The 144,179-nt window shown below is 41.3% G+C and overlaps 1 protein-coding gene across 2 annotated transcripts; it reads right to left on the reverse strand.

Annotated features, from left to right (window-relative positions):
• Positions 1-2,184: 2,184 nt before the first annotated feature.
• On the reverse strand, positions 2,185-105,261 carry LOC126242478 (uncharacterized). Of its 2 annotated transcripts, none has more exons than XM_049948090.1 (8): positions 104,962-105,053; positions 68,612-68,918; positions 50,314-50,522; positions 47,022-47,168; positions 30,909-31,144; positions 16,437-16,628; positions 7,526-7,688; positions 2,185-2,516 (listed from the first exon to the last, which is right to left on the reverse strand). In XM_049948090.1, exons 1-8 carry the CDS (start codon positions 104,968-104,970, stop codon positions 2,445-2,447), a joined length of 1,335 nt encoding a protein of 444 aa, XP_049804047.1. In that variant the 5' UTR covers positions 104,971-105,053; the 3' UTR covers positions 2,185-2,444. The 2 variants fall into 2 exon arrangements, with proteins under 2 accessions (XP_049804047.1, XP_049804048.1); XM_049948091.1 differs by lacking the exon at positions 104,962-105,053 and adding an exon at positions 105,123-105,261 and having other exon boundaries at positions 2,187-2,516.
• Positions 105,262-144,179: the final 38,918 nt, after the last annotated feature.

Consider the following 144,179-nt stretch of genomic DNA (forward strand, 5'->3'; position numbering starts at 1 on the left):
TGGTGTAAAGAATGGCAGCTAACTCTAAATATAGATAAATGTAAATTAATGCAGATGAATAGGAAAGAGAATCCCGTAATGTTTGAAATTACTAATGTAGCGCTTGACACACTCATGTCGATTAAATATTTGGGCGTAACATTGCAGAGCGATATGAAATGGGACAAGCATGTAATGGCAGTTGTGGGGAAGGCAGATAGTCGTCTTTGGTTTACTGGTAGAATTTTGGGAAGATGTGGTTTATCTGTAAAGAAGACCGCTTATAAAACACTAATATGACCTATTCTTGAGTACTGCTCGAGCGTTTCGGATCCCCATCAGGTCGGATTGAGGGAGGAAAGACCACAAAGATAAGATAAGAGAGATTACGGCTCGCACAGAGGCATATAGGCAGTCATTTTTCCCTTGTTCTGTTTGGGAGTGGAAGAGGGAGAGAAGATGCTAGTTGTGGTACGAGGTACCCTCCGCCACGCACTGTATGGTGGATTGCAGAGTAGGTATGTAGACGTAGATGTAGAACTGTCCACCAGAATGAATGGGCTCTGCCAAGCTGTGGCCAAGATCAAACTTAACCATCCAGTGGATCAACATGCAGCTGAGCAGAGCGTGCTAGATATCAATGGCTGCTTCACAACCAAGGTCACTTAGATCCTTCCCTCCGCCACCAGCTTTCTGAACTACATAGATGGAAGCTATTCTTGCATGCAACACGTACTTTGCTCCCATAACCCTCCTGGCCTCAATCGCCATTAAGCCATTATCACAACACCCTTGACTCAACAGTTTCCCCTTCCTCTGTCCTGTCATCCTCACCCAATCCACGTCGCCATCATCCGGTGCTGATGCCCACCTGCTCTGGTACCTGTGCATCACATACCTCTCCCATGCAACTGCCACCTCTACCTCTCCACATTCCTAACCATCAAACTGGCAGCCTCCCTCAGAACTGCTTGGTACCCACCCTGAATCCCACTTCCTGTCTCCTGCCTCTCTCTCCTTTGAGTCACCCTAACTGACACAACCCCCCCTCCCCAGTTCACCTGGTGAACACCAAGTTTAGGCATTGTCCACAGAAACATTAGAATAATATCCCCTTATTACAGTGTAATATTATGGACTGGAACTCTGGATACCACAGAATGTTTGCATTGGTAACAAAGTATGAAGTTGTTTTTCTTCTCATTGTGCATGATAAGTATTAGAGATTTATATGCAGGCTCTGACTTTAGATAAGAATCAGTCACACACAAAACAATGGAAAGTCCAGGATAGAATAACAGCAATAATATGGAGAGGAGAGATGGCTATTCACCATGTACAGAAGGTGGTGAGTTGCAGACAGGCAAAGCAGAAAAGGAACACTAGAAATATTTCCACTTTTCAACAAAGTACTTCTCTGAAATGGAAACCTCTCACACACACATGGCCACTCTCCGGGCACTAAGGCCTGACTGTGACTGTGTCCGACATGACGGTGTAGCTAGGATGGGTAGTCGAGCAAGAAAGAGATGTGGGATGGCCAGGGGGAGGGATAACAGGGTATGGGTGGGCAAGTTGCTAGTGCTGCCTGTGCGAGCATGCAGTGATGTGGTGGGGACAAGGAGCAGTGTCTGGAGGCTGTGCTGGAGGGGGAAGTGGGATTGAGGGGGGGGGGGGGGGGGAAGTAAGAAGATAGGATCATGCAGGTGCATTCACAGGATAGGAGGCATGTGTAGCACTGCAATACTGAAGTGGGAGCTGGCTAGGGAATAGGCACATGGAGACAGGACCTAGCAAAAGATGACGCCAGGGGGCTAAGGGAACGGAGGATTGCGGGAGGTCATATGTTCATCAAAATGTCTCTGGAGGGGAAGGCAGAAAGATCAGTTTACAGAATCACACTCACATGTAAAGGAATCTTAAATGTTGATTCTATATAGATTTAGAGGAAAAGTGGCATGGTTAAAGCAGAGTTGAATTGTGGCGGAAATCATTTATCGGTTCAAACGAGTCTTCATAAACCATGGCCTTGTAGCAATCTGAGATTGCAATGCCACATAATATCTATCTACAGCTCTTTGACATTGCTGGTTTCTATGACTCCTGACAAGAATTTGTGTACAGAAAAACATTCTGAAGCCTTTAAGAAAATGGAACAAAGGTGCAGTGATTTTTTTTTTTAATTTATTGGAATTAAGTCTACGATACAGTAAATCACTTATTTTTATAAACTAAAATATGAATAGCTTTTAGATTGTGATTTCCAAAGAGTTAAAACAATACTTTATGGAGTCAAGGAAACACAAAAATTTATCCCTCATTCACCAGTAGTTAACTATTGTACAGTTTTAAAACTAGCTGGATAATGTACATATAAAAAATATCTCAAGTGGTAGCTGGCTGGAGGTAAAGGCAGAAAGATCACTATTACTCGTCCACAAGCTGATGTGTGTTGACGTGTTCCATCACTTTTTCGACCTTTGTAGTTCTGCAACAGCTTGCCGTAAGTGATTGAATGCATGGATCAGCTCCTGCGCCTTCAAATAATGAAAATAAAAAGGTGATAATAAAAAGAAATTCATTGCAAATATCGCTAATTACTATGTTACTGTAATGCACATTAAGTGAGCTATTTACTTTTGGTTTTACGCTTTACTTTAGCGCTAGGAAGAATTCAGTTTATAGAATATCACTCACAAAAAGCAGATCCAATTACAATTCTCGGCCTGGAATGAAGGCATACACACAGTACTCACTAGATAAATAACATATCTTATTGGTGTAATGTTTGTTGCCAGAAATGATAGTGCATATACATATAATTCATACATTGTACAACATTCAATGAGGTGTAAAATGCAACATTGATTTTGCAAGGGCATGGTGCTTTCCTCTCATCCTCGCATATATTGTAGCCAACCCATTTCCTGTTAACTTTTTTACTACAGAATTCATAGACTTTGACTTTTAACATTCACACATTTCCTTTTCTTTTCATATTAAGCATGTTTTTATGAAATGTACATTCATATATAAATTTCTCTCTTTCTCTTGTTCCGTCTCTGATCGAGTGGTTTAGAGCATCTAAACAAATAAAAAAGGACAAATTTTAATACAAATTGTGACCTATATTGATGAGAATTATGTACTCATCACTTTTCGGAGAAACTATTTTGTTACTCCAATACCTGACAACAGGTCATAGATAATTCCACACCCAATTAATGGTGACCCTGAGCTCATGTACTGTCTCTAACCACTTCTTTCTTGATAGGGTGTATAGTGCCTCACAATCCTTCCTCTTTTTTTCCCCAAAGATATCAATTTATAGAGAGTGTAAGGGACACAGAACGAAATGCTTACAGCAAGCAATGGGAAGGGCCGATCAGATATCAACATAGCACCCCATAGTTGTGCATTAGTGTTAATATTTAGAAACATTGCTGCCCATTCTATTCTTGAGATTGTGTGTTTCTGTAGCTTTTGGTTGACTGTACATTACATGTGAATGCGCATCATTCTGTAAAATTAGTTCACTGTCTCCCTGGAAATTTGCTATCACTACACTCCAAAAGTCTTTCCCAGAACTGTGTGTAGTAATAGCATCATGTGTGAGCACATATTCAGGTATGATTCACACCATACTGAATTGTCTCTTATGTTAACTAACAAGTACAAATACAACTGATCTATAGGTTTATAGTTCAATTTCAGTAAGCATCTGAACACCACCTGTAAATAAATTTGACTTCTCGTAGCCACTTTACATGTATGTTCTTGGTCTATTGTGGTGCATCTGCATATTTTTGACAATTTATCTGAATGTTTCATTAACTGGAGTGAAAGGCATTCCACATTTCCATTTCCTGTGTGTGGCATTTTGCAGTAACAAAAAGTACTTCAAATACCTGAAGATTGCTAGACTTGCAGTCACCTACTTAAAAAATCTTCCTCTCTCTTCAGTTGTGTATTTTAAATGCCCATCTTGGCACAATCCCTTTTTGTTCAGGAATGTAGGTCACGCAAATCTGTGGTTTTAACTGCACACACATTTGGTACCACAAGGACGTAAAATAATACATATAACAACACTACAGAAAGGCTATATTGCTACTCACCATATAGAGCAGGCATCTAACCACAGGCAGGCACAGTGAAAAGAATACTGTAACTATATGAGGGTTGTCCAATAAACAAGTTTCCCACTTTTATGTCTCCGCAAATTAAAATTTACACATGAGATGCGAAGGGCTGGCAAGTTCAACTGATACTGAGGACAATGCTTACACTTGCTTATGCTGCTTACTGCAGTATCTCGCCAATACACTGCCAGCTAGCATGGAGTTACCATTACAGTGTGTTCACTTGTGAGCTGCTCTCTGTCATTTATTTTATTTTATTTATTTATTTATTTATTTATTTATTTCCACAGCAAAACAGCTATCCCATTGTGGATATCGATCAGGACTTAACCTCTGTCTATTGTGAAGGCTGTATGAGCATCCAAATTGTTCAACATTGGCATGTACAGCTTGAAGGGAGCAGAGATGTGCATGACAAACAGCACACAGGGAGTCCCACTACAATGACATGTGATGATGCCTTTATTGTAGTTCACAGTATTGTGGAAGGAGATCGTCTTGTTACCATTGAAAACATGCTAATGCTACCTCCTGGGGGTGGAATTGGAAGCTCATCCTTCGCAAATATCCTGACAGAGCACCTTCACTACTGCAAAGTCTGTGCAAGATGGGTGCCACGTTTGCCGAGTAACGTCCACAAACAGTAGCAGATGGATTCAGCCATAATGTTTTGTAAGAGGATCAGAGAGAGGCGGGTCTGCTCTTCAAACAGCTTGTCACTGGGGATGAGACCTGGGTCCATCATTCAACTCCTGAAACAAAATTTCAAGATGTGTGGAAGAGACCTGGTGGAAGAGTCCCAAAAAAGGCAAAGAACAGACATTTGGCAGAGAAAGTTATGGCAGCCATCCTTTGGGACAGTCAAAGGGTTTCGCTCATTCACTACCTGCCTTGTAAACCACAATGAATGCAGAGAGTTACTTTAATGTCTTGAACTGCCATCAAAAGAAAATGCCCTTGACTCTTGTCTCAAAGTTCTCTTCCTTCATAACAATTCTTGGTGTCATACGGCGCGAAAGACCCAGGCAGAGCTCATAAGATTCAACTGGGACATGTTCCTGGATCCTTCATATTCACCACATATTGCCCAAAGTGATTTTCATGTGTTCCTTCAAATCAAAAGTTATCTTCGAGATGAGCAATCCAACCTAAGGATGAAGTCACGTCAACAGTGAACAGCTGGTTATGAGCACAGGATCCAACTTGCTACAATGGTTGGAGAAACTTGTGCACATTACAAAAAATGCTTGGGAAAGCTTGGTGACTATGTACAAAAGTAACAGAACCATTGTACAATGTCATTAAAATTGTTTATACTTGATAAATTTTGTGATTTTTTTTTATATAAAATAAGGAAACTTACTTACTGAACACTCCTTGTATAAGTTTATGGATGGACAAAGCCCTTCTGCAGAAACAGAACACACACACACAAAACCTATGGCCTCCAGCCACCAAGGCCCAAACACAAGTTCATGTTCAACATGAGCAACAATGTTCTTGGGTGGATGATGGGGGTAAGGAGAAGGCACAAAACTGGAAGGGGGAGGTATAGCATGGCAGGGGTGGGGAAAGATGCTAGTGCTGCCTGTTGGAATGTGTAGCGTGGCGGGAACAGAATGTAGCTGCCAGGTGCTGAACCTGAACTGTGTTGGGAGGGGGGAAGGTGGATGGGAAAAGGGAGGGGAGAGAGATAGAAGTAGAGAGGAGAAAACGACTTTTAGGAGCATTGGCAGGATAGGAGCTGTGTGCTGTTTGCAGTGGGAGCAAGGAAGGGCATAGGTGTAGTAGTACAGGGGCTATCAAACGTTAAAGTTGAGGTGCGAGGAGGGGGGTTTACAGGAACAAAAGATTTGTTGTACAAAGAGTTCCCACCTATGCAATTCAGAAAAGCTGTTAGTGGGAAGAATCTAGATGGCACAGGCTGGCAAAAAATGAAGTGAAGCACGCTGTGTTGGGCAGCACGTTCAGTAACTGGTTGGTCCAACTGTCTCTTAGCTACAATTTGGCGATGACCAAACATGTGGAACACAGCTTGTTAGTAGTCATGCCCACATAGAACATAGCACAGTAGTTGCGGTTAAGTTTGAAGATATCATGGCTGCTTGTACAGGTGGCCTTGCCTTTGATGGAGTAGGAGATGCCAGGGACAGGACTGGGGTACGTGGTAGTGTGAGGATGTATGGAACAGGTCTCACATCTGGGTCTATTGTAGGGATATGAGCTGTGCAGAAAGTGTTTGGGAGCAGGGTTGAAGTAGGGATGGACAGGGATATTGCATAGGTTGGAGGAACAGTGGAATACCACTGTGGGCAGGGCAGGGGAGGAGGAGGGGGATATTTCTCATTTCAGGGCGGGATGGAAGATAGTTGAAACCCTGGTGGAGAATGTGACTCAGTTGTTCCAGTCTTTGGTGGTACTGAGAAACAAGAGGAATGGTCCTTTGTGGCCAGACTGTGGGTATGAGGGGATGGTAGGTGACTGGTCGTGCAAAATATGCAGAACTGTTTCTGGACAAGGTTGGGAGGGTAATTTCAGTCTCTGAATGCCTTCAAGGGGGCAAAAAAATGCAAGTGACAGTTCTGGGACAGGAGGTGGCAGTCATTGGACATAACTGAAGGAATATTGATCTATGGGGCAGGAAGAGACATAGCAATGTATAAGGATACTGTGTAGTGTGTAGTTTGGATGAGGAGGGAATACCACTTTTCGGGGTGGAGGGCAAGGTGGAGAGTATTTAAAGTACGACAGGGCATGATGAGAGAGAGGCCAATCCCGAGAGGAGAACATGATTTAAAGGTTCCAGTCCCGAATGGTACTGAGTGACAAAGAGTGCACTCCTTTATGATTGGACATCAGGTGTAGGACATGAATGTTAGTTGTCTTTGGTGACATGAAACAATGTATCTGTTTTTGGACACGGCTGGAAAAGAGGACTTATTTTTAAACAAATGAATTTAATTCTGATAGCATTACAGAAATAAGCATTTAAGTATTATTTTTAGCGTTAAATATTAATTAAATGAAGAGAAGAATTCTAGAGATACTATGAACCAAGAAAGTATATACATTTTAATTTATGATCATAACCGAGTGCCAAGTGTTAGAGTATAGTGTTACAAATTTTGAAGTGCACTCGTTCTGTGACTTTTCTTTCTTCAAAATAAATAACTTTAAATGAACCTGTGGATTTCCTACCGCACACACTAAATGAAGTCTCTTGAACACGCACAACGCGTGCTGATCTTGACCTCAAACAAGTTTTCTGCCTAGTTTCCTCCTATCAGACTCAGACAAATACAGCTCCCACTTCAGAATCACCCCCCCCCCCCCCAATCCCCATCCCCCACTTGACTTTGAAACAAACCACAGAAGATGGCCTTTTTGATACATATAAAGCTTACCTCCTGAATAATTTCTTCAGATTCCTTTTCAATTTTCAGCAGAGCATAACTTTGTTTTTCCTCCTCCTTAGTAATTTTGACTTTATATTCCTCAAGATCTTTTGCACTATTTTGCTTTGTATGCATACTCTCTTCTATGTTTTTAAGTTTTAGTGCAATCTTCCTAATACAAGAAAAATATGTAATGTTAAAGTTTTTAATAACAGCACCTTAACTAATGGTGAATATTAACAATTATAATAAAAATGTGGTTATACATTAATTTCAATTAAAATCTGCAAGACAATGTTAATAACAGGATTCATATTTGAAACATTTCCCAAATTTGTAGCCTTTAAAGCAGGCTGTTCCAACACTGCACAACAGGGTGTGGGAGCCTGTTAGAGATCAGAAATTAGCTCCATACATGCACTTTAAACTCGCCAGCGATCCTGCAACATCAGCACCTAATTCACAGTTTCCGCCACTGCCCGTTCACACACACACACACACACACACACACACACACACACACATTCTTTGAACAAAGTACTGATTCCGTGACAACAGTACAAGAAAACATGACAAGAGGATAAGTGCAGAGAACAGGACACGAGGATGAAGCGCATTCTCTAAATGGTCATTAGTTATTAAAAAAAATTCAAACCTGTCTTCGAAAAAGTTAGAGAAATTAATAAGCTGCACAACTTGCTGTTAGCCCAAACACCTAAGCTGCCGTGACCAAAAGAATACAGAAATAGCACGCATTTTGGTTGCAGGGACATAATGGTGACACTGGTCTGTGTCCAGTTTTTGTTTAAAACAGCACATATGTTTGTTCATGGTGGAGGTGGAATAAACAAGAATACAACAACTTTGTTACATTGAACGAAATTTGTGTTTTTTGTCTGAAATGTGGAGCATAGAATGGAACATATTCCAGACATCACTCTTCTTATAATGGGATGCATTTGCAATTTTTTACACTGTATCACTTAATTTTCATCTTACATCCTCCACAGTCTCGCAAAACACAGCCTTATTAAATGCCATCTAATCCTGACAATCTGTCATTTTTCCATATCAATGCTACTTCACAACAGCAAGATCATGTACTCAACTTCTGTAATAAGTAATGACTAGCTTTCCATGTCTGCATCCTTCAGAAAAAGGGAGCGAGTCAATGAGTACGGAGTGACCACAGTGCCACTATTCTCAGACCTAAAGCATTTCCAGATCTACTGTGGGAGGGAGGGAGGGAGGGAGGGAAGGAAGGAAGGAAGGAAGCCAGTATAGCACTGGTGCAATAGTGGCACCTTTATTTGTAAAACATGCAACCCGCAACATTAGAATAGCATTCCATTTCTGGTCTCTAGAGCCTGCCAGCTCTCCTCCAGGCAGGTGCAGGTGGTCTAGGATACCTACCAGGTGGCACTATTGCACCACACTGGTGCATCATTCCATAGTGTGTGCAAGCCATTTCTTTACCCTTACCACTTGTATTCAACTGAGGTACGTTGTCATGCAGGTTACAGCCCACCTGCCTAACTGCTCAAATTTAAACCTTTCGCCCACCTCTGACTGCGAAAACCCGGCGCGTACACACCTGAGCTGGAATAACCTGCTTTACCATGTAACACAAGCACTCTTTCCGAATTCTAAGATCAGATGCTGTGAATGCATGCCTCAGACAATGTAAGTTGTAAAATTATACTAATTTTCTTTCCAAATGAGTTACCAGTAGAATATGGGCTCAACTCTGGGCCCATTGCTCTTTCTGGTTTATGTGAATGACCTTACTGAACATGTGAGTCCTCAGAAATCTGTTCTGATGGCACCGGTACTAGTGTATTACTCTTTGCAGCCAGCATAAAATGTGCACAGTTAACAGCAGAAAACTGAGTCAAGATTTCAGAGTGGCTCAACACAAACTAACTATAAATGCTGAAAAAACTGTACATGTAATATTTAACTTTCTAATCAATCTGATCAAAAATGTATAGAAGCAAAATCAAAAGAGAAAATTGTAAAAATTTTACTGCTGCAAAAGCTTTTGGATGTATGGATTCAGCAGGAATTTAAATAGAATTCACAAGTCAAAAAAATGCACAGATATATGAATCGCTCTATTACAGAACATTTCCTAAGGAAATGCTACTCAGATAATAAACAGTTCATAATGAAAAATAAAAAAAGAAATACCAGAGGATAATTTTTTGTCTAAAAAAGATGGAATCTTGTAAACCTCATCTTACTGAGCTTGGTATTATACATGTTATTCACTAGGGACTATTTCATGACAATTGCAAAACTGTCCATTAATAATTCATGGTTGTAAAATAATGGTATGGATTATTTAAAGAAGAATGGAAAAATTGGTAGAAACAACTCTCAAAAAAATGGTTCAAATGGCTCTGAGCAATATGGGACTTAACTTCTAAGGTCATCAGTCCCCTAGAACTTAGAACTACTTAAACCTAACTAACTTAAGGACAGCACACACATCCATGCCCGAGGCAGGATTCGAACCTGCGACCGTAGCGGTCACGCGGCTCCAGACTGTAGCGCCTAGAACCGCACGGCCACCCAGCTGGCAGAAACAACTCTCAGGGGCAGCTGGTTTGGGTTTCAGGGAAATGTGGATATACGCGAGGCAATACTGACCCTAAGAGTTGTCTTACAAGATAGAATGAAAAACGGAACCTACATTTATAACATTTGTAGATTCAGAAAAAGCATTTGACAATGTTTACTGGACTACACTCTTTCAAATTCTGAAAGTAACAGGGACAAAATACAAAGAGCAAAAGATTACTCATGACTAGTACGGAAACCTGACAGCATTACAGCATTCCAGGGACATGAAAGCGTAGTAGCTGAAAAGGGAGTGAAACTGGATTGTTATTCAATCTGTATATTGAACAACTTAGAAGGAAACCAAGGAGAGATTTGGAAAAGAAACTGAGTTCAGAAAGAAGACAATAATGACTGGCATTTGTCAATTACATAGTAATTCTGTCAGTGAAGACAGAAGACTTGGAAAATCAGTGGTTATAAGAAAGTAATATATGGTAATCGAATGTAGTCAATGTTTAGGAAATCAGATTAGGAAATGACACACTAACAGCAGTAGATGAGCGTATCTGAGCATCAAAACAAGTGATAATGTCCAATGTACAAAGAACATAAAAGTCAGACAGAAATAGAAAGAAACTCACTTTTAAAAAAGGAAATTTATGAAAATTGAATTCCTTAGTGTCTAAGACAGTGCTGCATATTATGCAAGGAACACAATGAGACGAATTGCCTCATGTACTGTTAGCACAACAGGAAGGCAGTATTGCATTCACAGCCGATCATCGGACAGACAAGTACATATGCCACCATTCACTACCCTCCTTGCTCATTACAGCTAAAACAATCCTGCATTTCAAAATTATGATAACACATACAACAAGTTATATGAAAAAGTTAACTAGTGCCAAAAATGTCCCAAAATGATAAATTTATTGAAAAGGCAGAAAAAACCATAGGAGCAGTCTGAAATGTCACCTAAAGGAGACAAAATAAAAAAAGTAAATATACAATTCTGGCACAATCATACCACAATACATGATCAGAAAAGAACAAACTTTGCAAATTAATACTTTAACAACATAGCTACCAAGTTACAAAAGCAATTTGACAAAATACAGCCTACACACACCAGAACCATATACCAAGCACAATGCTAAGACTCACCACTGCGGAAGAACTAAGCAATGTTGTGCACAAACTAAAACATCAAACTTCAGCAGGTATAGATAAAGTGTCTCTGTTCTTGCTCAAGGATTGTACAGACAATATCAAAGAACCTTTAGCACAGATCATAAATGAATCCCTCACCACAGTTTGCTTCCCCATGCGAAGATCCTGCCTTTACATATGAAAGGTGACACACAAAATTACAGGGTCATCTCTTTACCCTCATTAATTTCAAAAGTAATGAAAACTGTGATGAAAAATACACTCTAAGGGTATTTTGCAATGAAAAATCTGTGTAAGGAACATTGTAGCTTCAGGTCTCATAAAAGCATGGAATTAGCAATAGATCAATTTGTATATGTTCCATAGGTGCTAGACAAAAGAGAAAATATAACATATCTTCCTTGACTAAACCACTTGATGCAGTAGACCACACAAATCTTCTAAATAAACTGGTTGCATTAGGATGAAAGTGGTAAAGGAAGATATTGAGAAATGACTGATGAATCTTTGAAATACACTGACGAAATTGTGCATGCAAGTCATCTGTCCACAATTTCCGAACTGTCAAGATTTGCCTCATATTTCAAGGACAACCCTCTTAATTGTCATTTAGAGTTTACGTTACTGTAAGTTTTGTAACTGTAAGTAAAAGGAAAGTCTAACCAGTGTTCACAAAACTGAAAGAATGGGTTCAGTTTTGACATTCAATGCTACCATAAAGAGATTGAGGAACTTCTGAATAGGATCGTGATTGGAGACACAGGTGGAGAATGTGAACTCTGAAACAAAGGAGCAGTCCAAACAGTGGAAGCACCCTCATTCTCCTAATAAGCCAAAACATTGCTTCAGATGCTATAAAGCAGCAAAATAATTAGTTTTTTGAGATCAGAAAGGAATTTTGCAACTGATTTGATAAGAGTAACATCTAAGAACATTGTGACATCACAGGTTTATTGTGACTCACAAAACTACAAAAGGCAACTAGAAACAAACAATGTGGGATGATTACCAAAGGAATCATTCTTATTTATGACAATGCATGACCCAATCCATACAAAGAATCAAACAAAGAAAAAACTCTAGCTGGGAGATTTCTCAACATCTTCTCTGTAGTCTGAACTTGGCATCAAATGACTTTCAACTCTTCCCCAAGATGAAGCTCAGCTGGTTACTCAGCAGTTCATGAATGACAATGAGCTAAGGACAGTTTCAACAACTCGCTGAAGCATCAGGCGCCACCATTCTTTGGGAAAGGAACAAAGAACCTGTTGTCATAGTATGATAAATGTTTGAATTTGGGTGGCTGCTGTATGGAGTCATGAACATCTAAGAAGATCCTACATTAAAAAAATTATGTATTTTTTTTAATGGCTAATTGGAGGTCAATTTATGAAAAGCCCTTATCATATAGAATGGTACATGAAAAACCAGCCTTGAATACTAGACTCCTCATTGTCGCTCGCCAATTATCTATTGTTTCGAAGTTGCTGCAACGTTTTGTATTGTAAGTATGAAAGCCACTGCGATTTGGTTAAGATGTATGAAGTAAATATCTCAGCGAGATGAATCCTCTCCAAGAAAAAATTGCAACAGAGGATGTGTACACCCCTGTCTACCAGTTCATGTAAGGAAACATGAGACATTTTTGCAAAAACATTTCCTGGCCTTTCCATTCCAGCAGTATACATGATTTGGTGACAAAGTGGAGTACTGTAGGGTCACTTGTAAACTCACAGAAGAATTGAACCCTATCCAGTCGTACATATACTGTGATCACAGATATTTGAGCATGAATGATCCAGAACACAAAGAAGTCAACACACAAATTGTTGGAAGATGTGGACATTTTGCTTAGTTCTTGTCATCCTGTTTCACACCACACCATGACACGTCCAAGAACTGAAGGAGGAAGATAACGCAAAATGTGAGAGTTACTTTATACGGCTATATCACTGAGAATGGAATGATGGATCCGCTGCTGTATTTAATGAGCGATGAAGCCTGGTTCCATCTGACAGGACATGTGAACTACCTGAACACCAGCTACAGGTCAACAAACAATCCCTATATGATTAATGAGGAATCTCTTCATTGTGAAAAAATCTACATGTTATGTGTTGTATCAGCATGTCAGATTGTGGATCCCACTAGTTTCAAACAGGAATTTTATGCGTAGTTGACCCCCTTAAACATGTGTATGCTGTCTTTCAACAGGATGGGGCGATCTGCCACATTTCACATGAATCAATCTTTCAAATTTATGAAAGATTCATAGAAAAATGGACTGTCAGCAAAGGGCTGTGGTCATCAAGTTTGCTGGACCTAACCAATCACAACTTACCTGTGAGGCAGTCTAACGGAAATAGTGTGTACAAATAACCCAATAACAAGAGGAGACTATGGACAATATTCATAATGATATTTTGAGAACTGTTGTGGCAGAGTTGCACAAAGTGTATATCAACATGTTAGGGTGCACGCAAAATTGCATTGAAGCACAAGGAGGTCATTTTCAGCACCTACTGTTATGTAAAAGACAAGATCCATTCAGTGAACGTAGACCTTTGGATTAGCTTATTGTTATTTATAGAAATTCTTCCAATCCATATGTGCCATACAGCAAACCAGTGCTCAACAGTATTGGTTAAAAACAGTCTTGGTTGAAATTTTAGTTTTTTTTTATTTTTCAACGATGCGTTTCCCCTTATTTAAGCATATTCAGGTTATCAGGTTATGATAACCTGAAGATGCCAAAACAAGGCGAAACACATCGTTGAAAAATAAAAAAAACTAAAATTGCAACCAAGACTGTTTTTAAATGAAATTATTGTTATTTCTTTATTGTCTAGTTATTAAATGTGTATCTATTGGTTGTTGTATCTGCTAGGGGTGGGCAATTCGTGCATAATTGGCAAGCAGTCTGTACTTGGATCGGTTTTTTGTCACACACCTTGTTTAAGCAGTGGTAAGACAATAACACCAGGAGCACTGCTTTTCTTTGGTGACTGCAACTGTCACAAATGCATCAGCTGACTGCCATGTTTCTGCCAACATACACTGGTGCATCATCATACTTGACAAATGGCAGTCAAGATGCTACAGTAAACATCACGTCATCAGTAATCTCTACAGCTACTGACTGCAGGTGCTACAATCTGGGAACCCATAACATTTGTCACAATGAAGGACTTCATTTCAATAAGATATCTCTCCACTTCTTGCACAGGGTATACTATTGAGAGACAAGCAAGCAGTACCTTAGACTGACATAAGACACTATTGTCCTTATGGTTCATTCAAATCTTGAGCTGTTTCCTTTGCAGCCCATGATGAACAATATAATGATCAGAAATTGCATCATGCTCTAAGAGTGATATCAATGCTAAATATTTAACATAGCCTCTGAAATGCACTGGCCAGAAATGACAAGACACTATTGGCGATATGTCAAATGAAAGAACATCTCTTGACACTGTGTCTCTCTCCCTTTTCTGCCTTTGTACACACATAGAAAAAAATTTAAAAAAATTGCATCACCCCAGTTCCCAGAACTCGTGAAGATAGATATTGACTGTAGATATTGTATCACAGACAATGTCCCTTTGACTGTCCAGAGATGTCACTAAACCTGCCCAAAGATGTAAACAACCATGCATGAGCAGGCGCCTATTACATATAGGGGGTCCGACAGCTGATCATTTCCAGTCATTCCATCAGGAAGGAGGTACATGGCTTGTGTTGTCTGTTGTTCAACCATGCCTAGACAGTCAATACCATGGTTCTATCGCATCCACATTGTTACTTTGTGCCAGGAAGGGCTCTCAACAGGGGAAGTGCCCAGGCGTCTTGGAGTGAACCAAAGCAATGTTGTTCGGATATGGAGGAGATACAGAGAGACAGGAACTGTCGATGACATACCTCGCTCAGGTCACCCAAGGACTACTACTGCAGTGGACGACCGCTAACTGCAGATTATGACTCGGAGGAACTCTGACAGCAACACCACCATGTTGAATAATGCTTTTCGTGCAGCCACAGGCTGTCGTGTTACAACTCAAACTGTGCGTAATAGACTGCATGATGCGCAACTTCGCTCCTGACGTCCACGGCGAGGTCCATATCTGCAACCATGACACCATGCAGCACGGTACAGATAGGTCCAACAACATGCCGAATGGACCGCTCAGGATTGGCATCATGTTCTCTTCACTGATGAGTGCGCATATGCCTTCAACCGGACAATTGTCAAAGACATGTTTGGAGGCAACCTGGTCAAACTGAATGCCTTAGACACACTGTCCAGCGAGTGGAGTAAGGTGGAGGTTTCCTGCTGTTTTGGGGTGGCATTATGTGAGGCCAACGTACGCCGCTGGTGGTCATGGAAGACGACGTAACGGCTGTATGATACATGAATGCCATCCTCTGGCCGATAGTGTAACCATATCGGTAGCATATTGGTGAGGCATTCGTCTTCATGGACAACAATTTGCGCCCCCATCGTGCACATCTTTTGAATGACTTCCTTCAGGATAATGACATCACTCGACTAGAGTGGTCAGCATGTTCTCTAGACATCAACCCTTTCAAACATGCTTGGGATACATTGAAAAGAGCTGTTTATGGACGACGTGAGCCACCAACTACTCTGAGGGATCTATGCCAAATCACCGTTCAGGAGTGGGACAATCTGGACCAACAGTGCCTTGATGAACTTATGGATAGTATGCCATGACGAATACAGACATGCATCACTGCAAGAGGATGTGCTACTGGGTATTAGAAGTACTGGTGTGTACAGCAATCTGGACCACCACCTCTGAAGGTGTCACTGTATGGTGGTACAACATGCAACTTCTTGTTTTCATGAGCAATAAAAAGGTCGTAAATGATGTTTATGTTGATCTCTATTCCAATTTTCTGTACATGTTCCGGAACTCTCGTAACCAAGGTGATCCAAAACTTTTTTTATGTATGTATGTTCGCAATGATCTAGTCCCATAATTCATATTGCATTTGTCTCATCATTATTCAAATTTAAGCATTTTCAATGATTACTGCAATTTTTGTACTATAGTATAAGATATGATAGTTTTCAATATCCCTTTGCTATATTTTAGATTTTATCATTAAATACAAAAACCAGAGATGTTCAATTAAATTCACTTGCAATTTTTGGAAAACTTACTTGTCAAGTTCTATCACTTTCTCTTGAGCTTTCTCCATTTTTTCAGCTAAATGCTCCTTCGAAGCTTTAATTTGTTGTTGAAGTTCCACTGCAGTATGCTTTATCCACCCTATTACTTCTTTTTTAATACTTACTTCTTCAGTCAACTTTGTTTTCTCCATTTCTAACCGTTCCAATTCCATTTCCTCATTTCTGTTAATAAAAGAAAAGGATGGGTGATTAAAGACTAATTTAATATCACAAAAATAAGGAACAGTTATGTAGAGTGAACAACATTAGATTCTTCATTGTCTCCCTAGGAGCATAAAGTATCCTGCTCAGTTCATTGATGTAAGTGAATTTCCTATACTGAACTGCAGCTGTTATTTTATCTCAAGATAGTAAAAATCTTGACCATGTTGAGCACCATAGCTGAATTCACTCTAATTTTAAGGATTAATGAGAACCACCTCAGCTACATTATTACACATTTATTGTGTTAGGAACAAACATTCTTAGAACATCTTAGGTTGGCAAGTTATGCTAAAATCATCATACACACTGTCCAGTCACATTAATGGCACCACCAGTCAAAAACTGGAATCACCGCCTTCGCAGCATGGACCGCTGTGAGATGTGCACGAATAGAATCAATGAGTTTCTGGAAGGTACCGAAAGGGATGCGGAACTATGCCGAATCCAGTGCCACAGCCAGCTGCACTAGGTTTTTCAGTCGATGATCCGTGGCACAAACAGCCTGATTGAGTTTGTCCTACAGATTCTTGATTGGGTTTCAATCCAAGGAATTGGGTGGCCAGCGGAGTACAATAAACTCATCCTGCTGCATGTCAAACCACACATGTAAACTGTGAGCTGTGTAACATGTTGCACTATCTTGCCGGTAAATGCCATTATGCTGAGGGAAAACAAACTGCATATGGGGTGTACGTGGTCCACAAGGATAGACGCATACTTGTGCCGAGCCACTGTGCCTCCCAGAATGATGATCTCACATGGTTAATTCCACGGAAACATTCCCCCAGCAGGTTGTTTGCTTTCAAAAATTTCACACCAATGGAACATAAAACATGGTGCACCTGGTCAGATAATCTCTCACCAGTCAGTTGAAGTCCAGATGCGGACCTGGCACACAAATTCCAGCCTGCGTCACTGATGATCCAGTAAATAAGTGCGCACGAACCAGGCGCCTGCTGTGGAGGCCCATATGCAGCAACATTCGCTGAACAGTCATTGAGGAGACACTGCTGGCAGACAGTTGCATGTCCATTCACCCACGGACATCTCCACAGCCATCTTTCACCCCTATCATCTATGGCCTGTGGTGTAACACAGATGCCTCGAGGCCGGATTTTAATAGCACCATTTTGCCATGCACATTGGGCTTTAACCATGGCACCATGCGAACAGTTTAAAACTTAGCCATTTCAGAATTGCTTCCAACCTCAGCCTGTAAGCCTACGATCGTGTGCTTTTGGACGACAGATAAATTGCTCTGTTTCCACATTACAACAACTGCACTGTTTTCCTGCCCCTGGACATGTTTCATATACTCACTAGTGCTGACTCCTGCCATCTGTGAGTGGTTATTGCATACTGACGTCAAACATACGCACTGGTCACATTAATGTGATTGGACCATGTAAATGGGCAGTCATATAGTAGACTACAATACACAGCATGCTATGTCTGCTCCCCGTACTTCTGCCAAGTGGTCGGTAGAATGTTTGATCATTGCTTCTGTACTTGGTCTTTAACATTACATACAATAACCAGACCATTTATATTATGGCTTTAGCACAACTTGGCAACCCGAAGAAGCTCCAAGAATGAAACTGGTTACAATACAAATGTGTAATAATTCAACTATATCACAGTTTTCATAAATCGTAAATAAGTTGTGTGCGGATTATACACGAGTGAAATATTAAAAGCAATGAGATGTGAAAAGAGCAGCATTATCTTTTAGTTCTACACACAATTTTTTAATGGCAATTTGCATTAAAAATTGCTTACACTATGGCAACAAAATAACACCTTCTTGATTCAGTTTTGCACATATTTGGTCACTGAGATACCAAAAATGTAAAGCAGTATGCGAAATATGACTAATACTGCATTCAGTAACAGAAGCAATCAAGACTGGTACCATGTCATGCTGCGAAATATGACTAATACTGCATTCAGTAACAGAAGCAATCAAGACTGGTACCATGTCATGCAGACTCAATCACTGATCTCGCAACATGAGCAGCAGTAGCTGCATGTAAGCATGTTGAGGGCGGCAGGGCTGCAGTTGCCACCACTGAGCTTTACTGTATGGCAGCACAAGCTACACAAAGGCTTGTTACACAGCAGGTTTCAGTCTAAAGGCCATCCTTCAAGCATTCACCAACCAAACACTGGAAGCTGTTTTATCAGCTGGAGTGATCCTGTCGTTCAGCTGTAATTATTTGAGAAAGGCCTGAGTGTTGAAACCAGTAGTGTAAAAAGTTTTGGTGCAACTAGAGCTGAGATTCAATAAAAGTAGTACTGACAGTTGTGGTGCTTTGTGTCAAAGAAAAAACTGTTGTCCAAAATAACAATCACTGAGTTTTTAACAAATACTGAATAAGAATGAGTTGGTTGCAGTTAGACTGTGACCAGTACCAAGTCCTTGTGGGAAAACAAAATAAAAGAACTTGCATACTCATACAAAAAAGACCTGAAAGCCAAAGCCAAATTAACCATTGAATAACAGTCTGATATTAAGTAGAAGAGTTGTGAGGATTCTACTTACGCCCATGTCGAAATCTGTATTTTGTGACAACTGCTGTAAGTTCATCGCAGATTATTTATTGTGTTGCTACTGAAGCTACCACCTGGTTAGCCAAGTCCACCATTTTTGAGTAACTGCTGCATGTTGACAGTGCGTTCGGATCTAGCAATTCCTGAAATGTATTCACAGTTGCGAATATGGACAACCATCAGACGTATAATGGAATGAAGACAATGAAAATTTATGCCGAACCAGTACCCGAGCACAGATTTTCCAATTACTGGAAGCACAATCCAGGTTTGAATTCTGGTCTAGCACAAATTTTCATTGTCCTTGTTCCGTTATACAACTGATGGTTGTCCATATTTGCAAATGCAACCCGAGCACAGATTTTCCAATTACTGGAAGCACAATCCAGGTTTGAATTCTGGTCTAGCACAAATTTTCATTGTCCTTGTTCCGTTATACAACTGATGGTTGTCCATATTTGCAAATGCAAATATATTTCATGTATTTCATAATGGCTGTAACCGTCACAGTGCCCGTTTATTCAGACATTGTGCATGTCCGAAAGAACTTTCCATCGTATTTCTCATAAACATGGGCACTGTAATATTGAGGCATCTATTGATTTTTTGTTGCTGGGGCATGTGCTTGGTGTTGGAGAGAGAGTACAGTACAGACTGTGTGTGAGATAGCAACGGCTGGATGTGCTTGCTAAATGTGATTACATGAGACTTGCATTTTTGGAAGTAATGGATTCCGTATAATTATTCGCACTGTATTCTTCATGTTGCAGTGTCATGTTACTCAGTTCAGTTCACACAGTAGTTGCAGGATAAAGATTAATAGAATGTCATTATCCGGCTGCACTTGCTAATGCATTTTTGTGATAATAATCTGTGCCATATTCTGATGGTCGTAAAGTTTCAGTGTGAAGTGATTAATGTTGTATTGTGCCATGCGGTATTTTGCTAAAACTGAGGGTATAAGTAAATTATTTGAAATGTGTAATAAATTCAGTAATAAACCTTACAATATGCGATCCACTAACAATTGTTCTCAATCAAAACCAGTCATTGTCCACTTCCTAATAAAGTACCAGCAAGGAAAAGGTATATCATTAGCTCCTTGGAATAGAGAGAAGCAGCATTATCACTTAATATAGCACACCAGCTGGTTGTGTTACAGAGTCCAGGTACAAAGCATTATTGCTATTGCATTGCTAGAGGCTTCATGCAAACAGATGAACTATCTGTGGCATGCCGTGAAGCTAATTTTGTAGTATGTAGTGGGCCACAATCCCCACTCATAATGTCAAATATGGTAGCCCCTGCCAGAGTGAGATAACAACAAAGCACCTCAAACCTCTAATTCTGATCTATGGAATCCTTACAAATAACACAGTTTGGAAGGAATTAACCATCTCCATTTCTGTGTCACTGCTTTAAGTGGATACACAACTTTGGCCAGATAGCAACTGATAATAGTAAATGGAGAGGGCAAAATGATCTCATTGCAATTCGGAGGAGATAGGTCATACACAGTATTCATGGCTAAAAATCAACAAGGCTCCTGTAGAAGAATACATGTTTTACATAAAACTGTAACAAACATATGACTGTAAATAAGCCTCAAATCATCATCTGCATAAGAGAGAAAATGTTATAGAGATAGATAATTACCATCGCATCTCATTACTCCCAGAAATGTACAAAAGCTTGTCACCATTTGCCTTAAAATATCAGAACAAGAAGTTGAACATAAACTAGAATAATATCACATATGATTCTGTCAACTACAGAATAAATACTGTATCTCAAAACATTAATAAAGTAACATATCTTCAATATCCATTGTTAGTCTTTTTTTTTTTTTATGAGCAATCTCCTTTGCAGACTGGGTGCATTTTTTGCAGTATCCTACCAACAGGCTGAAGTCTGCCACCCACTTTACCTATGACTGAACCTACGTCATCATTGTAACAATATTATGAAAACGATAGTTGCTACTCACCATGTAGCAGAGATGCTGAGTCACAGACAGGCACAACAAAAAGTCTGTCACCATAGTCTCTGGCTGCTGACACCACGAACCGGGTGGTGGCGGTAAGGAGCAGCCTGGGGCGGGGAGGAAGGGGGGAGGGGGATAGCTGGGTAGGCGTGGGGGAACTGCTTGTGGGAGAATACAGGGACAAGATGGAGAGAGGGTAGGGCAGTTTGGTGCACTCGGGAGATTAGATGGAGGGCAGGGGTGCGAGTGGTGGGGGGAAGGGGGACGGTTAGCAGAAAAGGAGATAAATAACAAAGACACACTCTCTCTCTCTCTCTCTCTCTCTCTCTCTCTCTCTCTCTCTCTCTCTCTCTCTGTGTGTGTGTGTGTGTGTGTGTGTGTGTGTGGAACAGAGGGCTGTGTAATGCTGTAATGGGAACAGGAAAGGGGGTAGATGAGTAAACGACAATGACTAACTAAGCTTGAGCCCAGGAGGGTTATGAGAATGTAGGATACACTGCAGGAAAAGTTCCCACCTGAGAAGTTCAGAAAAGCTGGTGTTGGTGGGGGGGATACAGATGGCAAAGGCTGTGGAGCAGTCATTCAAATGAAGAGCGTCATGTTGGGCAGTGGGCTCGGCAATGAGATGGTGCAGCTGTTTCATTCCCACAGTTCGTTGGTAGCAATTCATGTGGGCAATTAGCTTGTTGGTTGTCATACCCACACAGAATGCAGCACAGTGGTTGGAGCTTAGCTTATAGATCAAATGACTTAACTGGACTAAGTGGTGGTGGGAGAGTGTATGGGACAGGTATTGCATCTAGGTCTATTACAGGGGTATGAGCCCCGAGGTAAGGGGTTGGGAGCAGGAGTTGTATAAGGATGGACGAGTATATTGTGTAGGTTCGGTGGGCGGCAGAATACCACAGTGGGAGTGGTGGGAAATGGCAGAGAACGTGATTCAGTTGCTCCTGTTCTGGGTGATACTGAGGCACGGTGGGACTTTAGGAGGTGGTGAGTGGAGGGAAACATAAGGCACAGGACATCTGTTTTTGTACAAGGCTGGGAGGGTAATTATGTTCTGTGAAGGCCTCAGTGACAGCCTCACTATATTTCAAGAGGGGCTGCTCGTCATTACAGATGCAATGGCCTTGGGTGGCTAGGCTGTATGCAAGTAACTTTTTGGTGTGGAATGGGTGACAGTTGTCGAAGTAGGCTTATTGCTGGTGGCTGGTAGGTTTGATATTGGCGGAGGTACTGATATAGCAGTCTTTGATATGGAGGTTAACATCAAGGAATGTGGCTTGTTGGGTTGAGTAGGCCCAGGTGACGTGAGTAGCGGAGGAAGAACGTGGATAGGGTATCCTCACCCTTGATCCAGATCATGAAGATGTCATCAATGAATGTGAAACACGTGATGGGTTTGGAGTTGTGGGTGTTTAGGAAGGATTCCTCTAGATGGCACTTGAATAGGTTAGCATAGGATGGTGCCGTGTGAGTGGCCATATTTGTACCCTGGATTGGTTTGTATGAAATGCCTTCAAAGGCGAACTAATTGTGGGTGAGGATATAGTTGATCATGGTGACTTAGAAGGAGTTTGTAGGTTTGGAATCCGTTAGGCATTGGGAAAGGTAGTGTTCAATAGTGATCATGCCATGGACATTAGCCCTTTCACTGCCCATTTACTCTGTAAGTGTTTTTTATAGCAAATAGTATAGATACGTCTGGAGCACTGAAACGATTATCATATATTTATGTCTGGAGCAGTGAAAGGGTTAGGGATATTAGTGTAAAGGGAGGTATCATAGCACGAGCAGGGCACCATGTGTTAAAGGAACTGGAGAGCTGATGGAGGATATGGTTGGCATCTTCATATAGGAGGGTAGGTTGCGGATAGTAGGCTGAAGGAATTGGTCTACGAGAGCAGAGATTCTCTCAGGAGTGGCACAGTAACCAGCCACAATGGGGTGTCCTGGGTGGTTGGGTTTATGGACTTTAGAAATCATCTGGAGTGTGGTGAGTGGTAAGGATGAGAAGCGAGATGGACGCAGGAGATATGCTCTGGAATGGGCCTAAGGATTTGAATAGAAACAGGAGATGCTGCTGGGTTTCTGGAATGGGGTCAAATGTGGCAGGGTTTGTACGTGTATGATTCTGACAGATGGCGGAGTCCTTCCACCAGGTAATCCTTGCAGTTCGGAACATCAGTGGTGGAGCCTTTGTCAACAGGAAGAATTAGAAGGTAGGGATCGGCTTTTAGGTGGTGGATTGCAGTTCTTTCTGCTTAAGTAATATTAGCTTGCATGTTGAGGGATTTTGGGAATGATGGTAAAGCAAGGTTAGAGGTTACGAAATTCTGGAAAATTAGCAGGTGGTGATTTGGGGGCAGTGGGGGTGGATAACAATTGGATGGAGGAGTAACTGAGTCAGGCAGAGTTCAACACTGGTCTTTGGTTGATTTTGATTGTGTTTAAGGTCTGTTCAGGTTCTGGATTCTGTATGGTGGTGGTGGGAGATTTTTGAGGGTGAGGTAAATGTAGTATCTCTGGGAGGCAGGGATCATCAGCTACGAGGAGATATGTGGGAGGTTTGGAGGTGATTGCAGAGGTGGTGGATGGTTGTAGTCCAATGTGGGAGGAGGAAGTGAGCAGTGTGGAGAGTTTTTTGATGAGGCATTGTGCATGTTGTTCTAGTTCCTGGAGGGAAAGTGTTACAACCTGTGATATAGGATCCACGAATTTGGGACTGCATAGCACGAGAATTTTACGGATGGAGAGGTGGTTTTGCTAGGAGGTTTGAGCCTGATTGATATGGTTTTGCAGGACTACGTAAGTGAGGGTTAAGGACTAGTGGAATGTAAACAGATGGTGGTCATTGTGGAAGAAAGAGTGGTAGCCAGAGCTGGATAATTCGATGGTAAAGCCTCTTGGGGGGGGGGGGGGGGGGGGGGGTTTCAGTGAGCCAAGCAACAATGCAGGAATAATATGTGGCACTGGGTTCTGTATTGAAGAAGATGGAAGAAGCAAGGATCCATGGTGGAGGATAAAGACATGTCAAAATACGTGATTAGATAAAAGAAACAATAAGTAAAAAGAATCACAATTATAGCTTTCTTTCCTTCTCATAATATTGTTACATTCCATCCTGGATTTTCCATTGTTTGATTAAACAATAAATAAAAAGATTGTAATGAGAGTTGTGGGTGAATAAGTGTGAAGAAGGGGGGCGGCAGATGTTACTTGATTAATTGAAGTTAGTATGTGCAAACTGGAAGAGAGAGGAGAAGGAGAAAGTACGAAGGAGGAAGTGCTTGTCCGCAAGAGAAAGGTTCTACAACATCTGAATATGAACATCATCCAGCCCTGTAGCGGAAGATCGAGATGAAGTGAGAGCATTATCTAGCTCCCTCATAGTAAAGGCGGCATTGTAGCATTCACGATTCTGAGAGGAGAAGGGTATCGCCACTCACTTCTGATGGAGGGAGGCAGGGTGGTAATGGGTAGAGCTCGAAAACTCCGCAAAATAGCATCCTCCACAACGATATCTGCTATGGTCAGGTTGGAAATTGGGGAATGGACTTGATCCCAGAGAGCCATCGGAGGTTGGCCTACACGACAGAGGAGGGAGTGGAACTGCTAAAATAATTAATAAATGAACTCCAGCTAACTTCTTTTCATGTCCCAAAGAATGCAACAACATTGCGCACACAACTCTTTATAACAAATACAGTTCATCATAATAAGATGACTGCTAAAAAGGTGAAGAGAATGTCTCCACACAAGAATTGCACTGCCAATGGGCCGGGACATGGTAAGGTAAAGATAAAGTACAAGGTATGGAATGTTCTGTGGTAGTAAGGATAACATTTATAAAGTACTGTTTTTGGTCATCATAATTGGGGAAATGTTCATCGAAGGTCGCCAGTGAGAATTAAAGCCTCCAGTCAGCCTTAGAAAGCTGCCAATTGGGTTTACACGTAGGTGGGGTAGGGTCAGCAATCTGATAGCACAAGGGGAATGGTCGCTCGAATACAAGTCAGAGGGAATGGACCACTCGAGATGGCGGGCAAGCTGGGCACTGCAGAATGAGAGGTCCAAATGGAAATAGCTGTGCTTGGATATTGAAAGCAACGTGGGTGCTCCAGTGTTAAGGCAGATAAGGTTGAGTTGATTGAGGTCAGTCAAGATGGCACATCTTGGACAGGTTCTGGAAGAGCTCCAAAGAGCATGGTGTGCATTATAGTCACTGAGCAGCAGAAAGGGGGTGAGGGAGCTGACCAGTAAGCCGGAGGAAGTCTTCACTCGTCACAGCGAATGACAGAAGGATGTAAACATTGCAGACAGAAAAGGTGAAGCAAGGAAGGAAAATGTGGACTGCAACAGCTTGCTTTGAGATGGTTTGACAATGAATGTCATCTGGATGAGCAGCAAGACTTCCCCATCAGACTGAATGCCATACTCAGAAAGAAATGCGAGAGATCAAAGCAACTGTATGTTTCATGGATGCAATTTTGTTTCCTGGAGGCAGAAAACAAGAGGACACTGTGATTCCAAGAGCAGCCATAATTCCTCCTTATTAGATTGAATGCCACAAACATTCCTTTGGAGGAGAGTCATGATAGGGAAAGGGAAGGAGGGGAAAAAATGAAAGGTTGTTACCTCAGCAGCTGCCGAGTGTCGGCCTTTGTAGACTCACTGCTACAGGGTGCAGAAGCTGGAGGATCCTGTTCCGTGAGATCTACAGAAGTGAAAGCAGTCCCTGGGCCAGCCTGCGAATTCCAGGGCAGAAAAACAGTTGGCAGTGCACACTGGCAAAACAGAGGTCGCAGGGTGAGAGTATCACATGGTGACACCATTCAAGAGGATCTCCGAGTAGATAAAGGAGAAGACCATTTGTCTTTCTTTGATTTCTTTGAGCCTTTGCAGTTGGGAGATGAAGGCTCAGATGTGTGTTGGCTGGAAGGACATATGAAGTTTTCATGGGAGTACTCCTTCTTTCCTTTACGGTGTACTGGTTTTGTAGCAGGTGATTTCGCTGCCAGAGTCATAGATTTGGTGACTTGTTGCACAGCCAGAGGAGGAGAAGGAGCTGCAGTGCTGAATTTACAAGTCTGCCTGGCCAGTCCTTCATGGAGTGAGGCATAGCAAGAACAATACTGTATGTGCCAGATGATAAAATGCAGGACTTTCGACTAGTGAACAACTTGTGAGCGACAAGGTACGGCAATTTTCCATCATCTGGATCTCTTGGATGGCCCGCTCATTTAGGTACATGGGCCGTTTTTGGGATGAGGCTGCATGGTTGCCATTGCAATTGGTACAGTGGGGTGAAAGAGGCAGGCAATCCCCTTGTGAGCACCCTACCACAAGTTTGAACAGGACATTCGAGTGTGGTTATAACATTGACAATGGTAACAGCGCATCAGTTTGGAATGTATAGTCGGACTGTGATGACTTCATAGTTTGCTTTGATCTCTATCAAATGTGAGGAAAAGAGTTCATGTAGGCACTAGGGTTGCATTAACGTTTTTCATTACTTGATGGACTACAGTGACGCCCTAATCAGAGAGGTAAGTTTGGATTTCTCAATTGGTAAGACCACTGAGCAGCCTAGTGTAAATAATACCATGCTAAGAATTCAGCATGCGATGGACCTCGACAAGAACAGGATAGCCAGGAGAAGTGAAGTTGCGTGCAGTTGTTGGGCTTGAAAATCACAATTCATCTCCAAAAGCAAAGTGCCAATGTTACTTAAATGAGGGGAGGTTTTTACAGGGCCTGCAACTGCATCAACACTTTTTTAAATAACAAACGGTTTAACCATAGCAGAGGTCTGACCATGCTCCGTATTTGATAACATGAGGAATCAAGGTGCAGCTGCGAGATTCTTGAAATCTTTAGCCTCATTCCATTTATGTTCAGTAGATATTGTCTGAGATGCTGATTGGCTCATTACAAGAAAATCCCCATGACTGCCAGCATCTCTTATGACGTGCTGCTCCAACCTGCCCCCGCCCCCCACCCCCTATCCCCTCCCATCAGAGGAGGGCTCACCTGCCTTCTGAACTTCTGACAGAAGGACCAACTGGCAATTTTGGAAGGTCACAGCTCAGGCAATCACCTTTCCCTGGGCCGGGCCTGTACCAGAGGGTACATGCAAACCCAACCTGTCAACCCGCAGCTGGGAATTACACACTATCAAGTCACCTACTACGTGTCACATGCTTGGGCTGGCCTTCAAGAGCGCACAGGGAGGAAGAAAAACACAAAAAGGAACCTTAAACACAGAAATGGAGGAAGGATAGGAGATGGAGAACGAAGAAAGAAAGAATGAAAGAAAAAATAGTGGAAGGACTGTTCCAATGTCAGGGTATTATAACTTCACAACACATTCCCAAAAATATCCCAGACATGTTCCCCATAGGAGGGGAAAAAGAACAGCAGGGGGACAGACATAACAGCATGGAAAGGGGAAAGGTGCTGCACAGGCTGGGGCCCCACAGCAGCCAAGCACGAACTCATCGAAGAGTGATGATTCCCTCGGGGGAGAGGGGTGGGGGCACTCACAAACATGGAACTAGCATAACTCCGAGAGGCATTAAACACCTCAAAGAGTTACCAGTTTCTAGCTCACCATGTTATTACATGGATAGTCATTATCTCAAGAGTGGCTGGTGGGGAAAATGGTGGGAAAGAGTAATGGGCATTATAAAGTATTGTCTGTGAAAGGTGTTGGAACTCTCATGGCTCCGTGAAGAACCATTTTGATTCATACTGAAGCAGCTGTGAACACTACCCCATACCAAGGCAGGGAACCTGTACATCTTGGTAGCAGTGGATGCCACTTCACAGTTAGTGTGGTTGATACCAAGTAGGTCGGGTACTACGGTGTGACTCCTGGCCACTTGACGTGTATATTTTCTACTTTTGGGACTCCAAAGGCTCTGGTTAGTAATAATGCACCAACCTTCTTATTCTGTGAATTCAAAAAATTCTGCTTCACTAGTGCCACATCATACATTACGACCATTCCATATTATCCAAAACCTTTTTTTAAATATGGCCTGGTCATCTTCCAAGTGCATACTCAAACTAAGTGGGATCAGACAATTGGATGGCTGAACTTTGCTTTCAACACTGCTATAAATGAAGTCCACAAAATCTCTCCAGCTAAATTGATGTTTACCTCCCCATTCAGCACTGTCCAACCTGTGGTCAATCAATTATATCTGGCTGGAGGATGATGATTCCAACATCATTAGAATAAACTATGAAGCAACACATAGTAATATCCAGCTTGTGTACCATAGGAAGGCTTCTCGCTATAAAAAAGGTAGGCATCCTACCACACTGCAGTTAAGAGGATGTGGTTTCTCTCCAAAAAAACTTCAGCGCGCAGTCTAAAGGGGTGCAAAAGGTGTCACACGCCCCTCAAGATTATCAGAGTGATGTCTCCAGTCAGTCAGCTTCCTGATCCAAGACCAGTCCATATGGAAGTGCATTAGTGCACACATTAGTCAGCTAAAGTTGGGGACTGGTTACCAGGATGTTGGTAACTCTTCAGGTACTTCAGCTAACCATCCCCCACCTGTTCCACCATAAGTGGGTGGAGATTTGTGCCACACGCAGGATATATCAGAGACTTACTTTGCTACTGATATGGTCACTTGGCAGGAACCTCTCCAACAGGTTGGCTGCCAGCTTACAGAGGAGGAGGCAGCGATGCAGCTCAGCACATTGATACAGGGGCAGGCACAAACTGTGTGAGGGGGAAGCTGTGGTTCCACTCTGAAGCTTGGAGGTGGCATGTACTGTGCATGCACTGCTTTCTAATACTGGTTTCTCTTACAGGTTAAGACGTAATTATTCTTATTGTCCATTAATTATTGTATTTATAACTTGTTTCAGTTAAGAGAACCTGTTCTGTGTATCTATTCTCACCCCCTGCTTATCAAGTTTCCATCTAGTGGTTAATGAATTCTGTGATAAAGAGTTATTTTATTTAATGATGGGTTTGTGACATTGATGGTGGCCACTGTTGATGCAAACTGACTCACCTTTACTGAACTGTCTTTAATTTATCTGCTTCTGATAAAGCCGTGTTAGGCTCATTTCTATCTTCGAGTCACAAAGCTTAAGTGTTACGTTGTTACTCTACTGTCTCATAAGGTTTCTGTAGATACTGACGTGTGACAGTTCATTTCGGCACCATAGTACTAGTTTGTGTATTCCTTGAGGCAAAGGTTAACAGCATCTCATTTTGTCACTGCCACCAGGGGGAGGGGGGGGGGTGACTAGTTCCACCATTAATAATACCTCCGAATAAAAGAAAATTGTGTCACTGTATATTTTAAAAGATTAATTTTATCATTTGTTGTTTCTGCCTATTTCTAAAGTTTTATGTGGCATATTATTTAAAGAAAATAATCACTTATTGCTAATATAATGTAAATGGACAGATAAAAATTCTACTCACTAAGTGGCGGCAGGGGACCCAAAAGGATTTAACATTCACAAGCTTTTGGAGCCAGTGGCTCCTTCTTCTGGTAGAAGAGTTGAAGGGGAAGGAAGAGGGGCGAAAGGAAAGGATTGGAGAGGTTTAGGGGCCACTGGCTCCAAAAGCTTGTGAATGTTAAATCCTCTTGTATCTTCCCCTGCCCCCATTTGGTGAGCAGATTTTTTTATCTGTCCATATTATTTACAGAGTTATTCCATCATTAATTGTTTCTGGTCTACTTTAAAATTTAATTTTGTGGGTTATTTTGAAAAGTTAATTTCATTCACTTCTGTGTTTTAAGTGAATAGTTAAAAGTGGATGATTTTTTCTTTTTCTTCCTTTCTTTTTTTCCCCTAAAGGGCTCCGGGACATTGTGGTAATCACTTTTCTAAAATTATTAATGCATTCTGGAAATTGCTTGAAATTACCTGTATATTGAGTAGTTTTAATAAATTCTTAATTGATTCAAACTGTTGTGTATCTCTTGTAATGTTTTCACTGAGTGTGTTTTGGTTGATTAAACTGTACTGTCAGTTTCATAAAAACTTCCACAAATGTTTTATATTTATGTATTGTGTAAAGCCATCTTTTGGATTTATAAATAAATTTTGTTAAACCTAATCAAGATTTTACTGGTCCAACAACATACCACTCTCACTACTGCTTCAGTAAGCTTATGTTGGACAGGCATCACATTCCATCATTTATTTCCAACAGCATAGCACAAACGTGAAAAAAAAAGGAATGGGGAAATAAACAATGTGGTCAGTTCTATTTTGAAATTCTACTTGTCCAGATGACACAAAACAAAAGAGTGCGAAAAATTTGAATCAATATTTTTTTTTTGTAGGTCACTGAAAAGACCTGAAACAACTATATGTGATAAACAGGTTATAAGACAGTCCTCATTGTTATCCACATTCAAGAGTTGCTCCTCCTGAAGGCATCATGAATGATACTCAAAAAATCTGCACCTGACTGCAGAAACAAGTAGCAGGTCCACAATGAGCAGAAGGTTAATGAGGTGCAGACCCCACAATAGCACATTAATCGAAGGTGTGTGTTTGTGTGTTTGAGGTTTACGGGCGCTAAACAGCGTGGTCATCAGCGTCCACATTAATCGAAAGGAAAGAGGAAAAACATTTGATCATGACTTACAAGTTAGGCTTTCTTACCTGTAAAAAGATATTAGAAGAAGAAGGAGTGTAATATTTGCATTGGTTCTCACCTAATTTCATCAATTAATTTATTTATGTCTTTTATTTCTTCCATAACCGCATTTGCCACTTGCACACAGTTGGCCAGGTTTTCAAAATGGGATTTCTTCCGTTGCAGTCCTTCACTAATAGCATGCTCTTCTTCTTTCTTCTGCTGTTCTGTTGCCTTCAGGTTTTCTAGATTCTGTACTAATTGTGCTGGGGAGGATACGATTTGATTCTTCAGATTCTCAATTGTCTGCGCCAACTGAAATGAAGATAGGTGAATGAACCTGTTGATATATGTGACATGCCACTATAGCATTGATAACAGTTGTCAACATTCAAACAGGATAGCATCTGGCAAAACACATCCAATTACAAATCATTAGCAGTGACCTATCAAAACTGATCAAAGAATGTTGAATAAATATACAGAGAAACATTTTAACAGAATTAGGAAACAAATATGTTAATTACTATGAGCTATCAATTGTTACTTAAAGTTAACAAAAAAGTAAAGTAATGATACTGAAGGCTATGATCCTGTCGAATACAGGCAAGAGCTATAGGGAACTGCTGATTATATTTTGTAGTCCTATGAAGCTCTACGAAAGTTTTACCCTGCCACACACTGTAAAATCCAAAATATAGCCTGTTCCACAGCTGGTGACGATGACATTGCCTTTAATCTAACAGATGATCTTTAAATGTACTGCAATTGCCAGTGACAACCGGGTATTTTCATAAAAATTTCTTACACTGATTGCATCTATAAATCACATAATCATGTAATATATGTGCAAAACGTTGTCTGTGGCAAGCATTAGTAAGCGATACATATAAGGCAAGACAGATTATGTGTGTACCGGCAACAATGAAATTTCACCTCCTGAAGTTAAGTAGAGAACATACATTGGTACAATTTGTAGAGAACATGTTTCTCTCAAACACACTCTTCCAGAAGGAAAAAAAATAAGAAGAGAGAGTTGGCAAGGACAATAGTACACAATTTAAATTTAGTATATTTATGAAGCAATAAGGAAATATTACAGAATGTGGTGGTTTAAAGCCACTTAATATATACAGAAGCCAAGCTAGAAAGAAACAGACCCATCCAACAGGAAGTCAGTGATCTAATGCATACAAGTGAATGGGCGATTGTTCATCATCTATGCATTCCTGGACCATCCAGTTGCTGAACATACTGCTTGACACAATGTGCTTCACTTCAATTACTGCTTCACAGACTGTGTGTGGATCCTTCCTAACAACACACACTTTTCTGAATTGTGCACGCAGGAACAATCCCTGCAATATATACTATGTTCCTGTAGCCCGCCTGGCTTCACGCTTTGCAAGTTCTATCCTCCATTTACCATCCCCTTCACTGCTCCCACTGCAGCACAATAAAGCCATCTATCCCACCACCTCAACCACTAGTCTTTTCTCCTTCTCTGCACGATCCCCGCCCCCCCTCCCCCCACACACCCAAATCCAGCCAATTGCAGCTAGCATCCCTACCCTGTGTCCACCAAGCCCCTGCACCCACAAGCAGCACTTCACTTTCTCCCATCCCACCCTGCTATACCCCCGCCCCGCCATGCCACACCTTTTTACTCCCACTACCCACATCAGATTGGTACTCCCATATTTTATATATATCTAAAAACAAAAATGATGTAACTTACCAAACGAAAGCACTGGCATGTTGATAGACACACAAACACACACAAAATTCAAGCTTTCGCAACCCGCGGTTGCTTCATCAGGAATGAGGGAAGGAGAGGGAAAGACGAAAGGATATGGGTTTTAAGGGAGAGGGTAAGGAGTCATTCCAACCCCGGGAGCGGAAAGACTTTCCTTAGGGGGGAAAAAAGGACAGGTATACACTCGAGGTACACACTCGCGCACACACACACACATATCCATCCGCACGTACACAGACACAAGCAGGCATTTGTAAAGGCAAAGAGTTTGGGCAGAAATGTCAGTCGAGGCAGAAGTACAGAGGCAAAGATGTTATTGAATGACAGGTGAGGTATGAGCGGCGGCAACTTTAAATTAGCGGAGGTTGAGGCCTGGTGGGTAACAAGAAGAGAGGATATACTGAAGGGCAAGTTCCCATCTCCAGAGTTCTGAAGGTTGGTGTTAGTGGGAAGTATCCAGATAACCCGGACGGTGTAACACTGTGCCAAGATGTGCTGGCCGTGCACCAAGGCATGTGTAGCCACAGGGTGATCTTCATTACCAACAAACACTGTCTGCCTGTGACCATTCATGCGAATGGCAACAAACTGTCCATTTCCATGAATGGCCACAGGCAGACAGTGTTTGTTGGTAATGAGGATCACCCTGTGGCTACACATGCCTTGGTGCACGGCCAGCACATCTTGGCACAGTGTTACACCGTCCGGGTTATCTGGATACTTCCCACTAACACCAAACTTCTTCACTTTTGAAGGCCAGACATACCAACAATTAAAGGGAACAGCCATGGGTACCAGGATGGCCCCTTCGTACGCCAACCTATTCATGGGTCGCTTAGAGGAAGCCTTCTTGGTTACCCAGGCCTGCCAACCCAAAGTTTGGTACAGATTTATTGATGACATCTTCATGATCTGGACTCACAGTGAAGAAGAACTCCAGAATTTCCTCTCCAACATCAACTCCTTTGGTTCCATCAGATTCACCTGGTCCTACTCCAAATCCCATGCCACTTTCCTTGATGTTGACCTCCATCTGTCCAATGGCCAGCTTCACACGTCCGTCTACATCAAACCCACCAAAAAGCAACAGTACCTCCATTATGACAGCTGCCACCCATTCCACATCAAACGGTCCCTTCCCTACAGCCTAGGTCTTCGTGGCAAACGAATCTGCTCCAGTCCGGAATCCCTGAACATTACACCAGCATCCTGACAACAGCTTTCGCATCCCGCAACTACCCTCCCAACCTGGTACAGAAGCAAATAACCAGAGCCACTTCCTCATCCCCTCAAACACAGAACCTCCCACAGAAGAACCCCAAAAGTGCCCCACTTGTGACAGGATACTTTCCGGGACTGGACCAGACTCCGAATGTGGCTCTCCAGCAGGGATATGACTTCCTCAAATCCTGCCCTGAAATGAGATCCATCCTTCATGAAATCCTCCCCACTCCACCAAGAGTGTCTTTCCGCCGTCCACCTAACCTTCGTAACCTGTTAGTTCATCCCTATGAAATCCCCAAACCACCTTCCCTACCCTCTGGCTCCTACCCTTGTAACCGCCCCCGGTGTAAAACCTGTCCCATGCACCCTCCCACCACCACCTACTCCAGTCCTGTAACCCGGAAGGTGTACACGATCAAAGGCAGAGCCATGTGCGAAAGCACCCACGTGATTTACCAACTGACCTGCCTACACTGTGACGCATTCTATGTGGGAATGACCAGCAACAAACTGTCCATTCGCATGAATGGACACAGGCAGACAGTGTTTGTTGGTAATGAGGATCACCCTGTGGCTAAACATGCCTTGGTGCATGGCCAGCACATCTTGGCACAGTGTTACACCGTCCGGGTTATCTGGATACTTCCCACTAACACCAACCTATCCAAACTCCGGAGAAGGGAACTTGCTCTTCAATATATCCTCTCTTCCCGTTACCCACCAGGCTTCAATCTCCGCTAATTTCAAGTTGCCGCCACTCATACCTCCCCTGTCATTCAACATCATCTTTGCCTGTTCACGTGCGCCTCGACTGACATCTCTGACCAAACTCTTTGTCTTTAAATATGTCTGCTTGTGTCTGTATATGTGTGGATGGATATGTATGTGTGTGCGCGAGTGTATACCTGTCCTTTTTCCCCCTAAGGTAAGTCTTTCCGCTCCCGGGATTGGAATGACTCCTTACCCTCTCCCTTAAAACCCACATCCTTTCGTCTTTCCCTCTCCTTCCCTCTTTCCTGATGAGGCAACAGTTTGTTGCGAAAGCTTGAATTTTGTGTGTATGTTTGTGTTCGTTTGTGTGTCTGTCGACCTGCCAGCACTTTCATTTGGTAAGTCACATCATCTTTGTTTATATATACACTCCTGGAAATGGAAAAAAGAACACATTGACACCGGTGTGTCAGACCCACCATACTTGCTCCGGACATTGCGAGAGGGCTGTACAAGCAATGATCATACGCACGGCACAGCGGACACACCAGGAACCGCGGTGTTGGCCGTCGAATGGCGTTAGCTGCGCAGCATTTGTGCACCGCCGCCGTCAGTGTCAGCCAGTTTGCCGTGGCATACGGAGCTCCATCGCAGTCTTTAACACTGGTAGCATGCCGCAACAGTGTGGACGTGAACCGTATGTGCAGTTGACGGACTTTGAGCGAGGGCGTATAGTGGGCATGCGGGAGGCCGGGTGGACGTACCGCCGAATTGCTCAACACGTGGGGCGTGAGGTCTCCACAGTACATCGATGTTGTCGCCAGTGGTCGGCGGAAGGTGCACGTGCCCGTCGACCTGGGACCGGACCGCAGCGACGCACGGATGCACGCCAAGACCGTAGGATCCTACGCAGTGCCGTAGGGGACCGCACCGCCACTTCCCAGCAAATTAGGGACACTGTTGCTCCTGGGGTATCGGCGAGGACTGTTCGCAACCGTCTCCATGAAGCTGGGCTACGGTCCCGCACACCGTTAGGCCGTCTTCCGCTCACGCCCCAACATCGTGCAGCCCGCCTCCAATGGTGTCGCGACAGGCGTGAATGGAGGGACGAATGGAGACGTGTCGTCTTCAGCGATGAGAGTCGCTTCTGCCTTGGTGCCAATGATGGTCGTATGCGTGTTTGGCGCCGTGCAGGTGAGCGCCACAATCAGGACTGCATACGACCGAGGCACACAGGGCCAACACCCGGCATCATGGTGTGGGGAGCAATCTCCTACACTGGCCGTACACCACTGGTGATCGTCGAGGGGACACTGAATAGTGCACGGTACATCCAAACCGTCATCGAACCCATCGTTCTACCATTCCTAGACCGGCAAGGGAACTTGCTGTTCCAACAGGACAATGCACGTCCGCATGTATCCCGTGCCACCCAACGTGCTCTAGAAGGTGTAAGTCAACTACCCTGGCCAGCAAGATCTCCGGATCTGTCCCCCATTGAGCATGTTTGGGACTGGATGAAGCGTCGTCTCACGCGGTCTGCACGTCCAGCACGAACGCTGGTCCAACTGAGGCGCCAGGTGGAAATGGCATGGCAAGCCGTTCCACAGGACTACATCCAGCATCTCTACGATCGTCTCCATGGGAGAATAGCAGCCTGCATTGCTGCGAAAGGTGGATATACACTGTACTAGTGCCGACATTGTGCATGCTCTGTTGCCTGTGTCTATGTGCCTGTGGTTCTGTCAGTGTGATCATGTGATGTATCTGACCCCAGGAATGTGTCAATAAAGTTTCCCCTTCCTGGGACAATGAATTCACGGTGTTCTTATTTCAATTTCCAGGAGTGTGTGTGTATATATATATATATATATATATATATATATATATATATATATATATATATATATATATATGGGAAAAATATATCTATAAACAAAGATGATGTGACTTACCGAACGAAAGCGCTGGCAGGTCGATACACACACAAATAAACACAAACACACACACAAAATTCAAGCTTTCGCAACAAACTGTTGCCTCATCAGGAAAGAGGGGAAGGAGAGGGAAAGACGAAAGGATGTGGGTTTTAAGGGAGTATATATATATATAAACAAAGATGATGTAACTTACCAAACGAAAGTGTTGGTATGTTGATAGACACACAAATAAACACAAACACACACACAAAATTCAAGCTTTCGCAACCCACGGTTGCTTCATCAGGAAAGAAGGAAGGAGAGGGAAAGACGAAAGGATGTGGGTTTTAAGGAAGAGGGTAAGGAGTCATTCCAATCCCGGGAGCGGAAAGACTTGCCTTAGGGGGAAAAAAGGACAGGTATACACTCGCGCGTGCACACACACATATCCATCCACACATATACAGACACAAGCAGACTGCACTCCCCTCATTCTATGCTTCCACAGTGACGAACCTATTTTCCTTTCCCAACCTGACACCGAGGGGCCAGCTTCAGGTGGCCTGTACTCCCTCCACAACCCTGGCCCCTAAAACTGCAGTCACAGTGATGTGGCTGAGTTGTTTCCCTGTCTCCACTTCGTCCCTTTCCCAGGTGGTCCCTTAGGCCCAGATCTGGCAGGCTCACTGGACTGACCAGCTCAAATATACCCTCCATTTCCCTGTAAACCAGCAAATGATGCTATCTCTCTCCCTCCTTGCCTATCTTTCTGGATGTCTACACAATATTTGGGGCCCACCGGTTTGGGCCTATAGACAGGGCCAAACCAAGGTGATCCTGTGACCCCAGCAGAACCACTAAAGCTCAGCAACAAGCATGACCAAATGTTTTGATTCAGTGAATAGAGAAGGAGTTGGTAATCACAAGGCTATTACAAGTTACAGGAGAGTTATGGAAGGTAGGGAGGTATTTCTAGTTTACAAGGTTGACAAAGAATCCTTGTGTGATAGGTCTGAAGACATTTTAGTTAACAAAATGCAATATGTTGTTCTTAATGAAGAGACATCGTTGGATGTGAAAGCAGTGAACAAACATAACAGTCCTGACAACTGGTAGGTCACTTGCAATCTAGGGACCCTCCTTACTTTTCCAATCAAATCCCTACCCCCTACCCCTGCCCTCCCAGGAAGGAAGAACCAGTTCCGAAAGTGTGGAAAGTCTTTTCTACTTTTGTGTGTTAGTAAGTGGAATTTTGTCTAAAAAAGGTAAGTACTGGCCACCTTTTATTTTACATTGTTCTACACTGAACTTCCTTGTTAAAATATTTACTGTGTGTGTGTGTGTGGGGGGGGGGGGGGTGCACGCGTTAAGAATCACCATAAGCATTTTGTAATGTTTGGTGCACTTTGTAGTATAACAGCATGTTTTATTAAATACTCTGATCCACTACGCGTATTCATAGCAGCTAAAGATGATGGTGATAGTAGATATTTGTTAAGCAGTGAATACGAAAGAAGCAGATACTGTCTGTCCAGGTCTGTGTTTTTACAGATGGTGCATGTGCCATAACAAGGGCAGTGGCAAGCAGTCATGTGATGTGCAGCATTCACTTGCTGTATGAGATTTTATACGTATGCTTTGGCATGCCCAGTTGGCACTGTCATGAACAGCTCTGCTTAAGAGGGTTGCCGGCAATGTCAACGGGGACCCAAAACAGATGAATCACTTATGTTAAAGGAATCTTCGATGTGTGGACTAAGGGTTAGACATTACGTATCAGAATGTTTTAATATTTGGCTAAACTATTTTCAGATAGAACCATTGTGATCTGTCTTTGTGAGACACGAAGATTTTAAATACAAGGAGGTGCAAAATGAGAGTTTGGAGTTTATTTAGTAGCTCAAAGCAGTCATTGTGACCTAACATTTCAGCGTAATTCAGAAAGTATTGAAGTCCAGAAGAAAAAGAAGTTCATACATAGAAGTGGGTTGGCGTAGCTGGACCACCAAAACAATTTCTAAAGGCGACCATTCATCAGCAAGACTTATAACAGTTAACTGAAACACCCAACACAGTGAAAACTTACCAAGTGCAAACAGCAGCTGAAGTACACCATAAAAAAACCATCTTTTTTGCCATATGTGGTGACTGAACAGTGAAACAAAGCAGTGATACTCAGAAAATCACCATTTACTGAATAAAATACAACCAAAAGATGTCAAGAATTCTGAGGAGACATTAAAAGAATTATTACGTTGCTCCTGGTAACCAATAAACAACAACAGAGCTTCAGGAACTGAACGCTTAAATTAGTCTCAAGTTTTCGACAACAATATTATCAAGATTGAGTCAATCATTATTTAAAATTGTGAATAAACAATTTTCACGCAGAAGGAATATTTTATTAATGGAATATCAAATACCCAACAACATAAGACAAAGTACTTGCATTGAAAGCACAAAGCAAGACCAGAGAAGTCTGTGACACACAAGAGATCACGGTGTGTTTGGCAAGGAAGATAACCAACGTGATTGCAGCCAGTAGACAATGCATCAGTGGTCATCACGCAGCCGTTGACTTCAAGGCTGCATGCAGCACTGTTCTTGGTTCCACAGCAGTTGCGTCGGCAGAGACCTACATCTAAGCACCTGTCGACGTCACATCGGCTACGCAGTGGAAGTTTGCAGCCAACCAATACCTAACTTTAAAACAATAACTTCTAATCCTAACAGTTGCATGTAACTAACCAGACAGTGATACATAAAGAGGGTTAATTTTATTGTTAACTACAGAGTAATGAGTTATTATAATGAAGTGTAACTTTATGCCCTTGTTAACTCTCTAAGTGACCGCCAAGGCATAGAAACTTGTTATAAAAACATATTTGCGAAATTCATGGACAAAAAAATTTAATGGACAATAAGAGAACCTTATTTGAGGAAATTACTAATAGTAACCAAGAGGAAAATAATAAAAATAGCATTAGCGGAGGACAGTGTTAATAGCAACATTGAGGAAATCGTTAATAGCAAGCTGGAAGGTATAAAAAAACAAGACTGAGGATACTATTACAGTACAATGGGCAAAAATATGAGAATGTTGGAGGGAAACATTACTAAGAAAGTAGACACGACTATTAAGACCAAAGTTATGTCAAAGTTTACAACACAGGGCAATAAAATAATAGATTTCGAAAGTAAAGTTAGTGGTTTAACAGACAATCTACTATCAGAGATACATACAGTAGTTTATCAAGAGTTTAAGATATACTTCAAAGATGTGAATCAAAATTTTAAGTAGGTACACATCAAAATTTCAAACAAACAAGTGTTCGTTGAACAGAAAGTACAGCACACCGTTGAATTAACCAGTAGTAAGATCACTTCTGTGGATAATACTGTAAACAATCGACATGAATTTCAAAAGATATAGGATGCAGGAGGAGAAACTAAAAAAGCACTAGCAAGTAGACTAACTAGCGGCAATATAGGAGTATCTAGGCAATCTTTGGAGGATTTGCAGACTGGGGGTGGTTTAAATTTGCCAAAGCTGTTTCTCAAATTTAGGCCGGTTGGGAAAGTGCAGTCAACATACTTTATAGGAGAATTTTCATGATCATTACCAAGCAGATGGGGTGATCTCTCGAAAATGGATTCTGCTTTACATTACTTAAGAGGAGATGCAGTTGAATGGCGTAATGCCCACACAGAAGATTTTAAATCTTGTCAAGATTTCCAGGAAAGTTTTGAACAACAGTACTGGCCTCCTAGCATGAAGGAAAAATCAACACTTCAACTATTATACCATGGAACTTTACAATAGTTCTTGGGGTACTTAGAAGAAGTACAGTGAATGGCATCTCAAGAAAGCTAAATATTTGGATGATCCATTAGACAAAGCACATTTAGTCAAGATATTCGTAAGACAGCTACCACATTATGTGAGAAAAGAGAGATCATACAGAGCATGGGCAAATATTAATGATTTGCTCACTTTCATTGAAGGATTAAATACACTGAATACAGAAAAGAATGAGAGTTTCCAGGATGGTGAGTAGGTTAACAGAAATAAAAATAATAAATCATTTTCTAGTCCATTTGTAAAGATAATAAAAACTGATTATTGTTGACTGTGTACGAACAGAAACAAGACAAGAAGCAAGGACAGAAACAATACATATTCACGAGCTTCCGTACCTCATAATTAGTCTAACACAAACATAAAGTATAAAAATGTGAACATAACTTATTCTTGTACAGACATAGTTCAAAACAATTACGCCATTATAGTTATGGAAAAAGTAGATTGTCCTAGATTGAGGGCCAAAATCCAGGAAGTAACCACTCAGTACTCTGCCAATATATAGATACATTGGTTGCATACATTCATAAAATACCCATGAGAGAAGGGTTGTCAGGAGAGGGCAAGCAAATAGAGGAGATTAAACAACCTATAGTAAGTAGTAAAATAGAGACTAAGAAAGTAGGACATTATATTGATTCAGGTATCAAAATTTCCTCGCTCTCAGAAGAGTCAGTAACTACATGCAAACTGAAGGAATTCAAAGGAACTTTTTCCTACTTTACCAGTTTTAGATGTTTATATAGTAGGGCTTACTGGTACCAAAGAAATTAAGTAAACAGGAAAGCAGGACAACTTTAAACACAGAACAATTCTCCTTCATACAGACATTACTTGTAGTGCCTAATATAAATATCCAAATACTGATACTAAAATGTAGACTTGCACGGCCGGAAATGTCATGTCCATTATAATTATCCGGGTTGTTATGCCGTGGTCGGTTGATGAATTCTGTGTCAATTCCCAACGTTTCGTCCCCGTCTGCGGAGGACATCTTCAAGGGGGTCTGTAGCTCAAGCTACAGACCCCCTTGAAGATGTCCTCCGCAGACGGGGACGAAACGTTGGGAATTGACACAGAATTCATCAACCGACCACGGCATAACAACTCGGATAATTATAATGGACATATCCAAATACTGTTACGTGTAAACTGATTGCTTGTATACAAAGTGATTTTGTATTTTTGTACACCATTGTCAAAGTGTAATGAATTATTTAGGAATAAAAGAGACAACTGACCGAAAGGCAGAAGCACTGCATCATCTATAGGTACACAAATGAAAGGTACAGAGCTTTGCTAGCTTGCCTTTTTCAAGCCTGTAGGAGACACACACACACACACACACACACACACGTCTTCCTACACTGTGGTTGCCAGCTCTTTCCTAGCCCACAGTGAGTATACTAGGGTGGGGTGGCGTGGGGTGGCGTGGGGAATGGAGGGAGGCAGTTGGGGGAAGTGTCTAGTGGCTCATGGGAAAGTGGGGAGCTGCCTGTGGACTAGCTAGGGGGTGCAGATAGAGGCAGCAGGTGGCTGGCATGCTATTTTACCGACTACAGCATGAGATAGCAGCACACAACTAGTCGACAAATTGGATGGGGGTACTAGGACAGGGGATGGTGTGTGAACAGACACACGCACACACGCATGGGGTGACAGCAAGTTACCTTACGTTTAGATCAGGGAGGTTACGGGAACAAAGGATGTCTGTAAGGATGGCTCCCATCTGCCAAGCTCAGAAAAGCAGCAGCTGCTGCTGCTGCTGCAGCAGGAGGAGGAGGAGGAGGATCTAGATGACACAGGTTGTGAAGCAGCCATTGAAATCTAGTGTGTTGTCATCTGGTACATGTGTCACTCAGTAGTCCATCTTGAAAAAGGAAGTTCATTCAGAAAGATGGCAAAGTTCTGTACATTTTGCTTGTATACCTGTTGATGATGCAACACTTCTGCCTTTCGGTGAGTCGTCTCCTTTATTCGTAAATAACACATTCCCAGCCGTCTGCCACCTGCCACTCTACCGCACCCCTAAATAGCCCACAAATGGCTCCCCACTCTCCCACGACGACTTGAAATGCTGCTGAATTTTGTTTCATACTGTGTTCTCCATCAGATATTTTATGTGAAAAATTTCAAACATTTTATGTGCAAAGTGTAAGAAAATATTATTTTAAATATTTATTTACAGGTTATCAGTATTGTAACCATTTTGTATCAAATTAATGTGCTACTTATTATTTTCAATTAACGAAATACACATATGTGAAATGGTAAAAAAAAAGAGGAAGAATAACATAAAACATAAAATAACAATTGAAGACATGCGTGAAAAAACGGGCTAACCCTCAAATGTAAAAACTTAGAAATAAGTGTTACCATCTATTATTGGGTACAGGAACTATCAAAATTGACACTGGTCTCACCCCTAAATATCACTTAAGGGTGACACCAATATCAATTTTGATAGTTCCTGCACCCAACAACAGATGACAACACTTATCTCTAAGTTGTTACCTTTGAGGGTTAGCCCATTTTTTCGCACGTCTTCAATTTAAAACATGAAACACATATAAGTAAAATAAATAAGTAGACAAATAATGAATGTTTAGATAATTTAATTGGGTATGTTGAAAATACTCTGACAGCACATTCTGTACGGCTAATGTTCCACAAATGGTACTTCAGAAACCAGCTTTATTACACATGGATGTAAGTAGCTTGAAACCTTCTTTAATTTATGTTGTAATAGAAGTGTTCAGTTTTCAAAATTAATTAATGTTGGTGAGCTACTTTGCAAAATTTCCGATTATTACTGAATTCAACTATACAGCTTTCAAGAATGTTAATTACATATCAATTTTTATATGAGAAACATTTTTTATATCATCATTTTGAAGAAATTCCCTTTGAACGTAATGTGCCAAATTACCTTTTGGTATGAGTTTTGTCCCTTAAAAGTGAAACTGGGCAAACACAAAAATATACATTAGATTAGATTAGATTAATACAAGTTCCATGGATCATGAATACGATATTTCGTAATGATGTGGAACGAGTCGAATTTTCCAATACATGACATAATTAGGTTAATTTAAAACATACTTGGTTAATATAACAACTTTTTTTTGCCCCCTCTACACACACACACACACACACACACACACACACACACACACAAAGTTTCAAGATTGTTTATTGACACTTGGGAATGTTTCCTTGTAAGTTACATTTACAGGCTAGTACTAAAACATTAACTATGACAGTACAAAATCTTTACAGCAATTGTCCCTTGATAATATATACCAGAAGGCATACAAATCTAATCTGTTAACAAATCCACAAAAGGAGGACTTATATCGAATTTTATTTACTTATGAAGGAGGTTTTTTTTTCTGACAAATCAGGTGCCATGGATGAATAGATATGCAGTTTTAAGATCAAAAACAAAGAATCACTCTTTTGTAAACCCTATCCAGTACCTATAAGTTTGAAATCAGTGCAACAGGAAGAGATAAACAAAATGATAGACAGTCAAACAAAAGATCATAGTTTAGGTGCCCAATAACAATCCATTACTGGATTGATACAGGTGGGCTTCACCTCCTAGTGGATGCACACACTAAATAGGCACATAGAAACAAAATGTGATAGACCCATGAGTATATATGAATGACTGCCACAATTCGAACAAGTAAGATATTTTAGGTTGATGGATTTGACAGATGGCTAATGGCACGTACAATTAAATGAGGATTCTAAGCAATATGCACCACTTTATACAATGGAAACTCTTATGAATTTAAGGCATTACCTTTCAGACTAAAGGACTAATGAAGCGCCATTTGTCTGAACCCCAGATGTGCGGACATAATAAAACAAGCTTGATTCATCTACACCTACATGATTACTCTGCAATTCACATTTAAGTGCTTGGCAGAGGGTTCATCGAACCACAATCATATTATCTCCCTACTATTCCACTCCTGAACAGTGCGCAGGAAAAACGAACACTCAAACCTTTCTGTTCGAGCTCTGATTTCTCTTATTTTATTTTGATGATCATTCCTACCTATGTAGGTTGGGCTCAACAATATATTTTCGCATTCGGAAGAGAAAGTTGGTGACTGAAATTTCGTAAATAGATCTCGCTGCGACGAAAAACGTCTTTGCTTTAATGACTTCCATCCCAACTCGCGTATCATATCTGCCACACTCTCTCTCCTATTACGTGATAACACAACACGAGCTGCCCTTTTTTGCACTCTTTCGATGTCCTCCGTCAATCCCACCTGGTAAGGCGCAGCAATATTCTAACAGAGGACGAACGAGTGTAGTGTAAGCTGTCTCTTTAAGAAAGAGTGCGCCAAGGGAAAATCAAATTCATAACCAGAAAACTGGATATTATTGAAGCATGACAATGTATTATAAGTATGTAAGGATATGAATATCACCAAATTGGTATAACATAAGTTCTAATATAAATTTTTCCAAGAAAACAGTCTAGTTAAGAGCACAAGCTAATATTGTCTCACAGGTACTAATGACTAACATCATTAATAAAGAGTTAATCAGATGTATGAAATACTGAAAAATGAGGAAAATGTTATTCCTTTCTTATTAACACCCAGTAGAGACGTTTTCCCATTTGTTTTTAAGTTAACGGAGCTGACTGGGACTGCTCTGAGTATAAGAGATAAGAAACAAAGTTTGGCTTAACTTAAGTGCATGAGCCATGGTAGGTGAAACAAAAGCAGATACGAAGCGTCAAGCTTTAAGTAAATAGCTAGGCCTGGGAATTACATATACATGGAAGTAATTAGAATATAAAGAAATGTAAAATATAAGCTGAGGAGTTACACAGTTGATATCTGGGTACAGTCAAGTATTAAATGGAGAAAACTCTTTGAATTGATGTGAGGAGAGAAGTAGAAAAAAGCTGACAGATGCTGTGCGATTGGTTTATAACATAAGGTGAAGTGTACTAATATTAGGAGAAGGTAGAAATGGGACATGGATAGAGTGTTCCATAGGAGAGAGACTAATACATGCCATGGGTTGTGTACATTTATGAATGGAATGGCCTGTACCATATCTCTGTAGAGAATTTGTATGGGGCATTTACACATGATTAAAACACAGTTTACAATATCTGCTCACAAAAGTGGATGAGTTATTCTTTCATGAAGTTATTTACGTGGTTGCAGTGACAACTGATCACATCAGGGAAGAGGTTTCCTAACCAGTTTAGATAGAGGTTTTCCTTAATTACAGTGTGGTGGGACCTTTTACATCTTCATGCATATAAATATGGAAGTATTTCAAATTTTACTGTGTACTAATAAGAAAGGATCTACGACTCCCTTGAAAAAGGTAGATGTAATAAATATGTATATTGGAACCAACACGTAAAGGAGTTAAATGTTACAATAGTTTAAGCAAATCTGTCTCTTTATAGAAATAATAGTCTCACAAAAAAAATGAAACACACCTACAGGGAGAACTCTTCAGTATTTAAAAATAAGAGTGTACACACATTACAGAAAGAGCCGTGACGTGGTGTAATGTTCAAATATGACAACACTTACAATGAATGAAGCACATTTTATAAAATATTATTAAACATGAGCTGGAGTTATAGTCACTAATGATATGTATAAATGATGTACCTGTCGAGGAAATGAAAATATTGATGCGTATGAATAAGCAATTAGGCATGACATCTTTAGCTTGAGTGTGGTGTATGTAGTGTAACAGGGCATTTCATTAAATACCCTGGTCCACTAAAGATGATCATGACAGCAGAGTTTTGTTAAGTAGTGTATAAGAATGGCGCAGATACTGTGAGCCCCAGTCTGTGCTTGTACAAAGAGTACGTGCACCATAACAACCAGGGCAACGGTGACCAGTCGTGTGATTCATGGCATTCACTTACTATATGAGGCTATATGCATGCTTTGACACTATTGAGCTGGCGGTCTAGGATGACTGAGTAGGAGGACCATCGACAATGTCGACAGGGACCCAAAACAAATGTATCATTTTTATTTTAAAAAGAACTTCGAGGTACAGCCTGAAAGTAAGACATTATGTATCAGAATGTGTTATTGTTTGGTTAAACTATTTTGAGTTACTATCATTGTGATCTGTCATTGTCAGACTTGCAGACTTTAAATACAGAGAAGTGCAAATGAGAATTCGAATTTATTTAGCATCACAAGTCCAATAGAAAAGGAACTTTGTACATGGAGGTGGGACGGAGTACCTGGACCACCAAAACAATTTCTAAAGGCGATTGTCCATCAGCAAGATTTATAACAGGTAACTGACAGATCCGACGTGGCGAAAACATACCAAGTGCAGACAGCAGCTAAGTACACCACTGCAAACCTATCTTTTTCACCATACAATGTATGCAACTTTTTACTATCCCATCACCTAAACTGATAATATTTACATTTCAAATAAAGATTTGCTTAGACAGTTCACCAGTTCTGTTGCATGTTTCTCACGAACTCTTTTACTGTAACTCTCGCACCCTCATATCACCATATCCTCATAATTTACGAGTATCCTCCAAATTCTAAACCATGTATAGTAAAGTTTTTTTTTAAAGTATAACATGTGATTATTATTGAATTTCAGTTGCAAATATAAGACCTCTACTATTAAATGAAAAATTATCAAAAACAATAACTTACAAAAGCAGTGATCGCTATTTACCTTAATACCTTCAGTCTCAAGCTTGCGGATTTCATTATCGTACTCAGCCAGAGTTTTACTCAAGGGCTCTATGGATTCTGTAATGTTTTCTCTTTCTTCAATTGAAGTGAAAATTCTCCCTTCTGCATCATTTATTTGGTTCTTCAACTGAAAATGAATCAAATTATTAATATTTATGCCACTGTAAATGATGCACTGAAATTATTTAACAAAAGAAGACGTTAAGCAATAAATAGCTGTGCAGAAAGAAAGAGTTGTTTAACTTTCAGCCTACTACTTCTCCCAAGCTAACACACACACACACACACACACACACACACACACAGAGAGAGAGGGGGGGGGGGGGGGGAAGCCTTCCCAGGTACATAATTGATTACAAAGATCAAACACCATCTTTAAACATATTCCTTGTGATACAATTCTGTGTAACAGGAAATTTAAAGGATCCTTATAGTAGCAAACTGCTAATTTCATTAAATGCATCAATTCCAACAATAATGTCAGATTAAGAATGTTGACTATTACTCATTGGAAATTTAACACAAAAAGTGTGTATCTCTGCCACACTACAGTAATTAAATATGATACTTTTAAAAATCTGTCACTTTTACCTCTGTAAGAATTATTAGTTCTACAAACTGTTCTTACATGAAGAAACTGAACCTAACTGGGGCTAAGTTGTTGACTACACCACATGACTACTATGTGCACCTCATCAGAGAGATGTTTCTTCTACTTCCAAGAAACTGTGTCATCTAATAGTTTCAAGCATTAAATATCCATTTAGTCCATAGCAACTATGTCCAATGATGAAATTTTGATTCTTTTTTAAATGTCCACAACATCTTGATAAAGTGAAATAAACATTAAATATTTCTCAAAAAACAGAATGGCCAAGAAATTGTATGCAACAAAAATATTTCTCTATGAATCATAATTCACAAGTACATTGTCACTAAAATTTCAATCAACAATTTTTCCTTGTTTTACAAAATTTCCTCCTCGTAATTCACCACCTCCTCCTTCCAGATTCAAGACCTACTTTTCATCATGTTCTAAAATGTCTACTCTGCCCCATCTCTTAAAGTTACATTAGTTGCTCAACTAACTGCAAATATTTCTTCCTAAAAATTGCAACACAATTAAAGGATCATGTTTTTGAAAACCTTTAACTGTCTACCATTGTGACACATAAGTTTGGAACTGCACTCAGAGCTGTCTACAACCTTCCTCTGTAATGCTGCAAAAGCATGGCACTCTGAGACATCAGGCTCAGGCTCAGGCTCAGGCTCAGGCTCAGGCTCAGGCTCAATGACGCTTCAAACCGCAAGGTTTCGACACATGGGGAAAAAAAGCAGCCAGAGCTCAGAATTTCATGTGACATGTAGGGTGAATTAACAGTGTCGCATCAGCACTAAATTGCACCACAATTCTGCCCAGTGCCACCATGGACCTGTCACATGATGGGAAGGTCATCACACCCCTTGTTACATGCATTTCACTTTTCCTTTTGATGTATCTGTGACAGAGGTTAGAACTGCAACACACAGCACTGAAATTTTTTTCTTGAGGGTGACCGAGATAAACATTTTAGACACACTGCCCCTCAGAAATTGCATTGAAAGGCCTTAGGGGGAGGCGTAAAAGGTGTCAATGAGATCATTCATTTCCTTAGGACATTGATTCTCTCACATTTCATGCTTGAAAACAACAGTCCACAGTGTACTGAGCAACAGTATGAAGTTCTTGACAGCCACTGACACTGCTGACATCCCTGGATGTTTCAACCCTTCCCTAAGGACATTGTGAGGCTACATCCCCATTAAACGTTACTTCTCCCCTTTGGAGTGCAACATGACTGCAATTGTTGCTCCTGTGTACAGAGTGGAACCACTAGGGACCACTCAAAACCATTGATTGACATTTCAACGTGATCCAAAGCAGCAAAAGGTGGTTATGCTTTTTCAGCCCTCCTGTTTTTCACCCTGCTGTGGCTTGGGAGGGGAGGGAAGGGGAGGGGGGGGGGTATGACATTAACATATGCATGAATAAAATGGTAAAGGGCCCCTTAGACCCCCCCCTCCCAGTTCGGCAACACCCTTGGTGGCATCCACCCATGTTTACTGAGAATTTTTAAAATGTGTGCTTACAGAGAAAACCTGTGAAGTAGCTCTAGGTGCTTGCATGCAGGTAGGTAGGTAACCACCTGACACCTCTACAATGCCAGCTGCCTGCTTGCAAGTGCCTAGACCATATCAGAGATTTTCTCTGTAAAAGGACATTTTTAAAATTTTCAGGAAATGTGGGTGAGTGCCACCAAGGGTGTTACCGAACTGGGGGGTCTTACAGTAAGTCTTTGAAATTTCTACTCTGAATTGCGTCAATGTCACCCCCCACCCACACCCTGCCCCGTGATCATACCACAGGAGGGTGCAACAAACAGGAGGGCTGAAAATGCATATGCACCCTTTGCTGCTTTGAATCATGTTCATATATCTTTGAACGGTTCTGAGTGATCCCTTGTAGTTCCATACAGTAAAACAGAGCAAAAATTGTGGTCACTCTGCACTCTAAAGTGGAGCAGTCACATTTAATGGGGATGTACCATCATAAAGTCATTAGAGAAGGGTTGAAAAGTCTGGGAGTGTCAGCAGTGTCAAAGTATGTCAAGAACATCGACCTACTGCTCATCGTAATGCAAATGCCCATTTTTCACCATGAAATGTGTGGGAATCAATGATACAAGGAAACAGGTGGTGCCATAGACGTCCTTTATGCCATCTCTGAAATGTTTTCCTTAGCCACTCATAATAAAACTGTGTGATTTCAATGCTGGGCCTCGGGGAGTGGGGGGGGGGGGGGGCGATTAAAAGGGATTGTGGAGACCTTAACATCATGTGACAGGCCCAGAGGCCCTGTGCAGAATAGTGGTGAAATTTACTGCCAATGTGAAATCATTAATCCACCTAAAACATCTCATGAACTACTGAGATCGGGCCTTTTTTTTTTTTCACACGTGTCAAAACCTTGCTGTTTGAAGCATCGTTGAGCCGATGGTGAAGCTGCAAGGTGTCACACTTTTGCATCATTACAGAGTAAGGCTGTAGACAGCTTTGAGCACAATTTCAAACTTATGTATCATAATGGGAGGCAATTACAGAGTTTCAAAAAAGTGATCCTCGAACTGTGTTGCACAGTGAATGAATCTAGTTTAAGTTACTTATCCACTGAGGTATCCACACCACACATAACATCAGTTTATTAAGACTAATTACAAATATAAGAAACAAACCTGTTCCTGTTGCACTGCTAATTTTGCTGCATATTTTGACTGACAATTAATGTCATCCCTAAGTTTTTCTTTAAGAGCTGCCAATTTTCTGAATTTTTCAATTTTTTCACTTGCCTGTTCAACTATCTCATCAAGTACTTCCTTTCTTGAATTTCTGAACAGGATGACATTATGAAGGATAACAACTACAGTAAAAGTCCGAGAGAGACCTGTGGAAGGCTAAGAAATTAATCTGGTGACACTATAGTAAGAATAAAAAAACTAATTTTAAAAAATGTAATTTCTGAGCACACAAAAAAATTAATGTACACTATATTGGGAATGACAGGTGTATCTACAACCACCCATCACAAAGAAGCAGAAATGTGAAGGCAGGTGTGTGTGTGTGTGTGTGTGTGTGTGTGTGTGTGTGTGTGTGTGTGTGTGTGTGGGTGGGTGGGTGGGTGGGTGGGTGGGTGGGTGGGTGGGTGGGTGGGTGGGTGGAGGGGGGGGGGGGGCGGCATGCACGCGCGTGTGTGTGTTTTCTTTCATCCCCTACTCTATAGATGAATTGAATAGGAAGTAGCCCCAACAACTGGTACAATAGGAGTACCCTCTGTCATACACTTTGCATGGTTTGCAGAGTATCTTCATCCCCTACTGGTTATCATCATTGTTGTTGTCGTCATCATCGTGGTCGTCAAGTATTCTGAATCGCAAAGCTCTTACTGTTGCATTACATAATACAAGAACTACCCTGTGTCAATAGCAAAATGCAATCGACAGATGATGTAAGGTTTATTTATTTATTCCATGTGACCTGATGGTACAGAGTGTGTTACAGATGTCAGAAAATATCAGTTAACGTTGTTAACATATATTAACATGTAGTATCCTAATTTATTATATTGCAAAGATTGGTTAAGTTTACTTCACTCCATTGCTCAATGTTTTCAGTTTAACATAAATAGCAAGATTACTGTTCTAGGTATTCATTTATGGAGTAAAAACAGTGACACAACAAATATGACTTCACGGCATTGTAAATTTTATCTTGTCTTCGATGGACTTAATACTAGTGGGAAGATTGTTGAACAGTTGGAGGCCCATGTGGAAAGCTCCCTTTTTACACAGTAGATGTTTGTACATAAAACATGCAGATTTGAGTTTGTCCTGGTGTTGTGTTTATGTATCTCAATTTTTACGACTCTGGAGTCAGTTGGCACTATATGGTTTCTGAAAAATTTTAGAGTCTCGAGAATGTATAGGCAAGGCAGTGTAAGGATTTCCAACTTTCTGAAGATGGGTTTGCAGGAGTCTCTGGGTTTGCTCCCAGATATAATCCTCATAGCTCTCTTCTCAATTTTGAATGTGCTCAGGGCAGTTGGAGAATTTCCCCAGAATATCACACCATATTTTAGGTGGGCTTGTATGTAAGTGTAGTATGCGCTGGTTAATGTTTTCAGGCTAGCACATGATTTCAGTACTATACTCAATGTATAACAGCCAGTACTAATTCTGGGATTTACCTTTCCTGTATGTGTATTCCATTTCAGGTTTTCTTGAACCCACAGACCCAGGAATGTGAAAACAGTGTCAGTATCTACTGGCTGGTTATTTACAGTGACAAGTGGCTGAGAGGAATTTACATTTTCTGTTGTGTGAAAGTTCAAAGAAGCTGTCTTTTTGGTGCTGATAGTTAATCTGTTGATTTTAGCACAGTTGCTGAGTTGTTCCGTGGCCAAGTTTAAAGCCTTTTGCACAGCATCTGTATTCACCCCTCTGAGGAGTACAGTTGTGTCATCAGCAAATATTATTGTTTTGTGTGCGTCTACATTCAAGCTCAAATCATTAATATACAGGAGGAAAAGTAGAGGTCCCAATACTGAGCCCTGTGGTACACCTTGCTTTACTGTTTTATTATGCGATAGGATTTCGGTTATTGAGTTGGTTTGTCTGTTAGTGTATTTCATGCCGATTCTCTGCATCTGGGTTAGCAACGAAGCAATCCAACTGTTTGCAATTCCTCTGATACCATAGTATTCTATTTTTTCCAGCAATATATTGTGGTCAACAGTGTCAAAAGCCTTTGACAGATCCAGAAATATGCCTGTTATGGGTTGTTTTTTATCAAACACATCTAATAACATATTTATTCAATCATATACTGCAGTTTCAGTAGATTTGTTGCTTCTGAACCCATGTTGAGCTAAACTTGGTTTTTTTTTTCCCCCCCCCCCGATGAAGTCCATCAGTTTTTTGTACATTATTTTTTCACAAACTTTGGAAAAGCACGATGAGATTGAGATAGACCTGTAGTTATTCATATATTTATCATCACCTTTCTTGAAGACAGGAATTACTTTAGAAAGTTTCAGAGCTTCAGGGAAAGTACCTGCCTGGAAAGAACAGTCACAGAAGTGAGTTAATGGTTCAGCAATTATGTGCACACATTTTTTTATGACAACTGCTTGATACCATCAATTCCAGCTGAACATGAATGTTTAGCTCTCTGAGGGCATTTGCAACATCATTTTCAGTGACTTTTGTAATGAAAATTGACTCTGCACATGTGTGATATTTTTGGTTTGCTGGTTGATAGTTTGTGTTAGTATTATTTTTGACCAATTTTCCAGCTATGCTCATAAAGAATTTGTTGGAAGAGTTCACCACAACTTCAGGATTAGATATAGATTCATTGTTGAGTTTGATTTCTATGCTGGTGTGTGTAGCTTTGATTTCCCCTCTTTCCCTTTCTATAATATTCCAAATTGCTTTTACTTTGTTGCTGGATTTGTCAATGTACTCATCATTTTGCATCCTTTTTGCCTGTCTTATCACTCTTCTTAGGATACATGTATAGTTTTTATAGTATTCTGTTAGTTGAGGGGAAGTCACTACTTTGTTTACATAACATGTGGAGTATTCTTTTATGTTTGCAAGAGATTTTTATAGCTGGTGTAATCCAAGTCTTGTTTCTCTTATTATTATTTATTCTTACTGGTTTTTGTGGAAAAGCCTCTTCAACATGGTGGATAATTGTTTCAAGAAATATGTTGAATTTCATGTTGACATCATTGGCTGCGTACATCTCTGTCCACTTTTCTTTACTAAGGAGGGCATTTAGCTTGTTCAAGTTATCTTGAGTGAAAAACCTTCATAAAGTTTTAGGTGGGACTGGGTTTGAGGTATCTTTGCTAACATTGACCTTTAGAATGACAGCTTGGTGGTCGCTGATTCCTGCACTGTATACTTCTATTGTTGGTTTAAGTTTATTTCTACTTGCAAAAATTTGATCTAGAGCTGTCTTCGATGTGAGTGTTATTCTAGTGGGCTCGTTTGTAAGGCCATGCAGATTATAAGTTTTTGCAATGTTAATCAATGTCTCCCTGTTTCTGTTGTGGGTGAGAAAGTCTATATTAAAGTCATCACATTCAATTACATCCTGTTTCCACTGACTTATTTTGGATAGAAACAAGTCCATTTGTAACAGAAAATCATTAATACTACTGGAGGGGGGACAGTAAATTGTAGCTACAATTAGATTTAGATCTGTACGCTTTCTGGCTGCACATTCAAAGATCTTGTCTGCTCCTATTTCCTTTAGGGTAGGAAGTGGGCTATATTCAATCTGTTGTTTTATGAAGATGGCAACCCTACCATGTCCATCATTTGATCTGGAGTAATGTTCTCACAATTTGAAATTTGGCAGTGAGATTAACTTAACTACATCAATGCAGAGTCAGTGATCTGCTAGACATACTACTGAGATATCACTGAGTTCACTGATCAGCAAAATGCTTAAGCCATCGGTTTTGTTGCTTAAGGAGGGACATTGTGATAATAGATTTTCAGGTCTGAGTGGGGTTTACTTAGGGGGCTCGAAGTCATATTTACTGTGTCACTGACCTTTAGTTTAAATTGGGCTGAATTCCAGATATGTTGATTTCTGAGCAGTTGTGCTGGTTCTGTCTGTCTGTCGTCCTTGGCAGCCAACTCATCTTCCAGGTGGTCCTGAAAACTATCCACATGCACATCACACTGCTGAGGCATCACATTGTCATTTTGGAGGGCTGTCTCGATAATGTTCACCATCACATTATTGATCCTTTCAGGTTCCTGACCTTTTTGAGGTGTCAGGGGGTTTGTGTTTCGTCTCTGTGACTTCGTGACCCATTTGTCTAGTGTAGTTTGCACAGTATGGCCACTATTACTCTTTATTTCCCATCTTGTTTGTCTTGATCCATTTGCTTATAAGCATCTGTTTATGGTTTATGACTTTTGGTTTCTTATTATCTCCCATAGTTGACAGGAAGGCCAGTCTATTGCAGATAATCTCCTTGCCACATTTATTTAGGTGGGAAGCATGTGTTGCGAAGTGATTTCTGGCTAGTTCAAAATTCACAGCAATTCTTTTTTTGTATGCATGTTTCGCTAAATTCAGTGCTTGTAGCAGGTCAAGGTTTGCAGTATTAATTTTACTATTTAGATTATGAACATCATATATCCTGGGTATTGGGTGGATAATGATATTCATTTTGTGTCTTAGAGCGAGTATTGGTTCCAATGGTTCTACCACATGTTTGATCATTAGATCAAAAGCTTTGTCTGTGTCGTTAGAAACCCCCATTACAATCAAAGTATCATGTGTACTGAAGCTTCTTGTCAAATTTTCTGCGTTTTTTACCACCTCTTTTAGTGGAGCGCCAGGTTTTACTATGCTTTTTACCTCTTATGAGGGCCCTAGTTTGTCTTGCAGTATTTGAGCACTGTCTCTTCCATGACTGTCACTTAATATTAGTACTTTCATTTTTTCCAAGATTTTCTTGCTATGTAACGTTCTGGAATTTCTTTCGTTTTTGTCCTGCACATATATTGGTGCTTGAGCAATTATGTTCACTGGCGGATTACTCGTACACTGTGTGGCAGATTGTTCACTTTAGGTTAATTTTTGCGTAAGATCTTGTGCAACGTTAGACTGTAAATTGACCTTGCTAGCATCTTGCACCAGGTGGTTATCAGAAGTTACAATTCTATAATCACTTTCTGAATCCATTTCAAGTAGGCCTGCCATAATATTAGCTTTGTTTTCCATAGCAGTTTGTTTACATGCAGATTGTGCAGGGCTACAATCACACGTGGCACTAGACAACACACGATTTCTGTTAGGCAGCAGCATAGACAACACACGATTTCTGTTAGGCAGCAGCATTGCATTCTGAGCATGATTTACGGCTCGACTATTTCTCGTAGTACGCTGTCCTGTCAAGCGCCAGTTTTTGTTACCGATATTTACGTTCGGGTTGCGGATAACGAGTTCATTGTTAGTGGGTTTACTGGTTACTGCCAGTTCAAGTTCATTACACTTCACTAATAGTTCTTGATACGTCACCAATAGGCTTTCATGCTTGAGGCTGAGGACCATTACTTCTTGTTTCAACGACGTACTTAAGTGATCCTGCGTTTTTAGAGTATTGTTTACTTTGGATTCCGACATTTCCACTGATCTTCACTGTTAAAGTATTTCAGGTTAGCTCTGACGCATTTTTCGTGGTACCAGTAATTACAGTTACTACACGGAATACCTCGTATAACTCTTTTTGAACATATTTTGCACTTATTATGGTTGAAATTCGTTGGTACTGCAGGATCGACAATTTGTACACTTTTACCCAGCGCCATCTTGAATTTGGAACATTGCTGTAGTTCATTAATCTCCCTGTGGTACCATTTGTATCACTGTCATAGCTCAGCATGCAGAGTACACTCCTCAGAGAAGAATGGGAATCTGATGAGTCTATGGTTGTTAACTATAATAAAAGGCATTTTACTGTTGACTGTATACTGTCTTTTACTATTGAAAGCAGTGATGCATGAGGGCTTTTACTTCATATGATGCCACATTAAGAGCATTGCCATACAGGCTGCTGTAAATAATTTCGTTATACTTAATGATATGATCGAAAACTGTAGCTAAATAATTCTTCATCAGCAGAGGTTGGTGGTTCTGAAATATGATTCTTTTTCCAAATATCTACAAGCTGTTGGACACTAATTGCACAAAATATTTTGCTGTTTTTCTTTCTATGACTGTTCTAATGCATTTAAAAAAAATCATACTTCAACTAATTTTCTCTTAAAAGACAACCGGGACCTTCTAGCCTCTTGATAGATTTCAAAATTAAATGTAAATGACCTCCAAGTCAAATACAATTATTACAAGTGGACTTTGAAATTTTCTTCTTTTATGTTCAAATAACTCACGGGAATGGGGCCAGGTGAAGTCAACAACCACCGATATTTAGACAGAAGCACTCCCTGTCATTTTCAAGGCATAACTGCAGCAAGTAAGGTGCTGTGCAAGCAAATTCAAAACCTTTGGTTTTTAGAAAAACTCCAGAAAACACACACGCACGCACGCACACACACACACACACACACACACACACACACACACACACACACAAACACTACCACTATCTCAAACAAAAGATGACAGACATCACAAGTTATCGATAGTGAAATTAATAATCAACAGATGAGGCAGCATAAACTGTGTACCTCTATTTATTTGCAAGCCAGAGAGCAGGATTCCATACAGAATATAAACAAAAAGCACCATCGCTATTTATAAGTTTACTTGCTAACTTAATTTCAACAGCTTTCTTAACAACACTATCCCAAGAGATGGAAGTGCACGCAAGAATTTCTGTGTTGTTAAATTCCAGTGCACTGGTCGATTTGCTACGCTGTTGTAAGCATGTGTGATGTCAGATGCCAGACCAATATCTGCCAAAAATCAACAGAATTCTTCTCATATGTAATGTAAACAGTGCTTTCTGCCCAACAAAAACAGATCTCCTGTGCCTTATTCTACCAATCTCCAACCACCTCCCAAAGTCTCACTGTCTGGCCACAGAGGAGAATTTCCCTCGTAACTCAGTACCACCCATGACTGGAGCAACTGAATTACATTCTCTGCCAGGGTTACGATTACCTCTTGTTGTGCCCTGAAATGAGAAATGTCCTGCCCACTATCCTTCACACCCTTCCCACAGTGGTATTCCACCATCCACTGAACCTACACATTATACATTCCATCCTGGATTTTCCATTGTTTGATAGCATCCACTCCAGTGGACAGCTGTTAATAGTCCCTTTCTTGGTATTTTCAATCAATCCTGAGGCCGCAAATGAACACAGTCCACTGCAGTGGGCACTCCCCATTGTGGTGGTGTGTTCTGCATACATTTGTAGCCTCATGACGAACTGAAAATGCCAGAGAAGTGACCATTAAAAACTGTCCACTGCTGTGAAAAATCATGCACCTTAAGTGTTAAGTACTGTCTGAAAAAATCTGCACCTATATCCAGAGATGATGATGATGATGATGATGATGATTATGATCATGATCTTGGATGTGGGGTGCTCAACAGCATGGTCATAAGCAACCTTAAAATAGGTCAGCATGTCATTAAAGTCTACTTCCCCTCCCCAACACTTTAGGAATGTGGCCCAACAGTACCAGTATTGGCGAGGATGGTAGACTTCTTCAGCCACACTGAGGTATGCCCTGATGTCCGTATATAAGACATACTTAGCCAAAACATACTGAACCGAAAAAGGCACACTACAAACTTCACAGAGCAGTGGATCTTCCTGGTGGATGAGGAAACCATGTGTTTAAGGGCTGTGTCCCATGCGCAGTACGGTGAGCAGCACTTACTTCCATCAGAGCAATGGGCATGAAGTCTGCCATGCCTGTGTGGTCAGTGTGAGTGACCACAGTTTGTTTTCAGTCACCTCCAACTGTTCAGCTTCCCACTGACTCAAGATTCATATGTCACGTAATGAGATCACAGTGTGCAAGGGAATGGCTCATTGATGTACAACACCATTCTGCCATGCTTCTTTGGCAGCTTTGTTGGTATGTCATTTCCCTCTATCCCAACGTGTCCAGATACCCAGTAAAAGATCACCTCTTTACCACAGTGTTGGCATCTCTGTAAAGAGTCGTGGATGAGCTGAATCAACTGCTCTCTGTTACATATTTGATGGACGACATGTGATGCACTGAGTCAGAACAAATGAGAAAGCATTCACTGTGATGCCTATGAATCCACTCCAGAGTCATCACAATGCCGCACAACTCCGCATCTTAATTTGTGAATAGTTTTGGGAGGCAAACTTTGAAAACCCTATCAGGGAAAACAACTGAACAACAGAGGGCAATCACTTGTTGGAATCCATCTGTATAAACAACAATAAAGCTGTAATATGTACTTAAAATTGAAGAAAACAGAGTTGTAAAATTGTAATCTGGAGTACAAGTTTTCTTTTTACTGCATCAAGCTTACATTTATTTTGGGATTCTGAAGATGTAAGGCAGCAATTTGTTCCATCCCTGGCTGTGTGATAGATCCAGATGCTTTGAGGCAGTCAGTAGCACATATCCCGAATGGATTTGTCGCATGGAGCCAATTCCTTAACAACTGTTCAAAGTTGAGGTGGACTGCCACATTAAATGCCAATGAAATGAGACAACGCTGATTTTTTCAAGGCCTGTCGAGGCAGAAGGAGGTGTCACTGAATCCAGAGTGTCTGTTCACCAGCCTCTGAACACAGACTCTAAACTGGGCAGTCTGACTGGCTCCATGATCAACAGCATCCAACATCTCATGGTAGGAAATAAGACCTGATCCATAAACCACACTACCATAATCTAGCCGTGATCTGACAAATGCCCTGTAAAACTGCATGATGTTGGACCTCCCCACACCTTTGCGCTGAGCCATTTCAAAACAGCCAAATAGTAGGTCCAAAAAGTGCGCAACATTCTTAAAATGTAAAATATTGTCCCCCATTGTGAGCTCTGGTTGGTTAAACTTTGACGAGCATGACTAAAATTAACACACACATTCTCCTTTGATGAGAACAGAAATCCAATTTTATTGGTCCAAGCTTCCAGCCTCCTCATGGATAGCTGCAGTCAGCTCGTTGTCACTGTAAGATCAGAGGAAGAGTAGAAAGCTGCAGAGTCATCCACAAACAAACATAATTTAACAGGGCTCCTGACTGTGGATGTGATGCCATTGATAGTGACTGCAAACAATGTGACACTGAGTACACTGCCTCAAGGGACTCCATTCTCCTGAATGCAGCAATTAGACAAGGCCTCACCAACATGATATCAAAAGCACCAGTCCTCAAGGAAGGATTGGATAAGAAGTGGGAGACTTCCACATAGTCCCCATTCATGAAGTTGGTGAACAATGCTCTACCTACAAATGATGTCGTATGCCTTTTTTTTTTTTAGGTCAAATAACAAACCAATTAAGTGGCTTCAGTGTAAGAAAGCATCCTTTACCACCCTCTCCAGTAGAATTAAGCTATCGAGGGCAGAACGGTAGTGTCTCAAACCTGACTGGGAGCAGCACAGGTGTCCTCTGGACTCGAGAAGCCAGATGAGGTGGCAGTTGACCATGCTTTCCAAGAGAAGGGCTACACTCTGGTTGCTGTTGGGGGCATAAGTTCCTTGCCTCGTTTCCATAATGGAATTAATATTGCCTCCCTCCAAGTCATGGGGTACTGTCCACCAAACCAGATCTGACTGAAACAAGATAGAAGGTGGCCTTTGGTTTCAGGGCACATATGACAGAGCATTGCATAATGAATCTGATCAGGCCTTGGAAAAGTACCTGGCCACGGGCAGAGCCGATTCCATTTCTCACATGGAGACTGGGAGATTTTAGACCATCTCACAACAAGAGAAGAGGAGGAGAGCCTCCTCATCGCCACAGTCCTAGCAAACACATGGAACACAGGGGTTTGTCTCAATGACACAGCGATGGTTGGTTGGTTTAATGATTGAAGGAAACAAAGTATGAAGTCATCAGTCCATACCACATGGAACAGGCAAGTCAACAAAACTACACGCTGAAGACCAGCCTAGTTGCATGAAACCCACAGAGAAAAAGCCCAAGGGCTATCGTAGGTCAACAAAGTCTGGAGAAAGTAAGAAGAAAAGGAGGGGGAGGGGGAGGGGGAGGGGGGGGGGGGGAAGGAAGTAAGGTGGGCGACGTTCCCACTTACCAGAGGCACCCCAACCAACAATACACATGAAAGACTTGTGACATGGCCAGGGCACCAGAAACACAGGAAAACAAAGGAAGATCACCAAGTCAAACAGAATACACAACCGAGCCCAGACAACTGCTACCCAGTCGGGATAGAGGAGGCAATAGGGCGTCCTCCCAAACCCTCAATGGGCCAACAAGGCTGAGGCGCCCTCTCTCAGAGAGAATGGCAAAAATCCTCATCATGAATAAACCGTAAAACCAGGTCAGCAACTGAGGCATCATCTGCCAACACCAGGTATAGCAAGTCATGAAGATTAAGTGTCTGCTGCAGGGCGGCTAGGTTAGGACAGTCCAGTAAAATGTTGACCACCATCAAATGGGCACCACAGCAACAATGGGATGGATTCTCATGATGAAGGAGATAGTCATGAATCAGCCAAGTATGGTCAATATGGATGATTGAGTCCTTGCAAGGACCCCCACAAATTCGTGGTCTTCCCTTATTGCCTGTACTTTGTTCAGCAAAGTCAGAATATGCCATTCCATATTCCACGTCCTTGGAACTTGATGGTGTAATACTGATCAAAGTTCTGATTCCAGAATATTGATCTCAAGATGTGGCTTGCTGGTAGCCAATTTGGCCAGCCTGTCGGTGAATTCTTTCCCTAGGATCCCAATGTGATCGGGACCACCGGAGGGACAACACTGCAGCCATATGGAAAGCAGTAGAGTTCATTACATTCTGTGTGAACATAAGCAAAGTCATCATAACCGGCACTCATCAAGCCATCAGTATAGACTAATTCTTAACCCCAAAACATGCCAAGAATGGAGAAGAATTGGCAGCAACGAGACTCAGGGTGAGTCTTCTGGACCATGTGATAGGTCCAGACAGAGCTGAGGATGAGAGATACAAAATGGTGGTATTCATGAGCAGGCATGGAGAAGAGGTTGTAAAGGGGAAAGGTGGAGTTCAGAAAAATGGTATCTGATGCAGATGGTGATGGTGATAGTAACCCCAGACCGGGGCTGCCAATGGGGTGAGGTGTATCTCCAAATCCGGAAAGAAGAGATGGGTGCCCCAGAGAGCAGTGGATGCGTAGTGCACAAGCAATCACTGTTGTTGGCGCAGAACCCGCACTGTGGAATCCAGACTCTGCTAGGAGGCTTATCACGGGGCTAGCCCAAAAGGCACTAGTTGCCAGTGGTATCCCGCAATGTTATATCAGGTCCAGTATCTGTAACACTGAAGGTGATGCCGAGCCGTATGTGTGACTCCCATATTCTAGATGAGACTGGACCAATGCTGTGTAGAGGTGTACCAGTGTAGAGTGGTCCATGTCCCAGCTGGTGCTGCTGAGGCATCGAAGAGCATTGATGTGCGACCAACATATTTTCTTTAGGTGACGAATGTGGGGAAGCCGTAACAACTGGGCATCAAAGACCAGTCCCAAAACATGATCTTTGCCCATATCTGCGAAGAGGGAGTATGTGACCCTATGGAAGTGACATATCATTTACAACACATATGTTTCTGGCATTTAATATGGGAACAGGCCATGGCAAGTAGCAGTTTGAAAGCCAGGAGTTGGTCAAAAGATGGATGCCGTTTGTAGCACTGAAGGACACGATTGCGTGCTTTAATAGCCTCAGCAATTTCAGGTGTCCACCAATGGACCGTCTTCTGTCAGGAAGAACCTGAGCAAGAACTAATCGCCACAGCAGATGTCGAAAGGATGGAATCGATCAAACTCCATACATACTCATCAATTCTGTCACGGGGTGGAGCGGTGGGATGGCAGCCAAGGAAAAGGCCTCCTAATCCGCATTAGTGCTGCAGTGGTAACACCAGTTCCCAATCAGATCGCCAAAGTTAAGTGCTGTCAGGCTTGGCTAGCACTTGCATGTGTCAGAATCTGGGTCTGCAGAGTGCTGTTGGCAAGCAGGGTGCACTCAGCCCTTGTGAGGCCAATTGAGGGGCTACTTGATTGAGAAGTAGTGGCACCGGTCACAAGAACTTACAACAGCAGGAAGAGTGGTGTGCTGACCACATGCCCCTCTGTATCCGCATCCAGTGATGCCTTAAGGCTGAAGATGACACGGCGGCTGGTCAGTACCATTGGGCCTTTCAAGGCCATTTCGGACAGTGTTTGTTTGTTTTTTGTTTGTAATCCACATAAGTAAAGGCCCACCAGGGAGGGCATCCAGCCCATACATATGCACAAAAGATCTTTGGGCCCCCTGGGGGGGGGGGGGGGGGGGTATGTTACGGCCTGTTAGTGTAATTCTGAGACTACTACATGGCAGGACTGGCCAACAGAGCTCTGTTGAATGGGCATAAGCACTACCTCACAATAAATCCATGTCATCTGGAGGACATTTTAATTTAGGCTGTTCCACAGGGGTCCCATGAGCAACTACGGAAACAAATGTCAATCCAGACAAGAGCCCCATGTGCCTTTCAGCCTTACACAACTGGGGCCTGGCAGGTGCCCAAGAGGATGCCCGCTAGTGACTGTTTTACCTCAACAGCCATTCATTCGCTCTGTCAGCATGTAACACACCTTGAGGTTGAGGCTTTTCTTTCTTTTTTTTCCTTTTACAGATACGTACCTTCTTCATAGTTCAGGCAGTGAAGCCAAGACCTCTGTTCTTCAAAACACACAATGTTCCACCACTGCATCTAACGGTGATTTCTGAATATGCCCAGAGTTTACGGTACAAGAGCTCTGGCGGTGATGGCCAGTCCCGAGCACTGGAAACCTGGGACCACTGTACCCGTACCCAGCCATTCCTTGTGGGGCTCCCTGGGAAGAACATAGCCCACCCTTCCCCCAGTTGTGGGACACACTGTCAGGTCCCTCCACTGAGGCCTGTCCAACACTGCTAACCCTGCCAGTAGCTATGTGACTGCTGGCATAGCCCTCAGTGTCACTGAGGTACGCAAACCCTCCCACCTGGTACTAAAAATGCCTACGCTAAGGCAGCATCCCCCGGTAGGGACATACATCTGGGGAGATCTTGATAACATTTCAAAGATGCATGGATTGCCAGCTTGCTTTAAAGGTTCAGAAATGCAAAAATGCAGAAAACTGGTATTCTATGGATACATCATCATCAAGTCACAGTTGGAAACAGTCAACTTATACAAATGCCTGGATGGAACAGTTTGTGGGGATCAAATGGAATCCTTTATTACATATACATCTATACTATGCAAACCACTGTAAATGATCACATAGACACAATCTTCGGTAAAGTAGGTGGTAGCCTTTGGTTCACTGATAAGATACTGGGAAATATCTTGTCAGCTTGGCCTACAGAGGAAGCTGTTCATGACACACTTGTGCATTTCTTCTTAGTGTATTGCTAAAATACGTTGGATCATTACCAACTAGGACTAAAACAAGGTATTGAACATATAGTAAGAAGGGCAGCACAAATGGTCATAGATTTGTTTGACTCACAGGAGGGCATCACAAAAATGCTGACTGACTTTGAAGAGAGATGCCAAAAATTGTGCGAAAGCTTACTTGCAATGTTTCAGGAACAGCAATTAGAGATTTTTAAGCAGGCATTCTTCTCTTTCTCCATGCATGAATTGAATGGAAAAAAATCCTAACATGTGGTACCCTCTGTCATGGACTTCACAGTCTGCAGATTATGTATGTAGATGTATATGTGCCAACACTACAAGATGTATACATTTTTTAAAATGTTGAAATCTGTTCAAATTCAGCCAAGAAGCACTCAAAACAGATTGGCAGACCCATAATGCACGGGAAAAGTTCTAGGGGAAGTGCTTCACCGATGCTTTCTTCTGATATGCAACGAAGTGTCACGTGTTCACTTACATCTTTCAAATAAATAATGCACAATATTGCAGTGTTCCATTGTTAAGGGTTAGTATGGCACCAAACGAAGGGAGAGGATGCAACCCAGTGCCAGCATATAGTCTAAGCCTCTCTCATAGCACCATTGAGTATTCAAGGACGTTGCCTCTAAGTTGAACACCTAGTGTCATTGGTGACATCTACAGAGACATAGACATGCTGGCATTTATGTCTGTGAGAGCAGAGTGTGGGGGGCTTAGAGAGAGAGAGAGAGAGAGAGAGAGAGAGAGAGAGAGAGAGAAAGAGAGAGAGAGAGAGAGAGAGAGAGAAACATGGGCCCAGACGGTGAAGCTGTAAGGATGTGAAACAAGTCAAGCTACGCATTAGCAGGCAGAAGCAGCCACTGTAAGGTACCTCTGTAAGATATTAAATGAGATATTATGAGGGTGGTGGTTGTGGTCTTCAGTCCTGCGATTGGTTTGATGCAGCTCTCCATGCTACTCTATCCTGTGCAAGCTTTGTCATCTCCCAGTACCTACTGCAGACTACATCCTTCTGAATCTGCTTTGTGTATTCATCTCTTGGTCTCCCTCTACGATTTTTCCCTCCACGCTGCCCTCCAGTACTAAATTGGTGATCCCTTGATGCCTCAGAACATGTCCTACCAACCGATCCCTTCTTCTAGTCAAGTTGTGCCATAAACTCCTCTTCTCCCCAATTCTATTCAATATCTCCTCCTCCTCCTCCTCCTCCAAATTTTTTATTGTTTCCAGTGTCAGTTGAGGTATTCCATGTCATCTGTATTACTTGGTCAACTTTCCCACTTTTCTGATGCAAGTTCCAACCCTCTGCCACCACAGAGGCCCTAATTGTAGTGCACAACATCGTAGCGTCTAACGTAACTATATTGGTGAGTGACCAATAGCGTGCTGTAATTGAAAACACGAATTCAAAGAGTTCGTCCACACATGGAGCACCCTCTTCTTCAGCATTACAATGCCAGACCACACATTAGCACTGTGATATCTGTGATAATCTGACACCTTGGGTTCACTGTTATCATTCATCCTCCATACAGTCCTGACTTGGCCCCATCCAATTTTTATCTGTTTCCAAAACCGAAAGAACACCTCTAAGGACTTCATTTTGATAGTGCTGAAATGGTGCAAGCAGATGTTAGGTTGTAGCTCCATCAGCAAAGTCAAACATTCTACAGTGATCGTATCAATAAACTGGGCTCTCATTGGGAGAAATGTGGTTGTCATCAGGGTGACTATTTTGAGAAATAAATATGTAGACATGAAGAATAATAAATAATAATTATTATTCTAATAATAAAATAATAATAATAATTATTATTATTATTAATTCTTTCCTTTCTCAGACGTTTTGTCTGGTTAAAAATGGAAAGTGACGCGGACCTTGATCAAGCGTGACTTCCTTTTAACTGTACGGTATATGTTACATTGCATTTAGGAACTTTCGGGTAATTGAACATGTATCAATAATTACAGATTTCTGTAGTTGTGTACATATGTTTGGATGTAGCTGTACTGCGTTGATGTACTGGTGGATATTGTGTGGTATGACTCCTGTAGTTGATAGCATAATTGGTATAATGTCAACTTTATCCTGATGCCACATGTCCTTGACTTCCTCAGCCAATTGGATGTATTTTTCAATTTTTTCTCCTGTTTTCTTCTGTATATTTGTTGTATTGGGTATGGATATTTCGATTAGTTGTGTTAATTTCTTCTTTTTATTGGTGAGTATGATGTCAGGTTTGTTATGTGGTGTTGTTTTATCTGTTATAATGGTTCTGTTCCAGTATAATTTGCATTCATCATTCCCCAAGTACATTTTATGGTGCATACTTGTATGTGGGAACGTGTTGTTTTATTAGTTTATGTTGTATGGCAAGTTGTTGATGTATTATTTTTGCTACATTGTCATGTCTTCTGATGTATTCTGTATTTGCTAGTATTGTACATCCACTTGTGATGTGATCTACTGTTTCTATTTGTTGTTTGCAAAGTCTGCATTTATCTGTTGTGGTATTGAGATCTTTAATAATATGTTTGCTGTAATACCTGGTGTTTATTGTTTGATCCTGTATTGCAATCATGAATCTTTCTGTCTCACTGTATATATTGCCTTTTCTTAGCCATGTGTTGGATGCGTCTTCATCGATGTGTGGCTGTGTTAGATGATACGGGTGCTTGCCATGTAGTGTTTTCTCTTTCCAATTTACTTTCTTCGTATCTGTTGATGTTATGTGATCCAAAGGGTTGTAGAAGTGGTTATGAAATTGCAGTGGTGTAGCCGATGTATTTATATGAGTGATTGCTTTGTGTATTTTGCTAGTTTCTGCTCATTCTATAAAGAATTTTCTTGAATTGTCTACCTGTCCATAATGTAGGTTTTTTATGTCGATAAATCGCCTTCCTCCTTCCCTTCTGCTTAATGTGAATCTTTCTGTTGATGAATGTATGTGATGTATTCTATATTTGTGGCATTGTGATCGTGTAAGTGTGTTGAGTGGTTCTAGGTCTGTGTTACTCCATTTCACTACTCCAAATGAGTAGGTCAATATTGGTATAGCATAAGTATTTATAGCTTTTGTCTTGTTTCTTGCTGTCAATTCTGTTTTCAGTATTTTTGTTAGTCTTTGTCTATATTTTTCTTTTAGTTCTTCTTTAATATTTGTATTATCTATTCCTATTTTTTGTCTGTATCCTAGATATTTATAGGCATCTGTTTTTTCCATTGCTTCTATGCAGTCGCTGTGGTTATCCATTATGTAATCTTCTTGTTTAGTGTGTTTTCCCTTGACTATGCTATTTTTCTTACATTTGTCTGTTCCAAAAGCCATATTTATATCATTGCTGAATACTTCTGTTATCTTTAGTAATTGGTTGATTTGTTGCTGTCAGTAGTTTTAGATCATCCATGTATAGCAAATGTGTGATTTTGTATGGGTATGTTCCAGTAATATTATATCCATAATTTGTATTATTTAGCATGTTGGATAGTGGATTCAGAGCAAGGCAGAACCAGAAAGGACTTAATGAGTCTCCTTGGTATATTCCACGCTTAATCTGTATTGGCTGTGATGTGATATTATTTGAATTTGTTTGGATATTAAGTGCGGTTTTCCAATTTTTCATTACTATGTTTAGGAACTGTATCAATTTAGGATCTGCTTTGTATATTTCCAATATTTGTAGTAACCATGAGTGGGGTACACTATCAAAAGCTTTTTGGTAATCAATGTATGCGTAGTGTAGCGACCTTTGTTTAGTTTTAGCTTGATATGTCACCTCTGCATCTATTATCAGTTGCTCTTTACATCCTCGTGCTCCTTTGCAACAGCCTTTTTGTTCTTCATTTATAATTTTGTTCTGTGTTGTATGTGTCAATAATTTCTGTGTAATGACTGAAGTTAATATTTTGTATATTGTTGGTAGGCATGTTATGGGGCGATATTTTGCTGGGTTTGCTGTGTCTGCTTGATCTTTAGGTTTCAGATAAGTTATTCCATGTGTAAGTGTATCAGGGAATGTGTATGGGTCTGCAATGTAACTGTTAAATAATTTAGTTAGATGTGAATGTGTTGAGGTGAATTTCTTTAGCCAGAAATTTGCTATTTTATTATTATTATTATTATTATTATTATTATTATTATTAAACATCCAGCATTCCACATAACACCTTCACACTATGTTTTTTTTCCTTCTTTTTTCCTTTCCTAGAAAAACTTACCCCCAAGCTATGCATAGCACAATACTAACACCTCTTCCTCTTTCTGAGTTCAACATCTCACTCATAGAGGAATGCTGACTCAGTTTTTTAGGATAGCAAATGGGAAGTTGCAGTAGACAAAATCACCCAGAGATACCAGTGTGTGTGTGTGTGTGTGTGTGTGTGTGTGTGTGTGTGTGTGTGTGTGTGTGTGAAGTGTTATGGAACAATGTGTGTATAGTGTGTGCAGTGACTGATAGTGAGATATGAGTGAACAGTGTGGCATTACATTATTTAATAAGTTGTTTGTAAAAAAAGAAGTATCGTATACCAGGAGTAAATCTAATGATTATCTCTAACTAGAAGTCTATAAATGTATGTTTACAAAAATTAGCTTATTTCAAACTGGTCTAAACTTGTAAATACTTTTGCATGTTCTTTATCCCTGTAAATAGAGATCAACGGACGAATAAAGCAGCTGCAACTACTGCTACTACGACTACTACTACTACTAAAGATGTAGACTGTTAACAGCATTTACTTTACTTAAAAAGTTTTTAAGAGTTTTCACATAAAAAATTTGGAGCCATTACTTTACAGCACACCCTCATATTAAAGGCTTTCTACAATTTTAATCTACAGTCATAAATAATTCTACACAATTACCTGGCTTTAAAATATCCATCAGATCAAATTCAAAGGAAGAAGCTTCTTTCAGAATTACGGCAATTGCTGAATAAAGTTTCATAATGAACCTAAAATCAGTATCGTAATGAGACAAATGAAACTGAGTTTCACTTTTCAATGGTTTCCTTAAATTTCGAATGTCAACTCCCAAAGGCTTAAGTAATTCCTGATAAATAAAAATAACCGTGTCAGTTGACAGTTTGTGCAGATCTCGAGCACATATTGCCGAAATCTGATAATTTTTTAATATCTCAAGTAGCTTTTCCGCACACTCGCTGTCTGGCATCTGCAAAACAAGAAGGGAAACTGTGAAATATCATGTACGTGTAACGAATAATCTGCATCATTGATAATGCACTCAAATAGGTGTTTTTAAGACATAACTGTAAAATGGGCAAAATTTATCATCCAGATACAAACATGAGTATGTAACTAGCTGTACACCAGCATTGCACAATTATTTATTTATCATTATTTTTTAGGCAGATGAAGAAATCAAATTCATCCATAGCGCAAAATCAAAGTACAGTAATTTTATGGATTTGTCCACCCATCCATCATGTTTCAACGATCACATCAACAAGGAGAACCTTCAGGTATGTGGAAAGAGTAAAGTTAAATTAACACTACAGAAATAACTCTCAGATTAGATTAGATTAGATTAATACTAGTTCCATGGATCATGAATATGATATTTCGTAATGATGTGGAACGAGTCGAATTTTCCAATACATGACATAATTAGGTTAATTTAACAACATACTTAAGTTAATATAACAACTTTTTTATTTTTTGTGTTTTTTATTTTTCTTTATTTTTTATTTTTATTTTTTTATTTTTTTATATTTTTTTCCTTAATTTATATCTAAAAATTCCTCTATGGAGTAGAAGGAGTTGTCATTCAGAAATTCTTTTAATTTCTTCTTAAATACTTGTTGGTTATCTGTCAGACTTTTGATACTATTTGGTAAGTGACCAAAGACTTTAGTGCCAGTATAATTCAACCCTTTCTGTGCCAAAGTTAGATTTAATCTTTAATAGTGAAGATCATCCTTTCTCCTAGTATTGTAGTTATGCACACTGCTATTACTTTTGAATTGGGTTTGGTTGTTAATAACAAATTTCATAAGAGTATATATACTGAGAAGCTACTGTGAATATCCCTAGATCCTTAAATAAATGTCTGCAGGATGATCTTGGGTGGACTCCAGCTATTATTCTGATTACACGCTTTTGTGCAATAAATACTTTATTCCTCAGTGATGAATTACCCCAAAATATGATGCCATATGAAAGCAATGAGTGAAAATAGGCGTAGTAAGCTAATTTACTAAGATGTTTATCACCAAAATTTGCAATGACTCTTATTGCATAAGTAGCTGAACTCACAACGTTTCAGCAGATCATCAATGTGTTTCTTCCAATTTAATCTCTCATCAATGGACACACCTAAAAATTTGGAATATTCTACCTTAGCTATATGCTTCTGATTAAGGTCTATATTTATTAATGGCGTCATACCATTCACTGTACAGAACTGTATGTACTGTGTCTTATCAAAATTCAGTAAGAGTCCGTTTACAAGGAACCACTTAGTAATCTTCTGAAAGACAGTATTCACAATTTCATCAGTTAATTCTTGTTTGTCAGGTGTGATTACTATACTTGTATCATCAGCAAAGAGAACTAACTTTGCCTCTTCATGAATATAGAATGGCAAGTCATTAATATATATTAAGAACAACAAAGGACCCAAGACTGACCCTTGTGGAACCCCATTCTTGATAGTTCCCCAGTTTGAGTAATGTGCTGATCTTTGCATGTTATGAGAACTACGTATTTCAACTTTCTGCACTCTTCCAGTTAGGTACAAATTAAACCATTTGTGCACTGTCCCACTCATGCCACAATACTTGAGCTTGTCTAGCAGAATTTCATGATTTACACAATCAAAAGCCTTTGAGAGATGACAAAAAATCCCAATGGGTGGTGTTCGGTTATTCAGATCATTCAAAATTTGATTGGTGAAAGCATATATGGCATTTTCTGTTGAAAAACCTTCCTGGAAACCAAACTGACATTTTGTTAGTACTTCATTTTTACAGATATGTGAAGCTACTCTTGAATACACTACTTTCTCAAAAATTTTGGATAAAGCTGTTAGAAGGGAGATTGGACGGTAATTGTTGACATCAGATCTATCCCCCTTTTTATGTAAAGGTATAACAATAGCATATTTCAGTCTATCAGGGAAAATGCCCTGTTCCAGAGAGCTATTACACAGGTGGCTGAGAATCTTACTTATCTGTTGAGAACAAGCTTTTAGTATTTTGCTGGAAATTCCATCAATTCCATGTGAGTTTTTGGTTTTAAGCAATTAATCTCTATGTTCATTAAAAATAACTTTCACTACATTATTTAATACCATATGTGCTTATGCCAGTCAAATAAAACTAGTAAATTAGTAGGAAAATTTATACTTTGTCAAAAGCTGCTGGGTCCTCAGCTATATTGAATAACTTCTGTTTATCTCCGACTGTCAGCTTAATAGTCACATGAAGACTATGGTATTTCTGAAAGAAACTAGTTACCTATAATTGTAACAACAGAGTGAGTTAGCTACATGTTCCATAGATCATCTGGATTGTTCTTTTATCCAAATGATGTGTAACAAGTCAGTTTGCATGATATAGTAACTGGCTCTTACTAACACCCAGCAGACTCATCTCCTAATATAAATGAAAACTTTAGAAGAAACAGTTGGCTCATACCCAAGTTCTTCTGTCATACTGTAGTCATCGGTGATGGCTTTAATCATCCAATTGTCAATCAGGAAAATTAACTTTGTTAGTGAAGCATTATTAAAAGCCCTCTCTACGAACTTCCTAGAACAGATAGTTTGGAAGCCCACTCACAATAGAAACATATTAGATCTAACGTCAACAAATAGACTGACCTCTTTAAGGATGTCCACATCAAAACTGGTATCAGTGATCATGACACAGTTGGGGGCAACAAAGATTACCAAAGTACAAAGGGCAACTAAAATAAGCAGAAAGGTATGTAAGTTCAGTAAAGATGATAAAATGCCAATAGTGTCATATCCCAATTAGGAACTCAAATCTTTAAGCACAGGGCAGGAGTGTGTAGAGGAACTATGACCCAAGTTAAAAAGAATAGTTAACCGTACAGTAGAACAGTTCATAATGGGATGGACCCTCCACAGCACACAGTCACTGTAAAGAAAGAGAGACTACTGCATAATAAGTGCAAAACAAGGCATAGGACTGTAGTCAGAGAGACCCTGAATGAAACACGTATGGCTGTCAAGAGGGTGTGCATGAAGCCTTCAGTGGCTACAGTGCCAGAATATTGACAAACGAAATTTCACAAAACCGAAAGAAATTCTGGTCATAAGTAAGGGGTGTTGGTGGCACCAAAGTTAGTGTCCGATCCCCAGACAAGAATTGAAACTGAGGGTAGCAAAGAAAAGGGTGAAATGCTTAACTAAGTTGCAAATGTTCCTTTACAAAGGAAGACCCAGGGGAATTGCCCCAATTTAATCCTCGTACAACTGAAAAGATGAGTATCAGTATTGGTCTCAGTGGTGTTGAAAAACAGCTGAAAACATTAAAATTGAACAAAGCTCAAGGGGCCGATGAAATCCCTATCAGATTCTATATAGAATTTGCAGCTGACTTAGTCCCTCTTCTAACTACACTGAAGCACCAAAGAAACTGCTATAGGCATGCATATTCAAATATAAAGATATGTAAACAGGTAGAATACGGCACTGCAGTCGGCAATGCCTACATAAGACTACAAGTGTCTGGCACAGCTGTTAGATCGGTTACTGCTCTACAATGGCAGTTTATCAAGATTTAAGTGAGTCTGAACATGGTGTTACAGTTGGCACATTGAGCAGTGGGACACAGCATCTCCAAGGTAGCGATGAAGTGGGGATTTTCCCGTTCAACCATTTCACAAGTGTACTATAAATATCAGGAATCCAGGAAAACATCAAAACTCCAACATCGCTGTGGCCAGAAAAAGATCCTGCAAGAACGGGACCAATGACAACTTAAGAGAATCACTCAACGTGACAGAAATGCTACCCTGCTGCAAATTGTTTCAGATTTCAATGCTGAGCCATCAACGAGTGTCAGTGCGCTAACCATTCAACAAAACATCATTGATATGAGCTTTTGGAGCCAAAGGCCCATTCGTGTATCCTTGAGGACTGCACAACACAAAGCTTTATGCCCCACCTGGGCCCAACAACACTGACGTTGGACTGTTGATGACTGGAAACATGTTGGCTGGTCGGACGAATCTCGTTTCAAATTGTATCGAGCAGATGGACTTGTATGGGTATGAAGACAACCTCATGAATCCATGGACCCTGCATGCCAGCAGGGGACCATTCAAGGTGGTGGAGGCTCTGTAATGATTTCGGACATGTGCAGTTGGAGTGATATGAGACCCCTGATATGTGTAGATAACACTCTGACAGGTTTCATGTATGTAAGCATCCTGTCTGATCACCTGCATCCATTCATGTCCATTATGCATTCTGACAGACTTGGGCAATTCCAGCAGGACAGTGCAACACGTCACACATCCAGAATTGCTACAGAAACACTCTTCTGAGTTTAAACACTTTCATTTACTGCCAAACTCCCCAGACATGAACATTATTGAGCACATCTGGGATGCCTTTAAACACGCTGTTCAGGAGAAATCTCCACTCCCTCGTATTCTTACGGATATATGGACAGCCCTGCAGGATTCATGGTATCAATTCCCTCCAGCAGTACTTCAGACATTAGTCGAATCCATGCCACACCATGTTGCGGCACTTCTGTGCACTCACAGGGGCCCTATATGATATTAGGCAGGTGAAATAGGTTCTTTGGCTCTTCAGTGTATAATCTATTGTAGATCCCTCAAACAGAAAACCATGCCATGATCCACAAGACTACTGTCCCGTATTTTTGATGCTGATTTATTGTAGAATCTTAGTACATATTGAGAGCTCTAACATAACGAGGAATCTTTAACAGAATAGCCTCAATGCCATACAGCATGCATTCTGAAAACATTAATCATGTGGAACCCAACCTGAACTTTTCTCACATGCCATACTGAAAGCTTTGGAACAAGGTAGTCAGGTAAATGTAGTATTTCTCCATTTCCAAAAAACAATTGACGCAGGATACCGTACCTATGTTTATTGTACAAAGTTAGATCATTTGAACAAGTGAAATTTGTGACTGGATTAAGGACCTTATGGTAGGGAGGATGCACATCCTTTGGGTGTGCCCCAGGAAAGTGTGTTGGGACCCTTATTGTTCATTTTGTATAGTAATAACATTGTGGACAATATTAATAGTAACCTCAGACTTTTTGCAGGTGTCCCAGTTATCTATAATGAATGCCTGAAAGAAACTGCATAATGATTCAGTCAGATCCTGATAAGATTTCAAAGTGGTGTATAGATGAACTTGCTTTACATGTTCAGAAATGTAAAACTGTGCACTTCAAAAAGTAAAAACAAACATAGTATGCTATAATATCGATGAGTCAAAACTATAATCGGCCAACTCATACAAATACCTGCGAGGTAATTTTTTGTAGGGATATAAAATGAAATGATCACATATGCTCATCAGCTGTAGGTGAAGCAGGTGGTGGACTTTGGTTTATTGGTAGAAAGCTGGGGAAGCAATCAGTCTACAAAGGAGATTGCTTACAAATCACTTCTGTGACTGATTTCAGAATATTGCTCAAGTATATGGGACCCATACTAAATATGACTAAAGGGGGATACTGAACGTATACAGAGAAGGGCAGTGCAAATTGTCCCATGTTTGTCTGACCCAGGGGAGAGTCTCACAGAAATGCTGAAGAAACTGAACTGGTGGACTGCTGAAGATAGACGTAAACTATCCCGGGAAAGTCTGCAAAGTATCAAGAACCAGCTCTAAATGATGACTATAGGGACTTACTACAATCCTGGATATGTCACTCACACAGGGATTGTGAAGATAAGATTAAAATAATTACAACACACACAGAAGCATTCGAACAATCATTCTTCTCGCATTCCATATGTGAAGAAATGGAAAGAAACCCTAATAACTGGTACAATAAGGCGTATTCCTGTGCGTGCAGGTTTGCAGTGTGTGGATGTGAATTTGTATACATTTACTAACATTAATGAACACACTATTATTTTTCATCCTACTCAAGCAACTACTTTTTTTTTTTTGGGGGGGGGGGGCTACCAGTTTTTAAGTACTACTTCATCAGTTGAATGCACAGAGTTGTCCAGAAGAAATGGTTTTAAATTTGTTTAAAACTTGCTTCACTATCTGTCAGAAATTTTATGTTATTGGGCGAATGATCAAAAATTTTTGTTGTTGCATATTGAACTCCTTTCTGACTAACTAACAGCTTTAACAATAGGCAAAAAAGGTCATTTTTCCCTCTAGTGTTGTAGGCACATACATCACTGTTCTTCTCAAATTGCGATGGATTATTTATTACTAATTTCCTCATCTAATAAATGTATTGTGACAGTGCAGTTAAAATGCCTATCTCCTTGAAGAGGTAGCTACATGATGTCTGTTGGTGAATACCACATATTATTCTTACTGTTTGCTTTTCAGCAAACAATACTTTCTTTCTAAGTGGTGAGTTACCTTAGAAAATTATTCTGTATGACATTATCGAGTGGAAATATGCAAAAAAAGTAGGTGACTTTGTCTGAGAAGCTCAGTAACATGCTTCTTCCAGTTCAAGTTATCAATATGTACACCAAAAAATCTGGAACATTCTACCCTATTCACTGATTCCTGCTCATGTGCTACATCAATGGTTGTTATGACTATTCTTTGTAGAGAATTAAATGTAGTGCATCTTTTCAAAATTTAGGGAGAGCCCATTTTCTGAGAATCACTTAACAATTCTTTGGAAAATATCATTTATCAACTATTCTGTTGTTCTCTCTGTAATGGGAGTTATTAGAACACTAGCAATGTCAGCAGAAAGTACCAATTTTGTATGTCAAGTGTTAAGTGAAAGGTCATTCACATATATAAGGGATAGGAGTACAACCAAAATTGAATCCTGTGGGACTCAGTTTGTGATTTTTTTTCTCCCTCCAATCACTAAAATTTTCTACATTTCTGACATTGTATTATTCAGCACAATCTTTTGCATTCTGGTTGACAATTATGATTCAAACCATCTATGTGTAAAGCCGTCATTTCATAAAACTCGAGTTTCTCTAACAAGGAAAACTCCCCATCATACCACCTTCAGATTTAGTGGTAAGAGGGCCCAATGGATGGCCTGTCACAAACTGTACACAAATCAAAGATAAAAACAGGAAGAAGGCATACTGAACTGTGAAAAAAGAAGAAAACTCAAAACAATGAACAGTACAAGTTCAAGATGTGCAACACTGAGTGCATAGTATTAGACTGCGAAGCGAGAGGCCGTTTCAAATCTTCCTTATGCCTTTTTTTCCCCCACAAAATTATGAACTGTCCATCCAGTCATTGACGTGTCTGTTCACTGTATTCAAATTCATGTCTGTGTCATGGTGTGACATACATTTGCAACAGCGAAATGTACAGAAGAGTCCCACAGAAATACGTATCTCCTGTTTGTTCTACGCAAGTACCATATGTTCCGTTTTGGAAGTATTGACTCTGTAATTGCTTTGTTGTAACATGGTTCACATCTGATTATTTGTTTTCATTTCCGTGAGAGGTCCATGCGACATCTCGCCTGCTCTCCAAGACTACAAAAGGAGAACACACACACCAGTGATGGAAAGTTCATATTAGTGCAAATATATGGGGGGCGGGGGAGGGATAGGGGTGGACATGAGAGAGGCTAGAACAGGGATCTCAGGCTTGGCATTCCAACACCTTCTACCTGTTTTCGTGCTTCAATCCTGCTCAGGTTTTGGTGGGCTAGCCAGCTATCCACCGGGCCATTTTACCACTAAATCTGAGGAGGGGTGTGATGGGGAGCTTCCCTTGTAAGAGGTAGGGGTAAATTATGCTGCCACAAAAGTCTTTGGTCCCTAATAGCATCAAAAGTCTGACAGATAGACATATAGCATTTAAAAGGAAATTAAAAGAATGGCAACTCCTTCTACTCATTAGATGAATTTTTGGATTTAGTAGGTGGGTAATTTCCCCAAACTCCCCCCCCCCCCCCAACACACACACACACACACACACACACACACACACACACACACACACACACACACACACACACACAAAAGTGTCATGTAATATTTTGTGTAATGTAATATCTTGTACAGACACCTTTTATTAACCTGACACGTTCCACATCATTACACAGTGTCGTATTCATGATCTATGGAACAAGTACTAATCTAATCTAACACAGTCAAATGCCTTGGAAAGATCACAAAAATACCAACTGGCGATATACCCTTATTTAAGGCTTGTACTATTTGGTGAGTAAATGTATAAATAGCATTCTCAATTGCAACCCTTCTGGAATCTAATCTGCTGCCACTTAAGTTTGTGATGACTCTTTAATACATTGCTTTCCTCAGTATTCTGCAAATGATGTCTTGCCACCTTTCTCACGAAGTGATTGCATATCTTAAACTATCTAGAAAAATTTCCTGTACCAGTGATGCATTGCATTTATTACTAAGGACATTATTTATTAAGCTGGAACAATTTTCATAATTCTGTTTCAAATAACATCAACCTCACATGAGCTTCTATTTCTTAGTATTTTTATAGTTCTATTACTTTCACTGAAGGGTGTCGGTGCTACTTCTAGTTGCCTAAAGTTTTGTAGAGTTATACTTTTAATATATTCTTTTGTTCCTTCAACTGAACCACTTAATCCTATGTTTCCTGCTACATATAGAAAGTGATTGTTAAAAGCACTTGCAACTTGTGAATTATCTGCCACAACATTGTCATTTAGTTTAATTGTTATGGAATCTTGTACACTGACTGGCTGTCTTATCTCCCATTTGACAGTGTCCCACATAATTTCAATCTTATTATCTGCATTATTAATTTGTCAAGACATGCATACTTCTGGACATCGTAATGACTTTCCTTAAAATACTACAGTATTTTTTGAAGTATGCAAGCAATGTCATATCTTGGCTTACTCTGACCATTACCTAAATTTCCCTCTTCCTCTTACACAAGATTTCTAGGTCTAAATCTTAACAAAAATTTAAATTGGAAGGCACATTTAGACTTCTTAGCAAACAAACTAAACAGCCTAGCTTATCCGATGTATGTCTTATCTGGTTCCACCTTTATGGACACCAGGAAGATAGTCTACCACAGCTACTTTGAAACTATAATTCATACAGAATAATTTTCTGGGGAACTCTATGAACAGCCTGAGATTACTTACACTTCAAAAGAGAATCATAAGAAACATTTGTTTAGTCCAAAAAAGAATACCTTGTCGCCCATTATTTAAAAAATTAAAATACTTTCCTTCTCTGTACATCTACAAAATTTTTATTTTCATATATAAAAATCAACCTCAAGTACAGTATTTGTCACAGCCACAGTTTCAAACTTCCCTCTCATAATTTAAAACTTTGCACCCAAACACCATTGTACATGGGATTAAAAATTAGGCGCACTACGAATGTAGTGTTGTGGACATGTTGGGAATGTGGATCTCACGGGGAGCGTGCAAGGGATAAGTCCCTGCAGACGCACTATCCTCTGTGCCCGCGGTGGCTCAGATGGATAGAGCGTCTGCCATGTAGCAGGAGATCCCGGGTTCGAGTCCCGGTCGGGGCACACATTTTCAACATGTCCCCAATGAAGTGTATCAACGCCTGCTTGCAGCTAGGGTGTCTATTTAATTATCATTTCTTTACAAATCTGTTTAATATGGAGTTTGACCCACTAAAAAGATTGTTACTTAATACACTAGTGGAAAAATGTTATTACTCAATTGAAGAATTCATGCAGGACAGTTTGGCAATTTGAAAAGAAAAGAAACAACAAAGATTATGTATTAAAATAAATTGTTAATATATAGTATAAATTGTATTGTAAGCTGCAAAACCACTGTGTTGAAAATGTTCTTGTTAAATTGTTCATGTCTAAAAATTCCAAAATGCCTGCTTAAATGTGTTAATTATTATAATCTTATTTTTTAAAGTAATCTGATGTGTCTCCAGTATAAAAATCTTTGATTTGTAACTGTATGTTATGAGACAAACTACATTCTACATTCCTTAGTTAGCTGCAGCTCACATTTCTAAGGATGTTTTTGGTTGCTGTTTTATTTTTTTTTTTTTAAAGATATTAACTTTAAAAGACTGACACAAATTTACGATGGAATAAACTGAACTTCACATTAGCATCTCTTTCTTCATATACCTCCACCCCATACTACCCATTTTAGCTTAGTCTTAAAACACCCTGTCCTATTTATATTAATAAGCCTCACTGCTTTGTAAGAACCTGCCTCAGGGTTGCAAGGTGCAGGCTTGTTTACAACAAATTAAGAACTAATTATGAAGCTTCATAAGAAATGCTGCCATGCAGCCAGCTGTCAGGAATTTTCAGTCTTAGAAAACTAGATAATCAGATTGCAGAAGTGGCTACTGACGTATGTTTATAATTTCTTTTGACTTAGCAGAGATTCTCCACGTTTTGCTATAAGCTGGAAGAGAGTTGAAGAGCTTTGCACTAGAAGACATATTCACTCCAGACACTGAACATGGAGGCAAAATGAAGAAAGGCTAGAAAAATTATTTTTCCTCTTGTACTGCCATCACAGTTCAGCTGAAACTAACTTCTATTTTCAGTGACAGATATTAGTAAGGAGTAAATTTACTGGGGTGAGAGTAAGATTTTCAAAATTCTTAAAGACACTGTACAGTAATCTATTGTATTCAATGCTCTTACCAACAGTTTCTGCTGAATGAGTACTTTATTTACTGTAAGTGCATTGTTCCTAGCGATAACTACATAATACAAACATGAGTAAAAATATGCTGACACCTTTTTCTTTAGCTCAATGCAATGAGAAAGAATACTACTATGAAAACATGCCAAATTGAGCTTTTCGATTAGTTTATCTGTGTCTTCAATCCATTTTAACATGTTATCCAACTGGGCTCACAGGGAATTTCACACACACTGTTTCCTTCACTGTAAGGCCAATTTTTTCTATTTATTCGGTACTAACAGGTCATTTTGCTTATTCGAAATTGCATAATATGCTAGGGCTAGACAAACTGTTTGCTGTGAAGTAGTAGTTCTTCTTCTTCTTCTTCTTCTTCTTCTTCTTCTTCTTCTTTTGGGAGGGGAGGAGGGGATGGGAGGGGAGGTTTTCATTCTTCTGACTAGCTTGATGCAGCCCACTATAACCTTCTCTCCTGTGCCAATCTTTTGATCTCCGAATAACAACTGCCCCTATGCCCCCAATTATTTGCTGGATGTATTCCAAAGTCTTTCTCTGCAGTTTTTACACTCTACAGTTCCTTCTAGTGCCATGGAAGTTATTTCTTGATTCCATAACATATGTCCTACGATACTGTCCCTTCTTCTTGTCTGTCTTTTCCATTTATTCCCTTCCTCACCAATTCTGCGAAGAATCTTGTCATTCCTTGGCTTAGCAGTCCATCTAATTTTCAACATTCTTCTCTAACACCACATCTTAAATGTTTCAATTCTCTTCTGTTCCAGTTTTCATACAGTCCACATTTCACTACCATGCAATGCTGTACTCCAGACATACATTCTCAGAAATTTCTTCCTCAAATTAAAGTCTATGTTATGATATGATATGATCTATGTTATGATAATGACACTTGCAGGCTTCTCTTGGCCAGGAATGTCACTTTTTGCCAGTGCTAGTCTCCTTTTTATGTCCTGCTTGCTCTGTCTATTGTGGGTTATTTTCCTGCTACACAGCAGAATTCCTTCGCTTTGTCTGCTTCATGATTATTACTCAGATGTCAAGTTTCTCAATGTTCTCTTTTCTGCTATTTTCATGACATCCATCTTTCTTCAATTTACTCACAATCCATCTACATCTACATCTACATTTATACTCCGCAAGCCACCCAACGGTGTGTGGCGGAGGGCACTTTACGTTCCACTGTCATTACCTCCCTTTTCTGTTCCAGTCGCGTATGGTTCGCGGGAAGAACGACTGTCTGAAATCCTCCGTGCGCGCTCGAATCTCTCTAATTTTACATTCGTGATCTCCTCTGGAGGTATAAGTAGGGGGAAGCAATATATTCGATACCTCATCTAGAAACGCACCCTCTCGAAACCTGGCGAGCAAGCTACACCGCGAAGCAGAGCGCCTCTCTTGCAGTCTGCCACTTGAGTTTGTTAAACATCTCCGTAACGCTACCACGGTTACCAAATAACCCTGTGACGAAACGCGCCGCTCTTCTTTGGATCTTCTCTATCTCCTCTGTCAACCCGATCTGGTACGGATCCCACACTGTTGAACAATACTCAAGTATAGGTCGAACGAGTGTTTTGTAAGCCACCTCCTTTGTTGATGGACTACATTTTCTAAGGACTCTCCCAATGAATCTCAACCTGGTACCCACCTTACCAACAATTAATTTTATATGATCATTCCACTTCAAATCGTTCTGCACGCATACTCCCAGATATTTTACAGAAGTAACTGCTACCAGTGTTTGTTCCGCTATCATATAATCATACAATAAAGGATCCTTCTTTCTATGTATTCGCAATACATTACATTTGTCTATGTTAAGGGTCAGTTGCCACTCCCTGCACCAAGTGCCTATCCGCTGCAGATCTTCCTGCATTTCGCTACAATTTTCTAATGCTGCAACTTCTCTGTATACTACAGCATCATCCGCGAAAAGCCGCATAGAACTTCCGACACTATCTACTAGGTCATTTATACATATTGTGAAAAGTAATGGTCCCATAACACTCCCCTGTGGCACGCCAGAGGTTACTTTAATGTCTGTTGACATCTCTCCATTGATAACAACATGCTGTGTTCTGTTTGCTAAAAACTCTTCAATCCAGCCACACAGCTGGTCTGATATTCCGTAGGCTCTTACTTTGTTTATCAGGCGACAGTGCGGAACCGTATCGAACGCCTTCCGGAAGTCAAGGAAAATAGCATCTACCTGGGAGCCTGTATCTAATATTTTCTGGGTCTCATGAACAAATAAAGCGAGTTGGGTCTCACACAATCGCTGTTTCCGGAATCCATGTTGATTCCTACAGAGTAGATTCTGGGTTTCCAAAAACGACATGATACTCGAGCAAAAAACATGTTCTAAAATTCTACAACAGATCGACGTCAGAGATATAGGTCTATAGTTTTGCGCATCTGCTCGACGACCCTTCTTGAAGACTTGGACTACCTGTGCTCTTTTCCAATCATTTGGAACCTTCCGTTCCTCTAGAGACTTGCAGTACACGGCTGTCAGAAGGGGGGCAAGTTCTTTCGCGTACTCTGTGTAGAAACGAATTGGTATCCCATTAGGTCCAGTGGACTTTCCTCTGTTGAGTGATTCCAGTTGCTTTTCTATTCCTTGGACACTTATTTCGATGTCAGCCATTTTTTCGTTTGTGCGAGAATTTAGAGAAGGAACTGCAGTGCGGTCTTCCTCTGTGAAACAGCTTTGGAAAAAGGTGTTTAGTATTTCAGCTTTACGCGTGTCATCCTCTGTTTCAATGCCATCATCATCCTGGAGTGTCTGGATATGCTGTTTCGAGCCACTTACTGATTTAACGTAAGACCAGAACTTCCTAGGATTTTCTGTTAAGTCAGTACATAGAATTTTACTTTCGAATTCACTGAACGCTTCACGCATAGCCCTCCTTACGCTAACTTTGACATCGTTTAGGTTCTGTTTGTCTCAGAGGTTTTGGCTGCGTTTAAACTTGGAGTGAAGCTCTCTTTGCTTTCGCAGTAGCTTCCTAACTTTGTTGTTGAACCACGGTGGGTTTTTCCCGTCCCTCACAGTTTTACTCGGCACGTACCTGTCTAAAATGCATTTTACAATTGCCTTAAACTTTTTCCATAAACACTCAACATTGTCAGTGTCGGAACAGAAATTTTCTTTTTGATCTGTTAGGTAGTCTGAAACCTGCCTTCTATTACTCTTGCTAAACAGATAAACCTTCCTCCTTTTTTTAATATTCCTATTAACTTCCATATTCAGGGATGCTGTAACAGCCTTATGATCACTGATTCCCTGTTCTGCACATACTGAGTCGAAAAGTTCGGGTCTGTTTGTTATCAGTAGGTCCAAGATGTTATCTCCACGAGTCGGTTCTCTGTTTAATTGCTTGAGGTAATTTTCGGATAGTTCACTCAGTATAATGTCACTCGATGCTCTGTCCCTACCACCAGTCCTAAACATCTGAGTGTCCCAGTCTATATCTGGTAAATTGAAATCTCCACCTAAGACTAAAATATGCTGAGAAAATTTATGTGCAATGTATTCCAAATTTTCTCTCAGTTGTTCTGCAACTAATGCTGCTGAGTCGGGAGGTCGGTAAAAGGAGCCAATTATTAACCTAGCTTGGTTGTTGAGTGTAACCTCCACCCATAATATTTCACAGGAACTATCCACTTCTACTACACTACAGGATAAACTACTACTAACAGCGACAAACACGCCACCACCGGTTGCATGCAATCTATCCTTTCTAAACACCGTCTGTGCCTTTGTAAAAATTTCAGCTGAATTTATCTCTGGCTTCAGCCAGCTTTCTGTACCTATGACGATTTCAGCTTCGGTGCTTTCTATCAGCACTTGAAGTTCCGGTACTTTACCAATGCAGCTTCGACAGTTTACAATTACAATACCGATTGCTGCTTGGTCCCCGCATGTCCTGACTTTGCCCCGCACCCTTTGAGGCTGTTGCCCTTTCTGTACTTGCCCGAGGCCATCTAACCTAAAAAACCGCCCAGTCCACGCCACACAACCCCTGCTACCCGTGTAGCCGCTTGCTGCGTGTAGTGGACTCCTGACCTATCCAGCGGAACCTGAAACCCAACCACCCTATGGCGCAAGTCGAGGAATCTGCAGCCCACACGGTCGCAGAACCGTCTCAGCCTCTGATTCAGACCCTCCACTCGGCTATGTACCAAAGTTCCGCAGTCAGTCCTGTCGACGATGCTGCAGATGGTGAGCTCTGCTTTCATCCCGCTAGCGAGACTGGCAGTCTTCACCAAATCAGATAGCCACCAGAAGCCAGAGAGGATTTCCTCCGATCCATAGCGACACACATCATTGGTGCCGACATGAGCGACCACCTGCAGATGGGTGCACCCTGTACCCTTCATGGCATCCGGAAGGACCCTTTCCACATCTGGAATGACTCCCCCTGGTATGCACACGGAGTGCACATTGGTTTTCTTCCCCTCTCTTGCTGCCATTTCCCTAAGGGGCCCCATTACGTGCCTGACGTTGGAGCTCCCAACTACCAGTAAGCCCACCCTCTGCGACTGCCCGGATCTTGCAGACTGAGGGGCAACCTCTGGAACAGGACAAGCAGCCATCTCCGGCCGAACATCAGTATCAGCCGGAGACAGAGCCTGAAACCGGTTCGTCAGACAAACTGGAGAGGCCTTCCGTTCAGCCTTCCGGAATGTCTTTCGCCCCCTGCCACACCTCGAGATGACCTCCCCCTCTACTACAGGTGAGGGATCAGCCTCAATGTGGGCAGTATCCCGGGCAGCCACAGTCGTAGTCCGATCGGGGTATGCGTGGGACGAGCTGGCCGTCCCCGACAAACCCCCATCCGGACCCCCACAGTGATGCCCATTGGCAACAGCCTCAAGCTGTGTGACCGAAGCCAACACTGCCTGAAGCCGGGAGCGAAGGGATGCCAACTCAGCCTGCATCCGAACACGGCAGTTGCAGTCCCTATCCATGCTAAAAACTGTTGTGCAAAGAACGTCTGATCTAATCTACAGAGAGCACAAACAAATCGACACAAAATTTAAACGGTTATTAAAATACAAGATTGCCTAGTAAATGCAGTAACACTGCTACTTGCGCACTGTACTGCTTGGCGGCGGAAGGAGACTACGCGATTTTACACTATTCAGGTACTAAAATGCGATGCTACAACTCTCAAATACTATAATACGCCCGAAATGTATGAATTTGAACAATGCAAGTACCAAAAACATGCAAAGAAATTAAGAATTAAACTATGTAACAAATGAGTGAGCTAGGAGTATACGAATTTCTGCTGGCAGCTGCTTATCCAACGGCGGCAGGGAGCACATTCCATGCACTACCATGCAATGCATGCAATCCATATTCTGTAATCAGCAGATTGTTCATTCCAGTCAATAGATCCTGTAACTCTTCTTCACTTTCACTGAGGATAGCAACGTCATCAGTGAAGCTTATCACTGATATGCTCTCAACTTGAATTTTCATCCCACTCTTGAATCTTTCATTTCCACTATTGCTTCTTCAGTGTATAGAACGAACTGTAGGAGCGAATGATTCTATATCTACATGGATACTTTGCAAATCACAGGGTTCATCGAACCGCCTTCACAATTCTCTATTATTCCAATCTCGTATAGCGCGCAGAAAGAATGGACACTTACATCTTTCCATATAAGCTGATTTCCTTTATTTTATTGTGGTGATCGTTTCTCCCTATGATTGTCAGTGTCGACAAAATATTCTCGCATTCGGAGGAGAAAGTTGGTGATTGTAATATCGTGAGAAGATTCTGTCACAATGAGAAACGCCTTCCTTTTAATTATATCCAACCCAAATCTTGTATCATTTCAGTGAGACTCTCCCATATTTCGCAATAATACAAAATGTGGTGCCCTTCTTTGAACTTTTTCGATATACTCCGTCAGTCGTATCAGGTATGAATCCCACACTGCACAGCAGTATTCTAAAAGAGGACGGACATGCGTAGTGTAGACGGTCTCCTTAGTAGAGCTGTTACATTTTCTAAGGGTCCGACCTTGGTTCGCCTTCCCCACAACATTTTCTACATGTTCCTTCGAATTCAAGTTGTTTGTAATTGTAATTCCTAGGTATTTAGTTGAATTTATGGCCTTTAGATTAGACTGCTTTATCATGTAACCAAAGTTTAACGCATTCTTTTTAGCATTCATGTGGATGACCTCACACCTTGCATTATTTAGGGTCAATTGTCAATTTTCGCACCATACAGTTATCTCCTATAAATTGTTTTGCAATTTTTTTGATCTTCTGATGACTTTACTAGTCGATAAACGGCAGCATCATCAGCGAACAACCTAGGGCGGCTGACAGATTGTCTCCCAAACTGTTTATATAGATAAGGAACAGCAAAGGGCCTATAACACTACCTTGGGGAACACCAGAAATCACTTCTGTCGTACTCTAAGACTTTCCGTCAATTACTACGAACTGTGACCTCTCTGACAGGAAGTCACAAATCCAGTCACTTAACTGAGACGATATTCCATAAGCACGCAATTTCACTACAAGCCGCTTGTGTGGTACAGTGTCAAAAGCCTTCTGGAAATCCAGAAAAACAGAATAGATCTGAAATCCCTTGCCAATAGCATTCAACATTCATGTGAATAAAGAGCTAATTGTGTTTCACAACAAGAACAACGTTTTCTAAACTCATGTTGACTGTGCGTCAACAGACCATTTTCAAACACAATGTTCCAGAATCCTGCTGCATATCGATGTTAATGATATGAGCCTGTAATTAAGTGGATTATTCCTACTACCCTTCTTGAATATTGGCGTGACCTGCGCAGCTTTATAGTCTTTGGGTATGGATCTTTCGTCAAGCGAACGGTTTTATATTATTGTTAAGTATGGAGCTAATGCATCAGCATACTCTGAAAGGAACCTAAATGGTATACAGTCTGGACCTGAAGACTTGCTTTTATTAAGTTATTTAAGTTGCTTCACTACTTGGAGGATATTTACTTCTCCATTACTCATGTTGGCAGCTGTTCTCGTTTCAAATTCTGGAATATTTATTACTTCTTCTTTTGTCAAGGCATTTCGGAAGGCTGTGTTTAGTAACTCCATTTTGGAAGCACTGTCTTCAATAGTATCTCCATTGTTATCGCGCAGAGAAGGCATTGATTGTTTCTTGCCGCTAACATACTTCACAGACAACCAGAATCTCTTTGGATTTTCTGCCTGGTTTTGAGACAAAGTTTCGTTTTGGAAACTATTATAAGCATCTCACATTGAAGTCCATGCTAAATTTCGAGGTTTTGTAAAAGATCGCCAATCTTGGGGATTTTGCATCTGTTTGAATTTGGCATGTTTGTTTCGTTGTTTCTGCAACAGTGTTCTGACCCGTTTTGTGTACCAAGGAGGATCAGCTCCGTCGTTGGTTAATTTATTTGGTATAAATCTCTCAATTGCTGCTGATACTATTTCTTTGAATTCAAGCCACATCTGGTCTACACTTATATTATTAATTTGGAAGCAGTGGAGATTGTCTCTCAGGTAGGCATCAAATGTATTTTTAACTACTTTTTTGAATAGGTACATTTTTTATTTATTTTTGGAGGATTTGGAAGTTACAATATTCAGTCTCACTACGACAACACTGTGTTCACTAACCCCTGTACCCATTTTGATGCTCGTTATTAACTCAGGATTATTTGTTGCTAAGAGTTCAAGTGTGTTTTCACAACCATTTGCTAATTGTGTGAGCTCATGAACTAACTGGTCGAAATTATTTTCAGAGAACGCGTTTCGCACAATTTCGGATGATGTTTTATGTCTATCTCCGGAATTAAACACGTATTTTCACCAACGTATCGAGAGTAAATTAAAGTCACCACCAACTATAATCGTACTGAATCGGATACATGTTTGAAATCAAATTCATATTTTTTTTTTTTTAGCTTTTCAGCAATTTTATCATCTGAATTGGGAGGTCAGTAAAAGGATCCAATTATTGAAACTTCCTGTCAGATTAAAACTGTGTGCCAGGCCGAGACTTGAACTCCGGACCTTTGCCTTTCGCGGGCAAGTGCTCTACCACTGAGCTACCCAAGCACGACTCATGCCTCATCCTCACAGCTTTACTTCTGCCAGTACTTCGTCTCCTACCTTCCAAACTTTATAAAAGCTCTCCTGCGAACCTTGCAGAACTAGCACTCCTGAAAGAAAGGATATTGCGGAGACATAGCTTAGCCACAGCCTGGGGGATGTTTCCAGAATGAGATTTTTCACTCTGCTGAGTGAAAATCTCATTCTGGATCCAATTATTATTTTATTCTGGTTGCCAACAATGACTTCTGCCCATACTAACTCACAGGAACTATCTACTTCAATTTCACGACAAGATAAACTACCTGTAACAGCAACAAACATGCCACTGCCAACCGTGCTTAGCTTATCCTTTCGGAACACCGTTAGGTTCTTCGCAAAAATTTTGGCTGAGCTTATCTCTGGCTTCAGCCAGCTTTCAGTGCCTATAACGATTTGAGCATGAGTGCTTTCTATTAGCACTTGGAGCTCTGGTACTTTCCCAACACAGCCGCCACGACAATTTACAACTGTTATACCAATGCTTCCTGTATCTATGTTCTTCCTGTGTTCGGCCTGCACCCTTTGTGACTGAAGCCCTTCTTGTGTTTTTCCCAAGACCCTCTAACCTAAAACGCCGCCAAGTCCACGCCACACAGCCCCTGCTACCCGTGTAACAGCCTCCTGCGTATAGTGGACACCTGACCTATTCAGCGGAACCCAAAACCCAACCACCCTTTGGCACAAGTCGAGGAATCTGCAGCCTACAGGTCGCAGAACCGTGTGAGCCTCTGATTCAGACCCTCCACTTGGCGCTTTACCAGAGGTCTGCAATCAGGCCTGTCGACTATGCTGCAAATGGCCAGCTCTGTTTTCATCTTGCAAGCAAGACTGGCAGCCTTTACTACTTCTGTTAGCTGCTTGAAACCAGAGAGAATCTCTTCTGATCCAAAGTGACACACATCATTGGTACCAATGAGAGCAACCACCTGCAGTTAGCTGCACCCTGTGCTCTTCATGGCATCCAGAAGGACCTGTTCCACATCTGGAATGACTCCACCCAGTATGCACACAGAGTGCATTGGTTTTCTTTCTGTTCTTGGCAAGCATGTCCCTAAGGGGCCCAATAATGCACCTAACGTGGAAACTTCCAACTATAAATAATCCCACCCTCTGTGATTGTCCGGATCTTGCAGGCCGAGAGGTTTCCTCTGGAACAGGAAAGGTGACAGCATCTGGCTCAGCGACAGTGTCAGCCACAGACAGTAGCTGGAACCTGTTGGTCAGACAAACCGGGGAGGCCTTATGCGCGGCCGCCTGGGAAGTCTTTTGCTGCCTGCTACGACCCAGGGCGACCTCCTAATCGACCACAGGTGAGGGGTCGAATATCTCAGAGCTTTCCACTTCGAGTTTCAGCCAGATCTCGGTCCCAAGAATAATTTGAACACAAGAAATTTCCTGGAGGGCAGCAAATTCATGAACTTTATTATGGATACTTTTATTGACAGGGGAAGTGATTTTATTCTGAATACCATTTGACTTCCCTTGCTGCATATCAACTGGTGATGTTCATCAAAGCACCTAACACAACTGCCTAGCCTGAAAAACCTTCATGTGCACTCCACAAGTACTCTGTTACCCAAAGAGCTGCTTTCTTTGTGTAGTGTACCCCTGGCATATCAAGGGGAGTCCTACAAATCCCCACACAATAACACAGTTCTACAATCACAGAGTTGACAAAGCCTTTGGTTGAGACCCTTCACTAGGCTCCAAACCAAAGGATTCCAATCAACTCTGGGAACGATGCTGCAAATTGTGAGCTCTGCTTGCAACCCACGCGCGAGGCCAGCAGTCTTAATCACCTCCATCAGCCGCCTGAACAACCGAGGATCGCCTCAGAACCCATGCGGCAGGCGTCATTGGTGCATGACGACTGCACCCTGCTTACTCAATAGCCGCACACTAGGCTGCCTCCACATACAGGATGAGGCCCCCTGGCAGACATAACGAGTGCACTTTGGTTTTCATTCCAGCCCTGAACGCTGTCTGCCTGAGGGGCTCCATAACACGCCTAACGCTGGAGCTCCCAGTAATTAGTAAACACCTCCCCGAGTGCCTGCTCGTTCCCTGCTGTAAGAGCTGCCACCTGTCCACCCACTGGATGAAGGGGTGAGGCCTGGCGGCCAGTCACTCCATCTTGAGTGATGTGAATGTGTTATCACCCGCCACTCATCCTACTTTGAGGGCACATGCACCACATCAGGTACACTAGGAGGTGCCTCCGAAGCAGAGCCCATGGGCAAAACAAGTGACACCTGAGGTGTCCCATGCGATGTGCCACATTCTCCACCACCGCTACATCCCAAGGCAACAGCGTGAAGGTAACTGATCCTAGCCAAAAGCGCGTTCAGCTGTTTATGAACTGCGGCCAGCTCCACCTGCATCCACACATGGCTTGCACACATACTAGCCACCCTAGCAAGACTAACTGAAGAAGTAAACTATAAAAGCAGACAGAATATATATATGTGAGTTGCTACCCTCCTGATGTGTCACCAATGAATGCTGATGCATTAATGAAGAAGTGAACTATAAAAGCAGACAGAATATATATATGCGAGTTGCTACCCTCCTGATGTGTCACCAATGAATGCTGATGCATTAATGAGCTATGTAGCTGGCTGTTCAGTGAGCTACTACTGCATTACATACTGGATGAATTTAAACTTACAATAATGCAAGATTAAACCACTTAAACAGAAAAACAGACATGAAATTTAATAAATATACTACAACGAAAATATAGAAAACAATAAACACTTAACTTGCCATGCTGTAGTTTATCAGCTGAGAGCTAGAGCCATAGAGATGTCTGATCTTAGCCCAAACCTGATAAGTAGAGGTACATAATCTGATGGTTGAAACATACTGTTCTCAGCAGTCTTGTTTCCATCATTTCATTAGGTGATGGGCCTGGGCAAGGAGCCATTTAAAGGCAACGAGGTGGCCCATCAACAGGTGCTGTTGATGGCAGTGGGGAGCCTGCTTATGATCTCTAATGGCCCCTGATATTTCTGATGACCACCAAGGTATTGTCTTCTGTCGGAGGAGGCCTGAAGAACAGGTGGTCACCAAATCAGCTGCTGAAAGAATGAGTGTAATTGTATCCTGGACTGCCTCATTGATATCTACATGTGGTCGGCAACCAAAGTTGACACTCAATACTGATGAGAGCCCATCTGGGCAAGCATCCACAGGAGTGGCACTGAGGGGAGGGACAGGAAGATCAGGGAGTGGTCACTACCATACAGGTCATCGTAGGCTCTCCAGTGGATGGACAGAAGGCAGTGGCTGCAAATGGAAAGGTCAATAGCTAAGAAAGTACCGTGCGCCACAGTGAAGTTTGTGGGGGTACCAATATTCAAGACGCAAAGGTCAAGTTGACCAATACGTTTTTGTGGTCTTTCCCCTGGCCAGTGATCATGGTTCCACCCCACCAAGGGTTATGCGCGTTGAAATAATTCCAGATTAGGAAAGGAGGAGAGAGCTGAGAAACCAGTGCAAACAATATGTTCTGAGACACTTAACCATCGACACGGAGGTAAACATTGCAGATGGAAATCTCCTGAAATGTCATTAACAGAACAGCCGCAGCCTCCAAAGGTGTATGAAGAGGCACAAGGTCACTATATAAAGTGTACGTAGTATATGTGCAAGCTCCACCTGACAATACCCAGTATCCATGAAGGACCGGGGTCCATGTTGTTAGAAACCATGTCTCCTGAAGGGCATTACAGAAGGCAGGGGAAGTGCTCAGAAGATGTCATAGCTCAGCCAGGTGGAGGAAAAAACTGCTACAATTACACTGGAGAATAATGTTGTCAATGAACTGTGAGGCTACGAAGGGATCACGGAGTCAGGTTATGACCTAGATCACTTGCTGCCACTGGTTGAGGGGTTATGGTAGCAATATACATAGGTTCCGGGTTTTGTTGTGGTGTGTGAATCAAGGCCTCAGGGGCTGCCAGAATAATCATCTCAGCCACAGGAGTGGAACAGGTGGGATCTGGTGGCGTGGGGGCCACCGGAATGTCATTTGGAGGACTTTTTCAAGTCCTTCCTCTCCTTACAGGATTTCAACAATTGCGAGGGCTTCACTGAATCAGTTTCAGTTAAAGATGATGATCACTAAGTCCTGCAACCAGCAGTCTGTGGATCCTTCAGCCACAGGCTGGTATCCGGCTGTAGACTGGCGGAAACCTTGGTAGGAAGCGTCCCGAGAGACCTCATCCTGGCAAGAGCAGCCAGACGAACGTGATTCGTCTCCAGCTGGGAGGTGGGGATCAGTGTCCCTGGTGGCCTGGTGGTTGGGAAGCCATCGATCCTACATTAGGCATGGGGGGAAGCAGTGAGAGAGGAGCACCCAACCAGCAGGGGTAGAGGGGGGGTTGCACGTTGACTGATTCATTAAGAGTGTTTATGGGACCAAACAATGAGGTCATCAGTCTCATGGTTCCAAAGTTGCTCAGAAGAAAGAGGGTGCACTAAAAGAGGACAGATCCAGTCACGGGAGTCAAATTATAAAATAATGAAGTCAAAACACAAACAGTAAAAGGCACAAAAGGTGACACCAAATCTAAAAACTGAAAAAAAAAAGAGTGGTCTTTCCACAGGGGAGTGGTCGTGGGTTCCCAGACCGAATGAAAAGAGGTGCCAACCACAATCGCCCTGCCCCTGCTCCAAGAGTAAAGCAAAACCTTATACCTGGAAATAAAAACCACTTTCAATGAGGAAACTGAGGACCAGTTCAACCATCCATGGATTGTCCGCTAAAATTACATTTAAGGAATCGAAGACTGTACTTAACACAAAGGGCCAAAAGAAGGGGACATTCCACCAAGATGTGGGATACCGTCATTCTAGCTTCATAACAACACTGTGGGGCTGGTTCGTTATGCAGGAGGAAACCGTGGGTGAGCCTGGTATGACCAATGCGTAGGCAGCATAAAACAGTGGACTCCTTCCAAGATGAATGGAAGGAAAGGTGCCAAACTGCAGTAGACTCCTGGATTACGCAGGGTTTATTACTAAGAACAGTAGTGCACCAGACAGCATTCCACTCTTGGACAAAGAGAGATTTAACGTAGATCCACATATCCACACCTGGAACATGAAAGGGAACGGGGGTAAGTATCTGCTTCTCGAGCCAAACGGTCAGCCAGTTCACTCGCTGGGATGCCCACAGGACTTGATAGCCAGAGAAAGACAATTGAGCAGCACGGCCAAGGACAGAGAGAAGGGGGAGGGGGAATACACAGTGTGCATTCCAGTGAGTGGATATGGAGATCCCAATAGAATGAGAGACATGCCAACCGACAATCCCACCCAAGGGTGGTTGTCACAAGGGAGACACCACTCACTTGCAAAGAGGACAGGTTACACGGGATGGTCAGGGAGTTGGCGAATGGCGATTACACAAGAAAGCAGAATTTAGCTCTGTCGTATTTTTAGAGGGGGGAATCCCCGCTTCTGTGAGGAGACTGTCAAGGGGACTAGTGGAGAAAGGCACCAATAGCCAGACGCACCCCACAATGATGAAAAGGGTCAAGTAGTTGCAAAGTGGAAGAAGCCACTGAGCCATAAACCTGGCTACCATAATCTAGTCTGGAAAGCACAGTAAAGATGGAGTTCAGTAAAGATGGAGAAGAGTGGTACAGTATGCACCCCAAGATGTGTGGGCCAGGTGGCAGGGCATTAAGCTTCTGCATGCATGTAGTCTTTAGGTGGTGAATACAGGACAGCCATGTCAGCTTTTTATCAAAAATAAAACCCAAGAAACAGAACTGTGCTACAACATCGAGGAGCTGCTCGCCCAAATAAAGTTCGGGATCAGGATGGGCTGTGGGTCAGTGACAAAAATACATAGCCCACATTTTGGAGGGAGAAAACTGGGAGATGGGAACTTACCCTCTCTCTAGATAGATTTGAAAATGGCAATGACAAGATGTTGGCAATCCACCAATGGGTGTTTGAGCATTTGGCTATGAATGCACTCTAGCCCTGGAGGCATGTCAGAGCAAAGGGGTGTGGCACTGGGAAATTCTCACACACTGAATGGAGCATTATATGGCTCTAGGTAATGCGTAGTGAAAGGTAAGTTAATTCGTTCTACCCACTGCTTGAGGGCACAAAATGCAGGCTGATGATTATTAGCTGCAGAGGCTTAAGCATAATACAGGGCAAAATGTTCAGCAACAGCATCCGGGTCAGTGTAGACAACACCATGCAGGAAGATACCAGGTACAGTTCTGCAGCGCTGGTGGCTATAGAGACAGCGAACCTTTGCCCAAACCTGCAATGGAGGGTATGCTGTCCAATGGTAGTAACATACCATTCTCAGCATTCTTGTTTTTGTCCTTTTATTAGGTGACAGTCTAGGAACAGATATGTTTAAATGCAATGAGGTGCTACATAGATAGATGTCGCTTGTGGTGTTGGAATGCCCGTCTGCAATCTCTAATGGTCACGGTGATTTCTGAAGTCCACCAAGGCACTGTCTACCAATAGGAGGATCCTAAGGAATAGGGAGTCCCTAAGCCTGCTGCCAATATAATAGCTGTGGCCATGCTCTGGACAGCCGCATCAATACCTTCATGTGGCAGGGTGCTCAGGATTACAGCAGAGGCAAAGGCATCCTAGTCAGCTTTGTTCAGAGCCCATCTAGATGGACACCCAAGTGAGTGATACTGAGGGAGTAACAGGATGAATGGAAAATGACGACTATCACACAAGTCATCACAGACACTATTGTTCTCAATAGCTTTACTGCGACCATTAGTTGTAGTCCCACCCAACAAAGAGTTGTCAGCATTGAAGTCACACAAAATGAGGAAGGATAGGGGGAGTTGAAAAATCAGTACAGACGACATGTTCCAAGACACTAGACCATCAGGAGAGAGATACACATTACAGAAAGTAAAATAATCCAGACACATTCTCACACGAACAGCCACAGCCTCCTAAGTAGCATCGAGTGGCACATGTTTACTGTAGACAAAAGTTCAGGCCATACATGCAAACTCTACCAAATGCTGTTGTCATAATTGGCTTTATTACTAAAGTAGCCCCAAAAACTGTGGGGGGCTGCAGACCTGGGAGCCAGGTTTCCTGCAGGGCATTGCAGGAAGCAGGTGAAGCACGTAAGAGATATCTTAGCTTAGCCTGGTAGTTGCAGAAACTACTATAGTTCCACTGGAGAATCATCATAATTATCCTGTGGGGGCGTGAAGGGCCTAAGGAGGTGCATCATACCCCAGGGTCACCTGTTGTCACCGGTTGCAAGGATACGGCATCAATACACATCAGTTCTGAATCTGGTTATGTGGAGGGATCCAGTGTAACAGGGGCTAGCAGGAACTCTGTATTGGGCACAAAGTTGAACATTCACGGTATGATGGCATGGGGACCACTGATAGATCCGTCCCTGAGTTCCTCTTTTCTTACCCCTCCTCCTCCCCCTTCTCGAATGATTTCAATAGCTGTAATGGCTTGTCTGCCCCAGTTTCAGGAGGTCAACGGAAGCATCCAATTCCACCCATCGGCTTTGACCCATGACGTAAGGCTGTTGTGGTGTGTGATGGCGCGAAATTTAGTCTGTGAAAGTGGCGTGTTTGTAGGTGTCGTTTTGATGTGATCAGTGGTGCTCTCTGGTGGTGTGTTTAGGTGTTGTGTTTTAGATGATGTTTTTGGTTTAGTTTGTGTATGTGGCTTATTGTTGCAGTCAGTGGTTCTCTCTGGTGGTGTGTTTATGGGTAGCATGTTATGTGGCGTATGGGGTTCATTTGCGTGGTCACTAAGCTTTTAGCGGAATATTTTTCAGTGTGTTAACGATTTTGGTTTTGTTATGTCAATGTTATTGTAGTTTTTTTCTGTTCGTCGTGAGTGAATTTTGGCAAATAGCTTTGTTTATGTCTTTGTTAAGTATGGATATGACTGACAAGGTCAACAGTTTTTGGTTGTCGGCGATGATGGGGGACAGTGCGTTGACTCTAATAAAATTTCTTTAACTATTCGGATGTTTGGATGAAGTTGTGAAGTGTTCAGTGTGTGATGAAGAAATGAGGCTAGGTGTAGGACCAGACATGGCTATATGTGGAGATATCGTAAGGATAACAGGTCAAGGGAAGTGTTCGATTCCAATTTTGATTTTCTAGGTGTTTCTTTTATGGTAGTATTAAGTGTGGTGATGGTGAAAGTTTTGAGATTTATAGTGTGGTATCGGTAGTTTCTGTTGACCTATATAGGTCAAGGAAAGTGTTCATTTCCAATTTTGTTGTTTTGTTGTGTTTTTTGAGATAGTGATGACTGTGGACGTAGTTGTAGTTTAGGGTTTCATGATTTGGTATCGGTAGATTTCTGTTGACCTATATGGGTCAAGGGACGTATTCGATTCCAGTGGATATTGCTTTTAGTTGATTTTGGGAAGGTTGTGGTCATTTTATTTTACCGTTTTTGTCGTTTGGTTTAGTGGCATGTGTGTATTTTTAGTTTCTCCTCAGCCAAAACCCCCCCAATTTCCCCCACTTGTCCCATTAGTTTCATTATATTTTTGGAGGAACGTGTGTTTGATGGTTTTTCGATCTATTTTTGTATCTGTTGTTATGTTTAGGTAATGACATCATAGTCGTGGTATGGGAGCAGTTTCCACCATATTGATGACGTCATTGGTCAAAGCAGACGGATGGAACTGGACGATTTCAATAGCTGTAACGGCTTGTCTGCCCCAGTTTCAGGGACAGAGGAGGAATGTGAAGCCCTACAACCAGCAACCTGTCGCTTCATCAGCCACTGGCTGGTATCCATTTGGAGATCATCAGAATAATGGGAGGGAAGTGTCAAGAGGGAAGGAGGGCCCCCAACCCCCTAGGGAGGGTGTGTAGTCAAGCGGCCCTGTGGGCCCGACATACTAGGTGCAAAGGGCGGGGGTACTGATGCTAGAGAGAAAGACGACAACGCAGCACAAGCACACGTCACTGTCAAACGTACACGATGCAACAATCTTGTTTCTTCTTGGCCCCCTGGTATGTGAGATGATCACGAGTCTTGTATTCTTCATTTTTCTTCTCTCTTTGGAATGCAGTGCAGTCCAGTAAATAGAGGGAACAGTGCTCCCTCTGTGTGTGTGTGGGGGGGGGGGGGGGGGGGGTGGAAGGAGTGGAAGGAGTGGGGGAGGATGGCATTAAAGTGCAACTGACCTCCACAATCCATACAGACAGTTGTTGTTGTTGTTGTGGTCTTCAGTCCTGAGACTGGTTTGATGCAGCTCTCCATGCTACTCTATCCTGTGCAAGCTTCTTCATCTCCCAGTACTTACTGCAACCTACATCCTTCTGAATCTGCTTAGTGTATTCGTCTCTTGGTCTCCCTCTATGACTTTTACCCTCCACGCTGCCCTCCAATGCTAAATTTGTGATCCCTTGATGCCTCAGAACATGTCCTACCAACCGGTCCCTTCTTCTTGTCAAGTTGTGCCATAAACTCCTCTTCACCCCAATTCTATTCAATACCTCCTCATGAGTTATGTGATCTACCCATCTTATCTTCAGCATTCTTCTGTAGCACCAGATTTCGAAAGCTTCTATTCTCTTCTTGTCCAAACTATTTATCGTCCATGTTTCACTTCCATACATGGCTACACTCCATACAAATACTTTCAGAAACGACTTCCTGACACTTAAATTATACTCGATGTTAACAAATTTCTCTTCTTCAGAAACGCTTTCCTTGCCATTGCCAGTCTACATTTTATATCCTCTCTACTTCGACCATCATCAGTTATTTTACTCCCTAAATAGCAAAACTCCTTTACTACTTTAAGTGTCTCATTTCCTAATCTAATTCCCTCAGCATCACCCTACTTCATTCGACTACATTCCATTATCCTCGTTTTGCTTTTGTTGATGTTCATCTTATACCATCCTTTCAAGACACTGTCCATTCTGTTGAACTGCTCTTCCAAGTCCTTTGCTGTCTTTGACAGAATTACAATGTCATCGGCAAACCTCAAAGTTTTTATTTCTTCTCCATGGATTTTAATACCTACTCCGAATTTTTCTTTTGTTTCCTTTACTGCTTGCTCAATATACAGATTGAATAACATCGGGGAGAGGCTACAACCCTGTCTCACTCCCTTCCCAACTACTGCTTCCCTTTCATGTCCCTCGACTCTTATAACTGCCATCTGGTTTCTGTACAAATTGTAAATAACCTATCGCTCCCTGTATTTTACCCCTGCCACCTTTAGAATTTGAAAGAGGGTATTCCAGTCAACATTGTCAGACAGGGCTGAAGCAAAAATGGGAGGGGAAACATACAATTTCACATTGCATCCACATACCTCAACCTTGAACTTTTTAGGCAACGAGTCACCCTCAAAGGCCAAGATGAAGGCTCCAGTATCAATCACATTGCTCTTTGATCCTCACTGGACATGACGGACAAAATGCACATCCCGTCATTTCAGACTGGCATGTAACTCATCATTGGTCTGTAAAAGGAGATCGTGGTGGAAGATGATACCCTGTTATTGGAGGGGGGGGGGGGGGGGGGGGAGGGGGTGAAAGTTACAGGAATGTCACCTTGCTTATCACAGGCAAGCAGCGCCCACAACTGAACTGGGTATGCCATTTTAATCAGAAATGAATCACTTTTCATTTTTGAAAACACTGCTTCTTCCCCAAACCTGTTCTCCAGGTGTTCAACAAATAATAATAGCTTTGTGGCCAAAAAGGAATCCCCATTGGTACCAGAATAAACTTAGTACTGGCAGGAGTATTTCTTGCCTTGACCAACAACCTTGCTGCAGTGGTAACACTGGTTCCTGTCAGATCACAGAAGTTAAGCATCGTCAGGCTTTGCTAGCACTTGGTTGGCTTACTGTCCAGATCTGCCAGGCATCATTGGCAAGCGGGGGCCTCAGCCTGCCAGACCAGTTTCTTCAGTATCTCAGTTGACACTGGGGTGCACTCAGCCTCGCGATGCCAATTGAGGAGCTACTCGACTGAATAGTAGCGGTTCCAGTAAAAGAAAACCATCGTAACGACCAGGAAAGTGGTGTGCTGACCACACGCCCCTCCTATTCGGATCCTCAGTTGATGATGACACGGCGGTCGCTTGGTCCCAATGGGCCACTTGTGAACTGAAGACAGAATGCTTAGTGCTCAGTTGACACCCTCCCATTCATGCTGCCCTTCTCTGTATACTTTCAATATCCTCTATTAGTCCTGTATGGCAAGGAACCCAGACGTTTGAGCAATATTCCATAATGGGTCGGATGAGTGATTTGTAAGCAATCTCCTTTGTACACTGATCACACTTCCCCAGTATTCTACCAATAAACCGAAGTCTAACACTTGCTTTACTCACAACTGATCTATGTGATCATTCCATTTCCTATCCCTCCAAAGTGTTACATCAAGGTATTTGTACGAGTTGGCTGTTTCCAACCGTGACTCACTGATATATATATATAGTCACAGGATACAACTTTTTTTTTGTTTTGTGAAGTGCAAAATTTTACATTTCTTAACATTTAAATTAACCCGCCAATCTTTGCACCAGTTTGAAATATTATCGGGATTTGACTGAATATTTATGCAGCTTTTTTCAGATAGTTTTTCATTACAGGTAAGTGTATCATCTGCAAAAAGTCTGAGGTTACTATTAATATTGTGCACAAGCTCATTAATATACAACATGAACAGCAAGGTTCCCAACACATTTCCCTGGAGCACACCCTTAGTTGCTTCTATATCTGACAATGAGCTTCCATCCAAGATAACATGTTGTGCTCCCTACCAAAAAGTTCGCAGTCCAGTCACAAATTTCACTCGATACTCTGTATGAGCGAATACTTCAGAATAAGTTACTTGGGACTTCGTGCTAGGCGAGATATCCACAACAACTGCGAGCTAAGTAAGGGGCCAATGCCGCAGAGTATCAGTATAACTGAAGTGGGATTCAATCCAGACCAGACAACTTATTTGCTTTCAACTCCTTCAGTTACTTCCCTACACAGGGACCCCAATTACTATGTCCTCCGTATGGGAGCCCATAAATAGTCAAACGACAGCATATTTGTATGATACTCCTATATCAAACTTCAGTTTTCTTTTGCTGTCCTCTATTGCCACACCAGTCTGCTTAACAAGTGACTGGATAGAAGCCTTAAACCCTTCCAGTAATTTTATGCTAGACCAAAATTTTCTCAGATTCTCAGCAAGATATTTTGCTAAGGTATGACAGTGGTAGTTGTACACTCTGCTCGTCAATGTTTTTACAGACAGACAAATCTCTACTACCCTTTGCTTGCCGTCACCTACGCTTTTTTCAGTAACTTCAAAATTTTGTTATTAAACCACAGTGGGTTTTTTCCAACCTTAATCCACTTGTTCGGCAAATCTCTCTTTACAGTGTGATTTACAATCTGTTTAAACTTTGCTCATAACTTCTCTACATCAATCATATTGCAACTAAATGACACCCTTTCATTGTCTAAGTGGGACACTGACAACTGCTTATCTGCTCATTCTAGCAAAAATACTCTCCTGGCCTTCTTGAGTGATTTATTAACAATAATTGTACTGTTATCATCATCACTAATCCTTGTATCTATATTGTCACCATTGACAAGATCAAGCCTATTTGTAAGTACAAGGTTTAAAATATGTCCATTGTGTGTGGACTGTCAAACTAATTGCTCAAGACTGTTTTTAGAAAATTGTGTTCGAAAGTACTTCACAAGATTGAATATCCATACAATCTGCAATGAATCCATAGAAATCCCAGTCGACACTCAATAGGTTGAAGTCACTTCAGACTATTGCACGATCTCTTTATTTCCATGCTACTGAGCATACTTTCTTTGAATAATTACAGTTTTTTAAGTGTTGGGCGAAATGAGACAGTCTGTGAAACAGTCTCTGAAAACTACATTGAACGGATAGTTTGGAACCCCTACCATGAGGGAAAAACATTAAATCTAATGGCAACAAATAGACCTGACCACTTTGAGAATGGCCACATCGAAACTGGTATCAGTGATCACGAGATAGCTGTAGCGAACAAAGATTACCAAAGCACAAAGGGCAACTTAAAAAAGTAGAATAATTTATACGTTCAGTAAACTAGATAAGGAAGCCATCCTGTCGTATATCAGTGAGGGACTTGAAACTTGCAGCTCAGAACAGGATCAGGTACAGGAACTACAGCTAAAGTTCAAGAGAATAGTTCACCACACACTGAATAGACGTGCCCGATAGAACAATTCAATAGATGGGGGAAGACCTTTCATGGTATACAGTGTCTCTAAAGAACCTCCTAAAGAAGCAGACTACCAGGTAATAGGTGTAAAAGAAAGCAGAGAGCTGTAGATATATAGGGGCTGAACGAAATGCATTTGATTGTCAAGAGAGCAATGCATGAAGTCATCAATGACTACCTTAGCAGGTTATCATCAAAACATCTTTCACAAAACTAAAAAACAAATTCTGGTCATATATAAAGGTTGTTAGTGGCACAAAAGTTAGTGTCCAGTCACTTGCAGATGAGACTGCTGTAAAAATTGAGGATAGCAAAGCAAAAGCAGAAATGTTCACTCATTTTTCAACTATTCTTCTAAAAAAAGAAAGCCCAGGAATATTGCCCCAATTTAATTCTCGTACCACTGAAAAGATTGTGAAACAGTTATCAGTGTCAGTGGCATTTAGAAACAGCAGAAAATGCTGAACTTGAATGAAGCTCCAGGGCCCGATGGAATCCCTAAAAGATTCTATGCTGAATTTATGGCTGAGTTAGCCCCCTCTTAACTTTAATCTACTGAAGCTCACTCAAACAAATAAACGCACCCAATAGTTGGAAGAAAGCAAATGTCACACTAGCAGAAATGATGTACAGAACTACCTTCCAATATTTTTGATATCCATCTGTTGCAGAATCTTAGACCATTCCTGAGCTCAAACATAATGAGGTATCTTGAACGGGATGACCCCTTCCATGGCAACTAGCATGAATTCAGAAAAAAATCAATCATGTGAAACCTAACTCTCATTTTTCTAATATGACATACCAAAAGCCATGGACCAAATCACTCTGATGCAATGTTTCTCAATTTCTGAAGAGCATTTGACTCGGTTGCACACCTACAGTTATTGTCAAAAGTATAATCATATGGGGTATAAAGAGATATTTATGACTGAGCTGAGGATTTTTGGTAGGAGGATGCAGCATGTTATCTTGGACAGAGAGTCATCAACAGATGCAGAACTAACTTCAGCAGTGCCTTAGGGAAGGGTCGACAGAAGCGTCAGATCCCACGCGTCGGCTTCGACCCATGATGTAAGGGTGTTGTCGTGTGTGACGTCATGACGGCGCGGAGTTTGGTTTGAGTGTGGCTGTCTCCAGTTCTGTTTTATCTTATTTTATTTACTTTTCTGATCTGTTCGTTCTATCTCGTGAGTTTTTTTTTTTTTTAATTTTTAAAACACTTATTACTTATTTTAATTATCTGTTTCCTCCAATTTCTGTTTTAGTTTATTATATTTATCTTTCTGATCTGTTCGTTCTATCCCGTGAGATTTTTTTTTTAAAAGACAAAAAACACTAATCAGCTACTGAAGCATCTTTATCTTCTATGGGTTGCACGGGTTACGACCCCTGGGGAGGTGGGTGGGTATTCATGCATGGCTGTCTTCACTTACACGTTGTAGCTACGCAAGGTGTCTAAATTTGTTTATATTTAGTTTGCCCCCCACCCAAAACACCCCATTTCCTGCGCTTGTCCTGTTAGTGTCATTAGGCTTCTTGTGGAAAGTGTGTGTGTGTGTTTTTGTTTGCGCCATTTTTGTGACGTCATGGGTCAAAGCAGACGGGCGGGATCGGACGCTTCCGTATTTCCTTAGGGAAGTGTTGGGACCCTTCCTGCTCATACTGTATACTAACGACCTTGCAGACAGTATTAATAGCAACCTCAGACTTTTTGTAGATGATTACCTATAATGACGTACTGAAAGAAGCTGCATAAATAGCTCTTCATAAGATTTCTAACGCAAAGATTGGCAACTTGCTTAGAATGTTCAGGAATTTAGAACTGCGCAGTTCACAAATCGAAGAAATATGGTATACTATGACTGTAATATCAGTGAGTAACACTTGGAATAGGTCAACTCATACAAATACCTGGTTGTAACAATTTGCAGACTGTACATCACATAGGCTCAGTTATGTTAAAAGCAGACTGTGGTTTGTTGGTAGTAGAATACCAGGGAAATGCAATCAGTCTACAAAGAAGACTGCATAGAACACACTTTTCCAACTCACCACAAACTGTTGCTTAAGTGTGTGGGGGACATACCAAACAGGACTACCATGGGATGTCAAATGGACACAAAGGTCAGCATAGTTCTTCACAGGTTTGTTTGACCCATGGGAAAGGCACGAAGATGCTGAAAAAACTGCTCTGCCAGATGCAAGTTGTCCTACGTGAAAACCTACCTAGAACCAACTTTTAAGTGCTGAATCTAGAAATATATTACAAGCCCCTATGTACCACTACCAAAGGATCATGAAGACAAGCTCGGACTAGTAACAGCACACTGGGGTATTAAAGCAATTATTCTTCCAATTATTTATATGTGAATAGAATGGGGGAAAGCATTAATAACTGGCCAAAAGGACATGCCTTCTGGCAAGCACTTTTTTAAGGGTACAGATGTAGAAAGATGGTTTCACTTATAGATGGGGCATAAGAACTAACATATCTTGTCACAAGGTTGACTATGGGATCAAAATACATGTTAGATGGTTCCAAAACACTACATTTAAGCAAAAATGAAACACCACTGCACCGTTTTTTATGGGGCCGGCGGCACCTACCATTTTTCTGTCGATATGAAAAGCCATCAAATACCTGTAACCATGAGCAAGTTAGCATACCCAGTCACACAAAATACTGCTCAGCACATCATGGTCACTGGATGGTTCACAACCTGTGCATTTGGTTCCATACCCTCTTTCCATCCACTTCTGCCACAGCTCATATGGCTATGTGTACTCCAGAACTCAAGTTTCTTTTTATTTGATGAAATAATTTCTAGTGCTTTCTTCTGGGGAAACAGCACATTCATGCTTCAGGAAGGAGCATCTCAGCCAGCCACCAGATAGCGTGACTGTGGAGCAATACAGAGTTTACCGATTCCATGTTTTCCATTTTAAACATTTTTCCACATTGTTCAGGAAGCAACAATATTTTGACTTTCGCAAAGTTATTCATAATGTGTAGTTATAATGAATGTTAGCAGTAATAAATTAACTTTACACTGAACAGTTCCTCTACCACCCAAAATTATACCAATCAATCGTTATTTAGTCACACTTTTTTTAAACTAATACACTACTTAGGTGGCACAGTAAGAGCATTAGTTTCTTGTACTGCGAAAAGGTATCCATTCGTTTAGTGAACAATACTGTAACATCTGAAAACTGTATTTGCACCTCTTGATTCTCATAGAAGCCCACAAGGGGGAAAAGAGGCACTCACCCCCCCCCCCCTTCACACATCCTTGGAATCTGGAATACAGAATTTTTATTCATGCAATGAATGGATAAGCATCAATTCTCTGGGATATGTTTTTGGTGACACCTACAAAACTTAATTCTTATGGCATGACACTTTTAGAAACAGACCAACTATTTTATATGAAAAACAGTAAATCTAGCGTCTTGACACCTCATCCTCTCTATCTGGATGAATTTCTGCGGACGCCAATGCTGATGCTTTTAACCTCGTACAGGACCGAGTTCAAATACGTGATAACATATCCCAACTTTTACATTAAACAGCTCATTGTACAGATATAAACTATTCTCATCATCGTAATTCAGTGGCAGAGAGCAGCATCACACCTTTACCCACACTACATCCTTGGCATAACTGCAAACGCTTAACACCACAGTGTGTCCGCGTTTCGTCGTCACTGACAGTGGACACAAACCGATGTCCCATTGTTAACACGAGGAGAACGTCTTAAGCAAGTTGGTAGACAACACATAGCCGGTAAGGCAGATTACATATATGAAATTCAAAGCTCTGTCGTTTTACTTGCGGTCATAGCAAATTCGGTTTACAGCAATATCAAGTAATTTAATGCCTACAACTCATAAAGACAAAAAAACGTTGAAAAAACAAACACTTGTTAATGATTCAACACGCATGAAATCATTATACCTGGATCATAATGTCAAAGTGACAGCACAATACACCCACAACAAAAATAACGTACACAAATGATTCGTTAGTCCCGCGCTTATGAACCGTACTAAGATTACGTATATACAGAGAAAACACACTTCCACAGACATTGAAAAATTGCAAATTTAAATAACCACCTTTCCAAGCGACAGTTGAGGTCGGAAAAGGACGACGTCTCCAGATGAAAATGTGGTGACTGATTAATTGATTTTCGTTTATTTTTCTCGACGTACTGTCCGTTGGAACAGCATCGAACTCAGTTAGAAAATATCGAACTACTGAATTGCAGATTGGAATATCAACAATATTAGGAAAAGAAAGGTACTGTAAAGATGACATCTTGAGTTGCAGGCAGGCACAACGAAAAGACTGTTACACATTTAGCTTTCGACCCAAGCTCTCTTAAGAAAAGAAAAGAAAAGAAAACATACACACTCGCACTCTCACAAGAGAGCACACCTTACACACACATGACCGCCACCGAGCGAGGTGGCGCAGTGGTTAGACACTGGACTCGCATTCGGGAGGACGACGGTTCAATCCCGCGTCCGGCCATCCTGATTTAGGTTTTCCGTGATTTCCCTAAATCGCTCCAGGCAAATGCCGGGATGGTTCCTTTCAAAGGGCACGGCCGACTTCCTTCCCCGTCCTTCCCTAATCCGATGAGACTGATGACCTCGCTGTCTGGTCTCCTTCCCCAAACCAACCAACCAACATGACCTCCATCTCTGCCAGCACCAACCGGAATGCAGCTGTCACGACGTATGAAAACAGCAATCTGGAGTTGAAAGGGAAAGGGGGAAAGACATCATGGTACGTGTGGGGGAAGAGAAGAACGTTTTCTGGTGGAACGTGCAGGGCCTAGATAGAGACATGACAACACTGCCAATCGCATCGTCGGCTGGCAGTGAGATTGGTGGTGGGGTGGGGGGCGGAGGAGCAGTAAAGGAGAGGAGCAGTGAAGGGGAAAGACGGGCAGTTGTGTTGGCGAGGGGAGCACACAATGAGGATGAAGAGACATGAATAGAGAGAATGTGATTGGACGGAGGAGGTTGAAATTGTTGGGTGGAGAGTGTGGGAACAGTAGGTTACCAGAGGAAGGGAGAATACAGATGACACGGTTTCTGAAGCAGCCACTGAATTATGCTGAGTTGTATGTTGTGCCACAGGATGGTCCAATTTTCTTTTGACCACAGTTTGGCTGTGGCTGTTCATCCTGGAGGACAGCTGGTTAGTAATCATAACAATATCGAAAGTGTTGCAATGATTGCAGCAAACCTGCTACATGAAATAACTGCTTTCACAGATGGCCCGAACTCTGGTGGTGTAGGGTAAGCCTGTGACAGGAATAGAATAAGAAGTGCTTGATGGGTGCATTGGACAGGTCTTGCAATTGCGTCTTCCACAGCTGTATCATCCCTGTGGCAATGGGTTGGGATTTGGAGTGTCACAGCGGTGGACTAGCATGTTGTGGAGGTTGTGTGGGTGACAGAATACCATTTTAGAAGGGGTGGAAAGGATCTTGGTTAAGTTGTCCCTCATTTGAGGGCATTGTGATAGGTAATCAAGACCCTGACAAAGGATGTGGTTTAGTTGTTCTAGTCTGGAATGGAACAGACACAGCCAACGGAGGGTCCGAGGGGTTTGGACTCCCACTATCACCTAAATGAGATTCCACATGATCCAGTTTCTGCATTGTGAAATTGAAGGTATTTTGATTTTCAATCATATGACGAAAACTGGATATGCACTATCGATAATCAACAAGCCTATCGACAGATTAAAACTACTAAAAGCACTATTGGCTATCGCCCATTTTTTCTTTCTTTCTTGTATTTCAATGCCCCATATGAGGCGAGCTGGCAGCAGCATAGGCGCCGCTCTTCAGCCAAGAGATAGACAGTAAGTACAGAACATGGAGATATCTAAAACGACATAAAGGAGGAAATACGGCGAAACAGACATATAAAAAGGGAAACATACTGGATGATAGAATAAAACAGAGGGTGACTGTAAAAATGGTGATAAAAATCTAAAAACTGTACACAAAAAACTATACACCGTGACGATTAAAAGAAACACAAGGCGAAGAATGGCGCAGTACATAATAATCACTGACAGTAACACCATGTACAAGTCTAGGATACGATTAAAATCAGAGCTCTTGATGTCACGGGAGAACAGCTCCAACCACAACACTGACATAGCTCACCGGCGATGATGAACAAACTGAGAGGATCTGCCAGTGGGATGGAGACGAGGGAAAAGGGAAGAAAGGGGGAGGGGCAGTGCCACAGGGAGGAGGGGGAGACGGGTGGGTGGTACGCTGAAGGGGACCGGGAGGGGAAGGACGTGGGAGGGAAACAGTTGAGGAGGTGGTGCAGACTCAGGGGGAGAAGGAGGAAAATCCGCTCTGGGAGAGGGAGCGGAGAGGAAAAAGGGCGTCATGGGAAGGGGTGGAAGAAGGATAGATGTCACAGCGAAGATCAACATCCAGGAGGGGGAGGTGCTGGAAATTGCCCTGATGAAGGAGATGCAGGGTGTGGAGGTGGAGAGGGGAAGGCATGGCAATGGGTGGGGGTGCAGAGGAAGGAGGAAACGAGGGGGTGGGGGGATCAAGTCTGCAGACAGTCTAAACGATGCAGATATGCTGGAGGAAAAGAAGGAGGTGGGGGAAGGGGATGACTTCATATAGGAGTCGTGTGGGGGAAGAAAGGCGGATATGGAAGGCAAGGCAGAGCACGTGGAGTTCTAAGAGTTGGAGGACCTTATAAAAGCGGAGGGGGGGGGCGGGGGGCGGAGATCCAGGCAACGCTGGCATAACAGAGGATAGGATGGATGAGGGATTTGTAGGTGTGGAGGATGGTGGAGTGATGCAATCCCCATGTCCGGCCAGACAGGAGTTTCAGAAGGTAGAGGCGGGAAAACAGCCATCTGATGGATGGTCAGGAGATGATGGGTCCAGGTGAGATGATGGTCGCGAGTGTGAGGCCAAGGTATCTCACGGTGGGGGTGAGCTGGGTTGGATGACCATAAATGGTTAGGTAGAAATCATGGACATGGAAGCAGCAGGTGGTGTGGCCTATGACGATTGCCTGGGTTTTGGTTACACCAAGCAGTGAACTGGTCAAGGTGGGTTTGGAGGGTGTGTTGGGTCCATTGAAGGGTAGGATGGAGAGCCAGGAAGATGGTATCATCAGCATATTCGAGGGTGTGGACAGGTGGGGGTGGATTGGGCATATCTGCAATGTATAGGAGATAGAGGAGAGGGGAGAGGACGGAGGCCTTGGGGGATGCCAGCAGTGGGATAAAAGATACGAGAGTTGGTATCATGGAGGCCTGAAAGGAAGGAAGCGACCAGATGGACAAAATTGATTTGCAGGGTGTAGGCTTGGAGTTTAAAGAGGAGACTGGGATGCCACATGTGGTCATAGTCATTTTGGAGGTCGAGGGAAGCAAAACTGGCGGAGCGACAGTAGTTAAGTTGGAGGGAGAGAAGGTGGAGATGGTTAAGGAGTTGGTCTTTGGCAGAGAAGGAAGGTCGGGAGCCACACTGGGTAAGGGGGAGTAGGTGGTGTTGATTAACGTGGTGATGGATACGACGGGAGAGGATGGATTCAAAGACCTTACTGAAGACGGAGGTGAGCCAGATGGGACGATATGAAGAGGTGTTGGAAGGGGGTTTGTTGGGTTTGAGGAATAAGAGGACGTGGGAAGTCTTCCACAGGTCGGGGTAGAAGCCAGTAGAGAGAATGATGTTGTATAAATTGGTAAGGACAGTCAGGAAGGAGAAGGGGCATTCTCTGTGGTGGCGGTAGGTGACACAGTCATGCCAAGGGGCAGTATTCCATTTTGACTGGAGGATAAGTTTAATGTCGTGTGCTGTGATTGGAGTGTTTATGTTGGAGGGGGGCAACTGCCCCAAGTACTGGAGATAGGGAGCAAGTGGAGCGACCGAGGTATCAGCATGTTCCATGATGGTGGGAAAAAGGGAATAATGAAAGTGGAGATCATCAATGATGGAGAAGACCTCAGAAAGGTGGGAAGCGAAGTTGTTGGCCTTACTGAGGTTGTCGGCGGCGGCGGGTGTGGGAAGTGGAGGGAGCAGAGTCAGCATTGACGCACTTCTGTGGATTTTTGGAGAGGGCAGGCTGGATTAGATTAGATTAATACTTGTTCCATAGATCATGAATACGACACTTCGTAATGATGTGGAACGTGTCAGGTTAATAAAAGATGTCTGTACAAGATATTACATTATTACATTACACAAAATATTGCATGACACTAATGTTTAAGATTCCCCCCCCCCCAATTTATATCTATTCAGCCAATGAGTAGAAGGAGTTGTCACCTAGAAATTCTTTTAATTTATTTTTAAATGTTAGTTGGCTATCTGTCAGGCTTTTGATGCTGTTTGGTAGGTGACCAAAGACTTTTGTGGCAGCATAATTTACCCCTTTCTGTGCCAAAGTCAGATTTAACCCTGCATAGTGAAGATCATCCTTTCTCCTGGTGTTATAGCTATGCACACTGCTGTTACTTTCGAACTGGGTTGGATTATTAACAACAAATTTCATAACTGAATATATATACTGTGAGGTTACTGTGAGGATCCCTAGATTCTTAAATAGATGTCCGCAGGATGACCGTGGGTGGGCACCAGCAATTATTCTGATTACACGTTTTTGAGCAATGAATACTTTTCTACTGAACGATGAATTACCCCAAAATATGATGCCATACGAAAGCAGTTAATGAAAGTAGGCATAGTAAGCTAATTTACTGAGATTCTTATCACTAAAATTTGCAGTAACCCTAATAGCATACGTAGCTGAACTCAGACGTTTCAGCAGACCATCAATGTGTTGCTTCCAGTTTAACCTCTCATCAATGGACACACCTAAAAATTTTGAAAATTCTACCTTAGCTACAGACTTCTGTTCAAAGTCTATATTTATTACTGGAGTTGTGCCATTTACTGTACAGAACTCTATATACTGTGTTTTATCAAAATTTGAAGAGAGTCCGTTTGCTGAGAACCACTTAATAATTTTGTGAAAAACATCATTTACAATTACATCAGTTAGTTCTTGGTTTTTCGATGTTATGACTATACTTGTATCATCAGCAAAAAGAACTAACTTTGCATCTTCATCATTGTGGAATGGTAAGTCATTAATGTATATCAAGAACAGTAAAGGACCTAAGACCGAACCCTGTGGGACCCCGTACCTGATAGCCCCCCAGTTTGAGGAATCAGCTGTTGTTTTAACATTACATGAACCACTTATTTCAACTTTCTGCATTCTTCCAGTTATGTATGAATTAAACCATTTGTGCACTGTCCCCCTCAAACCATAATGATTTAGCTTATCTAAAAGAATTCCATGATTTACACAATCAAAGGCCTTTGAGAGATCACAAAAAATACCAATGGGTGATGTCCGGTTATTCAGAGAATTTAATATTTGATCAGTGAAAGCGTATATAGCATTTTCTGTTGAAAAGCCTTTCTGAAAACCAAACTGTTAGTACTTTATTTTTACAAATATGGGAGGCTACTCTTGAATACATTACTTTCTCAAAGATTTTTGATAGAGCTGTCAGAAGAGAGATTGGGCGGTAGTTGTTGACATCCAACGTATCCCCCTTTTTATGCAATGGTTTTACAATGGCATATTTCAGTCTATCGGGGAAAACACCCTGCTCCAAAGAGCTATTACATACGTGGCTGAGAATCCTACTTATCTGTGGGGAACAAGCTTTAAGTACCTTGCTGGAAACGCCATCAACTCCGTAAGAGCTTTTACTTTTCAGTGAGTTTATTATTTTACTGAGTTCAGAGGGAGAGGTTGGTGGAAATACAGTTGTTTCAAACTGCACAGGTATGGCCTCTTCTATTAGTAGCCTTGCCTCTTCTAATGAAGATCTAGATCCTATTTTCTCCACAACATTTAAAAAATGATTATTGAAAATAATTTCAATTTCTGATTGTTCGTTAGTACACTTGTCATTCAGTTTTATGGCACTAAAGTCTTCCTGTGCTCCTGGTGGCCCTGTTTCCCTTTCAATAATATTCCAAATTGCTTTAATTTTATTATCAGAGTTACTGATCTCAGACATGATACACATGCTTCTGGATTTTTTAATAACTTTTCTTGGTACCGCGCAATAGTTTTTATAATATTGTACAATTTCGGGGGCAGTACTCCCTCTTGCTGTTAGGTACAGTTCTCTTTTACGGTTGCAAGATATTCTTATTCCTTTAGTTAGCCAAGGTTTTTATATGTTTTCTTGGAATTATGTTTAACTATTTTCTTGGGAAAACAATTTTCAAATACCCTAAATAATGTATCGTGAAATAAGTTATATTTCAAATTTGCATCAGGTTCCTTATACACTTCATCCCAGTCTAGCTGCTGTAGGCTTTCCCTAAAGCTGGCAATATTCATATTGTTAATTGAACGCACTGCTTTGAAATTCTGATTTGATATACTGCTGGGAGGTGGGAAGAGGGACAGGGAGGCACAGTGGAGGTGCTGGGAGGTGTGGCCGGTTCTGTGGTGGCAATGGTGGCCCAATGTGACGTGATGAGGGCGGGGGAGGCAGATGATGAAGTGACAGGGGGTGAGAGGAGGGTAGCCGACCACCTGAGCAGTTGCAGCTGAGGAGGCAGCAGAGGTGTAAGTGAGGGCAGGGGCAGGAGTGGGAGTTGTTGCAGGTGGGGAGGATGGGGAAAGGGTGTAGATGTGGGGGTAAACAACAGGAGAGGAGATGAGGGTATGGGTGAGTGGGGGGAGGGTAGGCGAAGGGTGAGTGGGGAGGCCAGGGGTGGCACTCCACGAAGTGATAGTGGAAGTGAAGAGGGGCAGTGTAAATGACAGTGGAGATGGGATGGCTCATGACGGATGGAGGGCGATGGACGGACGGATGGTGACGGATGGACAGCAGGTAGTGGCAAACACTGGATGGCGGCGGCGAGCTCCGGATGGCGGCGGCGACCCCCAGGTGGCGGCTAACAGACAGGCAGGCAAGCAGGCAGGAGGACAGACGGATGGATGGACGTACGACAACAGCAGCAGGTGGCGGCGAGCACTGGGCGGCAGTGGTAGACAGACAGACGGCGACGGTGGATGGACGACAGTGGCCGGTTGGCAGGCAGGCAGGCGTGGAGGCAGATGGACGGACGGACAGACGGCAACAGCAAGGGGCTCTTCCTAACTGCAGATTGCACCCTGAGAGTAGCCCAGGCAGCGTCATCCTTTGACTTCAAATGGAGGGGATCCAAGCCTCGACATGCTATAGCCCATTCATACTTACATGCCTTCACATGCATATACATTACGAAAAATACTGTGGCTGCCCTCCCTACAAAGATTGACTTTAGTTGAATCACCTGTGTAAGGCCGTATCGGATTTTCGTCGAGCTCGTATTTCGTATCTTTTGTATTATAGCCGTATTACAACTTATGTTCTATAAATAAATTATATTCCAAACCACTTTTACATTGGGAAGCTCTCGATATGGTACAATTTATTAAATTCAGATAATGAATTATATGTGTTTAAAGATTTCAGGCAACATGTGGCATGGGACAAAGCTCTATACCGCTATTGCTCAGTTTGGTATTGTGGGCAGCATTCTTAGCAGTGGACGAGGAGGTCGACTTGCAATCGTGGAAGTTCTGGTTCGAGTCCTGCCACCTGCAAAAAAATTTGTTATTCACATTCACAGCATAAGAGAGCATAAGAGAGTTCTCGTTGTCAATAATTTACAAACTAAGCTTGAAACACGGAAATGCGAGCGAATATTCAAAATTCATTGATTATCTGTGAAAAAACAACCACCCATTGTTAGAAAAAAACATGAAAAATAATGAAAATTGAGACAGAATTAAAAGATGACTAAGACTCACTGTCAGCACACTACAAATTATAATACAAAATTTACAAGCTAATTATTCTGGGTGACTTCTTTTCCAAACAAGAATGTCTTCAAATTAAACACATATTCGGACGAAATATATTCTGGTACTGGTGAAAGGCATTTTTCTGATGGTGTTTCATTTACTTTCAAGAACAAAGGAACTGTAATTTTTCGCACAAATTAGAACATACTTCACATGACCAGCACATTTATTTAGCTGTCGGGAACTACTGTTTAACTATTATTTTTAAAACATTTCATTACATAAATAACTAGTATGTAGCAGATAGGTTCTCATTTTCAAAGACAGAAAATACAGCAATAGTTGTAATTTTTCGCACAAATTAAAACATATTTCATACAATCAGCACATTTACGTAGCATTGGGCAAGCTTCTTGAGTAATTTTCGTACTATATACCGCTACATAAATAACGAGTAAAAAGTGGGCAGGTTGTCACTTTAAAAGAAAGAAAAGACAGTAATACTTTCCAAATATGCTTTGACTCGTCTTCTAGAGGCCACAGTTCACTGATGTCAATAAATGCTTTAAAGCTAATCCACTGGCATTAAATTTTGAAAAGACCCACTATATGCAGTTCAGATCCTGTAAGAGATTTCCTTCCAGCATGCAGATTGAAGAGGTTGACAGTGTTAAATTTCTGGGATTGCAACTCGGTAATAAATTCAGTTGGGAAGGACATACCACATGTGGATAAACAAGCACTGAAGCGTTTGAGATATGCAGAGGTGAGCGACAGTGTCGAGACTTTGCCCAGTTCACTGCTAGTAGCGCCACGTCACCATAATCATGAATGAAATTAAAATCTAAAGCTGCCTATTCAGAATTTGTCAACATTTGCTTTAGTGTAATAATGTTTAAACTGTCAAGCATCAGACTGATTACGTCAATCTTTTACCTAAATACATAGTTTTAAGAAAAAAATGTTGTTGTTGTTGTGGTCTTCAGTCCTGAGACTGGTTTGATGCAGATCTTCACGCTACTCTATCCTGTGCAAGCTTCCTCATCTCCCAGTACCTACCCAAACCTACATCCTTCTGAATCTGTTTAGTGTATTCATCTCTTGGTCTCCCTCTACGATTTTTACCCTCCACGCTGCCCTCCAATACTAAACTGGTGATCCCTTGATGCCTCAGAACATGTCCTACCAACCGGTCCCTTCTTCTGGTCATGTTGTGCCACAAACTTCTCTTCTCCCCAATTCTATCCAATACCTCCTTATTAGTTATGTGATCCACCCATCTAATCTTCAGCATTCTTCTGTAGCACCACATTTCGAAAGCTTCTATTCTCCTCCTGTCCGAACTATTTTCGTCCATGTTTCACTTCCATACATGGCTACACTCCATACAAATACTTTCAGAAACGACTTCCTGGCACTTAAACCTATACTCGATGTTAACAAATTTCTCTTCTTCAGAAATGTTTCCCTTGTCATTGCCAGTCTACATTTTATATCTTCTCTACTTCGACCATCATCAGTATTTTGCTCCCCAAATAGCAAAACTCCTTTACTACTTTATGTGTCCCATTTCCTAATCTAATTCCCTCAGCATCACCAGACTGAATTCGACTACATTCCATTATCCTTGTTTTGCTTTTGTTGATGTTCATCATATATCCTCCTTTCAAGACACTATCCATTCCATCCAACTGCTATTTCAAGTCCTTTGCTGTCTCTGACAGAATTACAATGTCATCGGCGAACCTCAAAGTTTTTATTTCTTCTCCATGGATTTTAATACCTACTCCAAATTTTTCTTTTGTTTCCTTTACTGCTTGCTCAATATACAGATTGAATAACATTGAGGAGAGGCTACAATCCTGTCTCACTCCCTTCCCAACCACTGCTTCCCTTTCATGTCCCTCGACTCTTATAACTGCCATCTGGTTTCTGTACAAATTGTAAATAGCTTTTCGCTCCCTGTATTTTACCCCTGCCACCTTCAGAATTTGAAAGAGAGTATTCCAGTCAACATTGTCAAAAGCTTTATCTAAGTCTACAAATGCTAGAAAAGTAGGTTTGCCTTTCCTTAATCTAGCTTCTAAGGTAAGTCATAGGGTCGGTATTGCCTCACGTATTCTGATATTTCCACGGAATCCAAACTGATCTTCCCCGAGGTCGGCTTCTATCAGTTTTTCCATTCGTCTGTAAAGAATTCGCGTTAGTATTTTGCAGCTGTGACTTATTAACCAGATAGTTCGGTAAACTTCACATCTGTCAACACCTGCTTTCTTTGGGATTGGAATTATTATATTCTTCTTGAAGGCTGAGGTTATTTCGCCTATGTCATACATCTTGCTTAACCAGATGGTGGAGTTTTGTCAGGACTGGCTCTCCCAAGGCTGTCGGTAGTTCTAATGGAATGTTGTCTACTCCCAGAGCTTTGTTTCAACTCAGGTCTTTCAATGCTCTGTCAAACTCTTCATGCAGTATCGTATCTCCCATTTCATCTTCATCTACATTCTCTTCCATTTCCATAATATTGTCCTCAAGTACATCGCCCTTGTATAGACCCTCTATATACTCCTTCCATCTTTCTGCTTTCCCTTCTTTGGTTAGAACTGGGTTTCCATCTGAGCTCTTGATATTCATACAAGTGGTTCTGTTTTCTCCAAAGGTCTCTTTAATTTTCCTGTAGGCTGTATCTATCTTGCCCCTAGTAAGATAAGCCTCTACATCCTTACATTTGTCCTCTAGCCATCCCTGCTTAGCCATTTTGCACTTCCTGTCGATCTCATTTTTTAGACATTTGTATTCCTTTTTGCCTGCTTCATTTACTGCATTTTTATATTTTCTCCTTTCATCAATTAAATTCAATAAATCTTCTGTTACCCAAGGATTTCTACTAGACCTCGTCTTTTTACCTACTTGATCCTCTGCTGCCTTCACTACTTCATCCCTCAAAGCTACCCATTCTTCTTCTACTGTATTTCTTCCCCCATTCCTGTCAATTGTTCCCTTATGCTCTCCCTGAAACTCTGTACAACCTCTGGTTCTTACAGTTTATCCAGGTCCCATCTCCTTAAATTCCCACCTTTTTGCAGTTTCTTCAGTTTTAATCTACAGTTCATAACCAATAGATTGTGGTCAGAGTCCCCATCTGCCCCTGGAAATGTCTTACAATTTAAAACCTGGTTCCTAAATCTCTGTCTTACCATTATATAATCTATCTGATACCTTTTAGTATCTCCGGGATTCTTCCATGTATACAGCCCTCTTTTATGATTCTTGAACCAAGCGTTAGCTATGATTAAGTTGTGCTCTGTGCAAAATTCTACCAGACGGCTTCCTCTTTCGTTTCGTACCCCCAATCCATATTCACCAACTACGTTTCCTTCTCTCCCTTTTCCTACTGACGAATTCCAGTCACCCTCGACTATTAAATTTTCGCCTCCCTTCACTATCTGCATAATTTCTTTGATTTCATCATACATTTCTAATTTCTTCGTCATCTGCAGAGCTAGTAGGCATATAAACTTCTACTACTGTGGTAAGCGTGGGCTTCGTATCTATCTTGGCCACAATAATTCGTTCAATATACTGTTTGTAGTAGCTTACCCGCATTCCTATTCATTATTAAACCTACTCCTGCATTATCCCTATTTCATTTTGTATTTACAACCCTGTATTCACCTGACCAGAAGTCTTGTTCCTCCTGCCATCGAACTTCACTAATTCCCACTATGTCTAACTTTAACCTATCCATTTCCCTTTTTAAATTTTCTAACCTACCTGCTCAATTAAGGGATCTGACATTCCATGCTCCGATCCGTAGTACGCCAGTTTTCTTTCTCCTGACAACTACATCCTCTTGAGTAGTCCCCGCCTGGAGATCCGAATGGGGGACTATTTTACCTCCGGAATGTTTTACCCAAGAGGACGCCATTATCATTTAACCATACAGTATAGCTGCATGCCCTCGGGAAAAATTACGGCCGTAGTTTCCCCTTGCTTTCAGCTGTTCGCAGTACCAGCACAGCAAGGCTGTTTTGGTTAGTGTTACAAGACCAGATCAGTCAATTATCCAGACTGTTGCCCCTGCAACTACTGAAAAGGCTGCTGCCCCTCTTCAGAAATCACACGTTTGTCTGGCCTCTCAACAGATACCCCTCCGTTGTGGTTGCACCTACAGTACGGCTATCTGTATCGCTGAGCCACGCAAGCCTCCCCACCAACGGCAAGGTCCATGGTTCGTGGGGGGGGGGGGGGAGGAAAAAATAAATGTTGTTAAATAAAAAAGCTAGGAAGCCAGAAAGGTCATAATGTGCAGATGTATGTCACAATTAACTGACACAAGTCTCAACGTAATTAAAGCAATATCTTGGTCAGAATTTGGTTTTAAGAAAAATTGAGGGCGCTAAATATTAGACTTATAAATGTGAAAATTTGTATGACGCTTTAGTTCAACATTAAATTAATAACTACCTGACCCAATTAAGCTACCTCTAATAGTTTTTGAGTAATTTACTGAAAACTAAATTTAAACATCCTTATTTGTAGTAGATTAAGTATCTGTTATATTAACAGGAGAAAGAAAACTGGCGTTCTACGGATTGGAGCGTAGAATTTCAGATCCCTTAATCGAGCAGGTAGGTTAGAAAATTTAAAAATGGAAATGAATAGGTTAAAGTTAGATATAGTGGGAATTAGTGAAGTTCGGTGGCAGGAGGAACAAGACTTCTGGTCAGGTGAATACAGGGTTATAAATACAAAATCAAATAGAGGTAATGCAGTAGTAGGTTTAATAATGAATTAAAAAATAGGCGTACAGGTAAGCTACTACAAACAGCATAGTGAACGCATTATTGTGGCCAAGATAGACACAAAGCCCACGCCTATTACAGTAGTATAAGTTTATATGCCTACTAGCTCTGCAGATGATGAAGAAATTGATGAAATGTATGATGAGATAAAAGAAATTATTCAGATAGTGAAGGGTGACGAAAATTTAATAGTCATGGGTGACTGGAATTCGAGTGTAGGAAAAGGGAGAGAAGGAAACATAGTAGGTGAATATGGATTGGGGCTAAGAAATGAAAGAGGAAGCTGCCTGGTAGAATTTTGCACAGAGCATAACTTAATCATAGCTAACACTTGGTTCAAGAATCATAAAAGAAGGTTGTATACATGGAAGAATCCCGGAGATACTAAAAGGTATCAGATAGATTATATAATGGTAAGACAGAGATTTTGGAACCAGGTTTTAAATTGTAAGATATTTCCAGGGGCAGATGGGGACTCTGACCACAATCTATTGGTTATGAACTGCAGATTAAAATTGAAGAAACTGCAAAAAGGTGGGCATTTATGGAGATGGGACCTGGGTAAACTGAAGGAACCAGAGGTTGTTCAGAGTTTCAGGGAGAACATAAGGGAACAATTGACAGGAATGGGGGAAAGAAATACAGTAGAAGAAGAAAGGGTAGCTTTGAGGGAAGAAATAGTGAAGGCAGCAAAGGATCAAGTAGGTAAAAAGACGAGGTCTAGTAGAAATCCTTGGGTAACAGAAGAAATATTGAATTTAATTGATAAAAGGAGAAAATATAAAAATGCAGTAAATGAAGCAGGCAAAAAGGAATACAAACGTCTAAAAAATGAGATCGACAGGAAGTGCAAAATGGCTAAGCAGGGATGGCTAGAGGACAAATGTAAGGATGTAGAGGCTTATCTCACTAGGGGTAAGATAGATACTGCCTACAGGAAAATTAAAGAGACCTTTGGAGAAAACAGAACCACTTGTATGAATATCAAGAGCTCAGATGGAAACCCAGTTCTAACCAAAGAAGGGAAAGCAGAAAGATGGAAGGAGTATATAGAGGGTCTATACAAGGGCGATGTACTTGAGGACAATATTATAGAAATGGAAGAGAATGTAGATGAAGATGAAATGGGAGATACGATACTGCGTGAAGAGTTTGACAGAGTTCTGAAAGACCTGAGCCGAAACAAGGCCCCGGCAGTAGACAACATTCCATTGGAACTACTGACGGCCTTGAGAGAGCCAGTCCTGACAAAACTCTACCATCTGGTGAGCAAGATGTATCAGACAGGTGAAGTACCCTCCGACTTCAAGAAGAATATAATAATTCCAATCCCAAAGAAAGCAGGTGTTGACAGATGTGAAAATTACCGAACTATCAGTTTAATAAGTCACAGCTGCAAAAAACTAACGCGAATTCTTTGCAGACGAATGGAAAAACTGGTAGAAGCCAACATCGGGGAAGATCAGTTTGGATTCCATAGAAATATTGGAACACGTGAGGCAATACTGACCTTACGACTTATCTTAGAAGAAAGATTAAGGAAAGGCAAACCTACGTTTCTAGCATTTGTAGACTTAGAGAAAGCTTTTGACAATGTTGACTGGAATACTCTCTTCCAAATTCTAAAGGTGGCAGGGGTAAAATACAGGGAGCGAAAGGCTATTTACAATTTGTACAGAAAACAGATGGCAGTTATAAGAGTCGAGGGACATGAAAGGGAAGCAGTGGTCGGGAAGGGAGTGAGACAGGGTTGTAGCCTCTCCTCAATGTTATTCAATCTGTATATTGAGCAATCAGTATAGGAAACAAAAGAAAAATTCGGAGTAGGTATTAAAATCCATGGAGAAGAAATAAAAACTTTGAGGTTCGCCAATGACATTGTAATTCTGTCAGAGACAGCAAAGGATTTGGAAGAGCAGTTGAACGGAATGGACAGTGTCTTGAAAGGAGGATATATGATGAACATCAACAAAAGCAAAACCAGGATAATGGAATGTAGTCGAATTAAGTAGGGTGATGCTGAGGGAATTAGATTAGGAAATGGGACACATAAAGTAGTAAAGGAGTTTTGCTATTTGGGGAGCAAAATAACTGATGATGGTCGAAGTAGAGAAGATATAAAATGTAGACTGGGAACGGCAAGGAAAGCGTTTCTGAAGAAGAGAAATTTGTTAACATCGAGTATAGATTTAAGTGTCAGGAAGTCGTTTCTGAAAGTATTTGTATGGAGTGTAGCCATGTATGGAAGTGAAACATGGACGATAAATAGTTCAGACAGGAGGACTATAGAAGCTTTCGAAATGTGGTGCTACAGAAGAATGCTGAAGATTAGATGGATAGATCACATAACTAATGAGGAGGTATTGAATAGAATTGGGGAGAAAAGGAGTTTGTGGCACAACTTGACGAGAAGAAGGGACCGGTTGGTAGGACATGTTCTGAGGCAACAAGGGATCACAAATTTTGCATTGGAGGGCAGCGTGGAGGGAAAAAATTGTAGAGGGAAGCCAAGAGATGAATACACTAAACAGATTCAGAAGGATGTAGGTTGCAGTAGGTACTGTGGAGATGAAGCAACTTGCACAGGATAGGGTAGCATGGAGAGCTGCATCAAACTGGTCTCAGGACTGAAGACCACAACAACAACAACATATATTAACACTAGGAAGTTTTGGTTACAACATGTGATGAGAGCTATTAAATAATACAGCAATAACAATCTTTAGGACCGTGATGTTAATAACAACCAATACAAGGTCTCTTAAAGTTGTAGTTGAGAAGTCATGTTCTACTGTCAGTTCCGTTCTAAAAATTCTATAAGGCAAAGTTTTAATACAGGCGAGCTAAAACTTTTTCTGTGATTTTAATCAACTTACATATATTCATACAAAAAATTACGAAGATTCTAAAGTTATTCATAACATTTTTACTATATACTGTGTGTCCAAGAAAGCAACTGTTTAGGGACTGCTACCGTGGGCATAGGGCGGATGACAGCAGGTGTTGCCTTGGCTGTCCGCTGCGCCACATATATAAATACAGCCCAAGAGGAAAGACGAGGGACGAGGCTTCACTCTACACCCAGTCACCGTGAGATCTGTGTCAGTCAAACTCTAGAATGCGTGCTGCCTCGGATGACGTCAGAGACAGGCTGTTACAAAACGCTCATTTTATGTAATAATAGAAAGTGAACTCATGAGGACTGTACACCATCCTGGATCGCTATGATTTCGCAAAAGTAACTGTCAGTGTAGCGCCCTTAATGTTAACAAATCCACATGGCAAGTGGCGACAATTATTTTCCACTTTTGTGGCGAGCATTTATTTTGATTATCAGTGGTCAGGGTGAAAGACAATTTAGTAGGAACTTACTGTAGAGGTCGCCTCTGAACTGCTCATAGTGCTGTTTAGGATAGAGAGATTTACTGTCAGTATGAACATAATGATTATTACAAAGTTGTGTGTGTGAAACTTTACCAAATATATGTAACAATTAAAACTCAAAATTTTAATTTATAATCGTAGTCCTGATCCCGCTGAGCAAATAGATAATAGAAACATTTCTTTCAGTGGGCTGGACAAGAATGTGGACTTGCAGACTGGGAACTATTGTCAGTATGTTCTCCATCACTCTCTGACTGACCACAGAAATAATTGCCAGGCTCTCGTAAAAGACAGTGAACAACATTTACAACAATTCCAACTTCCTCCTATGACTAATGATTATTAATATGTTATTCAACCCATGGCCCCACACACAGAAAAGTTGAAGTGCGTAAAAAAGTCTGTATTTGCAGTGAGAGTGATGGCCGATGTAGGAGATACAAATATAAAAAAACTTGCATACTTTGTTTATTTTCAGTATATTCGGTCATATGGGATCATACTCTGGGGTAACTCATCAAACTGAGCAGAAGCTTTTAGCATGCAAAAGTGTGTAATAAGGATCATTTGTGGTGTAAATTCAAGAACACCATGTTCAAGGAACTTTGTATTCTGACCAGTGCTTCTCAGTATATTTATTCCTTAATGAAATTTGTTGCAAGTAATATATTTCTATTTACAACCAATAGCTTAGTACATAGTATCAATACTAGGAATAAGAACAAGCTACATAAAGACCTAAATCCACTTACCTAGGTCCAAAAAGGGGTCCAATATTAAGGAACACACATTTTCAATAAATTGCCAGCAACCATTAAAAGTTGGTTTCAGATAAAGCAGTGTTTAAAGAGAGCTTGAAAAACTTTTTGATAGGCAACTCCTTCTACTCTACATACGAATATATCAACAGAGACTGTTAGGCCAGTCTGGTAGATTTCAGTTTTGACAGCAGTTAGTTACAACAATCAAGATTAGGTATTTTGTGTATGATTAATTTATTAATAGTGCATAACAATGGTTCATTCTGACAGCATATTAATTCTGTAAATATTAGCTGTTCCAGTTTATTACATTTTATTCACCTATTTTGACAATATCCTGACAAATGATCAGGATAGTAAATACTATATTCAAATGTTTTATGTTTTTTTATGTTATACTTTCTGACTTGTTCCACAACCATGAGAATCATCTCATTTTTTGGCTCTATGGAAAAAAACTGAATCTGATCTAATCTAATCTTGATAACAGATACATCTACATATGCCTCTGTGAAAGCCAAAGAAAACACTGAAAGTAGAGTATCCACAGTATCTCTAATGACCTATACACAAATAAAGGCATGTCCTCACTTTAGCCAAGACCAACTACCGTACATTGTGGGCCTTACTTGAGCTCAGTTGTTGTTATGTTGTCCAGTTCAGTTCTTACTTGGAGGTGAATTTAATGTAAGTGGTCCATTTATTGCTTTTGCACTGTATGCTGTTGCGATTGTTTCTAATTATGGATAAGTTTGTAAGAAGGAAGGAGAGAAAAACCGATTCTGGTTAGTTCACTGCCGTCATGTGAACCAAAAAATAAGTACACACTACTAGGTTGGTCGGTTGGTTTGGGGAAGGAGACCAGACAGCGTGGTCATCGGTCTCATCGAATTATGGAAGGATTGGGAAGGAAGTCGGCCGTGCCCTTTCAGAGGAACCATCCCGGCATTTGCCTGGAGTGATTTAGGGAAATCACGGAAAACCTAAATCAGGATGGCCGGACGCGGGATTGAACCGTCGTCCTCCCGCACACTACTAGAATAGCCTTATTACTTATCTGTAGCAGCTTAATGTTATCACTGTTGTCGTTATTTGGAGACTGATAGTACTTTGTAGTTGCAATTTCAGTATTTCACAAGGCAGCAGAGCAATAATCATAACTACAAATAATATTAAATCAAAATCTGCCAATAAAAATACACCTAGATTGGCCTATGTCACCCAAAAATCGCGTTAATCATTAAGAATATCACCCAACCGGTGGTGGCTGCATTTCTTGAAAAATTCTGCTCAAAATTCTACAATTAGTAGCCCAAATAGCAAATTACATCCTGATCAGTGATAATCAGATATGAAAACCAGTTCTGATACCAAAAGATGGGAGGGTTTTGTGGGGAACTCAAGGGGTATATGATGACATCACTTTCTAAAGTTCATTTGTTTCTATAATTTTTTTTCAGTGGTCTGCTTAAATTCATCTGTGCCAATGGTGGCCTGCCCCCCCCCTCCCCCCAAATTCGTCCAGAATCTATTTACGCTATATACTGTACTGTACTATACTATATTAAGCTTCTTCAGCAGTTCTCTGATTATCTTCAAACTATAATGTCTTTTTTTAAAAAAAAATTAGAGAAGCCAATTCTAAAAGCAAACTGTACATTTTGACAGCAAATAATGTGAAATGAAATGATCGATTATCTTACATATATTACGCTGCTGGCCCTAAAAAAGAAAAATTGTCAATAGAATGCTTACTATGATAACGTTGACATGTTACCGTTATTCTCTTTGGGTTTCACAAAAAAGTGTCAGTGTTATTCTGTTTTCATTGTGTGAGAGATATAAAGTGAAATAAAGGGAAAAGTACATGTTAAATTGGGCAACTTATTGCTGACCCCAATGTGACTGGCGAGACTTAATTAGAGGCGAAATTTTCGAAGTGATTTTTTCAACCTGAATTCGCTGTATACCGTATTTAAAAATACACAAGATGTCAATAGAAAATGGTCATGAAGAGCATAATCTTTAATTTTAAAACGGAAATTGATAATGTAAGTGTTAAGCTACCACCAGTTGGAATGCAGTCTCTTGAGGAGGGACAAATTGCATCAGTTCAGTCCATTCCGTCAACATCGTCATCTATCTTACGACTGCAGAATTGGAAAATGAGATTAAGACGCTTCGAAAACCAAGCAGAGAACAAGCCAGACATATCATTTGGTCAAGCCGAAGCGAAATTTACATTCTCTGGTACAGAAATGGAGGCAAATAAATTGCTTCTTGCTAGCTCAGCTAGAACCAAAATATGTTGGAAATATATTGGCTCTACTTACAAATTATAAATACAATGAATATTCTCTTGAGAAAGAGTGAATTTTGGCCATGTTTAAAGAAGGTGAAAAACGTCAAACTAAAAATAAGTTGAATGGCTTAGAAATTGGCAATACGAGGCCTAGCCAATTACTAAGAAAAATGTAGGGCTATGCCAGTAGTATTGTGACGGACAATATCTTAAAAACAATTTGTCTGGACTAACTTCTTAGTAGCAGTCAAAGTATTTTAATTATATCTGACGAAACAGTGGATAAAATACTCTCCTGGAAATTGAAATAAGAACACCGTGAATTCATTGTCCCAGGAAGGGGAAACTTTATTGACACATTCCTGGGGTCAGATACATCACATGATCACACTGACAGAACCACAGGCACATAGAAACAGGCAACAGAGCGTGCACAATGTCGGCACTAGTATAGTGTATATCCACCTTTCGCAGCAATGCAGGCTGCTATTCTCCCATGGAGACGATCGTAGAGATGCTGGATGTAGTCCTGTGGAATGGCTTGCCATGCCATTTCCACCTGGCGCCTCAGTTGGACCAGCGTTCGTGCTGGACGTGCAGACCGCGTGAGACGACGCTTCATCCAGTCCCAAACATGCTCAATGGGGGACAGATCCAGAGATCTTGCTGGCCAGGGTAGTTGACTTACACCTTCTAGAGCACGTTGGGTGGCACGGGATACATGCGGACGTGCATTGTCCTGTTGGAACAGCAAGTTCCCTTGCCGGTCTAGGAATGGTAGAACGATGGGTTCGATGACGGTTTGGATGTACCGTGCACTATTCAGTGTCCCCTCGACGATCACCAGTGGTGTACGGCCAGTGTAGGAGATTGCTCCCCACACCATGATGCCGGGTGTTGGCCCTGTGTGCCTCGGTCGTATGCAGTCCTGATTGTGGCGCTCACCTGCACGGCGCCAAACACGCATACGACCATCATTGGCACCAAGGCAGAAGCGACTCTCATCGCTGAAGACGACACGTCTCCATTCGTCCCTCCATTCACGCCTGTCGCGACACCACTGGAGGCGGGCTGCACGATGTTGGGGCGTGAGCGGAAGACGGCCTAACGGTGTGCGGGACCGTAGCCCAGCTTCATGGAGACGGTTGCGAATGGTCCTCGCCGATACCCCAGGAGCAACAGTGTCCCTAATTTGCTGGGAAGTGGCGGTGCGGTCCCCTACGGCACTGCGTAGGATCCTACGGTCTTGGCGTGCATCCGTGCGTCGCTGCGGTCCGGTCCCAGGTCGACGGGCACGTGCACCTTCCGCCGACCACTGGCGACAACATCGATGTACTGTGGAGACCTCACGCCCCACGTGTTGAGCAATTCGGCGGTACGTCCACCCGGCCTCCCGCATGCCCACTATACGCCCTCGCTCAAAGTCCGTCAACTGCACATACGGTTCACGTCCACGCTGTCGCGGCATGCTACCAGTGTTAAAGACTGCGATGGAGCTCCGTATGCCACGGCAAACTGGCTGACACTGACGGCGGCGGTGCACAAATGCTGCGCAGCTAGCGCCATTCGACGGCCAACACCGCGGTTCCTGGTGTGTCCGCTGTGCCGTGCTTGTGATCATTGCTTGTACAGCCCTCTCGCAGTGTCCGGAGCAAGTATGGTGGGTCTGACACACCGGTGTCAATGTGTTCTTTTTTCCATTTCCAGGAGTGTAGCTCAAATGGCAGATGATGTGGTCGGAATGCACTCTCTTGAGGAGGTTCAAATTGCACCAGTTTAGTCCATTCTGTCAACATCGTCGTCCATGCCAGTCCAAGATATTCTCTTATGACTGAACAATTGGTAAATGAGATTAAGACACTTCGAAAACCAAGCAGGTAAAAACTGTGCAGCAGAAATACAGACAGAGCAAAATTCGACAAAAACGGTAAATATTACTATTATCATTTTAAATGTGGCACCTGATGTAAGCCTGAAAAATATGGCGAGCCTTACCAGTGGCAAGATAAGGAAAACTAGAAAAGGCAGACGCAATAGTCGCTGTGTGTTCTTAAATATTGAAATTGTGGATGATATTTTTTGGTAGCTAGTGGTGCCTACTTGTCTGTTATTCCAATTTCAAAAAGCAAGAAAGTTAAGCTTCAGTCTTTATGCAACAAATGGATCAGAGATAAAAAGTTATGATTCAAAGCTATTAACCAATGATTTAGGGCTCAAACGCAATTTTGAATCCCCATTAATTGTAGTAGAGGTATCAGAAGGCATATTGGTGACTGATTTCCTTCATCATTATGGTTTACCCGTTGATGTTAAAAACAGACACCAAATTAAAAATTTCAGCAGAGGTAACCACTGTGAATGCTAAATACTCAGTGAGCTCACTCTATGCAACATACCAGTTACACAAATTTTGGAAAAGTTTCCTGAACTAACAAAACATCCATTGTACCAGAGTCATTGAAGCACAAAGTCAGGATTATATTACTACATCTAGTGACCTAACAGTATGCAGTAAGGTTAGATCCACATAAATTGCAAATTGCTAAAATTTCAATTTCTGTTAAATAGAGGTGTGATACATCATTCACAATCACCATGGACTCGTCCAATACACCTTGTAATGAAGCCAGATCGTCGGTGGTGAATTTGTGAAGGTTGTCACCATCTGCATGATAGGACTCTTCCATACCATAATCCACTTCCATGAGCTGATGATGTAATGCATCAGAGAAGATAAACTGCTTTGCCAAGATCGCTAATAATAACCTTTATTCTCAATTACGGGTTTTGGCAATGAATGGTACAATCGTCAGCTCTCGATGGACGGGCTATTGCATATTTCTTAAAATAGCAATAGAAGTGCTGTTTCTCATGAACTGTCAAGTGCATAACAGGCTAGAAGACTGATTCATTGGCCTGTCAGATATAAAACAGCTACATACATATCCTTATGTCGCTCACATCCGTCTTATTTTGCCCACAACAGAGCACATCATTAGAGTGAGGGTGCTGCTAGTCTATAGAATAGAAGACTGATGCCTCGTCATGTCAGGATTAAAACAACTATATACAAAGTCATTCAACATAACACCCGTCTTACGTCGCTCACAACAGAAATATCATTACAGCCAGTGTTCGTCTAGACTGTAGACCCTAGAATTCATGGAACTGGAGTCTGATATGGGAGAGTCGTTTCATGCAGACGGCGATAATCTCCACAAACTCGCGACTAGCCATTTGATTTCACAAAAAGGTGCAGTGGACTAGCATCTGAATCTCCGGAGTTGGCTCTGAGCACTATGGGACTTAACATCTATGGTCATCAGTCCCCTGGAACTTAGAACTACTTAAACCTAACTAACCTAAGGACATCACACAACACCCAGTCATCATGAGGCAGAGAAAATCCCTGACCCCGCTGGGAATCGAACCAGGGAACCCGGGCGTGGGAAGCGAGAAGGCTACCGCACGACCACGAGCTGCGGACTGTCACCAGAGTAATAAGTCTAGCATCGAAATTTATTCTTTAAACAGTTGAATAAGCAACCTCTTGTAACAAATGATAGACAATCAGTATTTGGTGTACCACGGCTAACGGTCTTAGAAATTTTTAATTAAAACTGCAGAGGCAAAGCTAGGTTCAGAAAGGCTTGAACTAGAAACGACCCAAAGCAGTTCATGAACTTAAAGCATTCTTAGGGGTCATCAATTTCTACCATCAGTGTTTGGAATGTGCTTCTGAAAACCAATCTTTGCTGAATGATTACCTAAAAGGAACAACGAAAAATGGCCAAAGATGTATTGATGGACAGAAGAAGCAATTTCTCAGTGCCAAAAATGCATAGAAGATCTCACAAGTGCTACACTTTTGAAATTGCCTGATTTGTAAAACAACTCAAATTATTTGTGAATGCATGGGATTTTGTGGCAGCTGCTGTACTGTAACAGTGGCAAGATAAACAGTATTAACCAACTCGATTTTTTTCAAATAGTTCACAATGGCAAACAAGAAGTATTCCACCTATGACAGAGAGCACGTAAGTATATGCATGGCTGTCAAATATTCCAGATATCTGTTTAAAAGAAAGAGATTTAATTATTAATATTACATGTGCATTTAATCAAAAGAATGTGAAAGCAACGCCAGTCCAGTTACATTACCTGCAGTATATTTCACAGTTTGCAACAGATCTGCAACATGTATTGGGTAAAGAACATATTGTTGTTGATAGCTTTTCCAGGCTTGAAGAATTAATTCCAGTTAAGTTTGAAGACAGAGTCCAAGAACAAGAAGATGATGAAGAGAATCATCAACTACAGTTCAGCTGTCATACCTCAATTACATTAAAATACCATTTGACACATGGAGGAAAACAATTCTGTGTCTACAAAATTATTTGTCATTGTATTAATGAAGCATTTAGATATCCCATTTCCTAACTCTATCGTAATTTGACTCGTCCAGGCGTTAATACGATTGTAAAATCAATCTCCTCAATGGTTGTCTGGCAAATGTAAAAAAGTATGCCCAAAATTCAATGAAAACATATACTGTTTGATAGAAAACAAAATATAACATGTTCAAGGGTCATTACCCCACTATCCTAGTAATGACGAACACCTCAGGATAATTCACCTTGACTTCCTAGGACCAGTGCCTCCTTCTGATGAATGTACTTATTCCTTAACATGCATCGATAGAGTTACAAACTGGACAGAGTTAGTACCTCTTCCGGACATACAAGTCAAAGCAGTTTATTGTGCAGTTTTCTGTAGTTGGATCACTACATTTGAAACGCCATACCAAATAGTGAATGACTGTGGAAGACAGTTTAACTCTGGGCTAACACTATCAAAAATACCTGGTTGTAACCAAACTAAACTACAGCATGTTATTCTCAATCAAATGGAAAAATCCAAAGCTTTCATTAGACACTTAAAGTATCCATCCATGCCAATCCAGCTGTTGAATGGACTCAAATAATACCTGTAATCCTTCTTGGACTTCGATGCTCCATTAGAGAAAACATTAACATTATAGTTTCAATAATGTTTAAAGCTTGCACATCAGGATACAGGTGATTTTTTGAAGAGTATGACACAGCTGAAACAGTATATGAATCATCTGGAACCTGTACACAAGGCCTCAGAAACTCTACACGTGTGTTTCTAAGGTCGATACGGGGTAACTGAAAGGACTCCAAGATTTTCTGGACCCTTTCAGTTATCTCAAATGGAAGACCAAGCGGTTATTTTTTTCAAAGAAGTTCACAACAGCGCAGAAGAAAGGTTCTATCTATGACAGAGTGGTACTTAATACATAAACGATTTCTGCCTTGCTACGTTTCAGTAGGAAGTTTGAAGTGGTAATATTGGCATAATAGCGTCACTTTCTTGAGGATCTAACAAGGAAAGAAGATTGTTACTCTATTATTATTACAATTGTGTTTTAATTGAAGACAAGACAAAAAATAAAATAAAGGAAAATCACATGTTAAACTGAGTCCTTAAAGCTCTTGGTGTGAGCCTATATTTTGTGCTTTCGTGTTTTATTAATATTTATTTTATCATTGTGTGTTGTGTTTGAGGTTAATTGCAAAATTTTCCATTACGATTTGGATACTTTTCTCATTGAGTGTTCTTCCACAAGCGAAATCAGACATCTGAGAGTAAAAATTATTTAGGTTTTACAGTAACACAACAAAGCTGATGCCCTGACAGTATATAAATAAGACCAGAAGTTGATGAAGCAATTTTCATTAAATAACATTTTAAGTGGAAAAATCAGGTTTAATGAAGGCAAAAACTATAGTTGTTTCGATGTTATTATTTAGGCAAGGAAAAAATATTGTTATTATTTATTCACTTATCTGTATTGTTTTATGTGTTTGTATGTACTCATCTTTTTTCGCTGATAAATAAGTGTTGATGCGGCTTTTCATGCTTTCCCGACGGATCTGTTGCAAATACGCTTCTCGGGTTTGCTGCCGGATTGTATTGTAAGTGTTGATGTTTGAAATGTTGTTTCACTTCTAAGCACTTTATCATGCAGTATTCATCAAGAGCATACGTTTCGAAGTTTACTTTACCATTAATAAACTTTATCGATACTAGTTTTTCAATTCCGATGCATAAGTACAGTAAACCTCTTACATCCACAGAAAATTCCCTACGTCAGATTACTGTCTAGCCAAGTGCGATCAGTAATAACGATTTTGTTGATAGCCCATGCATCCAAATGGGGCAAACTTTTTCACCAAGCTTTGCCACCGCTAGTAAGGGGCAGCTTTATTGTGACATTGAGGATTCCATAATTTTCCACTCAAGCATTTGCCATATTTCCTTTATGTCCACCCCACACTTGCTCTATGGGATGGAGTATGTATTGTGACAGTACATTTCGTGGGGATGAACTTCCATTTGATATTGGCACATACTAATAACATCTGGTATTTTCTCAAAAACATGTACATATTTTAAAAGCAATACTCGAAATTTGCCTGTTGCAAGAGTTCTTTGATTAGATTATATTTCATTTAAACTGGATGACATTTCATCTAGTTTAGACGATAGTTGTTCAAAATCTGTTTTAATCGTTATTTATAACCTATTATAAAATTTGGTAAAGGAATCTGGGGTGTGGCTGATGGTTGCATTAACTATTTCACTCATAGCGCTCATTTTTAGTGGCTGAAACAGCGAATTCGCTATCTCTGGAATTCAATTCTATCCCATTGGGTGTTTTAGTTTCCGTTTTGAGTAACTTTCCTACTTTCCTTATTTACGTAAGTATTGCACTCTGTAAATTCGAAAACAATACTTGGATAACTGAATTGTCACACATTATATTTCCAGAAAGATGACATTAATATTCTGAAACAATCAAGAATCAGGGCGCCATGCTGTGCAAATGCAAAACAAAATCAGAAATCTTGTGCAAACCAGCTCCACTATTGTTAAAACTAATTACTTCAACAATTTTAAAATAATCAAATACCAACTAAAATTGGGCACTGAACCATTATATTTGTTTAGTGGAATCTATTACATGCATAGGCAAAGGAGAATAAACACTGCTGCCCATACTTCTTGTATCATGTCATAACATGGATTGCTGTGAACAATTTATTGAAAATTTGTTTATACTCGTAAATAGTTTGTGGTTCTCTTTACATTAATTTCTTTTTCACAACTATATGGATCTTTGGCTTTTCTCAATTTTTGTCCCTGGCCCATGTTTTCACAGTACATGAAATGGATACAAAGACATTGTAACAATGTAATGGCAATACAATTTTTGTACACAAATGTACATAAAATACTTGGCCTGTCATTGCCGCCATTGTACTGTGACAGTACATTCTTTAAAGGATAAATGTTTGAAAGTTAAATTTCTCACAAAGGTCAGATGCATCACATAGCTGAAAAGAAAAGGAAGATGTTTTGCTACTACATTCAATGACATCAGCATATGTATATCTTTAGTACCATAAAATAACTTTTTTTGTTGGAATGCGGCAGTTATCATAACCAGAGGTCATAGCTGGAAAACACTAAGCTCGGTGATGCCAGAGCATGTATTTTTTGCAGTTAATGCAAAAGTCAGCTTTGCAGGAAAAAAAATGCATGTTCAAATGATGTACATTGTAATTTCTACATGATGGCACGCTTTTGGCATGTGATTCTTATGTCACCAAACCAAACACTTTCAACTAATTTAACAGGATAAAAAATACATAAGACATTTCTGATTAATGGGGTATGGTACTAAATATACATCTACTAATAAGACATAATGCATTTTAAGTATCTTATAATTATATCATTATATACCTGAAATTATGCTACAAAATATACAAGAACATGGAATGTGAAAGAGAAAAGAAGGGGATAAATGAGTTGTACATCGTTTGAGAGGTTCCATGCCCTCTTCTTCATGTCGCCTCTCATTTTCATCAATATCATTAATGTTCTATGTCATTGCACGGTAGTAACAGACTGAATAAGGTTTTGTAATGAGAGCATTTGTAATGAGAGCTCAAAAAATACTTTTCACTTGATTCCTAAACATGTTGTTTTACTTCCCTGGATGGCCTGTGCGAGGCGAGCATCGGAGGACGCGGCACACTGCGTTTCCTGCTGGGGGCTGCAATTCCCTGAATTCTGAGGGGTTCGAACAATAGGCTTAAGCGCCTGACGGAACGACTGACGTCGGTCGAGTTCCGCCTATTGTATGCAGGGCGAAACGACCTGCGAGACATCTGAGTGTCGCCGCAGTTTATGTGTTTACCATTCCGGGGCGTCCGGAACGAAGATTCCTGGCACCCACTGACCGCATTGTCCTCTTGATTCTGAGAATACTTGTGGACTGTGCCCTGCTGGGAGCGACTGTCTGGCGCCGGATGACCGTTGGTCTAGGCAGCTTGTTTTCGTAGCCAGTCAAACGGCAAGTTCAGTGCCCTCAGCTGAATAGCAGAGGCATGATTGACCAACTTAGACTGAGGCTAGTTGACGTTATAAAGTCCTGCTCGAAATTGGAGGGAACAGTCGCTATTGGCGCGAATGATATTCTGAGACAGTGTGGGGGAATTTTGGAATCAGAACTGAATGCTGATTCGCAGTTTTCCGAGGAGAGTAGGGAGTAGAGCAATGTTGGCTTCGTTCTTGCGTTGTGCGGGCAGGGTATTCGGGATCTGATCTTCCTCGGAGTCGGACAGTCTTGCGACTTGGTCGCTCATTTCGGAAGAACTTAGAATTCTCGGACAGCCTTCACGGCCAGGGGTTGACACAGAGTTGCTGCACGGCAGAAGTCGGCGACTACATCATCAGGTCGCTGCCTACCGACGATGTGCTGCACATTTCAATACTGCTACAGTATTTTGCGGCTCCGGCATTGTAGGACCTTGTCAATTTTACACTGAATCCCTCAGCACCACGTGCGTTCGCTTTGCTATAAGTCAAACTTGCTTGTTTCTCCATGTGATCCCATTTGAGCTCTCACTACCAATTGCGATACTACTATATAGTCGGGAGATTAATATTTGATTCATTAGGACATCCAGTCATTATCGTCAATCTATTGCATCACAGAGAGTAGGAGCCCCTTGATCTCGAGCCAGCTCTTATTCTCATAATAATTCCGTATACCCTATCCTTTATCCTACTGTGTGTGTTGACAATCATGTGCACTTATGTTCTGGTATATAATAAATTTCACTGTAATATTTAATCCGCATATCATTTTGTAGATACAGGCAGAATCATATTATCATATTTCCTGTTGTTTATTATGGTAAAGTACCCTTTTTTTAGTACATTACGATTTTTATTAAATTATTGTGAGTGTGCACTCCTTATTTTACCAACTAGCAGGGTCCACCATCATTTCCTTCCATTACTGTTGTGCACATAATTAATTTGCTGGTAGATAAGGGGGGGGGGGAGGGTCGAATGCATGTCTCGTTCTCATGCAAAATTCGTCTGAATTAAAGAGGTACAGACTCTTCTCCACCCCGGAACCTGCACGTTTTCACATTTTTCAAACCATTATAAAAAAGAAATCCCATCCATAGTAGAATATGCTCAAGGGGTAAACTTTCTGTGGTACAATTAAGTCTTTGGCACTGAGACATAATGATTAGCTACAATATGACACTACTGCTTCTTTATCTTGTTTACTGAACTTGTTTCAGTTGTCCTTTGTACTTTGTTAATCATTGTTGCTGCAACTACATCTTAGTTACTAATGCAAGTTTCGGGTGGACAGTCTTAAAGAGGTCAGGTCTATTTGTTGTCATTAGATCTAATATATTTACGTCATGCATGGGGTTCTGAACTAACTGTCCTTGGTAGTTTTCAGAGAACGCCTTTTGTAATGTTTTAGAGAATATCTTCTCCATCCCACAGCCAATAAATATATAATTACTCCAACTGATTATTGGCTGTTTAAAGACTTCTCTGATGATTACACTACGATTGGAAGACTTACCTACAAGAGAATTAGCGTTTTTCCTAAAGTATTCAGTTACATCAGAAGTTGAAACTGGTGGTCGATGAAGGATTCAATAAAAATTTTTTGACCCCTTTGATACTGAGTCTTGCCCAAATAATCAAACATGCAGCTTCACTTTCTGTTTTGATAGACTTGAGATTCTTGTCTACTGTGGCAAATACATCATCTCCATTTCCTATTTCCATATTATTTTGGTATACACTTAAATTTTCTGCAGATCTCACTATGGTCAACTTCAAGTTTTAACCAGTTATCTATGTTTAGTATTATTATGGGAACTTCAGTGCCTTTTAGGAGTGCTCCAAAGTCTGGCACATCGTTGGAAATGATTTGGCTGTTATCACCAGGATTTTAATACTTACGAATTTGGTGGCATTTCTTTAGATCTTAAATGATAACTCTGCTCTCCTGCAGCTATCATTTTCTGAGCTGAATGGAGAGTCACCTACTCAAAAAAACCTTGTATGCACTGCATACACTGTCAGCTAGCTGAATAGCAGCCTCTGATGTGTAGTGCACACCTGACTGATTTAGGGGAACCTCACACTTGTTAATTTTACGACGCAAGTGACAAGCCTAGCTTGTCACAGAACTCGCAGTCTCTGGTTCAAGCCTTTCACTCGACACAGGACTAGGGGCCATAGTCTTCTCAGGAAACAATGATACAATTGTAAGCTTCGTTGAAACTCCATGAGCGAGAAGGTATTTTCATCCTTCTCTGCCAGTTGCTGGAATGGTCCAAGTGTAACCTCAGAGCGCAGACAAACGGTATCGTTTGTCACCACGTTCGCAACAATCAAGAGGTAGTTACATCCTGCAACTACTGGAATACCCTCTTCAACATGATGAAAGAGGGCTCCAGGCATACACACAGAGTGCACATGGTGTTCCTTACCATCTCTTGCTGCCATCCCCCGAAGGGGTACCATTATCCACCATACATTTCAACTGCTGATGATTAACAAACCTCTACACTTTTGAGCTTGCCTCCCCTTAACTCCCCTTAATACACTGAAAAGCAAATTTCCCAAGAAGTAAAATGAGTTTCACTGGCTCAGTTTCAGTGTCAGTGGAACTTGTTGGTTAGGGGGATGGGTATAAGATCATGAGTTCTCCATACACCCTGTCTCCTCCGTGCAGGACGTCCAGGCTTACCACTGACATACCAGTCAAAGTATAGTGGATAAGTAGTGATATATCCTGCAGTCACACTATTTGGGCTACTTAGAATATTTCATCATGCCATTCGGTCTGAAGAATGCAGCCAAAACATGACAGTGGTTGATAGACATGATACTTTTTTAAGTTCCATTTCTTTTACACCTAATCAGATGATATCCTGATTTTTTTCAGCCACATCCCAGCAACACGAAAAGCGCCTCAAACACGTTCTCACTGCCTTACAGCATGGGGGCACGGTCATTAAAGAAGAGAAGTACCAGTTTTCCTAGGGAATAGAGTAAATTCTGCAGGAATTGAACCTACAGTTGTCTGAAATGATCTCTCCAGCACTCCCCCTCCCTCTGCATTACCACAAGCTTGCCTCTTCTTGGGGATCTTGAATTTCTACCAGAGTCACCCATCGCAAACAGTGGTGATACAAGCACCCCTAATTGATGCCCTCGCGTCAGAAAGACGAGTAGGTTAAACTGATAAAATGAAGGAGCCATTTGAACTTGCTAAGGAATGTTTAATACGAGAAATTATGTTGGGTCATCCCATCCCACATGTGCTGCTTACTGTCACCACAGACTCCAGGGACACCGTGATTGGGTTGATAGGAGACGAGACTATGCATCTTTTCAAACAAACTCATGGCTAAACAGTTAAGCAGTCTGCCTTCGACCACAAACTAGTGAATTCTATGGGCGGTCAAGTACTTTAGAGACCACAAGCCATGTATATGAATCACAAACCATTCGCTGACACAACCAAAGCGCTGATACTTTGCGTTGTATTCCGCTGCAGAATCCGACCCCCAGTGCCAAGTTGACAATTCGCCTCATTACAGAGCGATTCGTGTGGCCAGACATAAAACAAGGTTGCCACAACTGGTCACAAGAATGTGTAGCATGCCAATGCAGCAAAGTGAGTAGGCATACACAATCGCATTTAGCACAATTCGAGATACCGCAGGCACACTATTGCTATGTACACCTCGACCTCGTCGGTTCTCTCGCAGAGTCAGAGGGATATAAATACCTGTCGTCGACAGAGCATCCCAATGGATCGAAGCGATCCCTCTGAAGGATATTGCAGCAGATTCAATGGCCCATGCATTCACAGATAAAGCAATGCAACAAACGTGAATTTTTTGTCTTGCAACGAGATAAAGTATATGTCCTTCATCAAATCACATATGCTAAATGCGAAAATGAAATCAGAAATGTCTCATCATGTTCCAAATTTTCTGGAAAAGGTACGCCACTTATACCACTTTAGAGAAACTTGGGAATGACTAAGTAACGATGCAAGAGGAATCTGTAGTTGATTAATATACATGTCATGTGACAAAAGTATTTTTTTGTATTACACAACATAAAATAAAATGAAAATAGTACAAGAAAGCTGACGAAAGCTTGAAATGTTCTTAAGATTAGGAACGTCTCCTGGAAATTTTCCATGTGTGAATGGATGGTGAAACTTCTTATATGAGTGTCGAGTAGTAATCTGCGATAAAATCTGGTAACCGTCTTCCCTTATATTGTCTTCCCATCTTGGTGAATTAGCTCACCATGTTCGCCACTCGTATCTCCAAGATTAGGTGGGAAGAAATCCAGATGGGAACGAAGAAATATAATTTCAGAGAAATGTTGCACCCCATAGCCTTGTAACAGTCCTGCATGTATTCCCTCAGTTCCCTGAATTCTCAGACATACGTTTCGCAAGAAATTGTAGAATATATCTTTAAAAGCAAGCCAAGCTGACTTCTCAGTATCTGTCTGCAACTATTCGTAATATATTTGCTCAAGTCACGGATGAAAGTTTTTTGTTAGTTTTTGCAGTACTAATTGCATTAAATCTGGATAGTAAAAGTTGAAAACCCTGTCCACCTTCAACCATTGCTTTCACAAAATTATTCGTAAAGCCCGATTTCAGATGGAGTGGTGGTAACAGCACACTGTCTTTCTCAACATGGGGTTCACGCGACGAGTTTTTTTCATCAGGATTAAAAATTTCTCTCAAAGACCACTCTTTGACTACATAATGGTCCTTCCTAGCTCTACTATCCCAGTGACACAAGGAACAGCAATATTTTGTGTAAGCAGTCTGCATTCCTAGAAAAAATCCCAGAATTCTGGTATTACCATAGATTTTCCATCTGTGATTCGAATAGCCACTATACTTCAGGACTAGCGTAGTGTTTTCAAGGGGTTTCCTTTAACTGAACGGAATGGGTCAATGGTATCGAAGATATTTCGTTTGCATTATGTAAGAGAATTGCTTTGACACTTCTATTTGAGGAATCTATAAATGATTCTTCTGGATTGCGAATCGTCCTTAGTTCTGTAAGCGGCCCATTTATATGAAACTTCCTGGCAGATTAAAACTGTGTGCCCGACCGAGACTCGAACTCGGGACCTTTGCCTTTCGCGGGCAAGTGCTCTACCAACTGAGCTACCAAAGCACGACTCACGCCAGGTACTCACAGCTTTACTTCTGCCAGTACCTCGTCTCCTACCTTCCAAACTTTACAGAAGCTCTCCTGCGAACCTTGCAGAACTAGCACTCCTGAAAGAAAGGATATTGCAGAGACATGGCTTAGCCACAGCCTGGGGGATGTTTCCAGAATGAGATTTTCACTCTGCAGCGGAGTGTGCGCTGATATGAAACTTCCTTTGGAAGGTAGGAGACGAGGTACTGGCAGAAGTAAAGCTGTGAGTACCGGGCGTGAGTCGTGCTTCGGTAGCTCAGTTGGTAGAGCACTTGCCCGCGAAAGGCAAAGGTCCCGAGTTCGAGTCTCGGTCGGGCACACAGTTTTAATCTGCCAGGAAGTTTCATATCAGCGCACACTCCGCTGCAGAGTGAAAATCTCATTCTGGAGCCCATTTATATAACTACAATATGGAAGACTCTGTGTCATTGAGACAAAAGTTGAAAGACCAAGCTGTCGTTTACAGAATGCAATAGTAGTATTTGGTTGTGACAAATTCCTTTCTTGAAGACGAGATCCAAGTAATTCTGCTTGCCGGTTTGAAAGATTTAGATCCCTTACCAGATCGTTCAATTCTGCTGGTGACAATGGCTTTGGTTGTAGCTGTGCTGCAGAGGAAGTGTACTCAAGATCTTCGTGATCTTCATAAACTGTTGGTTTGTCACTTCCAGCATCTGTTTCATTTTCCAGTGTGCATTCCGTTGGTGATTTTGGAACTGGAAGAGAATCAGATTGTGGAACTGGGCGAATTGCAGATACCAAATTTCGATAAAAAACTGTGTGTTTTGATTTATCTGAGATTCCTTTTATTTTCGTTAAGCAAAAGTAGGAATCTGTAATGTGGTCTCTAGGTTCCCCCACAACTAAGCTACAGCAAATGGCATAGGTGGGTGGCTCGCATGCAACCAGCCTCTTTAACAAGGGGAATGACGTGAGCAACATTTCTGTGGTGCCCAGCACTAACCCTCATCTGTCTTTGGTTCAAATACGACTCGCAGGCCTTTTTGACGATCAGTGAAATGGGACGTCTTTGAGAATTGCTTGTAAAGTTGCCACACACATAACAGAAAAGATCTAGTGAATTAACACACTTCATAGACATCACTGAGAATAAGAAACATGTGACAAACAATATTATTCATATTTATGGGTGTACACATATCAAGAATCGATACTATGTGACCTTGTAGTGAGACAGTGGTTGATAGTCGATGGTTGATAGTAGATTGACTGATGCAGCTATAACTTCCTTTTCCTAATGGCTATCTCTCCCACCCCTCTCTACTGCCACCACTGGGCAATAACATTCCTGTAAGAACAGGGTGTGATAAGCGCCGCGACAACATAAATAAGGCAGCCGAATGCAGATAAAATTGCGTTTCCAGAAAAAAAGTTTAGGTGATATCAGACAACGGTTTTCACCATTGTCATCAGAACGCTGAACTACATAACAATCACATATTTTTGTTCTGCGACAAATTTCAGCCGGCCGGAGTGGCCGAGCGGTTCTAGGCGCTTCCATCTGGACTGGGCGACCGCTACGGTCGCAGGTTCGAATCGTGCCTCGGGCATGGATGTGTGTGCCGTCCTTAGGTTAGTTAGGTTTAAGTAGTTCTAAGTTCTAGGGGACTGATGACCTCAGAGGTTAAGTCCCATAGTGCTCAGAGCCATTTTTGACAAATTTCATTGTCACACTGTGTAACTGGATAGACCGATTCATCTCACCCAAGACAATGACAACTGATGAGGGTCGATAGTTTGAGTCAGTGGTTCCCGAAGATGTACACAACCTATGCAGCATTAAGCACAACTGCACAACAGCACCCCATCCCCAGAGTAATGCAGTGCCAGAGAATGCTTGAAGTCACTCTTATGTGCAATGGGATGTTGTGGGCAGAGGTTGTACTGTGGGAACTGTTAGGAGTATGAACAGCATTCAAAGAGGATCTGTAATCATCGCTAGCTGAAAGTCCTCAAATGTGACGCACACAAATTCGCCACCCTTCTCAAAAGCAAAGCGACGACTGTCTCGATCAGATGCTTAAAGCTCATGTGGATACAACAGGATGACAATCCAGTGGATGTCGACGACATCGCAACATGGACAGTGACAGTGATGAGCAACTGCCATACAGTATGCACCTGACGACTTCAGACTCAGAAGAACCTGTCACTATCAATGTAGACCTTAAAGACTTCGACACAGAGAACATAAGTGTTTCAATCGTCGACAACAGCTTGGTGGTGGACGCCCTTAGGGACGCCCCACCGACTTCGAACGTAGACCACACACAACGCCTCAAATACCTACATGCACTTCCACACAACGTCTACTATGCTTCTATTTCATCTTGTTTATCAACAGACATTGCCCTCACAGTCATCTGCCTGAGGGTTCAGTCCATACACCAAAGCAGCTGCACCTGTTGAAACACTGCTGCAGCCTGCGTCCTTGCCCACCCAGTCAAAATCCCAGTTTGGCTCCTCCAGACAGTTTCCTCGCCACCTACTACCTCACTATCTGTACTGCATCAGCCCTATGAGCGACACCTTTCGGAGAAACGGTCTGGTGTTGCCTCTTACATGCATCTGCCACAGCATGACAGGTCAGGTGCCCCTGCACATCGCTGCACATCGTTTCTAAGAGAAACAGTCCATACATGCCCAGCCTTCACTCCAGCCACGGCACAGCTGGTGATACACATTTGTACACACCACACGGTCGATGACAGCCACACACAGCTCCCCCTTCCCTCTTTCACCGGTACCCAGCACTACAGGAGATGACGGATGGTGGGGGTGGGGGGCTCTGTTAGGACACAGATATCAATAGAGCTGCTCGGAGGCATATGCATCACTGGTCAAAGACTTCTTGGGACATCCTACACCCTATAAACATACAGCATTCCACCACAGGATCCACTGTCTCCTTGCTATCCCTATGTCTCAAGAATACTTTGATAAAAACAGTAGTAATTCCATACTTAATTTGTCAAACAACAGGTCATTGAAGTAATTTTGCATTAAGCCAAGGATCGATACATTAAGAAGTTGAGATGACTACCTTTGCCTTATCATCATGTTTGTCTTCGCATAATCATCTTTGGAATCAGCAATGTACTTGAAAATGAGCTTATAATCGAAAAACAAGGTTGTGTAGTAACCCTTATAAAATTTGTGAAACAGTGTTTGTTTAATTTGTTGAAGAGTGTTTATTCGAAAAGGACATCTCAATTAAATGGAAAGTGGTCCTACGATAATCAAGTATAATACAGACAAACTACTATTCTAAAATACTGTAAAGTTACGTTGACAACTTCAAGAGAATCGCAGGAAAATCCTCAAACTAAGTAGTCATCAATGATACACAAAAGCTAAGACCATTTCGTAATCACAGAACACTAAATATTCACCAGCTCAAAATAGCTCAGAGTTCAATATAATGATTCGAAAATCAACACACACCATAAAAAGAATAGTAATTCACACACTTTATATCCTCTGTTCCATAATCCAAGTGGAAGAAGTTAGAATAATATTCTGGAGCACATTCAGATCTCTCGAAATATAAAGTCCATACAGAAGTATAATATAAAGTCCGTATGATAGTGACCATTTACCAACGACTATCGAATACAGCTCGTTACCAGAGGCAGGTTTGCCTTCTTCCACAACTGACAATGAAGTGCCAGAATCCCTCCTTTGAGCTCTTTACTCGAAAAAGAGTCCCTCTCTACTTGACTGGCGGAGTACTCAGTTGCTGTGTGCTTTTTCATTGGCTGAAGGCCGTATCCAACAAAAATATGTTATCCCTGAGTTCTACAATTATCATTTGAGTCTATTTGACCACTTCCTGGACTTAACTAATATATTACAACAGTTTTTAAATAAAGAATTGCTATAAGTATTCGGACACACTCAGACCATTCACAATAAATGTAAACAAACATTTGTCCACAAATAAATAAGACAGTTTTCTTACGCAAGTCCACTCACGATAAATCGCAACAGATTATCGTTAAATATTGTTTAAACAATAATATAGTGCAGCTTGTCAGAAGCATCTTTAGGCACTACAAAGGAGGTGTCAGCTAACACATGTGATTGACCACTTTTTCAATCAGCATGGTTTTGTATTATCAGTTTTGATTAATATTTTAATGAAGTTACTGGCAAAATAGTAAACTGTCAGTTAATCAAGACGCAAGTATGACCAAATACGAAGTATTCATGCTGCATTCATTTGACCTGCCAGGATAGCCAAGAGTGCTAACACGCTGCTTCCTGGACTCAGTTAGGGGCGCCGGCCCCAGATCGAATCCTCCCGGCGGATTATCGACGACGGCCGATGTGCTGGCCAGGCTGGATGTGGTTTTTAGGCGGTTTTCCACATCCTTGTAGGTGAATACCGGGCTGGTTCCCACATTCCTCCTCAGTTCCACGACTCGCAGACATTTGTAACACATTCACACTATTTCACGATTTACTCTAGATGCAGACAGCTGGGGTACACTAATTCCATCCTGGGGGGTATGGGGTGGCGGCAGGAAGGGCATCCGCCCACCCATCAAAATTAACCATGCCAATTGTCTGAGATATTGTACACTGAACTCACATGAGTCATATAAAGTTGTTAATTCAGAGGTTCATTGTGTAAATGTTTGTTCACTTTGAAATATTAACATCTATAGTTTTACAGAAATTGGAAACATTGTTGTATTATTGGATGCGCCTCATTTTTCTCAGCTCGCAGATGAATTCAGATTTGCATTTATACTTGACTGTGCATTAATATAGATTCTTGAAGAGCTCTAAGACGCCATCTTTCATTTTGTATGACATGAGCCCATTGCTTGGAGCATAGCCAGCCCTCATAAGCGATCGACACATTGTCCAAATTCCCCATTTCAGGATTTTCCCTACATGTGGCCCTTTGTTGATGCCATTGCACCTAGCCCCCCTGCACTGGTTGCTGAACCTTGCCCAGCCATGGTGCTTCAGATAGGGCAGCCACGCCATGTGCTAAGCCCCAGGAGCCCACAAGCAAATTCACTTTACCCCATACCAATCGAATGTGGCCAAATCGCTCGCCTACGTATGTGTAATTTTACAAACGCAACAGGAAGAAATCCGGAGGGGCCACTTGATTAGTCCACCAAGTCCTGCTCATTGTTGGGGAAATGTTCAGTGTTACAAATAGTGATCAGGTAAACTCTACTGCAGTGGCGCACCATCCTGCTGGAAGATCACGCTTTGCTGAAGGAAAACAGCTCATGGACAGCAAAATGCTTAAGCATGTCCAAATAATAGTTCCTATAAGTATTTACTCGATGAAGAAAAATGGTCTAACTAGGCTATCTTTCACCAGGACAGATCACATGTTCCCTAAAACTGCGGGGGTTCCCAAACTGTAGATGTAAACATTGTGATGATTAACCATCTCATATGTGTAAAAGGTTGATTCATCAGAGAATATGATATTTCCTAAACAGCTGGGGTCTTTTTCGCTCCAACCTAACATCTTAAAAGCAAATGTGTGGCAAAGCTGCAAGTCTTTTCACTATGTGCAAGCAAAGTCGTTTATGCAGCATCTTGTAAACTGTTGAGTGAGGGATATTTAGCTCTCATGATGCACAGCAAACTGACTTTGATGGACTTCTCTGGAAGGTCTCTCAGATACTCTTTGATCTTTGTGAGTTGCTTTCGATTAGAATATTCTAAACGGGGTATTAGCAGTAAAAGGCAGCCCGGGTGGCTGAATAGTGAGATAAGGATATCACATGGAACAAAGTGGGAATTATATCAAAATGTTAGAAGTAGTCACAATCAAGCTACAGTTGCCCATTACAAATAGTATTGTAAGGTGCTTAAAAATGTTATAAGGAAGGCAAAGAGTATGTGGAGCGCAAATAGAATAGTTAATTCACAGAATAAAATTAAAACCATATGGTCAGTTGTGAAGGAAGTGCCTGGTCAGTGCACAAAGTCGATGATATAAAGTCAGTTTGTAGTAAAAACATTTCGATTATTGATGAATCAGATATATGAACAGTATTTAACAGTCATTTTCTGAGCATTGCTGATGAATTAAATAAAATTTTAGTTTCTACAGGGAATCATATAACTCTCTTGGCAAATGTCATTCTCACATTGGTGTCTGAAATACTCCTCTGTGATACAGACAAGGGGGAGATTGAGTCAATAATTAAATCACTGAAGACTAAGGACTCTCATGGATATGATGGAGTGCCTGGCAGAATATTAACGTACAGTGCTGACAAGTTAGCCCTGTATTTAGCCATATTTGTAATTTTTCATTTAGGAATGGTCAGTTTCCTGAACGATTAAAGTACTCAGTATTA

This window comes from Schistocerca nitens, chromosome 1 (genome assembly GCF_023898315.1).
Source record: "Schistocerca nitens isolate TAMUIC-IGC-003100 chromosome 1, iqSchNite1.1, whole genome shotgun sequence".
Taxonomy (NCBI): Eukaryota; Metazoa; Arthropoda; class Insecta; order Orthoptera; family Acrididae; genus Schistocerca; species Schistocerca nitens.

Coding starts and splice junctions, on each gene's coding strand:
- LOC126242478 (XM_049948090.1), bottom strand. Junction 47,169..50,313: donor TAGCAGTGCAACAGGAACAG/GTTTGTTTCTTA, acceptor ATTCATTTTCAG/TTGAAGAACCAAATAAATGA. Junction 7,689..16,436: donor AAAGTGATAGAACTTGACAA/GTAAGTTTTCCA, acceptor TTCTTGTATTAG/GAAGATTGCACTAAAACTTA.